At 38.5% G+C, this 144,179-nt stretch overlaps 1 long non-coding RNA gene across 1 annotated transcript; it reads left to right on the top strand.

Moving 5' to 3' along the window:
• The first annotated feature begins 54,371 nt into the window (after positions 1-54,371).
• LOC123331367 lies at positions 54,372-106,618 on the top strand. Its single transcript, XR_006547957.1, has 4 exons — positions 54,372-54,561; positions 81,609-81,677; positions 81,781-81,824; positions 106,476-106,618. It is a non-coding gene; the product is annotated as an uncharacterized LOC123331367 (long non-coding RNA).
• The last annotated feature ends 37,561 nt before the right edge of the window (positions 106,619-144,179 follow it).

The following is a 144,179-nucleotide window of genomic DNA, read 5'->3' on the forward strand; positions in this document are numbered from 1 at the left end:
TTCTGTGCCTCAAGAAACTTAGCATTGTTATTGGACTTTCAGTCAGTAGAGAACAGTAGAAACTTCATATTTTGACTGAAATATATATGTATATATTTCATATATATATGTATATATGTAAATATATATATATATATAACTATCATATAAAAAGTGCTTGGGGACAACTGTGCCTTGATGTACTATAGCCCTTCATTTATTATTCTACTCTCTCAGGTGACTTAAAATTTTGAGTCCTAGGCATTTGCATGTCTTGAACACCTAGTTTAGTTCAGTTCCTTTGGTTCATGACAGGACTTGCCCACTCACACTTGTAGCTCCGTATCAGGTTCTGCATGTCCCCAGCTGGGGACTTAGGTTCAACATGCCTAACTACTTTTGTAGAGTTCTCTAGAGCAACCTGGTTACAGAGGGAAGAGCATGGTTCTCCCAAGGCTGCCTGTGAGTGAAAATACCCTGGTCCATTGGTGCCAGAACTTTGGAAGAATGACTTGACCCTGATCCTGAACTTTATTCTGACTGTTGTCCTGATGATATTACTTTAGTTCTAAAGCTAGTGGCCAGCAGGGGAGGTAGGAGTGGAACTTAAGTTGTCTTATGGGAAAGAGATCTCTGTATTGTCTTCCATAAAAGGGAGAATGATAGTTTTAAAAAGAATGGGAATGCCATTTCTGTAGACTCAAAGTGTTCAAAAGATCAAGATTTTAGGGATCATCTACCCATTTGTCCCCTTGCAGTGTGTCAGAAACAGATTTTCCTAACCAAGGCCTACTGAATGGCATATGAAATATGTCCTGCTTGAGTTTTTTATGTCATTGATATTAAGCCTCAATCTTAGCCCTCTTCTTTCTTTGTCTACCTACTACAGGAGATAAAATCTTTATAGGCAACCAGAAAGTCCTTCTGGATTCAATTGTTTGCTCCTCTGTCACATTCCCTTCTGTTCCATGTGCCTTTGAGAAGAATTCTGCTATTGTTGAACAGAATGTTCTAGATATATCTGTTATGCCCATTTGGTCTACGATTCTGTTCCAATCTGCTGGTTGCTTATTGACTTTCCGTCTGGATGATCTAGCTATTGTTGAGAGTGGGGTATTAGATTCATATTCTTCATTTTTCCTTTTAGCTATGTTTGTTTTGATTCATATATTGTGATTTTGATTCATATATAAGTGTTGCAATGTTGAGTTCATAAATATTTACAACTGTTATATCTTCTTGATGAATTGATCCTCTTATCGTTATGCCCTTCTTTGTCTTTTTTTAAAAGCCATTTTTAGTTTAAAATCTCCTTTGTCTAAGTATAGCTACTCATGCTTTGTTTTGTTTTGTTTTAATTTTATTTTATTTTTAAACTTTACATAACTGTATTAGTTTTGCCAAATATCAAAATGAATCCGCCACAGGTATACATGTGTTCCCCATCCTGAACCCTTTTGATTACCATTTGTTTAACATATTTTTCCCTTCCCTTAACTCTCAGTCTTTGTGTGTATTTAAGGCTAAAGTGAATTTCTTATAGGCAGCAGATTGTTGGATTCTACTTTTTTTTTATTCATCCAGGCGTTCTGCATCTTCTATTCAGAAAATTTAATTTATTTACATTTAAAGTAACTATTAATAGACCAGGACTATTGATTGCCATGATCTTCGTTCTTGGGAAATAGATGGGGAAACAGTGGAAACAGTGTCAGACTTTATTTTTCTGGGCTCCAAAATCACTACAGATGGTGACTGCAGCCATGAAATTAAAAGATGTTTACTCCTTGGAAGGAAAGTTATGACCAACATAGATAGCGTATTCAAAAGCAGAGACATTACTTTGCCAACAAAGGTTCCTCAAGTCAAGGCTATGGTTTTTCCTGTGGTCATGTATGGATGTGAGAGTTGGACTGTGAAGAAAGCTAAGCACCGAAGAATTGATGCTTTTGAACTGTGGTGTTGGAGAAGACTCTTGAGAGTCCCTTGGACTGCAAGGAGATCCAACCAGTCCATTCTGAAGGAGATCAGCCTTGGGATTTCTTTGGAAGGAATGATGCTAAAGCTGAAACTCCAGTACTTTGGCCACCTCATGTGAAGAGTTGACTCATTGGAAAAGACTCTGATGCTGGGAGGGATTGGGGGCAGGAGGAGAAGGGGACGACAGAGGATGAGATGGCTGGATGGCATCGCTGACTCAAAGGACGTGAGTCTCAGTGAACTGGGAGCTGGTGATGGACGGGGAGGCCTGGCGTGCTGCGATTCATGGGGTCGCAAAGAGTCGGACACGACTGAGTGACTGATCTGATCTGATCTGATTGATTGCCATTTTCTTAAATGTTTTCTGGTTGTTTTGCACATCCATTTTTTCTTATCCTGATTTTTTTTTTAGTTTTGCTATTTGGTGATATCAGTATGTTTTGACTTCTTTTTTATGTTCTTTTGTGTAATTACCACAGGAATTTTCCTTGTGGTTACTATGAGGTTTACTTAAAACATCTTAAACTTATAATGTTTTTTAGTTGCTAAGTTGACTCTGACTCTTTGCTACCCCATGGACTTTAGCCTACAAGGCTCCTCTGTCCATGGGATTTCTCAGGGAAGAATACTGGAGTGGGTTGTCATTTCCTACTTGAGGGGACCGTCCCAACCCATGGATTGAACCCTTATCTTCTGCATTGGCAGATGGATTCGTTACTGCTGAGCCACCAAGGAAGCCCTTTAATACCCTATTTAAACTGATAACAACTTAACTTCAGTAATATTTGTAAATTTCACATTTTTGTTTCTCCTTCCCCTCACATTTTTGGTTATTGCTGTTACAGGTTACTTTTTTCTCATATTGTGTAATTAATAACATATTGCTGTAGTTATAGTTTTTAGACTATGCTTTATTTTTTATTTTTTTTTCTATGCTTTATTTTTATCTTTTAAATTCTAGTTATAAATAAAATATGACCACTATTGCCATATATCAGAATCTAACTATAGCTATATGTTTACCATTGTTAGTGAGCTTTATACCTTTTGCTTTTATGTTGTTAATTAGCATCCTTTTACTTATACTCAAAGGACTCTGTTTAGCATTTCCTATAAGGCAGATCTGGTGGTGATGAAATCCCTCGGGGTTTGGTGCATTCCTATTACAGGAAACATACCAATTTAAAATCTTTAAAATTATATTTATTTAAATTTTTGTTTATGAAAACTGAGTTCTCTTTGAGAAGTCTCTGATTTTCAAGAAATATAAACAGGCACCTGTGAATCATCCATTGCTATTACATAAAATTCTTACCAGTTCTTTTCTATTAAGAAGGGTGAATTATTTGTTCCACTGAGAATGTTTCTTATCCAAGATATGGAAGGATAGTAGTGCCTTCTGTGAGTACAGTAGTTGGAGATTAAGAAACTTGAATTTAGCAGAGGTCAGTTTCCAGACTACAGGTTATCAGGTTTGTTTTGGAGAAAGAAAGAAAAGTCTCAGTTGCTGAGAAAAAGTAGATGAAGATCAAATATTTAATTCATTAAGTGAAGGCATCATAATATGGGGACAGGAAGCTGAATCTTTTGAGGAGGCTGTTGGCAGTCAGAGGCACTTAGAGATTCTGGAAGAAGATGATAAGAATATAGAGGGTGGATATCCTGGTAAATAAAGTAAATAATTTCAAGCAGCTTAGAGGAAAAGGGTAGTTTTCTGACCTCATAATATGAGGAACACTGTGTACTGCTAAAACATGCTGCACACTTCACAAATAAGGATATGGAGGGAAATGCATCCTTTTTATGGTTCAGATGTTTATGGGAAAAAGTTCATAAATTCTTGATAGAAATATGGATTTAGGTGTAAATGACAGAAAACTTACACAATAGGCTTAAGCAGAAATAAATGTATTGGGTCATCAAATTAGAAGTTTAAGACAAGGCTTATTTCAAAGACTGAAATTACATCTTGATTAAAATAACTTCCCTCCATATTGCTTTTCTACATTCTGTTTTGGCATTCTTATAAAGTTCACTCCCCTTTTATGTTGATCTCTGCAGCTAATGGTTTTCATCCTGTTAGTTTCAAGCTAGCAAAATAAATGCTCTGTTTCTTGGTGTTTCTAATCAAGGTTCATAACATAACTCTCATTGATTGAGGTTATCTGGATTTGGGTCAACTGTCTATGCTTCAGTCAACCAGATGTGATGTTTTGATAGGCCATTTATGAATCACAGGCCAGGCCCTGGAACTGAGGATGTGGCAAACCTCTATATGTCAACAACATGACTTACAAGTGGCAGGCAGGTGTGTTTTTAAAAAAGAAACTGGAGAAATGATGAGTGCCAGGCAGACAAGAACAAGTGTTCAATATATACTTTAATTGTTTTTTTTTTTTACTTTACTTGCCAAGAACGTTGCCAGAATTTAAGATTGGTACGTCCTGCTTTTCTCCCACCCAACCGTTTGCCTCAAAACCACATGCAGAGGCTTCCTGCTTGGCTCATGCCTCATTTACCCTGTTCTCCTGGCAAATACACAGCTCTTTGCAAACACATCATTAGTTTTGATGTTTGCCTCGGAGCTCTAATGTATTTGAAGGGTTTCTTTAAGGTTCACCAGCATTTCCCCTGAGCATTCTCTGTGGGCTTTTTCCATTTCCCCATAGGCTCATCACTCTTGGGACACTGCTGGCTGCCTCAATATTTATTAACACTGTTTGACATGTTCTTCAATATTTGTTAACACATTGCGTGCATTTAAGCAATGAGAGACCTATCAAAGTCATCAGAATCTTGCCAATGTTTTGTGTCATGCACTAGAGAGTCTTTATAATAAACAAAGTAATAGACAGTGACTTTCAGATTGCCAAATTTATCATGGAACTAATAGGAAAGAAGTGATGAGTGATGCTGGATTTACTGAAGCAAGAGAAAAGGAGTTGTTGAATATGTATAGGAGAGTCTCAATTTTCATCTAAGTGGCAGAATGTCCAGTCTTGGAAACTGGTGTATTCAGAAACTCCTATCATCCTTCAGCACCTTAGGTAAAAAGAGTCCTCGGAATCTACCCTGCCACCCACTAGCTATGCAGGGGATACTCTCAAATCCCCTTGACTGCAACGTGTACTTCTGCATTAACTCATGGTGTCAGAACTGTGCAGTTCTGTTTCAAATGTGCTATTAGAGATTGAAGGTGGTGTAATTGAGTCAACAATGACGGTGCCAGTTGTTGTGGGACTCAGTTAACTTTATACTATGCTCTAGCCTAAGGCTGTAGATCAAATCCTCACCAGTCATTTTTAATGTAGGGTGATTGTTCTATGAAGGAAAATGGGGGAAGAGAGCATATTTGACTCATGACAAAAAGGATTTGCCCTGTAGGCTGAAAATGAATGGCTTATTAACAGAGTCAGGAGCATAATTTCAAATATAAATCACATTTGTTAATACCATCCAGGGCAGGAATGGTACATGAGTGGATAGTCAGCCTTGTACAAGCCATAGACAGTTGACTGGGATTCATCACATCATAACTACAGCAAGAAGATAGATTCCTAAGAGACTTTAACATCTAATCTTGTGGATTTTTTTCCTTCCTGTCTTCCTGCAAGATTTTCCTTACATACCATATTGAGTAGAATATATCATCTCTATGCAAATACTTCTAGAAAAAGTGATAATTCTATATTAATGAACTTTTAATGATGTGACTATGTTTTAGTCTCTAACTTTTTATGTCTAAATTCAGCATAATTAGAAAAGGTAAAACTTCTGTTGTAAAGACTGAATATGACCTCTTTGGGAGAATTATGCTCATTCTCCTGACCGTCACAAGCCAAATGAGTTGCTAAGTTCACATTTCTTCTTTTAGAACTCCCTTCTGGGTTGTGAAAAGGTCTGTACTGGCTAGGAGACTGAAACTACTGAGCAGGCTAGGAACCAGGAACACAACAAAATGCTAGAATATAGTAGGTACTCAAAATCTGTGAAGAGAATAGGAAAAAAATCCGTTATCATAGTGTTTATGTTCTTGGAATAAGGTGATAAAAATGAACTATAAATAAGTAAATATATATAATATGTTAGTGGAAAAAATCTCTGAAGAAAAATCAAGTAGAGAATAATGGCAGGAAATAGAGATTGGGGTCAGATGCAAAAGGACAGTCAGAAAAGGCTATTTGAACAAAGAACTGAATGAGGTGAAGTTGAGAGTCATGCTTGCTTGGAGGGGGAATAAGAGGAAATACAAGAGATACTAGGTAGGGTCATTCTGTTTGTATCTTTATGTATGTGGAAGGTTATTTATATTTCTTGACCTTGGAAAAGTGGCCCTCTATAAGGGATGCCCTATTTGTCCCAGCAGTACACTCCGCCCTCATCAGCATAGACCAAGGACCAGATGTCCCCAGAGTAGGTTCTGAATTGTTTGGAGCCTCACTTCTGCAAGCTCTCAGCTTATATTTTTCTTGCTTCTGGTACCTGCCTCTTGGTATTTGAGGGTAGTTTAGAGATTTGTGTAGGATTCCTGGTGGGAGAGGCCCGTCCCTGTCCACTGGTGGGTGGGGCTAGGTCTTGGCTCCTGGTGGGCAGGGCCACATCAAGCGTTGTGTCTAGAGGTGGCTGTGGGTTCAGAAACTCTTTTGGCAGCCTGCCTGCTAAGATGGACATGAGTTCCCACCCTGTTCCTTATTGCCCAGAAGTGTTCCTACACTGGAACTTAACTCATAGGCTATTGGGTGGGTCCAGGTCTTGGTACCAAAAGGACAGCCTCCAAGAGAGCTGACACCAATGAATACTCCCCAATACTTCTGCCACCAGTGTCCTTGTCCCCACAGTGAGCTACAGCCATCTGCTCACCTCTCCAGGAGGTCCTCCAGGGTCTGGATATAGGTCTGGCCCTATGAAATTACTGCTTTTGCCTTCATCCCAATATGCATGAGACCTTTTGTGCACCCTCCAAGAGTTGAGTCTATTTCTCCCATCTTGTGGGTCTCCTGCACTCAAGCCCTGCTGACCTTCAAAGCTGAATGCTCTGGGAGCTCTTCCTGTCAATGCCAGACCTCCAGACTGGGCATCCTGACATGGGACTCAGAACTCTCACTTCTATGGGAGAACTTCTGCTTTATAATTGTTCTCCAATTTGTGGATCACCTATGCGGGGGTTATGGGATGTGATTATATTGTGAGTGCACTCCTCCTACCGTCTTGGTAGGTTTCTTCTATACGTCTTTGGATGTAGAATATCTTCTTTTAGTAGGCTCCAGTTTTTGTTGTTGTTTTTTATTTTAATCAATATTTGTTCTGCAGTTAGTTCTGATTTTGGTGTGCCTGCAAAAGGAGGTAAGCTTAAGGTCCTTTTACTCTGATATTTTAAGCCTTTCCCTACTATATGCTTTTTTGCAAAATTGTTAGTAGATTCCTGAGCATTTTATTCACTTCTAATGATTTCCAGATCTGAAGAACCATTTGTGAAATTTGTGTTTCCCATAAAAAAAATTCCTTAAGACCATAATTTATGTGTGGAATATGATACTGTTGTCCTTGCCAGCTTACTAGGTGCTTGCTGTGTGCCTTATGCTTTACCAAATGCTTTATATATATTATCTTGTTTAATCAGTTTAATTTTAAATTATTTTGATATGAGATACTATTTGTATCTCAATTTTTAGAGATGAGATAACTCAAAAAGAGCTTGCCCACAACCAATTAGGAAGTGCTAGACCTAAGTCTCAAATTCAAGTTTGTCTATTTCAAAGCCTATGATTTATATCTTTGTGCTACATTTGCTCCTATAAGGGCATCAAAGGAGTAATAAAATACTGGCAGTTTTGGTGCCTTTTACAAAATCATTAACCTTTCAGGGAGAATGGATTTTCCTTTTCAGATATCCATTCTCTATCCGTAACCTCATTATAAGCCCCATCCAATGAAAATAGACTCAAAGAACTGTCAGTGTTAAGGCTCTCGCTTCCATGGTTTCACTTAAAATGTTTTCCTTGAACATTGTCAATCTTTACTTTTTAAAGAAGCTATTGGATCTCTCCTCTATTTCTGTGCTGAAAAATAGTCTATTTTTGTTAAATTTAAACCTCAGGTTTTTCAGGGCATCAAAAATTTCAAGGACTCATTAAAATATTATAATAAAGAATATAGTTTTCTTGGCATCCTGGACTCCTGTTTACTCCTTTTCTCCTTCCCAAACCCCTGGTTTTTGCTGACATGCAGGTTTCAGAAGGAATGGAGAGAGTTTTCATGTGCTCTGCATCTAGCATATGTTTATACATTGTGCTTCCAAACTTATCCCTATGACCTTGGGTTATACATTCTGAAATAAATAATAAAATAGTCAAATGCCTCTCAGCTTAAAGAAGGAAATTAAGTTCTGAAAGGATGTGTTTATGTTGGCAGTCATGCTACCTTACATGTACTGTTAGGAAATTGGCAAGAGAAAAACACTCAGTGTAGCAAATGGACAGTGATATGCACCTATTGGGTTTCCTAGGTAGTGCAGTGGTAAGGAATCTGCTTGCAAAGCAGGAGCATGGGAGATGCAAGTATAGTCCCTGGGTTGGGAAGATCCCCTGGAGGAGTAAGTGGCAACGCACTCCGGTATTCTTGCCTGGACAATCCCATGGAGAGAGGAGCCTGGCAGTGTACAGTTCATGGGGCTGCAAAGAGTCAGACATGGCTGAGAGACTGAGCACACATACACACATGCATGCACAATGCAGCTGTTAGGTGCTTTCTGTATGCCACTTCTGGCTTTATAAATCTTAGAATGATAGGGAAAACAGACAATAGATATGGACTCTATCCTTAGGAATGTTACTTATATATATATATACATATAGTTGCATACCTACTCTAGATAAGCCCTTGTAAACATCACTTTCATTACTGCTCCAACTGAAAAGACTACACAATAAATACAAAATATTTATGATCCGTAAGTGTCCACTTACTGTAAGCACTGTGCATTGCATGAACAAGCTGAGTGCAGTTGAGGCAGTGCATGGATTTATTCTCTGGTTGAGAAACAAAGGAACAAACTCATATAAAATGTCAGTAACTTAATGTGGTCTATTATTAAGCAAAGAGTTGTGTGATGCAGATTGTTTCATGAGGCTACACGGATGCAAAGGCCAGTTAGAGGACTCCCAGTAGGGTAAAGGCCAGTTTCCAGGCAAAACAGCAGCATGAAAAAAAAAAAAAAAAACACTACTGTAGGGAAAGCAGCCAACCACATGGTAACGTATCCAATTTAGAGTTATGTAGTACATGCTAATGTTAGAAGGATGCAGTTGGAACTAGGTCAGTTATCCTGGAAAAAATCTAGAGTCCTGTTTCGAAATCGAAATGTACTTTTCTTATATGGAATCATAGATTGAAAGGATCATTCAGGGCTGAAGCTTTTGGGGATTATCTTGAAGCTACCAGAAGGGCAAAGATCATGATTATGGTTTTGAATACCTGTTTCCAGGAATATCCTTTAGATTTCCTTTTATTTATTTTTAATTTTCAAGATGTGTAACTTAGATCTTATTTTGTCACTAGTAACAAAGCAAACGATGGCTAACAAAGCACAAAAGAATGGAAGAAAAAAGAACTGATTAAAGGGCAGGGACTCTGCTGCAGAGTTGGGGGTATTATTAACAAGGACCTAATTTTTTCACGTTTACAAAGGAAAAACTCATTTCACCTTAATAACCCACTCTGTGCATATTTTGATTTATCTTCATTAATGAGACTCTGTAAAATTCTAGCATTGCTAAGCAAACTTTGTGATCTCTAGGTGAAAGATAATACAGGAGAAGGTGAATATTTATTATTTAGCACCCGAGACCAGTATTAGTTCACTTTATTTATTTAAAGATATTAAATTTTGGCAGATATTGGAAAGAAATGCATTTTTCAATAACCAAACATCATTTATTTAACTTACACTAGCTGCAATATAATTTATTTTATTAGTCAATTCACAAACTGCTGCTTTCAAAATAGACAGTCTCCCTTATCTGTATCCCTTCACCCTCTCTGTCCATTAGTTAGTTAGTCTGCATTTCTTTTTCTTCCTTTTTGTCTTGCTCCTATGAGACGCACACATAGACAGGGAGAGAGAAGAAATAAAAACTGGGCCAATGATTTATAGGTAAACTGTGAATTATTTTATGAAGGGAATATCTTGATGTTTGTGCTGCTGTATATCCACTAAATGGCACAGTTCCCATTCTTCATTCCACTCATAAAACAAAAGCAAACCATGATTTGCTTGGCATCGCATATTAAATGAAAGTAAACTTTGCTGAAAAGCTCTGATTTCTAACAGTCATATCTTACTCTAATAAAGGTTGATGTAATCAGTGGAAGGGAGCTAAATTTGAGTTTATAATGAGAATGATCCTTTATCATTCCTGACAGATTCTGTGCTGTGAATAGGAGGTAATGAAATAAGAGCCTTAGGACTTATAAAAGCATAAATAAGCTTCCCAGTAACAACTTTATTGTAATTTTGCTGGGATTAACCCAGAACGCCCAGGTAGGTTTCTTGTCCCAGAACTTTTATGGAAATTACTCAGGTGGGGAGGAGATTAAAAGAACAATAATCATGTCCTTTTCAGGGGACAAGTCTTCCCTCAAGTATTCAAAGGTTCAGTTCAGTTCAGTTGCTCAGTCGTGTCCGACTGTTTGCAACCCCATGAATTGCAGCACGCCAGGCCTCCCTGTCCATCAGCATCTCCCGGAGTTGACTCAAACTCACGTCCATTGAGTCAATGATGCCATCCAGCCATCTCATCCTCTGTCATCCCCTTCTCCTCCTGCCCCCAATCCCTCCCAGCATCAGAGTCTTTTCCAATGAGTCAACTCTTCGCATGAGGTGGCCAAAGTACTGGAGTTTCAGCTTCAGCATCATTCCTTCCAAAGAACACCTAGGACTGATCTCCTTTAGAATGGACTGGTTGGATCTCTTTGCAGTCCAAGGGACTCTCAAGAGTCTTCTCCAACACCACAGTTCAAAAGCATCAATTCTTCAGCCCTCAGCTGTCTTTACAGTCCAACTCTCACATCCATTACCTCAAGATAAAAGGTTGGTCAGTAGGGTCTATTGGGCCAATGTTTAAGAAAGGGCAAATTTAGCCACACATTAAATAAAAACATCAGTTGGAATTCTCTGAATTAGTCTTTGTCTTATCCCCAGTTGCACAAATGAGATCTGCCATTTTGAGAGAGGGAACTTATATTTCTGATATCAGAATATGATTGCAAGCCTTATAAATCTGAATATATCAGAATATGATTGCTTCTTGGCAGGAAATTGATGATAAACCTAGACAGTGTGTTGAAAACCAGCGACATTATTCTGCTGACAAAGGTCTTTCCAGGCTATGGTCTTCCCAGTTGTCACATACAGTTGTGAGAGCTGGACTGTAAGGAAGGCAGAACTCCAAAGAATTGATGCCTTCAAACTGTGGTGATAGAGAAGACTCCTGAAAGTCCCTTGGACAGTAAGGAAATCAAACCAGTCAATCTTAAGGGAGATCAACCATGAATATTCTCTAGAAGGTCCGATGCTGAAGCTGAAGCTCCACTGTTTTGGTCATCTGTTGTTAACAGATGACTCATTGGATGCTGGGAAAGATCGAGGGTAGAAGGAAAAGAGGGCATCACCAATGCAATGAACATGAACTTGGGCAAACTCTGGGAGATGGTGAGGGACAAGGAGGCCTGGCATGCTGCAGTCCATGGGGTCGCAAAGAGTCGCACACGACTGGGCCACTGAACAGCAACAACAACATGATAGGGGAAGGACTTAGAAGATGTTCAAAGGAATCATAGTCATTTTAAAGTTCTTTTTCTGTCCATCTGGGATTTCCCTGGTGGCTCAGATGGTAAAGCGTCTACCTACAATGCAGGAGACCTGGGTTTACTCTCTGGGTCGAAAAGATCTCCTGGAGAAGAAAATGGCAAGCCACTCCAGTATTCTTGCCTAGAAAATCCCATGGACAGAGGAGCCTGGTAGGCTTCAGTCCATGGGGTTGCAAAGAGTCAAACATGACTGAGCAACTTCACTTTACTTTTTACTTACCTCATCTCTCTTTTTCAAATCAACTCCCTCTCAGCTGTGATTAAGAGTAATGGCATCAGGCTGACTTTCCACAAAAGGAATGTCAAATGGGTTACCTCTTATGTGATCTAATCCCATTATCATTTGTATTGGAAAGGATTCTAAGATCTGACCTGAGCTCAGAAAGGGTGCTAGGACTAAATAGTGATGACCACTGTGGACATGAGGTAGGAGAGAGAAACATTGGCCCTTATCATTCTTTAGGAAATCCACTCAGACACCTTTGCAAATCCTCAGTCTTTGTTAACAGTCCCTAACATGTACCTAATCATTGCTATGTATCAGACACCATTCTAAGTTCTTTATATATATATATATATATATATATATATATTCTCTTTTGTCATCTTCAGAACAGCATTGTGAAGTAGGTATTAGTGCTTTATAAATAGAAAAGGAGACCTAGGGAAGTGAAATAACTAATCTTGGTTACAAAACATGATTAATGATTTTGCTGTTAAGTAATAGCACTAACTGAGATAAATATGCAGGATGGCTGGGTAGGGGTGGTCACCAACTCATATAATTGCTCTTTCATATCAGTCTCAGTACCAACTCATTCAGATTCTGTATAGGCAATCTACATGCACTGTCTCATTTCTTCTCCGTGATGATTCTATTGGGTAACTGAATATTCCAAAACAGTGCCTGGCATCATCAAAGGCGCATAGTTATAACAAAAAGTATGCACACAGTAAGAATTAATTGTATTCCCAGTTGTCTTTCTAAATCTTTTAGAAGTTGTCTCTTCTAAAGCTTTCATTTAACAGATTATCTTTTTGAGAACTAAAGAACAAGCGGGCAACACACTGGAGGCCCATTTATATTTCCTGTAATGGAATCTTTCAATAAGATCGTACTCAGGCACCAGTATAGAGGAGATTGGACAGTAGTGGAATGCTGTATTTATGTCTTAGTATAAGATAATATCAAATACAGGTTCAATGCAGGTAAACATTTTACAAATTGTTGTTCTGTTGTTAAGTCCTGTCTGACTCTTTGCTACCCCATGGAAGCACACCAGGCTTCCCTGTCCTTCACTGTATCCTGGAGTTTTCTCAGACTCATGCCTGTTGAGTCGGTGATACTATTTACCATATCACCCTCTGCCACTCTCTTCTTCTTTTGCCTTCAATCTTTCTCAGCATCAGGGCTTTTCCAGTGAATCGGCTCTTCACATCAGGTGGCGAAAATATTGGAGCTTCAGCTTCAACATCAGTCCTCCCAGTGAATATTCAGTACTGATTTCCTTTAGGCTTTACTGGTTTGATCTTGTGGTCCAAGGGACTCTCAAGAGCCTTCTCCAGCACCACAATTTAAAGCCATCAATTCTGTGGCCTTCAGCCTTCTTTGTGGACCAACTCTCACATCCATACATGACTATTGGAAAAATATTTTACAGATACCACTGGCTTTTATATTTCATTATATACTTCATTTATTTTTGCCAATTTTATATGGTTTAAGAGCCAAAACTAGTAATGAAAATTAAAACATTAGCAGAGAGGAGCAGGAAGATCTTCTATCAGCTATGTCTCCACTCTCTCACTCAATTGTCTTTTGCGAAAATTAGCTTAGGTTGATTTATTCTCATTGAACTTTAAAGTGCCATTTCTGTTTTTAATGAGTGAAGTCAAATCATGCTATGCTTTATGCTCAGTCCTTTTCCCAGAAGACTCACTTCCATATGGTCAGTAATTCATTCAAGTAGGCAATGGACCACATAAAAAATCCTACAAATTCAAGCATTATCATTATTAACAGAGTAATGGCTGACTGTCCCACTGTTTTCCCAGACATACACTTTTGGACTGACAGAAACTACACTCACTAGTTTCTGTAATTGACCTGCTGTTTAATCTGAGAGGCAGTGAGTGTCCTGGGGAAAAGGCTCAATTGGCAGTCATTCCCATACTGAGTTTCTAGAAAGAAAATGTTGTATAACCAAAGCATGGCAGAAAAGAGTATAAGGCTGATGTACCAAGCGGAAAGCATCAAAAATACCTAGTTATAACTGAAGCTGTAAACAAAGGAAACAAGCATGAGCAGGCACCATGCTCTAGTGAAGGAAGCAAGGATTTTGGGTTTCCATAGACTCAGGTCCAGTGACCACTTCTAGCAAGACAGGTGTCTGGACATATTTCACAATATTGCTGAAACTGCTTGTTTATCCGTGAAACTGACACCTGCCTACCCAAGGTTATAGTGATCAGTACATGTGTACAAAGAAATGAGATACATAATTACTTATACAAACAAGTGAGATTTATAAAATTTACACTTGACTAGTTCAGTATGTACTAGTCCTTTCCTAGCATCGCCCCATTCCTCAAAACAAAATAAGGAATTTATTTTTTCTATAAATTTTTATCATTTCAGGGAAAATCTCTTTGCTTATTAAAACAAAGACAAAACAAAAAAAACAAAACAAAACAAAACAAAAAAAACAAAAAAAAAACCAAAGAAACAAAACTTCCTGCCCATGAAGGAGGTATGACAATTCTTTGGTGATGTAGGTTGATGTCCATCTTAGGGTATAGTAGAAGGGTTGTCATATTTCTTACTTTTCCAAGGTGACAGTCAATTTATTTTGTCCCCTCTAATGTTTGCTGTTAATTTTTCCTTGATTATTGAAAATAAATATCTATTTAGAAAATATTTCACCACACATACATCTTTCTCCTTTTTGCTCAAATGATTTAAGTGGATTAAATTTCAGTTACTCGTTCTGGGGTTAGGCATATGCCAAAGATTGTACCATGAACATGAACTCCTTATTGCAAAATTCAGACTTAAATTGAAGAAAGTAGGAAAAACCATTAGACCGTTCAGGTATGACCTATTTCAAATCCCTTATATTTACAGTGGAAGTGACAGATAGATTCAAGATTTAGGTCTGAGAAAGAGAGTGCCTGAAGAAATATGGACAGAGGTTTGTGATATTGTGCAAGAGGTAGTGATCAAGACCATCCCTGAGAAAAAGAAATGCAAAAAGGCAAAATCTTTGTCTGAGGAAGCCTTACATTCATAAGCTGAGAAAAGAAGAGATGCAAAAGGCAAAGAAGAAAAGGAAAGATATACCCATTTGATAGCAGAGTTCCAAAGAATGGCAAGGAGATACAAGAAAGCCTTCCTAAGTGATCAGTGCAAATAAATAGAGGAAAATGATAGAATGGGAAAGACTAGAGATCTCTTCAAGAAAATTAGAGATACCCAGGGAACGTTTCATGCAAAGATGGACACAATAAAGGACAGAAATAGTATGGACCTAACAGAAGCAGAAGATATTAAGAAGATGTGGCAAGAATACACAGAAGAACTGTACAAAAAAGACTGTCATGACCCAGATAACCACAATGGGGTGATCACTCACCTAGTGCCAGACATCATGGGATGCAAAGTCAAGTGGGCCTTAGGAAGCATCACTAGAAACAAAGCTAGTGGAGGTGATGGAATTCCAGTTGAGCTATTTCAAATCCTAAAAGATGATGCTGTGAAAATGCTGAACTCAATATGCCAGCAAATTTGGAAAACTCCATAGTGGCCACAGGACTGGAAAAGGTCAGTTTTCACTGCAGTCCCAAAGAAAGGCAATGCCAAAGAATGTTCAAACTACAGCACAATTGCACTCATCTCACACTGTAGCAAAGAAATACTCAAAATTCTCTAAGCCAGGATTCAGCAGTACATGAATCGTGAACTTCCAGATGTTCAAGCTGAATTTATAAAAGGCAGAAGAACCAGAGATCAAATTGCCAAAATCTGTTAGATCATCGAAAAAGCAAGAGAGTTCCAGAAAACATCTACTTCTGCTTTATTGACTATGCTAAAGCCCTTGACTCTGTGGATCACAACAAAAAGTGGAAAATTCTTCAAGAGATAAGAATAACAGACCACCTTACCTGCCTCCTGAGAAATCTGTATATAGGTCAATAAGCAATAGTTAGAACTGGACATAGAACAATAGACTGGTTCCAAATTGTGAAAGGAGTATGTCAAGGCTGTATCTTGTTACCCTGCTTATTTAAATTATATGCAGAGTACATCATGTGAAATGCCAGGCTGTATGAAGCACAAGCTGGAATCAAGATTCCCTGGAGAAATACCTGTAACCTCAGATATGCAGATGACACCACCCTTATGGCAGAAAGAGAGGAAGAACTAAAGAGCCTCTTGATGAAAGTGGAAGAGAAGAGTGAGAAAGTTGGCTTAAAGTTCAACATTCAGAAAACTAAGATCATAGCATCCAGTCCCATCACTTCATGGCAAGTAAATAGACAGCATACTAAAAAGCAGAGACACTACTTTGCCAACAAAGGTCCGTCTAGTCAAGGCTATGGTTTTTCCAGTGGTCATGTATGGATGTGAGACTTGGACTGTAAAAAAAGTTGAGCACTGAAGAATTGATGCTTTTGAACTGTGGTGTTGGAGAAGACTCTTGAGAGTCCCTTAGACTACAAGGAGATCCAGTCAATCTTAAAGGAAATCATTCCTAAATATTCATTGGAAGGACTCATGCTGAAGCTGAAACTCCAATCCTTTGGCCGCCTGATATGAAGAACTGACTCACTGTAAAAGACCCTGATGCTGGGAAAGATTGAAGGCGGGAAGAGAAGGGAATGACAGATGATGAGATGGCTGGATGGCATCACTGACTCGATGTACATGAGTTTGAGCAAGCTCTGGGAGTTGGTGATGGATAGGGAAGCTTGGTGTGCTGCAGTCCATGGGGTCGCAAAGAGTTGGACATGACTTAGCGACTGAACTGACTAACCTTGCTTTTAGGAGCATGCCTGCTCAGTCGCTCAATCCTGTCTGACTTTTTGCGACCCCATGGATTGTAGCCCATGCTCCTCTGCCCATAGAATTTTCTAGGCTAGAATACTGGAATGGGTTGCCATTTCCTCCTCCAGGGGACCTTCCTGACCCAGGGATTGAACCCATGTCTCCTATGTCTCCTGCATTTACAGCAAGTTTCTTTACCACTGAGCCATCTGGGGGTCCCAAGCTTGACCAATGACAAATTTCAAGAATATCTTATTTTAGATATTGTTGTATTATTGTTGTCTTTTCTTGAGAGACCACAAGGAAGAAATTATTTTTTCTTCAGAGATGGTAAGCCAGGGGCCATCCTATGATAGTATTTTCTCCAATAAGGTATACAACACAGAAACTGGTATCACACACACACACACACACACACACACACACACACACGGGATGCTATAGAGACATAAAATAGGAGTATCTAGCCAACCCAGATTCAGGATACAACAGAAACTTTCCAGGAGTGAAGGTCTGAGTTAGCTAGAAAAAATAATGCAGATAGAGAACACCATAAAGAGGAAAGAGCATGTGCACAAATCAACTGCAAATAAGTAATTCAGATAATAGGAATTCTATCTTGCAAGGAAGGAGAGCTAATCTTTGAATAATATGATAATTTAAGGAAATAGGATGGAATACAATTAAAAGAGGGATGATGTTGAGTAGAATCTACTACCGGAGAGATAGATCCATAGTCTTAGTGAGTAAAGAAAGACATATATTCTTGGTTATATAGTTTTTGTTTAGACTGTCCTCTTGTATGGTGTAAAATGTCCTCCAACACTTCTATAACCTTTCCCTTGTTAAAGCCCTTTGAGTTGACATCTTATGGGCTTCCCTTGTGGCTCAGCTGGTAAAAAATCTGCCTGCAATGCAGGAGACATGGGTTCAATCCCTGGGTTGAGAAGATCCCCTGGAGAAGGGAAAGGGTATCCACTCCAGTATTCTGGCCTGGAGAATTCCATGTACTATATAATCCATGGGGTTGCAAAGAGTCAGACACAACTGAGGGACTTTCACTTTCACAGAGTTATAGGTAGGTAATTTATTTCTACCTGAGCCTAACTTACTATTATGATTTGTGTGTTTCATAAATATGGTTTTTAAATTTTATTGCTTTATACACAAAATGCACTGCAAAACTGATGCTTTTGAATTGTGGTGTTGGAGAAGACTCTTGAGAGTCCCTTGGACTGCAAGGAGATGAAACCAGTCAGTCCTAAAAGAAATCAATCCCGAATATTCTTTGGGAGGACTGATGATGAAGCTGAAGCTCCAATACATTGGCCACCTGATGCAAAGAGTCTGTTCATTAGAAAAGACCCTGATGCTGGGGAAGATTGAAGACAGGAGTAGAAGGGGAGACAGAGATCAAGATGGTTGGATGGTATCACCGACTTGATGGAGATGAGTTTGAGCAGGCTTCGGGAAATGGTGAAGGACACAGAAGCCTGGCATGCCAGTCTATGGGGTCGCATGGAGACAGAGGCAACTGAACGATTGAGCAACAGTACACAAAAATGCCTTTAAGTGAAGAAGCTTCCTTTAAGGAGAGGAACTCTATGTGTTTGAGAAGATGGCCTCTTCAGGGCCAGCCTTACCTGGGGCCCTTGGATTGTATGAGTTCATTTGATGTATATCCTGGCCACAAAGCATTTCTTCATTTGCCATAGTTTCTCAACAAATATTTATTCACTTTTTATTTTATTCTGTTTCATACTAAACACAGATACAGTTTCAAACAAAGATAACCTTTACATAACCTCCAAATTGATAGCTTTTCTCTTCTATATCATTTTAAAATTTGTTACAATTATTATTAATAATGCTGTAGTAAAATGAACAGGGGTTTCAGAAACAAACAGTCCTAAGTTCAAATTAGAGCTGTAAGATTGACCTCATGCAAAGAGCTGACTCATTGGAAAAGACCCTGATGCTGGGAGGGATTGGGGGCAGGAGGAGAAGGGGACAACAGATGTCTGGATGGTGTCACTGACTAGGACATGAGTTTGAGTGAACTCTGGGAGTTGTTGATTGACAGGGAGACCTGGTGTGCCGCAATTCATGGGGTCGCAAAGAGTCAGACACGACTGGGCGACTGAACTGAACTGAACTGAAGATTGATATATCCGTGAACTTTCAGTATGTATTTAACCTCTTCAAATAGCAGTTACCTTATTTTAAAAATGGGAAAAAATAATACTGACATTAAGGTAGATGTTAAACCAAATGCACATACTACCATGTCCCTTACACAGAAGTGAGGTACAGATATTGGCTTTACCTTCCTCCTACCAACCTGAATATTTCTGGACAACAACAGCCTTTTCTGATTTGATCTAAATATCTTTCAAAATTCCTGGTTGAGTCCTAAACAAATAGTAAGGATTCAGAAAAAGTGAAGGGATGAATAGCAAGGACTATATTCCTAGAGGGAGTAACTTAGTTATTGAAATTTTCAAATAAATGGAAGAGCTGAAAGCACAGGAGGTGAATAATGAGGTAGTATTGTGTATGTGGTGTGTGTGTGTGTGAGAGAGAGAGAGAGAGATGGATGATGAAACTTAGTGTCAAATGAAACCAGCTATCACTATTTTGCTAAAGACCTATTCTGTCATAATTTGAAATGAGTTTTTGAATTGCCTTCTTCTGTTGTTTGGTGAAGGGAAGAGGGTCATATTTCTTACAGAATCAAAACTAGCGTCTGGTTGCAACCTTAGAAACCAGATGGGACAATGACAGTTGTTTGAGGAGCCCAGGAGCCCAAGCTGTCCTCAGCTGGATCACACAGCCATGGTAGTAGGACATGCCAACAGGAGGTCTTCCTTTGATCCTCAAATTAAAGGCATGTCTCAGACAATTGAGATTTTCTGCCTGAGGTGCTGTAATCACTCAACATATAATCTCCCTAGAATATATCTTTCTCCCAGGTGCCCTGATGCTGCAGTTAAATGCTTCCTGTGGTCATGGAAATTATATGTTGCAGTAACTAATTACAGGTTATAAAAATGAAAGGGCTACTAGGGTAGTAGTCTTAGAGCAACTACTGAACAGAGTCAGGGGTGGACCTAAGTTAATTGGCTTCCCGACAGACTTCTTCGCCAAGGTCTCCAGGCTGCCCTTTATTTTAACAAGGGTTTGCCAAGATTAGAGGCATCTCAAAACCTCAGATGTAGTATAGAATATTTCAAGAGAATACACTCTGTGGTGGCCCTAAGGTTTCTGGGCTCAAACAAGATGTTATCCAAGAAGGTCCCGGGTAGTTTAACTTCAATTATTTTACTTGCTCAGTTTCTTCCATAACTAGGCAGAAGTGGCCTTATTTGCATTTTATGGATAATATGGATAATATGGCTCAGAAATATTTACTCAGTTAGGCAATTCTTTGATTGAAACTAAAGTGCCTTAGTACTTTGGCCACCTCATGCCAAGAGTTGACTCATTGGAAAAGTCTCTGATGCTGGGAGGGATTGGGGGCAGGAGGAGAAGGGGACGACAGAGGATGAGATGGCTCGATGGACGTGAGTCTGGGTGAACTCTGGGAGTTGGTGATGGACAGGAGGACTGGCGTGCTGCGATTCATGGGGTTGCAAAGAGTTGGACATGACTGAGCGACTGAACTGAACTCAAAGTGCCCCAGTGCCTAACCCTGAGACTCTTAAATTTAATATCTCACAGCCAGGTCATTAATAAACACAGATTGTCTTAATTACTCATGGAACTTATACTGTATTCAGTTCTATCATTCTAGTTCAGTGGGTTAATGTGTAAGTTTTTTTTTTTAATTTGACAACTAATTAGATAAATGGAAGAGGTTTTACTTTGAAGAGCTTCTTACCCTCCAGCTGCCCTAATACAAATATTCATTCAGAAAGATATCTAACAATATATTCTGAGTTGAATGAGTTGTAGAAAGCAGGTGTACAGAGAAAAGTACCGGCTGTCTTTCTAAGGGACATGCTTTCAAAAGATGTGAGCCTTAAGCAGAATATTTTAAACAAGTGATTTAGATGGATAGGGAAATGGAGTAAGGATTATTAGTGATTCAGAATCTTGAAGAATGGACTGGGAAGGATCAATTTGGCTGCTTTGGAAGCTTCATCTTAGGATGTAGAGGGAAATAAAAGTAGACAGCATGGTTATAGGGCTTCCATGATGGCTCAGGGTTAGAGAATCTGCCTGCTAGTGCAGGAGATGTCAGTTCAGTCCCTGCGTCAGGAAGATACCCTGGTGAAGGAAATGGCAACCCACTCCAGCATTCTTGCCTGGGAAATCCGATAGACAGAGAAGCCTGGTGGGCTACAGTCCATGGTGTTGCAACAACAAGCATGGTTATGCCCGATGAGAAAGACACTGATTTTGAATGGAGGTTGTTGAGTTTTTATCCCATAGATAAAGGGGAGTGATTGTCAGTAGGAGGGACAGCTTTATAAGATAAATTTGACTTAAGTCCACTGATCATGAATTAAAATGAAGGGTCCAGTTCAATATAAATGAACAAGGCTTCTCTGCTGCTGTTGCTAAGTTGCTTCAGTTGTGTCCGACTCTGTGCGACCCCATAGACGGCAGCCCACCAGGCTTCCCAAAGAACACTGGAGTGGGTTGCCATTTCCTTCTTCAATGCATGAAAGTGAAAAGTGAAAATGAAGTCATTTAGTCGTGTCCGACCCTCAGCGACCCCATGGACTGCAGCTTTCCAGGCTCCCCCGTCCATGAGATTTTCCAGGCAAGGGTACTGGAGTGGAGTGCCATTGCCTTCTCCGCAAGGCTTCTCTAAGAAGTAGTACATTTCTTTCAGTTGAGATATGTAAATGGTGATTAAAGTAACACTTGTTAGGAATATTCCAAGATGCATATTAGCTTTAGGCATAGTGAGTGAGGAATAGGTAATGAGAAACTAGAGATTAAATCTCCTTAACTTTTTCCAGTCCATCCAAATTTCCCCATTGCAAGTCTGAGTACCCAGTGGAATAATGCAATAAGTAGGTTCTCCTTAAAGCCAATTCTAGCCCAGAAGTTCTCTTTAGATTATTTCACCTGGTATAGTTTTTGTGATATTTCTCTTTATATTTATTACAGTTTTTCTTATTTTTCATTATTATTTATTATTTTATCCCATGTTAGAATTTACAGATGAGAAAAGTGAGGCTTTGAAAGGGTATGTAGCTGGCGTGTGATGTAGCAGAATTTTTATTTTAGATAATTTTGACTTCAAAACCTCTCAATCATAACAAATACTACATGCAGTATCTTTCTTTGGCCTATAAAACATGGGGTGCTCTTGTAGACTGGATAAACTATACGACGCTAGGGAACTAATAATACCTTGGACGGGTTTGGTGTGGGATTCCTTCATAGCTCAGTAGGTAAAGAATCTGTTTGCAATGCAAGAGATGTGGATTTGATTCCTGAGTGGGAAAGATGCCCTGGAGAAGGAAATGGCAATCCACTCCAGTATTCTTGCCTGGAGAGTCCCATGGACAGAGGAGCCTGGGGGACTGCAGTCCTTGGGGTCTCAGGAGTCGGACATGCCTTAGCAATTAAACCACATATTCTTGACAGGTTTGTAAGCAGAACACTCAAAAGGAACATTTGAGATTGTCAGGTTCCCAACCTGGCTCTGTGATCTTAGCTGGCTTCTGTGAGTTTATGAGTAAAATTAATTCAAGAATCAGGGACAAAGAGGCAAGGGTGAGAAGGCGAAAGAAAGTCTGAGAAAAATATATTTTTAAAATGTAATGATATTTACCCAATATCCAATTACCCCAGGCTGCCTGCCCATGTATAATGCAACCCTATCTTTAATCCATTACAGAATGCTCTCAAAATGAGCTGGATGAGCAGAAATGTGATGAACATGTAAAACAACCCAGTAATATTTATACAAATGCAAACAGGATGACCATCTCCAGAGGAAGAAAAAATGCCCTTGGTGGTGCAAATTTCAATTTCCCATGTCTCCACATCAAAGTAAGGCCAAATGGCCCTTTATAATTAACAGGCAGCTCTGTTTACTTCTTTATTCCTTCCCCTAGGATAGGAAAAATGCAATCAGAAAATAGTATTTTCTTTATTTTTTTCCATTGCCCAAGCTGACTGAATTTTTCTAAATTAAAATGGATCTGGATAAGTAAAGGTCAGTCCAGCTTTGACACTTTCTTCATTAACAGTAAATCGGCATCTAGCTGTCTTTGCTCCTGGCTTTTTTGCTATATCAAGATACTTGCAAATGCCATCAGTATCGGCTAGTGAAGCATAGAATATATATCCAGAATTATCAACAGCAGAGGCAGGCAAGAGGCATTATTATTTACTTCAGCAAGTGTTTATTTGATATGCATAACAGTACTGTAAATATACTCACTTGATTTAATACCATACTGTTGACTCTAGAGATAAGGACTTTCTGCAGAAAACAATGAGACAATTGTATTGTACATTTCTGCTTACTAAGGGGCTTTGGTTTCTCCAGATACAAAAGTGTGAAAAGTCACACAGTCCCTATGACGTGCTATTGTATTTCCCTCCTTAACTAGATATGTCTATAGTGACACCTTTTTAATGGCCCAAATGTATAGGTTCTCTAGAGAGATTGTATAGATTTCTTTTAATAAATATGGTCTGAAGTGAACAAGAAGAAAGGAAATAGTAGAACAATTTAGGGGACAATTAAAATGAAGCAGGAAAAATCTGACAGTGAATCATGAATCAGTATTTGGGCCTGGCCTGTTTTAGGAATATAGAAGGAACTGATTACATATTTAATCACTAGTAGAATCTGGCACAGAGAAGGCAATGGCAACCCACTCCAGTACTCTTGCCTGGAAAATCCCATGGACGGAGGAGCCTGGGAGGCTGCAGTCCATGGGGTCGCACAGAGTCGGACATGACTGAAGTGACTTAGCAGCAGCAGCAGCAGAATCTGGCAACTAATTGAATGAAAGTGAAAGTGTTAGTCACTCGGTCGTGTCTGACTCTTTGTGACCCTATGGACTGGAGCCCACCAGGCTCCTCTGTCCATGGGATTCTCCAGGCAGGAACACTGGAATGGGTTGCCATTCCCTTCTCCCAGGGGATCTTCCAGACCCAGGGTTCAAACTCTGGTCTCCCGCATTGCAGGCAGAGTCTTTACCATCTGAGCCACCAGGGAAGACCTCTAATTGAATGAAGAGGAGTTTAATTCTGAAAACTTATACAAATTTCATATTTAAGATGTGGGACACAAGTAAACATGATTGAATCTGTAAATTCACTTGTGTTCCTGAAACCAGAACAACTAAACATTAAGTATGACTGGTAGTGAGTATATTTGTGAATTTTTCCACAGATTAAAACATCTATTTTTGTTATTTACTCACTTTTTATTATAGAAGAATTTTGGATTTAGGAAAAAAAAAAAAAGTAAAGAAAGTACATAACTCCTGTACCCAGTTTTCTCTGATTATTAGCACCTTGCTTTACTATCATGAGTTTGTATAATTAATGAACTAATATATATACATTACTGTTAACTAAAGTTTACTCTTTATTTGTATGTCCTTACTATTTACCTTATGTCCTTTCTTCTATTCCAGGATCCCATTCTGGATACATTATATTCAATAGTCATACCTCCTTAGGATCTTCTTGGCTGTGACAGTTTCTCAGATGTTCCTTGTTTTTTGATGGCCTTGAGAATTTTGAAGGATACTAACCAGGTCTTTTGAAGAATGTCTCTCACTTGGAATTTGTCTGTTGTTTTTCTCACTTTTAAGTGAAATTTGTGTGTTTGGGGGAGGAAGATCACAGACATAATGTACCATTTTCATGACATCATGTCAAGAGTAAATACTATTAACATGACTTATCACAGTTGATGTCAACATTAATTGTCTGACTGAAGTGGTGTTTATTAGTTTTCTCTCCTGTGAAGTTAGCCTCCTCACCAATGGAAGTCACTTAAGCACTAGGGAATTTATAGGAAGACAGAGTAGCTACATAAATTAATTATTTTTTTTTCATTTGCAATTTAAGGGATTTTATTTTGATGAGAATATCACCTTTTTGTTTTATGAATTGTACTTTTGATGTCAAGTTTAAGAATGTTTTCTCTAGCTTAGATCCTATAGAATTTCTCCCATGTTGAATTCTAAAAGTGTTATAAATTTCATTTAAATTTGAGATCTATTTCGAGTTATCCTTGTGCAAGGTCTGAGCTTTAAGTCAGGTTTGTATTTTTAGTCTGTTGATATCCAGTTGCCTCAGTACCATTTGTTGAAGAGACTATTCTTCTTCTACAGAATTGCTTTTGGACCTTTATCAAAATCCATTTGGGCATATTTATGTGGTCTATGTCTGGTTCTCTATTCCACTGTATTGATCTGGGTGTCTTGTCTATACTTCTGCTATTATGACATTCCCCTGCTACTGCAACTGTCTAACAGACTTTAATATTGGATAGAGTAATTTCTCCCACTTTTTTGAAAGATTGTTTTAACTGTCCTAAGACCTCTGCCTTCCCATATAACTTTAGAATTAGCTTGTCTATACCACTAAACCGGGGATTCCCCAGTGTCTCCGTGCTAAAGAATCTGCCTGCAAGGCAGGACACACAGGAGATTCAAGTTCGAGCCTTGGGTCAGGAGGATCCCCTGGAGTAGGCATGGTAGCCCACTCCAGTATTCTTGCCTGGAGAATCCCATGGACAGAGGAGCCTGGTGGGCTGTAGTTCATGGGGTTGGCAAAGAGTAGGACACGGATGAGCGACTGAGCATGCATGCATGTACATATCACTATAGGAATCACATTAAGCCTAGAGATCAATTTTCAGGAGAAATTGATACGTTTACTATGTTGAGTCTTCCAGTTCATGAACACAGTATGCCTCCCCATTTGTTTGTCTTCTTTGATATGAGAAGAATTTTCTTAAATTTTGTTGTTTATGCCTGTTTGCAGGTCTATATTGAAGGCTTTTAAAGTGTCCATGTCTTATTTCTGGGAGGCAACCCAGAGAACCCAATGTGTCTTTTTTTTTCACTTTTTGAAGTCTTTCCATGGTTTTGTTGTTATTATTTGTTGTTATCCTCAGAGATTTTTAGTTGTAAGAGAATGGGCTAGGAAATGAGAATACTCCATCTTGGCAGAACCAATAAGTACTTTTTTAATTAAAAAAAAATGTAACAAGTTGAAATTTTAAGCTGAGTTTGTTACTTAGCTTCTGTCAGCCCTGTAGTATATAAGACATATGGATTATTAGCCTTAGCTTTCCCCACCACACACTTGTGCTTAATAGTCACACACAGAAGACATTTGCTTCTCTCATGCTTTTATTCTGTAGACACTTCAGATCAGATCAGATCAGATCAGTCGCTCAGTCGTGTCCGACTCTTTGCGACCCCATGAATTGCAGCACGCCAGGCCTCCCTGTCCATCACCAACTCCCAGAGTTCACTGAGATTCACGTCCATTGAGTCAGTAATGCCATCCAGCCATCTCATCCTCTGTCATCCCCTTCTCCTCCTGCCCCCAATCCCTCCCAGCATCAGGGTCTTGTCCAATGAATCAACTCTTAGCATGAGGTGGCCAAAGTACTGGAGTTTCAGCTTTAGCATCATTCCTTCCAAAGAAATCCCAGGGCTGATCTCCTTCAGAATGGACTGGTTGGATCTCCTTGCAGTCCAAGGGACTCTCAAGAGTCTTCTCCAACACCACAGTTCAAAAGCATCAATTCTTCGGCCCTCAGCCTTCTTCACAGTCCAACTCGCACATCCATACATGACCACAGGAAAAACCATAGCCTTGACTAGACGAACCTTTGTTGGCAAAGTAATGTCTCTGCTTTTGAATATGCTATCTATGGTGGTCATAACTTTCCTTCCAAGGAGTAAGCATCTTTTAATTTCATGGCTGCAGTCACCATCTGCAGTGATTTTGGAGCCCCAAAAAATAAAGTCTGACACTGTTTCCACTGTTTCCCCATCTATTTCCCATGAAGTGGTGGGACTGGATGCCATGATCTTCGTTTTCTGAATGTTGAGCTTTAAGCCAACTTTTTCACTCTCCAAAGTAGTGATTTAGTTCATCATGAATCTATTGCATGATTTAGCTTTTAAGTGTTCAATTTTGTATTAGAAAGAAGCTCCACACTGTGTGCAGAGCCAAGGCTATTCCCAAACCATCCCCAGTATCTTGCCTCTGATGCTATAGTCCATAGATCTGTTCTTCATATGATCACACTTTTAAAATCAGAGGACAGTCAGAGTAGAGGCCTATGTGTTAGTAGATCAGATATAGTAACTTAATTATTGACACAGTAGGTGTTCTTTGGTTCCCATAACTTTTTCTTTGAATTAAGAACCATGAGTGTTTAAAATCTATTTGTCCACAAATTGGAGAGGGATATGTAAATAAAAGCACAAGAAAGCATCTCAGGAATCATCCAACAGTGGAGCTATAGGACCAGAGAAGGGATGGATCTAAGAGTTTTATATGCTGTAGCTATATAAAAATGCGTAGCAACAACAAAAAAAAGGCCATGTTTCAGAAAATTGTTAGTGTTCTTTGAACATAAATGAGGAAATCCTACCATGTATGAATATTTTGTGTTCTTATCTATGTATGGTATTATTTTGACTTAAATAGAAAGTTAAATTCACATTTGCTTTTTCCCTAAATCATATTGATTCTCACTTTTTATAAAATTCCTTCAAGGATATAAACATAACAGTGCAATATAATAAATCATTACATAAAAAGTCATCAAGTCATCGAACATAAACCTAAGTGTAAAACTGTGGGGTAATAAGAACTTACTGAGATTGCCTTATAACAGCTTTTTCTTTCCTAAAAGCATTTCTTATTTATAATAAAATGTTGGATTGTTACCCATGTGCAATAAGCTATTTGATTAGTGTATACATGAAGAATAGAGTAGAGCCATTTTGATTTCTCTTTTGGATATTTCATTGTGTTTAGTATAAACAGCCATAAAAAATATGCTGCTGGTGGTGATATACTACTGTTATATAAACAATAGTACAAGTATCCATTTGCAGAAGTAGGAAGGATTAGATGCATTTTTGTAAGAGTTAAGTATTTGTAAGAGTTAAGTGTTTCCATGGTTTTGTTAGAAACTATGTTTCTAACACCCATGTTCTTAGAAATTGAGGTTAAGTTGGAAATAGGATAGTTCAGGAAAGGGTTTAAAGAGGATGAATAAAATGGGAAGACTTAAGACTTAACAACTAAAATCACATACTGGGTCTATCAAGTTTCTGTGTCTTCAGATAGTTGTACCAGTTTTTGTCAGGTGATTCTGAATCATCAGAAAGGTTAGATGCAAAATTCTTGGGGTACAAAATCAAATTTCTGAAAATGAGCCTTGAAGTATTGATAAATCTTCCTGGACATATTGTAAGATAACCATACTTTAAAGATTCATCCCCTTGGTACATTACCTTATTCTTGAGCAAGTCGAACCAGAGAAACAGAAAGTGGTATACATAATACATGTACATAGGCACCTCCTATCTGTCTATCTATCTATCCATCCATCCATCCATTTATGGAGGGAGGATTTTGAAGAAGATTTTGGGGATTGGCTGGCCTGAAGTCTATAAGACAAGGTGTCAGGTTCAGGACAGAATTGATGTTGCATCTTGATACATAATTCCTTCTAGGAAACATTTTTTTGTTTGTTTACTGTTAAGGTCTTGATACCCCACACTGTTGAGAGTAATTTCCTATACTTAAAATTAGTAATTGAAGATGTTAATCACGTCTGTAAATTACCTTCACAGTAACATTTAGGTTAGTGTTTGATGAAATAACTGGGAGGGCACCAGGTATGTCATCCAGTTATGTGGAATGGCTGAAGGGCACGTTCTTGCTAGTCAGAACCTGATAAGATATGGTCCACTGGAAAAGGGAATGGCAAACCAGTATTCTTGCTCAAGAACCCCATGAACACAATGAAAAGGCAAAAAGATATGACATCAGAAGATGAGCAACCAAGTTGGTAGATATCCAATATGCTAATGAGAAACATTGGAGAAGCAGCCCCAAAAGGAACAAAGAGGCTAAACTAAAGCAGAAATGTCGCTTAGTTGTGGACATGTCTGATGGTGAAAGTAAAGTCCAGTGCTGTAAAGAACAGTATTGCATAGGAAACTGGAATGTTAGGTCCATGAATGAAAGTAAACTGGATGTGGTCAAGCAGGAAATGGCAAGAGTAAACACCGACATTTTAGGAATTGTTGAACTAAAATTGATTGGAATGTGCAAATTTAATTCAGATGACCATTATATCTACTACTGTGGGAAAGAATCCCTTGTAAGAAATGGAAATGTCTTCATAGTCAACAAAACAGTCCAAAATGCAGTACTTGGGTGCAGTCTCAAAAACAACAGAATGATCTTGGTTCATTTCCAAGGCAAACCATTCAACATCACAATAATCCAAGCCTATGCCCTAACCACTAAGGCTGAAGATGCTAAAGTCTAACAGTTCTACGAAGACCTACAAGAACTTCAAGAACTAACACCAACAAAAAGATGTCCTTTTCATCATAGGGGACTGGAATGCAAAAGTAGGTAGTCAAGAGATACCTGGAATAACAGCAAGTTTTGCCTTGGAGTACAAAATGAAACAGGGCAAAGACTAACAGGGATTTGCTAAGAGAATGCACTAGTCATAGCAAACACCCTCTTCAAACAACACAAGAGATGACTCTACACAAGGACATCCCAGATGGTCAACACCAAAATCAGATTGATTATATTCTATGTAGCCAAAGTTAGAGATGCTCTATATAGTTAGCTGGAGAAGGAAATGGCAACCCACTCCAGTATTCTTGCCTAGAGAATCCTGTGTACAGAGGAGTCTGGTGGGCTGCTGTCCAGGGGGTCGCATGGAGTCGGACATGACTGAAGCAAGTCAGCATGCATGCATGCATTGGAGAGGGAAATGGCAACCCACTCTGGTATTCTTGCCTGGAGAATCCCAGAGACAGAGGGGCCTGGTGGGCTGCTGTCTATAGGGTCACACAGATTTGGAAACAACTGAAGAGACTTAGCAGCAGCAGCAGCAATGTACAGGGAGCAAAAACAAGACCTGGAACTAACTATGGCTCAGATCATCAGCTACTTATTGCAGAATTCAGGCTAAAATTGAAGAACATAGGGAAAACCACTAGGCCATTCAGGTTTTACCTAAAAAAAATCCCTTATGATTATACAATGGAAGTGAAAAATAGATTCAAAGGATTAGATTCTATCTTCAGGCAATCTGGAGGTTCATAATATTGTACAGAAGGTGGTGATCAGAATCATCCCCAAGAAAAAGAAATGCAAAAAAAGCAAAATTTTTGTCTGATGAGGCCTTACAAATAGCTGAGAAAAGAGAAGTGAAAGGCAAAAGAGAAAGGGGAAGATATACCCTACTGAATGAATTCCAGAGAATAGCAAGGAAAGAAAGTGAAGAATTCTTAAGTGAACAATGCAAAGAAATAGAGGGAAACAATAGAATGAGAACGATTAGAGATCTCATCAAGAAAATTAGAGATACAAAGGGAACATTTCTTTCAAAGATAGGCACAATAAAGGACAGAAAAGGCAAGGACCTAACAGAAGCAGAAGAGATTAAAAAGAGGTGGCAAGAATACACAGAAGAATTGTACAAAAAAGGTCTTAATGACCCAGATAACCACGATGGTGTGAACACACACCTAGAGCCAGACATCCTGGAGTGTGAAATCAAGTGGGGTTTCGGAAGCATTACTATGAATAGAGCTAGTGGAGGTGATGGAATTCCAGCTGAGTTATTTCAACTCCTAAAATATAATGCTGTTAAAGTGCTGTGCTCAGTATACCAGCAAATCAGGAAAACTCAATGGTCACAGGAGTGGAAAAGACAGTTTTCACTCCAATCTCATAGATTGGCAATGCCAAAGAATATTTAAACTACTGCACAATTTTACTCATTTCACACTCTAGCAAGATTATGCTCAAAATCCTTCAAGCTAGGATGTACTTCCTTAGCAGTACATGAACCTAAAACTTCCAGATTTACAAGCTTGGTTAAAAAAGGCAGAGGAACAAGAAATCAAACTGCCAACATCTGTTCAATAACAGAAAAAGCAAGGGAATTCCAGAAAAACATAAACTTCTGCTTTATTGATTCGGCTAAAGCCTTTGACTGTGTGGATCACAACAAACTGTGGAAAATTCTGAAATAGATGGGAATACCAGACCACCCTACCTATCTCCTGAGAAACCTGTATGCAGGTCAAGAAGCAACAGTTAGAACTGGACATGGAACAATGGACTGGTTCCAAATTGAGAAAGGAGTCCGTCAAGTCTGTATATTTTCATCCTGCTTATTTAACTTATATAAAGTGCACATCATGTGAAACGTTGGGCTAGATGAATCACAAACCGGAATCAAGATTGTGGGGAGAAATATCAACAACCTCAGGTATGCAGATGATACCACTTTAATGGTTGAAAGCAAAGAGGAACTAGAGAGCCTCTTGGTCAAGGTGAAAGAGGAGAGTGAAAAAGCTGGTTTAAAACTCAACATTCAAAAAGCTAAGATCATGGCATCCAGTCCCATCACCTCACTGCAAATATATGGGGAAAAAGTGGAAACAGTGACAGACTTTATTTTCTTGGGCTCCAAAATCACTGCAGATGGTGACTGCAGCCATGAAATTAAAAGACAGTTACTCCTTAGAAGAAAAGCTATGACAAATCTAGAAAGCATATTAAAAAACAGAGACATCACTTTGTCAACAAAGGTCTGTATAGTCAAAGCTATGGTTTTTCCAGTAATCGTGTATGGATGTGAGAGTTGGACCATAAGAAGGCTGAAGGCCAAAGAATTGATGCTTTTGAAATGTGGTGCTGGATAAGACTCTTGAGAGTCCCTTGAACTGCAAGGAGATGGAGCCAGCCAATCCTAAAGGAAATCAACCCGGAATATTCATTGGATGGACTGATGTTGATGCTGAAGCCCCAATAATTTGGCCACCTGATGCAAAGAGCTGACTCCTTAGAAAAGACCCTAATGCTGGGAAAGATTGAGGACAAGAGGCAAAGAGGGTTACAGAGATTGAGACGGTTGGATGGCATCACTGACCCAATGGACATGAATTTGAGCAAACTCAGGGAGATAGTGAAGGACGGGGAATTGTGTTATGCTGCCTGTCATGGGGTCACAAAGAATAAGACATGACTTAGCAAATGAACAACATAGCTTAATCTTGTTAGTATATAGAACTAACCACCAAAGTTTCAATATAATATCCTTCACTATGGCAGTGTAATTGTGGTGGAAGAGAAACATTTCAAAACTGGTAAGATGCTGAGTTTAGAGCTACTTTGGCAAGATAACATCTTCTACAAAAGTGAGGAAATCATATCTTGACTTGATGAGGGTGTCCTCTCATATCTGCCCACATGTTGACTTCTTAGGGGCTATATATATATCAGAGAAAATTCATAGTTAGTGTTTTTCTCCCCAGTTAGGATTCTAATGAAGACTTGTTTTGGAATTAAATGAATAGCCTAGAGCAAAATCAACTGTACCTAGTCTGACTCAAGTTTGGCTGCATTCCAGCTTTTTGATCTAGGGACCTTGTTCGATGCTTAAGTTACAGGTTGTCCAATGTAATGAAAGCAGTATCGGTAGATTACACATTTCAACAACTGACCTGGAAGCGTATTGAATAATTAACCTCCATCAATCCTAGAAATTTCGGTCTCCCAGCAGGCTTCACATGCTGTAATTCACAGGGTCGCAAAGAGTTAGACAAGACTTTGCAACTGAACCAAAACGTGCTCGTCCCTAAAAAACTGTACTGTTTTTCTAACTTCATATGGGAAGGTGATATTTATTAAGTATCTGTAGTAGATTAGATGTTGGCACAAGTGAGTTATCCTGAATTGTTTATAGGCTTTGTAGAAGAGGTAAATATAAAAACGTAACAATATCCTCTATACATTGAGTCATGAAACTGCATGCCAATTTAATTAAAGAATTATAGCTTAGGATGACAAATTGATTGGGAGAAAGAAGGCCATTACAAATGATATCTTTGGCAATGTGGTATCTGAATATTGAAATATAAATAGTGATCCATGTGATGGACAAGTCAAGAATATTAATAACAATAGCAAACATTCATGGAATGCATACTTAACCTCTAACACAAGTTTATGCTTTATGAGCATTATATTGTTAACTCTAAGAGGTATTTGCTGTTATTATCCCACTCATACAGCTTAAGAAGTGTGACCTAAGAGAAGCTAAGTGGGGGACCAAACATTTAAACCCCTACAGTCTGCATCTGGATCACCTATTCTTGTTGTCTGTGATTCCTGCCTTCCCTATAAAAACATAGAAGACAGTCTATAATACGATGTAAGAGGACAACCTGTGCAAATGGTGTGAGGGAGCAGAGCTGAGTAATGACAATTACAGGAGGGGCCACATAATGAAGAAGCTCAGAAAAAATTTAGATTTTGTCTAGAATACAGTGGAGGACACTGAAGGATTTCAAGAGTAGGGAGGCATGTTCAGACATGCCTTGTAAAAGTTACTGTGGCAGTCATGCAGAGACAGAGGGTGTAGGCTAGTGAAATAAATGACATAGAGACAAAACAGACTGATACAAGATGAGGTGAGAAATAAAAAAGCATGAAAAAGAAGCAGTAAAATACAGAGAGCAGCCAAGAATAAAGAGTCATATTGAAGGTAGAGAATTTCTAGGGTTGGATGACAGATGGCAAGCAGATGGCAAGTCATCTCTGGGATGACTCCAAGATTTCTGGAACGGATGAATGATTGTAACTTTCATTGAGATGGGGAGTACAACAAGAGAATAAGTAGATTTTTCAAGAAGGAGTAGGACTTCAGTTTTGCTTATTCATTTAAATTGGATGGACCTCTGGCCCTGTGCTATCCAATATGGTAACCATTAGCCATACACAGTTATTTAAATTTAAATTCATTAGAATTAATTAAAATTAAATCTCAGGACCTCATGTCCACTAGCCACATTTCAGGTTCTTAACAGTAACATGTTGCTAGGGGGTAGTTATTGTATTGGATCATAGATTATAAAACATTTATATTATTGCAGAAAGTTTTATCGGAAAACATTGCTCTAGATCATGCAAGTAAAGATATTTGTTAGAAACTTGAAAATGTTTTCCTGGGATTCAGAGTGCCATTAAATGCGTTGCCTCAGGAGGTAATCCTTTTCTAATCTTGGAAGAGATATCTTGAATGAAGATGTCAGATGAATATTTAGGTTATTACATCCACAAGTGTCCTTGAATGGGTTCCCACGGCTGCATTGTTTGTTAGGTTAATACATACAATGGTTATTAAATGTGATAATAATGATGATTATGATGGAATTGCTTTGAGAAAAACAGTAGTCACTTTTTAAATATTAAATTTATTTTGATACATTACTCTAAACCTTTCAAAGCAAAACCCATCAAAATACTGCAAAGAGTTTTTAGTATTTTTAAATATCTGTGTAGTTATATGAATATGTACTTTGTAGGTATTAATATACATTTGACATTTTTGGCTCAGCTTTGGTTTGATGTAGATAGAGAAGTAATTCATTTCTGCTTTTACAAACATTTGGATTATAACACAGTTATTTAATCTTATGCTTTTTAGATATAATTTACATACCATAAAATACTCCAATTTTAAGTGTATAATTTCAAAGATTTTCAGAAAATTTACAGTTTTGCAACTTTTACCACAATCTAATTTTAGAACATTTCCATCTCCCCCCAAAAGATCCTATGTGCCCATTTGCATACACTTCCCACTGCCACCTCTAGCCCCAGGCAGCCACTCTTTACATTTTGCTTCTGTAGGTGTTCCTTTTTAGGACATGTCATATAAACACAATTGTCACCATAAGTGGTTACTATGAGGAGTTTATATAATATTTAACTCTTTTGGAAGCTATCAAAGTAACTGTGCCTTTTATATTCTCAGCAGAGGGTTCCAGTTTCTCCAGATTCTCTCAAACATGTCCCTTTATTTTAATCATTCTGGTAGGTGTGAAGTGGTATTTAGCTGTGATTTAAATTGCATTTTTCTGATGACATGATTTTCAGCATCTTTTCATGTGCTTACTGGCTATGAATAGATGTATTTGAAGAGGTGTTTTTTAAATATATGTTCCCATTTTCTTCCTCTGATACTCTTCACTTAGTGAGAATATTGTGGGTGTCCAGGTGCAGCTTGAATGTGAAGTTCCTTCCTCTACATTGCATGTCCGAGAGGGAGCAGTCCTTTGCTTTTTACTTTTTTCCTGTGTGTTTTTCTCTTTTTATAATATGATGTGGGAACCTCTCTTTAGTGTCAGTGGGCACTTCTCAGAATACTTATGTATGTATACACACATAAGATGATTTACCATCTAAGCAGATATTAGTATAACGTAACTTTTTTACCTAACTCCTTGTTTCAGCCACTCAACGTAGAAAAAATCCTAATAAAATATAATAACATCATGACTAGTGGCATTTTCTGCCCCAACAGCCCTAGGAAGCCAGACCATTGAGTGAAGCCCTGAGAAACTTCCAGGATCTCTGATTCACTTATTTGGACACATCTGGCTGAGGGTAAGAATAAAGCATAAAAGGTATTACACTGGTTATTCCTTCTGTAGTAAAAGTTTTTTTTTTTTTTTTTTTTAAGTCCACATCAGTCCACCAGCCCATACACTTGGAGTCCCTCCAGATATTGAACATTGATACATCAGTTAGGAACATTAAATATATAGCCCATGACTTCAAGGAGTTGCCATAAGCACCTATCAGGAATGGTATAAAACATTTTGAATGGAATTAGCCTCAAATCAAGCCATTCTCAAATTGTGAGATAATCTTAGGCTCTAGGCATCATATGGCCTCCAAAACTGGGTCTTTATTTCCTCCTGAGGTCAGTGCTGCCAGGCCTCTAGGCTGAAATTTTCAGTCAGTTGTTCTTCCTAAGGCCCTGGGGGTGGACCTTGTGCTCTGCTCCATATTGTTGTTCTGGGCTTCCAGAGAAAACGTTCTCTCTTGATTAGAGTTAGCTACCCATTTGCAGCACCTACCTTCCCAGCTGTCAGCCTGACTGACAGGATTTACAAAGGTAAACAAATCATAGGGCTCACAGAGCTTATGCAAAAGAATCAGAAATAACTAAAGATTCTTAACTATATATATATATTTGTAACTGTTATGGGTTTGTCAAAAGAAAGTATTGGGATGGTCAAGAAGTTTATTTGGTTTTTTTTCCATATGATGTAATGTAATGTTTGACCAACCCAAAATATAGCATAAATGCATTTCACATTGGCTGGGAAGACTCACAGTTTTTCTGGATGCAAGTGCTGCTTCATGACTGCCTGAAGCCCACAGTGATTAAAAGAAAGGCTTTCTGTGATGGAGCATCCTCCTCTGGCAACTAATGATGCAGGAGGGGAGAAAGGACACATGATCTGGGATAAATCTGCAACCAACTCCCAGCTTTTGTTGTTGTGCAGTCGCTCAGTCATGTCTGATTCATTGTGACCCCATGGACTGCAGCATGCTAGGCTTCCCAGTCCTTCACCATCTCCCGGATTTTGCTCAAACTCATGTCTATTGAGTCAGTGATGCCATCCAACCATCTCGTCCTCTGTCAACCCTTCTCCTGCCTTCAATCTTTCCCAGCATCAGGGTCTTCTCTGAGTCGGCTCTTCACATCAGGTGGCCAAAAGTATTGGAATTTCAGCTTCAAAAACAGTCCTTCCAATGAATATTCAGGATTGATTTCCTTTAGGATTGATTGGTTTGATCTCCTTGCAGTCCAATGAATTCTCAAGAGTCTTCTCCAACACCACAGTTCAAAAGCATCAATTCTTGAGCACTCAGCCTTCTTTATGGTCCAATTCCCAGCTAGAAACTGATTTCTTTTTTGATGTAGCATGGGGTTGGGGGTGAATTTACTAAGTGTATTTATACTAAAGATGTGCTGTTTCATATATGATTTTTTTCTAATATTATAATAAAAGTATAAAATATTTTATTTTTTGTTCAACCTTCAATATCAGGTATGGTTCACAGTATCCTAGGCACATTTCTTGAACTGAGGGTCGGACACGACTGAGCGACTTCACTTTCACTTTTCACTTTCATACATTGGAGAAGGAAATGGCAACCCACTCCAGTGTTCTTGCCTGGAGAATCCTAGGGACGGGGGAGCCTGGTGCTCTGCTGTCTATGGGGTCGCACAGAGTAAGACATGACTGAAGTGACTTAGCAGCAGCACGCTGTTAAAGATACTTTGCATTCTTCATAATGGACTGGTGGAAATGTGACCCATTTCAATAGAAATCTGTACAAGTTTAAAAATAAAATAAAATTAAAAAAAAAAGAAATCTGTGTATTTATGGTAGCACAATCCTAAAATAATAAAAAAGTTCTACAATGGTTTTCTGTTTTGAAGTTTGTTCCATAATTAAATCTAAATGCCAGCTATTCATTGAATAATTTATGATAGTTTTCTAAAAGATATGTTTTTTGGCATCTTTCTATGCTCATCTTTTCTCTTTTGTCTATTTTTTTTTCCAACAGAAGCAAATAATGTAAAAGTCAATACATCTAAGGACTGACTTTGTGTCATTAGATCTTAACCCTCCTCTAGTGTCTCTGATGCTTTCCTTTGTGTGAGCATATTCTTGTCCTCTCACAATTGGGAACCAGGATATCTTTGTCGTGAGAGTAACAGCAGCTCTGCATTGCTCTCAAACCATGGTAAATAGGTGTGCTAATTGGCTCCATTTTCAATCCACTTTCCCAAATATAATCTATAATATGAATATATGAAATATTTAGCATGATATTAACAGTTATGTCAACTGAAAATAATCACATTTCAGGAAAGAATCTCAGTGGGTACAAAAGAAACAAAGACTTACCTTTTAAAATGAAGAATCTCAAATTAAAAAAATAAATAAAATGAAGAGTCTCATAAATATTAATGAACTAAACTGACCTAAAAGAAAACCACAGACTACTCTCTTTCAAGATGAAAATGCTGAATGACACAAACAATGCAGCAAGTTTTCAAGAACCATAGTTATTCACAGAATCAAGGATTCTCTGAGATTCCAAGGGATACACTGCAGGGTTTCTTCAAAGACTGAGTTATTATTGTATATTTTAAGTATAATTCAATTTTTTAAATTCTAAATCACCTACAGCCTTATAGGAACATACTTATTACTCTCATACAAATCCAGATTCAAATGACATTAAAATCTGTAGCCCAGTATGTTGGCTGCTATAAGAAAAGAAGTACTATAAAAACAGCTGTTATTTTTAATCAGTAAATGTTCTTTGTGAAGTTAACGTGCAGCCCTGGGAGTGTTCCCACTAGTCACCTGCCTTCAGGTCAGGCTTTTAGAGCCGGAGTTCCTCCTCTAATGGCCCCAGATAGAAAGAAAATCCTTGAAGAGTTCAGTTACAATCAAGGGTGATAATAGGGGAGTTCAGGGTCCCTCTATCACTCCAGGAGGACACTCTTTGAAGTTACTTGAACTTTATTTCTTGTTTGTTTGTTTGTTCAGGTGTTTGTTTTAGGTTGTCATTTTCTAAACATGTTGGAAGCTATTGCTCATCATGCTTTTATACCTGAGCAAAGACATCTCGATGCTGCTGGCCCAGAAAGGTTTGAAGAAATACATCAAAATGAATGAGGAACTGTTACCATCTCTCCTGCCACAATTTTCAGTGGGTTAAATTATGAATGTGTGCATCTAAGCAGTCTACATTAAAACATATTCACTTTTTAAATGTATGATGTTATAGCAGTATAATAATTAATATGAAAATGTCTATTTTAATCTAATTTTTAGACAAAGTTAAAAGTATTTCAGCAGAGCACAAGAGTATTTTTAATGGGAAATACATATGTAGTGGATAATACTGTAAGGACTTACCCAGAATGTCTACAGAGGTTCTTTTTTAGGTGGAGGGAGTATGATTGGTTTTTGTGTTCATTTCCTCATTGATTTTCATGTTCAGATTCTTTTTCAACAAATTTATTTTAAATATTCAATACAACTATTTGAGGAAAAAAGTTGTTTTGAAGTTTCTCTTCTTATGACAACACTATTTTAAACTGAGGTTAGTTTTGTTTCCCGCCCCTCCCCCCACCCCACCCCTTGAGATTGATGATTATTATCAGGAACTCATATGTGAAAATTAAAGTTTAGATTTTTTTTTTATTTCACCACCAAGACTTAATTAGCCAAATTAACTAGCTTTTGTAATTTAAATGTGAAAGGATAGGGGTATTTTAAACTGTATCAGGGACCACTTCTCTGACTGGAATGAATATGTGCTCATCTATAAGCTAGAAGAATTGTGTTCGTTTGCAAGGAGCGGCAGCTCATTTTTCCTCATCCTTGGGAAATAGTGAAGGTGTGTGTGATTATTGCAGAAAATGTTCCTTCTGTTTGTTCCCCTATCAAATATGGCCTGGGCACATGGAATCAATGTGACAGTCTGAACAACTATCTCACCAGAGGAAACTTTCCTGTTCTGAGAGAAGACAGCCTGGCTTCGAGGTTCTGAAGTCCACCTGGGACAGTTTCCATTCTCCTGTCTCTGTGGATGAGCCTGGAGACCTTACTGTGAGCCATTAACTGGGTCAAACCACAGGGAGGATCTAAGACTCTCAAATCTCATTATCAAACACAAAGACTGACCTCAAAGGAACTCATCCTGTAACACTGGGACCTTACACCAGTCCTTATTTCAACCTCCTTTTCTTGCCACCTTCTCTGAAATCTTCTGCATTCAGGTTGTACCAGACTTTGTCCTCTCCTGCATTCCCATCTTCAGCCAGTCTTTCTCCTGGGGTGTTCTTCCCTCCCCTTTTGCTTATTAAAACCTTGCCCCAATCGAAATATCACATTTTCAAGAAGCTTTCCTTAAAAAAAAGCTTTGCTTGACCAGACTTTGACCTAACATGATTTTGTCCCAGGACCATATACTTTCCCCCCACTTCTGTTTTTGCAGAGTAGGCCTTGTGACCATCAAGGACATCTCAGTGCCCTTCCCCCACTTCACACTGTGTAAGAGACCTTACACAGTCTCTTTCATTGAATACAAATCAGTTAAATGAAATAGTAGACAAAGATAAAAAGGAATTCCTATACTATATGTTTCAACAAAACAGGAATTCCTATACTATATACTGAAAGATGAACTCCCCAGATTGGTAGGTGCCCAATATGCTACTGGAGACCAGTGGAGAAATAACTCCAGAAAGAATGAAGAGATGGAGCCAAAAATAACAGTTGTGGATGTGACTGGTATTGGAAGTAAAGTCCAATGCTGTAAAGGGCAGTATTGCATAGGAACCTGGAGTGGTAGGTCCATGAATCAAGGCAAATTGGAAATGGTCAAACAGGAGAAGGCAAGAATGAATGTTGACATTTTAGGAATCAGTGAACTAAAAACCACTGAAATGGGTGAATTTAACTCAGATGGACATTATATCTACTACTGTGGGCAAGAATCACTCAGAAGAAATGGAATACCCATCATAGTCAACAAAAGAGTCCAAAATGCAGTACTTGGATGCAATCTCAAAACTGACAGAATGATCTCTGTTCATTTCCAAGGCAAATCATTCAATATCACAGTAATCCAAGTCTATGCCCTGACCAGTAATGCTGAAGAAGCTGAAGTTGGATGGTTCTATGAAGATCTACAAGACCTTCTAGAACTAACACCCAAAAAAGATGTCCTTTTCATTATAGGGGACTGGAATGCAAATGTAGGAAGTCAAGAAATAACTGGAGTAACAGGCAAATTTGGCCTTGGAGTACAGAATGAAACAGGGCAAAGGCTAACAGTTTTGCCAAGAGAACGCACTGCTCATAGCAAACACCCTCTTCCAACAACACAAGAGAAGATTCTACACGTGGACATCACCAGATGGTCAACACCAAAATCAGATTGATTATATTATTTGCAGCCAAAGATGGAGACGCTCTATACAGTCAGTAAAAACAAGACCGGGAGCTGACTGTGGCTCAGATCATGAACTCCTTATTGCCAAATTCAGACATAAATTGAAGAAAGTGGGGAAAACCACTAGACCATTCAGTATGACCTAACTCAAATCTCTTATAATTATACAGTGGAAGTGAGAAATAGATGCAAGGGATTAGATTTGATAGACCGAGTGCCTGAAGAACTATGGATGGAGGTTCATGACATTGGGCAGGAGGCAGGGATCAAGACCATCCCAATGGAAAAGAAATGCAAATAAGCAAAATGGCTCTCTGAGGAGACCTTACAAATAGCTGTGAAAAGAAGAGAAGCAAAAGACAAAGAAGAAAAGGAAAAAAATATACCCATTTGAATGCAGAGTTCTTAGTTCCAAAGAATAGCAAGGAGAGATAATAAAGACTTCTTCAGTGATAAATGCAAAGAAATAGAGGAAAACAATAGAATAGGAAATACTAGATATCCCTTCAAGAAAAGAAGGGAACATTCCATGCAAAATGAGCACAATAAAGGACAGCAATCGTATGGACCTAAAAGAAGCAGAAGATATTAAGATATTAAGAAGAGGTGGCAAGAATACACAGAAGAACTATACAAAAAAGATCTTCACCTCTCAGATAATTATAATGGTATGATCACTCACCTAGAGCCAGACATCCTGGAATGAGAAGTCAAGTGGACCTTAGGAAGCATCACTACGAATAAAGCTAGTAGAGGTGATGGAATTCCAGTTGAGCTGTTTCAAACCCTAAAAAATGATGATGTGAAAGTACTACACTCAATATGCCAGCAAATCTGGAAAACTGAACAGTGGCCACAGGAGTGGAAATGGTCAGTTTTCATTCCAATCCCAAAGAAAGGCAATGGCAAAGAATGTTCAAACTACTGCACAATTGCACTCATCTCACACGATAGCAAAGTAATGTTCAAAATTCTCCAAGCCAGGCTTCAACAGTACACGAACCCTGAACATTCAGATGTTCGATCTGGGTTTAGAAAAAGCAGAGGAACCAGAAATTAAATTGCCAACATCCATTGGATCATCAAAAAAGCAAGAGAGTTCCAGAAAAACATCTACTTCTGTATTATTGACTATGCCAAAGCCTTTGACCATGTGGATCACCACAAATTGTAGAAAATTCTTCAAGAGATGAGAATACCAGATCACCTGACCTGCTTCCTGAGAAATCTGTATGCAGGTCAGGAAGCAACTGTTAGAACTGGGCATGGAACAAGAGACTGGCTCCAAATCAGGAAAAGAGTATGTCAAGGCTGTATATTGTCACCCTGCTTATTTAACTTATATGCAGAGTATATCATGTGAAATGCCAGACTAGATGAAGCACAAGCTGGAATTAAGATTGCCAGGAGAAATATCAATAACCTCAGATATGCAGATGACACCATCCTTATGGCAGAAGATGAGGAAGAACTAAAAAGCCTCTTGATGAAAGTGAAAGAGGAGAGTGAAAAAAGCTGGCTTGAAAGTCAGCATTCAGAAAACTAAGGTCATGGTATCTGGTCCCATCAGTTCATGGCAAATAGATGGGCAAACACTGGAAAGAGTGACAGACTTTATTCTGGGGAGAAGGCGATGGGGCCCCACTCCAGTACTCTTGCCTGGAAAGTCCCATGGACGGAGGAGCCTGGTGGGCTGCAGTCCATGGGATCACAAAGAGTCGGACACAACTGAGCGACTTCCCTTTCACTCTTCACTTTCATGCATTGGTGAAGGAAATGGCAGCCCACTCCAGTGTTCTTGCCTGGAGAATCCCAGGGATCGGGGAGCCTGGTGGGCTGCCGTCTATGGGGTCACACAGAGTTGGACACGACTGAAGTGACTTAGCACCAAAATACTACAGATGGTGACTACAGTCTTGAAATTAAAAGAAACTTACTCCTTGGAAGAAAAGTTATGACCAACCTAGACAGCATATTAAAAAGCAGAGGCATTTCTTTGCCAACAAAGGTCCGTCTAGTCAAAGCTATGTTTTTTCCAATAGTCATGTATATAAGTGAGAGTTGAACTATAAAGAATGCTGAGCACTGAAGAATTGATGCTTTTGAACTGTGGTGTTGGAGAAGACTTTTGAGAGTCCCTTGGACTGCAAGGAGACTGGGTGTTCATTGGAAAGACTGATACTGAAGCTGAAACTCCAATAATTTGGCCACTTATGTGAAGAACTGACTCATTTGAAGACCCTGATGCTGGAAATATTAGATGCTTAATAAAAGCCTGCTAATAAATCAGTGGCTATTGGTGAAAATCCATGTTCCATATATTCTATCTTCTATTTCATATATTTCCCCATTTTCTCTCAGCTACCACTTGTTTTTCATTTACATTTTCATGATCCTTCACTTTCCTGTAGTAGAAGGTTGTGATGTCTTCTCAGACTGGAAAAGACTTCCTTCTGATTAATCACCTGAAAGCAATAAGCTACTCTGTATACAATGGTGATTGTACAATAACAAGAACAGTATACAAAGAAATTTCAGAGTACCAGTTCAGAGTGAGTTATGAGATACAGAATGGGAATACAAAGAAATAGTGCTTTAACACCAGGCTCAGGCCATATTTGAAGCAAGGTGTCCATGGAATTTTGACTGGTAGCAGCATATAATCTCCCTTTTCCCCAATTAATCAGTATATTGGTTTTCCATCATTGCTATAATAAATTATGAAGAACTTAGTGGCTTAAAGCCCACAAATTTATTCTCACTGCTCTAGAGATCAGAAGTCTGAAACCAGGTTCCCTGGACTTAAGTCAAAGTGTTGGCAAGCCTGGTTCCTTCAGGGAGCTCTAAAGAAGTACTGCTTTCCTGCTTTGGTCTTGTGATGGGAGGCTGTCTGCATCTCCTGGCTCACTGCCCCTTCCTTCATGCTGAAAGCCAACAGGGCAGCATCTTCTCTCCTCTCTGACTTCTGTTTCTATCCTTGTATTTCTTTGACTCTGACCCTCCTCCTTCCCTCTTATAAGGGCCTTGTGGTTATCTTAGGCTATGCAAATAATCCAGAATAATCTTTTCATCCTTAAATTATTCATGTCTGCAAAGTCCCTTTTACCATGTAAAATAGCATGTACATACTTCGTGGGAATTGTATGTGTGCTCAGCTTTTCAATATCTGGACCCAACCACCCTTGTCCTTTAAAATACTTCCTCCATCTTCACTTAATCCAAAATATACAGTGAATCTCTTCCCCTCCTGCTAATGTGTCACTTTCTCAGCCCTTTCAAAGAGGTCCTCCCTAGTCCTTTGAACTTTTTCACCTAAAGTTCTTTATATACTTCTGTCATGCCCATAAGTTGTATATGCCCTAGCACTGTAGCTGATATGTATTAAGTACTCACTAAATATTTACTGAAAAAGCAGATGAATGAATGAATGAATGAGTATATTAAATATCTGAGTAGTTTCTAGAGGAATCCTCTATAGTAAGTGTTTTCCCATCATTATACACTACAAAAAAAGTCAAATAACTTGAATAAGCCTCAGAATTATTTTCATAATCAGGAGGAAAAAGAACCAAAATAGTGACTTTTTTTTACATACTTACATTTTATTTTCTAGAGTACACAAATAAGTCTAAATTCATCTTTTTTGGAACTTGAACAAGTTGGCTTAGATTACAGGTTGTCACCACATCTCATTATAAGTAAAGTAAACTCATATGCTGGCTTCCCAGGAGAGTCCCAATTTATGCTTGTTATTCTGTATTAGATTTAAAAGAACCTTCCTTCCCTTTCAAAAATATTCTGAGTTGGGTGATGAATTATAATGTCACCCTAATTATAAGGAAAGTTTACTTTTATGGTTATAGGGATATTAAACGGTTGTATAATAAGGGGATTCAAAGGTAGTTAACCTTGTCTACAGACTATCTCAAGAGCATGCTAGCATAATTTAATCCATATGTAACATATACCTTCTTTTTCAAAACTGTTTATGGGGTATCGCCTGTGAACTTCTGTTTTATACACTTCTACATAATGTTCTGCTTATTTCCTGCCCCATGTGCATTCTCTTTCCTCTTATTCCTGCAGTTCAGGCCATGACCACGTTCTATAGACAAAGGCTACACAAGATTTAAGAAGCACAAGTTAAAAATTCAGAACAACTCTTTACTGTTTAAGTGATAAAAATTTAAATCATTGACTATGGTGAGCTTAAAAATGTGACACCTTCTCCCCTCTCCCAAGGCAATCCATCTCCTAATTCCCAGGAGATCTTGGGTTCAACAGTAAAGAAACTGCCTGAGATGTAGGAGACACAGGTTTGATACCTGGGTTGGGAGGTTCATCTGGAGGAGGAAATAGCAACCTACTCAAATATTCTTGTCTAAAAAACCCCATGGACAGAGAAGCACGATGGGCTTGCAAAGAGTCGGACACACCTGAGCCACTAAACCACCACCACCACCACCACCACCGTCACCACCACCACCACCGTCACCACCGTCACCACCACCGTCACCGTCACCACCGTCACCACCACCACCACCGTCACCACCACCGTCACCATCACCACCGTCACCACCGTCACCACCACCACCACCACCGTCACCACCACCACCAGCACCACCACCACCACAACCACCGTCACCACCACCGTCACCACCACCACCGTCACCACCGCCACCACCACCGTCACCACCGCCACCCGCCGCCACCGCCACCACCACCATCACCACCGTCACCACCACCGTCACCACCACCGTCACCACCACCACCACCGTCACCACTGTCACCACCGCCGCCACCGCCGCCACCGCCGTCACCGCCGCCACCACCGTCACCGCCGCTGCCACCGCCGCCACCACCGCCACCACTGTCACCACCGTCACCACCGTCACCACCACCGTCACCGTCACCACCGTCACCACCACCACCACCGTCACCACCACCGTCACCGTCACCACCGTCACCACCGTCACCACCACCACCACCACCGTCACCACCACCACCACCACCGTCACCACCACCATCACCACCACCACCGCCGCCACCGCCACCACCACCGTCACCACCGCCACCGCCGCCACCGCCACCACCACCATCACCACCGTCACCACCACCGTCACCACCACCGTCACCACCTCCACCACCGTCACCACCGTCACCACCACCACCACCGTCACCACCGTCACCACCACTGCCACCGCCGCCACCGCCGTCACTGCCGCCACCACCGTCACCGCCACCGCCGCCACCACCGCCACCACCTGCCACCACCGTCACCACTGCCACCACCACCGTCACCACGGTCACCACCACCATCACCACCGTCACCACCATCACCACCACCACCACCGTCACCACCACCACCGCCACCACCGTCACCACCACCACCACCACCGTCACCCCCACAGGTAGTGGCGTTATTGCCACCACATGTGGCAATAAAGGGAAGAGACAAAATTTAGAAAACATCTTTCTTGTCTTAGAGTTTGGATATTCCTGTATTTTGGGCAACAACACAAGAGATGACTGTACACCTGGACATCACCAGATGGTCAAAACTGAAATCATATTGGTTATATTCTTTACAGCCGAAGATGGAGATGCTCTAGACAGTCAGCAAAACAAGACTGGAAGCTAGCTGTGGCTCAGATCATGAGCTCTTTATTGCCAAATTGAAACTTAAATGGAAGAAAGTAGGGAAAACCACTAGACCATTCAGGTATGAACTAAATCAAATCCCTTACGATTATACAGTGGAAGTGACAGATTCAAGGGATTAGATCTGATAGAGTGCCCGCAGAACTATGGACAAAGGTTTGTAACATTGTACAGGAGACCCTGATCACATCCCCAAGAAAAAGAAATGCAAAGAGGCAAAATGGTTGTCTGGGGAGGCCTTACAAATAACTGAGAAAAGGAGAAAAGCAAAAGGAAAAGGAGAAAAGGAAAGACATATCCATCTGAATGCAGAGTTGCAATGAATAGCAAGGAGAGATAAGAAAGCCTTCCTAAGTGATCAATGTAAAGAAATAGAGGAAAACAATAGAATGGGAAAGACTAGAGATCTCTTCAAGAAAATTCAAGATATCAAGGGAATATTTCATGCAAAGATGGACACAATAAAATACAGAAACTGTATGGACCTAACAGAAGCAGAAGGTATTAAGAAGAGATGGCAAAAATACACAGAAGAACTCTACAAAAAAGATCTTAATGACTTAATGGTGTGATCACTCACCTAGAGCCAGACATCCTGGAGTGCAAAGTCAAGTGGGCCTTAGGAAGCATCACTATGAACAAAGCTAGTGGGGTGATGGAATTCAAGCTGAGCTAATTCAAATCCTAAAAGATGATGCTGTGAAAGTGCTGCACTCAATATTCCAGCAAATTTGGAAAACTCAGCAGTGGCTACAGGACTGGAAAAGGTCAGTTTTCATTCCAGTCCCAAAGAAAGGCAATGTCAAAGAATGTTCATACTACGGAACAATTGCACTCATCTCACATGCTAGTAAAGTAATGCTCAAAATTCTCCAGGCTAGGCTTCAATAGTACGTGATCTGAAATTTCCAGATGTTCAAGGTGGATTTAGAAATGGTAGAGGAACCAGAGATCAATTTGCCATCATTTTTGGATCATAGAAAAATCAAGAGAAGTCCAGAAAAACATCTACTTCTGCTTCATTGACTATGCTAAAGCCTTTCACTGTATGTATCACAACAAAGTGTGGAATATTCTGAAACAGATGGGAATACCTGACCACCTTCCCTGCCTCCTGAGAAATCTGTATGCAGGGCAAGAAACAACAATTAGAATTGGACATGGAACAATGGACTGGTTTAATATTGGGAAAGGAGTGTGTCAAGGCTTTTACTCTGCTAATTCAACTTTTATGCACAGTGCATCATGCAAAATTCAGGGTTGGATGAAGCACAGGCTGGAAACAAGATTGCCAGGAGAAGTATCAATAAGCTCAGATATGCAGATGTCTCCTCCCTAATGGCAAAAAGCGAAGAGGAACTAAAGAGCCTCTTGATAAAAATGAAAGAGGAGAGTGAAAAAGCTGGCTTAAAACTCAGCATTCAGAAAATGAAGATCATGGCATCCAGCCCCATCACTTCATGGCAAATAGATGGGGAAACAATGGAAACAGTGAGAAACTTTATTTTTCTGGTGCCCAAAATCACTCCAGATGGTGACTGCAGACATGAAATTGAAAGACACTTGCTCCTTGGAAGAAAATCTATGACAAACCTAGAAAGCAAATTAAAAAAGCAGGGGCTTCACTTTGTCAACAAAGGTCCATTTAGTCAAAGCTATGTTTTTTTTCCAGTAGTCATGTATGGATGTAAGAGTTGGACTATAAAGAAAGCTTAGCACCAAAGATTTGATGCTTTTGAACTCTGGTGTTGGAGAAGATGCTTGTGAGTCCCTTGGACTGAAAGGAGATCCAACCAGTCAATCCTAAAGGAAATCAGTCCTCAATATTCACTGGAAGGACTGACACTGAAGCTCCAATATTTTGGCCACCTGATATGAAGAAATGACCCATTGGAAAAGATTCTGATTCTTGGAAAGATCAAAGGCAGGAGGAGAAGGGGATGACAGAGGATGAGATGGTTGGATGGCATCACCAACTCGATGGCCTTGAGTTTGAGCAAGCACTAGGAGTTTATGATGGACAGGGAAGCCTGGTGTGCTGCGGTCCATGGGGTTGCAAAGAGTCAGATATGACTGAGCAACTGAACTGAACTGAGCTTATCTTTTGAGCAGTTGTTTTGCAAAACATAGGGTGAGAAAATAGTTAGAACTGATTTTAATGTTCATAATTTGGGGCTATTGGATGTATAGGGATGGGAATTGAAATAGAAATTCTAGGTCAAGACCTGTATGAAAGAAAGATAATGTCCTCAGCTTGGAGTATATTGAGTTTGAAATTCCTGTAGAACCCGCTGATAGATGGACATGCTCAGAAGTTTTAGTTAGGGCTGGAGAATGTAGAGAGATGAACAAAATAAGGTAATCGCAGCCAAGGAAATGAAGACAATGTGTAATAGTTAGATTTCTACTTATCCTCCAAGGCCCAGCTCAAACCTAAATCTGAGCACAGTTTATGGAACCATATGGACATTCAATGAGAGCAGCTACTTGACTGACTGACTAAAAGAATTAATTTCTGCAAGAAACTTTTCCAACGGTTTCATCCCACAGTGAGTGACCTTTCCCACATCTCAGTTCCTGTAGCATTCGCCACCTGGGCCACTCATTAGGCACCCATATGTATCTCCTTCTGTTGGATCTCACTCTCTGCTTATGCTCTGTCTTACCAGCTGGCTAGGCAGCTACTTAAAGACAGAGCCACCATGTAAGCATCTTTGTATTCCCCACAGCTTCTAGCTAATCCTCTTGCCTGACATCAGTGCTAAAGAAAACTCTTCAGAACAACACAGAGCAGCCAGAAGCTTGCTGTAAAGTCCCCACATACATTTATGATCTGCAAAAGGGAAGAAATGGTAGTAAAAGCAATTGTAGTTGAACACACAAAATGAGTTAATTGCTAGTCTAATTTCTTTATCCATTAACTCAGGCAATTCCTGAGGGGACAACCAAGACAGGTTGCTATTATTTTCCTTTTTGAACAAATGAGGAAACTAAAACCCAGAGACTTTAAAAATGGCCCTAAAGATACAAATCTAGACAGTGATGGGTCTGACCCCCAAATCCATTAAAGACTCATAAACCTATGTTTTCTTAAGTGGGCCCACCTGTTTTCTTTTTGGCTACTTCATTCCTTTCAGAATACCCAATGTTCCTTATCATTTTTCTGGAGTCAGGAATCTGGAAGTACAGGGGACCACAGGCATGTGAAGGGCCATCTTCACTCCATTCCATGCAGGGTAGGGGCCTTCAGGTCACAGCAAGCCTCAGGCCCGGGTACATATTAAAGGAGAGGGCAACAGAGATCACAAGAAAGTCTTGATCTTGCTCCAAGAACCTGGTTACCAGGGCCCCTCACAGTGTAAAGCTGCTGTTGCCGCTCTTCCAAGAGTGAAAAGGCCAGGCCTGATGAAAGCAGACCTACACTTCCTGCCAAGAGAAACAGCAGGAGCTGGCCTAACCCTTGCCCAGAGCAGACTGTGTCAGTAATAGTGGCCATACTTTCAATCTCCTTAACCCTTCCATCCCTAAAAGGAGGTTTTACATCTTAGGCTGCTATGTCTTCTCCAACCCTCCCCTCACCCCTCAAGATAGGTTGTATTTTAACAGCCTCCCAAAGAAATCTACATATCTTGAGTCTATTTTCTAAGTCATAATAAGCCCAAATACTGTGCTTTGTGTTTTTTTAATAATTAGAGAAAAATTAATATGCATAACTGCTAACAGTAATTAGTTATAGTATTTATTAGAATAATGTGTTGAGCTCAGTTTTAAGCAATTTTTCTATTTTTAACTTTATAACCCCACTATAAAAAGTAGGTTTTATATCCCCTATTATCTGATTACAAAAATGATGTTCATAGAACAGAATCCTAGATAATATTCTAGAGTTTTTAATGTCACGTCTGGACTTGATTTCAAGTTCAGCTTTTCCATATTATTCCATTATACCACAGATGCTGTTAAAGAGCAATGGTTAGTATGGTAGAACTTTAAAGCTTATAAACCTATTCCATCAGAGATCAGATCAGATCAGTCGCTCAGTCGTGTCCGACTCTTTGCGACCCCATGAATCGCAGCACGGCAGGCCTCCCTGTCCATCACCAACTCCAGGAGTTCACCCAGACTCACGCCCATCAAGTCAGTGATGCCATCCAGCCATCTCATCCTCTGTCGTCCCCTCCTCCTCCTGCCCCCAATCCCTCCCAGCATCAAAGTCTTTTCCAATGAGTCAACTCTTCGCATGAGGTGGCCAAAGTACTGGAGTTTCAGCTTTAGCATCATTCTTTGCAAAGAAATTCCAGAGCTGATCTCCTTCAGAATGGACTGGTTGGATCTCCTTGCAGTCCAAGGGACACCTATTCCATATGCATTATCTAATTTTATCCCTATAGGAATTCAAGAAAGTAGAAATGGCAGGCAGTGTTCTCTTTTATAGATGAATAAACTGAGGCTCAAAACAGTTAAACTATTTGTCTGAGGGAACGTGGAAAGTTAGTGGCTGACTCAAGAGTCAGGAGTTTCTTGTGGAATGTTCCAGGATGCCTCCTTCCACTGCATCAAAACAGGCCATCAATAACCAAAGGCCCATTTAATAAGTGCTTCTGTTCTGTCAATGACAGGGAGATGCGTTAATCTAGTTTTATTATATGAACATATTGACAATCAAAAAGGCAAACTGGAGGCACTTAGAAGCCATGAAGTTAACACAGGAGAAAAGGGCTGCACTGGGCAGCCCAGGGTACCCTGAAGTCCAGGTCCTAAGGACCAGCATGTAGGTAGCTGGCCCCTGGCTTCAGGGTCCCTGAGATGTAAACTTGGAAATTCAACGTGAAAGTGGTTTATGACACAAGTTTTAGCATCAGAGAAACCTAGGCTGGGTTCTAGGTCTGGTTTGGTCCTCTGTGGACCTGATGGCCCTTGGCATCAGATTTCTGGTCTCTAAAGAGGGATACGGATAGTGCCCAGTTCATGGGGCAGCTGTGCTGGCTAATGGAAATAATACTTATAAGGCATTTAGCCCAGAGCCCAGCATAAATAAAAAAGGAGGTTAGAGGTATTGACAGACTTGGGGCTAGGAGGGAAAGCTTGGGGCTAGACAGGGGGAGCTGAATGTTTGCTTTTTGTTCTGCTTTTTGCTCAAAATTGATTCTCAGTGGGTATTATCAAATTTATCTTATTTTCCTTACCCTTTCATTGACACAGCCTCTGAAAATTCACAAGGTACTTGTCACAGGAATTAGCTCGCTGAATCGTCATAGCCGGTCTTGGAGAGATGCTGTGAAGGAAGTAGAGATCTGAGAGAGGGAGAGGGGCTTGCCCATGTTTATACTTTGAATATCTGGTAGGGCAGCAGCCAGAAATCACCTCTTTCATCTTATTAGCCCATTCTGGTAGTTTGTCCTTGGCTCCTATGGCAAGCAAAGATAAGTCACAAATATGAGTATCTGAAAGACATCAAAGGATACCCACCCATCTCCCAGTCATGATTAAGACTTTCCTATGAAAATTTTGGCACTGGGGAGCTCCCTGATATGTGCACCTTACCTTTATCAGTTTCTCTCTGAGGCAAGAAGTTGTCATCTTCCTTTCTATAACACCTTTATCTTATAGCTCAATGCCTGGCACATAGTAAAAAGGTCCATAAATATTTGTTAAGTGATCTGGTTAAATTAGAATATTATATTCATTGGAGTTACTTTTAATTTACTCCAGAGTTATGTTTCTATATTCTTCATTATGAAGTTTCCATTTATTGGTTACCCATTACTCAAACTTATAGTTTGCTGAGTATTCCTCATGGTGTATGTGATCAAAAACTTGAAAAAAATTCAGTGTTGGAGATAACACATCTGTCATTTTTCAAAGGACTAAACTGAGGCATAGAGAAATTAAGTAACTTGCCCAGATGTATATACCTGGTAAGATGATGGAGTCAGGCTTTGGTTCCAGGAAGTGTCATGTCAGAACTCATATTCATACCACCACTTATACTATTTCTCAGTATTTGGTTGATTCTGTCATCTAATCACACAGAGTGGGTCCACAATAAGGAAATTTTGTTCTTGACAATAATGATGGCTACTAATAATGTTGACTTGTGAGGTGATCAGAAGGAAAGCTGTTCTCCCAAGTTGCAGGAAAGTGAATTGTTTCTAAATGCATAATTCCTAACAGAGTTTAGATTCTACAAACATTCAATAAAAGAGAAGAAAAATTACAGACTTATGATAGAATTCAGATTTATGCTACTGGTTTGTTCTGTTTAAATTGCATCTTTTGGTCTGTGAGATCTGAAAACCCTTTTCTATCAGTATAAGCATTTGCACCTTTCAAGTATGCAAATACTTAAGGGATCTCATTAGAATTTTATTATTTTTATCTTCCATAGTAGTTCACCTCTAATCATAATTGGCCAGTTGGTAAATGTCCCCAAAGTTTGTCATATATATATATATATATATATATATATATATTTCTTATCTGTACTAGAAATATCATTTGTCTTTTATTCTCATAAAAACAGGTGATATGGCCCAACAGAGAAAGAGAAAGAAATAGGAGACGCTATTCTACATAGGGTGAAATAGATTTTAGAATGCATAGCATCTGTTTCCAGAGAAGGCAATGGCACCCCACTCCAGTACTCTTGCCTGGAAAATCCCATGGATGGAGGAGCTTGGTAGGCTGCAGTCCATGGGGTCGCTAAGAGTCGGACACGACTGAGCAACTTCACTTTCACTTTTCACTTTCCTGCATTGGAGAAGGAAATGGCAACCCACTCCAGTGTTCTTGCCTGGAGAATCCCAGGGATGGGGGAGCCCAGTCACTTCACGACTGAAGTGACTTAGCAGCAGCAGCAGCATCTGTTTCTTCTCTAAATATTTCGAATACTGCTTCCAATTATTTTGGGGTCCATGTGTAGATCAGACTTTTAGTTTTGTTTTATTTATGCTTTATTTGCTTGTTTTTAATTACATAGAAGTTTCTCTTTCATCTTGGCATAGTTTAAATTTAAAATGCTGTTTAAAAAAAGAAGCATTGAATTTTCAATAATTTTTATTGAAAAGTTAAAGACCTTTTCTTCTAATAATTAATTGGGCTTTAATAGGAACCCAGAGACAGGTCATTGTAAATCAGCTTTCATAATAGATATGACTTGAAAACAATTAAGCAACTTCCCATAGGTCACCTAGCAAAGTCTGCTGCTGCTGCTGCTAAGTCGCTTCAGTAGTGTCCAACTCTGTGCGACCCCATAGACGGCAGCCCACCAGGCTCCCCTGTCCCTGGGATTCTCCAGGCAAGAACACTGGAGTGGGTTGTCATTTCCTTCTCCAGTGCATGAAAGTGAAAAGTCAAAGTGAAGTCGCTCAGTCGTGTCCAACCCTCAGTGACCCCATGGACTGCAGCCTTCCAGGCTCCTCCATCCATGGGATTTTCCAGGCAAGAGTACTGGAGTGGGGTGCCATTGCCTTCTCCGAAGCAAAGTCTAGCTAGGTGTAAAGTAGTAACCATACCCTTGACTCCACCAAGGAAGGTCCACCTCGTACACTAACTTACAGAATAAAAGCAAGTCTGGGACAATGAAGTTATATCTTATAATTCTCAAACTCCATGGCCTTTTCCAGATTTATCCAACATTTATGATTTCAGACTCATTGGGATAGACCTTAGATTATAGAAGAACAGACTCCATGATTTAGCTATCACAAAGTTTGGAGTGGGACCTGAAAGGCTATAGGTGCAAAAGAAACCCAGGTGAATCTGATGATTAACTAGGCTTGGGCATCATTGATTACAGCTACGTGCAAATCATTCCAGCCTAACCCAGCTCATAACTGACTAAACAGCATGGACCAGGGGAGAGTGTATCGGAGAGCTCAGTTTTACTTTTGCTTTAGATGCTACCTGGTGAGCTCTGGACTGTTCCCCCCTCCCTCACCCTTTTCCTTCACTGTATCAAGGTGAGAGTTGGATGACCTTTCTAGCTGTAATATCCTGTGATAGGAGAAAGCAGTTTAGAATGAAAATATGTGATTATCTTGGCCAATTCTGTGCTTCCTTTTCTGTTTTCATTTTCTTTACCACCCAGAAAGCAAAGCTCATAGTCACCCTCAAATATATTCTGCCTTTGAGGTAGGCCTGTGCCAAGGAAGCCTGCAAATAAAGTGATGTAAATGCCAGTCCTTATAGACCGCTCTCTACATTCATATCACAGACAACAAGCATGTTTTCAGAGACTGGAAGAAATATCCTGGGTTTATAGGAAGAAAAGATGAATATTTGAAGAGTTGAGAGGGTCTCTTATGGAATTTTGAGATTACCTTTACCTTTTGAAACAACTCTGCTGAAAAATATGAGATTTTGAGAAGGTCTCTTGGCATATTTTTGGTCTGTAATTTTGTGTTTGTTTTTTTGTTTGCTTGTTAATGTAAGAGAACTGAAGCTGTGAACTAAACAGCAGAAGCAATCTAAGTGTGTGTGTGTGTGTGTGTGTGTGTGTGTAGGGAGCAAAATGGGAATTAAGAAAAAGAAGAAATAAAACTTGAGAGTAAGTGGGATTTTTCTTTCCGAGCAGATCTTCAATAAGAATTAGATAAGGGTGTTGGAGATAGGACCAACGGATGCTATTTCCTTAAATATGTGTTTCTCCAAATCTGTTTCGTGGACTATTAGCATAAATGTCTGCGGACACTGTTAAAAACTATCTGTATTTTGGCGCACAAATTTGGAGAATAAATAAAGGAAGCCACATGGTTCACATTAAAATAGTAATGATACCGGTAAGTTCCACAGTTACGGTAAATACTTGCTAAACTTAATTATCAAAAGGCATCTTCTGCCCCCTCTGCAAAAAAACAAACAAACAAACAAAAAAACAGTTATGAAGGACCTAACTAACTAGTGTTCTGTAGAAACCAGGCTGCTGCCCATTAGAATTGTTTGCGCTGAGCTGTATAATGCACAAGTGAAAAATGTTCCTGGTTTCCACTAACCTAGTAGTCATTGGAAAAAATATATCTTGTAAATCATGTTTGTCTTTGGCCAATAGCAAAGAGGAATGCTGTTAACTGAGGAGGAATTTTTTTTTTTAAACTGAAGTCACAGTAATTTACTCTGTATAGTAGTTGCAGGGTGAGGGAAATACTTTAAACCAACTAGAATCTGTACCCTTAACTGGGAGCAGGGTGGGGGTAGAGTGATGCCTTTCCTAGAGATATTGAGGTGCTAAACTGAATTGTATTCTTCAGGTATTTTTAAAAGGCATATAATTGATCCAACCAGTCCGTCCTAAAGGAGATTAGCCCTGAGTGTTCATTGGAAGGACTGATGTTGAGGCTGAAACTCCAATATTTTGACCACCTGATGCGAAGCACTGACTCATTTGAAAAGGCCCTGATGCTGGGAAAGATTGAGGGCAGGAGGAGAAGGGATGACAGAGGATGAGATGGTTGGATGGCATCAGCAACTCAATGGACATGAGTTTGGGTAAACTCCGGGAGTTGGTGATGGACAGGGAGGCCTGGCGTGCTGCAGTCCATGGGATCGCAAAGAGTTGGAAACGACTGAGCAATGGAACTGAACTGATAATTGTTTCAGTAAATAGTAGACAATTGCTCATCCATGTGCCATATCTTCAGCTGAAATTTTTAATTTAGAAGGTCAGCAGGTGGTCACCATTTGTGATTTAGGGCCTTCCAAGCATCCAGCTTTCTGTTGTTGCAGAAGAGTGAGATTCACAGGATCAATTAGCCTTAAGAATCCAATTGCCTGTTGGATTTGCATCTTTTGATTACTTGAACAATGAAATGAGTTGCTAGGTTCTAATGCTGACTCTTCCACCCATATGATGTTGGATATGTAAACCAGTTCCTTCCTGTGCATAATGGATGTTCGTTCTCATGTCTGCTCTGCAAAGATCAAAAATACTAAATGACATGCATACTTGAAAAAACTTTGTAGATCAAAACACTAGTGATTTCTAGTCAGGCAACTGCTAGTTAGTAGAGTATTATCTCTGAGCTGGAGCTGAACCCATACCATAGCTCTGGTTTGCCAGCTGATTCCTGTTAAATCTGGTAGGGAATAGTAATAAGGGCCTGGAAAGCTGATGTAAAAAGGATTTTCTCTGTTTTGCTTCTTATTATCCTTTTGCTTCTTGTCTTTTTCAACTTCCTATTCTGTTAGCAACACCCCAGCAGTTTCTTCACTCTGGTGGTGACAGGTTAAAGTGTCAGCAGTTGATCCCACAGAGCTTTCCCATGGGTTGCATAACTAGTTTCTTTGGATCCCTCAGACTCAGCACCCTCTTGCTAGTACCTCTTCAGAGTTCCAGATCCTGGCCAAGTGGGGCACTTCAGCTTTGAGAAACCAACACTTTCAAGGAGTAACTTCTCACAGGTCTGAAGGACTGTGAATTTCAAAATTTAAATAATTTAAATAATTCCAATCTCTTCTCATTGTTCCTCAGCCTTTGGGTTGGTAGCTTGTTTTGGTAGCTGTTTTGTGTGTATGTATGTGTTTTAATTGAAGTACAGTTGCTTTACAATGGTATGTTAGTTTCTGTTGTACAGCAAAGTGAATCAGCCTATGCATCCACATATATCCCCTCTTTTTTGGATTTCCTTCTCATTTAGGTCACTAAAGAGCACTGGATAGAGTTTCCTGTGCGATAGAGTATGTTCTCATTAGTTCTCTATTCTATATATAGTAGTGTGTATATATCAATCCAACTCTCTCAATCCATCCCACCTCTTGGTATCCACGCATTTGTCTTCTATGTCTGTATCTCTGTTTATTCTTTGAAACGCTGGACTGGAAGAAACACAAGCTGGAATCAAGATTGCTGGGAGAAATATCAATAACCTCAGATATGCAGATGACACCACCCTTATGGCAGAAAGTGAAGAAGAACTCAAAACCCTCTTGATGAAAGTGAAAGAGGAGAGTGAAAAAGTTGGCTTAAAGCTCAACATTCAGAAAACAAAGATCATGGCATCCGGTCCCACCACTTCATGGGAAATAGATGGGGAAACAGTGGAAACGGTGTCAGACTTTATTTTTCTGGGCTCCAAAATCACTACAGATGGTGACTGCAGCCATGAAATTAAAAGATGCTTACTCCTTGGAAGGAAGGTTATGACCAACCTAGATAGCATATTCAAAAGCAGAGACGTTACTTTGCCAACAAAGGTTCGTCTAGTCAAGGCTATGGTTTTTCCTGTGGTCATGTATGGATGTGAGAGTTGGACTGTGAAGAAGGCTGAGTGCCAAAGAATTGATGCTTTTGAACTGTGGTGTTGGAGAAGACTCTTGAGAGTCCCTTGGACTGCAAGGAGATCCAACGAGTCCATTCTGAAGGAGATCAGCCCTGGGATTTCTTTGGAAGGAATGATGCTAAAGCTGAAACTCCAGTACTTTGGCCACCTCATGCGAAGATTTGACTCATTGGAAAAGACTCTGATGGTGGGAGGGATTGGGGGCAGGAGGAGAAGGGGACGACAGAGGATGAGATGGCTGGATGGCATCACTGACTCGATGGACGTGAGTCTGAGTGAACTCCTGGAGTTGGTGATGGACAGGGAGGCCTGTTGTGCTGCAATTCATGGGGTTGCAAAGAGTCAGACACGACTGAGCGACTGATCTGATCTGATCTGATCTGATGTAATTTTTTTTCTCAATTCCACTCACATGCATTAATATGTAATATTTATCTTGCCATGTCCTGTCTCTTCAACTCATCAATAACTAAATAGTAACACTCTGCCTCAGAGAAGGCAATGGCACCCCACTCCAATACTCTTGTCTGGCAAATCCATGAACGGAGGAGTCTGGTAGGCTGCAGTCCATGGGGTCGCTAAGAGTTGGACATGACTAAGAGACTTCACTTTCACTTTTCACTTTTATGCGTTGGAGAAGGAAATGGCAACCCACTCCAATATTCTTGCCTGGAGAATCCTAGGGACGGGGGAGCCTGGTGGGCTGCTGTCTATGGGGTCCCACAGAGTCGGCCACGACTGAAGCAACTTAACAGCAGCAGCAGCAACACTCTGCCTAAAAGAGCATGTTTTTTTTTTTTTTCTTGGACCCTTACTGATAAAGTAAACTTATAAACCAGGTTTGTTTCCTTTCTCCCTGCCCCTAAAGCATACTCATGTTTGCTTTGTACATTTAAGCACATAGGCAGTCTTAACTGCTACAGAAAAGTCTGGTCTCTTGGTTCATCATTATAAAGATCTTACTCATAAACATTTTATTCTCTTGGTCTATCTTAATGCTCCGGAGAAGGCAATGGTAACCCACTCCAGTACTTTTGCCTGGAAAATCCCATGGACTGAGAAGCCTGGTGGGCTGCAGTCCATGGGATGGCTAAGAGTTGGACACGACTGAGCGACTTCACTTTCACTTTTCACTTTCATGCATTGGAGAAGGAAATGGCAACCCACTCCAGTGTTCTTGCCTGGAGAATCCCAGGGATGGGGAAGCCTGGTGGGCTGCCGTCTATGGGGTCGCACAGAGTCAGACACGACTGAAGCGACTTAGCAGCAACTTAGCAGCATCTTAATGCTCACACTTTTGCTGGAGACATAAATCAAATATTTTACTTTGCTTTTAAAACTAGAGGATATCTCATTTTATTGCACTATGAAGATAGAGTGTAACTTACAAATTGAAGATTTGTGGCAACTCTGTATCAAGCAATTCTATTGGTGTAATTTTTCCAACAGCATTTGCTTGCTTGGTGTCTGTGGCACATTTTTTGAGAGAATTGTCAATTCTCACAGTATTTCAAAAATTGTATTTGTTTGGTGATGTAATGTTTGTTACTATTTAAGCATTTTTAAAACAATATGGTGCTTTCTAAAATAAGATATGTATATTGGTTTAGACATAATGCTACTGTACACTTAAACTGCAGTTTAATGTAAACTCTTAAGCACTGGGAAACCAAAAATTTATGTTACTCACTTTGTTGCAATATTTGACTTATTGCAGTTGTCTGGAACCAAGTGTTTGATATCTTCAGGATATGCCTGTTCTTGAATTTAAGTGTAACAGCTTTATAAGATGAAAACCATATCTTGGCTTCAAAGTTGAGAAGTAATCAGAAGTAGTAGCAGTTATGAAAACTTGAAAGTATACTCTAAAGGGTGTCAGATCCAGAAATGGTAAAAATTAAAACCAGATTGGTAAAATAGTGCTTGTTGTCTACTCATAGAACAGTTTGAACTGGATGTCTTCACATTCCAAACTGATATGAAGCTCAGAGGCATAATGTTACAGGATGGCTTATAAAGTGAAAATGAAAGATTCCTTTAACCTTTGCAATGACTGGAAATTACAGTTGGGGTTTCTAGATAGCAGAGGAATGGTTAAAAATGATTTATCTTATACTATTTTAGAAAGATGGAATACATTTATTTCTTGAATATCAGAGGCATTTGCAAGAAGTAACCTAAGTTGCACTTATGTTCATGAAATAAGCTAAAACTAGATTTGCTTACATGGCTTAAATGGTTTCACTGCTCAGAATTTGTTTAGTCTCCATTTTGTACTGTACAGTAACAGGGGTAGAGTTACCAACAGCAAGTTTCTGTGCCAAATGCATATTGAGGCCAAAAATATAGAAATGTTGGCTTTGGAGCTCTTTCTGGTTACAGGCAATATTATTTTACAAAAGATGTAGAGCACAGGCAGTAAAGCACAGAAGTTAAAGTAAAAATGAACAGATCTAATAATGGAGTCAGATTTGTTCTTCCCTATACAATACTGATTCCCTGGTAGCTCAGCTGGTAAAGAATCCACCTGCAATGCAGGAGACCCAGGTTCAATTCCTGGGTTGGGAAGACCCACTGGAGATGGGGTAGGCTACCCACTCCAGTATTCTTGGGATTCCCTGGTGGCTCATCTGGTAAAGAATCTGCTTGATATTTGGGAGACCTGGGTTTGATTCCTGGGTTGGGAAGCTCCCCTGGAGAAGGGATAGGCTACCCAATCCAGTATTCTTGCTTGGAGAATTCCATGGACTGTATAGGCCATGGGGTTGCAAAGAGTCGAACACAACTGAGTGACTTTCAATTTCTTTCACTTTCGTACAATAGTTGGCCTCGTATTATCTACAGCTGATTGTTAATATGGGAAAATGTAGGCTCAATATTTGTATTTTTAATAAACATCCAAAACTTTTAATTTGAATCTCCTAATCTTTATAATTTTGGCCACTTTTTAAAAAAATTAAATACTAAGAAGGCTACCTCTGTGAACCTGTGAAGCTCTCCTCAGAACCAGATTTGGTCCCCTAAGCATCAGTTGCCAACTTTTATTTTAGACAATCTCAAACCTTGACCATCAGCCTTGTTTGAATGAATATGATATTATATTCATATTAGTAGCAGCAGAAGAAGAAAAAGACCCTCTAATCAAGAGGAGAGACTCAGTTATGATTAGAAGCAATTGATCACTAATCATGATTTCAAAATGTTCCATGGCTGAGTAAGTGCTCTTATTTCTGTAATAACTTGGAGAACTATAACATTGTAAGAGTCTCTGTTGAGAAATTTTAGGAATTTAGAATTAGAAGGATATTCCTAATTATATTTAAGTAATTAAAATAGTTTTAACACTTCCCTCTTAAGACAGATTTTGAAATACTAACATCTAGTTTTAGAAAAGTATATGGTATAAAAAAATATTTGTAACAATTTACTGCTATTCTCTAGGGTATGCTGGATAAAGTTGGGATTAAGTTGATGGAAGGAAACTCAGAATGGCCTTTAGAGAAGCATGCCTTGTATTCTCTAGATGAATGAACTTGGTCAGAAAGGATTAAGATATGTTCTTGCATATGGTGGCAGATGGTGACTATAGTATTTATACTGAGGAGATTCCTATTTGACATGTAAAGAAATTTTTAACCATTACATCAAATTCCTATTGTTACCTGCTTGGGGGAACCACCAAACACATGCTTTTTTTTTTACTTTCTCTGCATTGGCACAATTGCTTCCATATGTGGGCCTGGATGTCTTCCCCTCTGTCCATATTATCAGTTCCTGTTTTTAGAGGACAGCTTATAACCTCTTAAGAGGCCTTTTCAGACTTTGTTAATAAAAATCCGTTTTTTGTCTCTCTGTCACAGCATTCTGTTTATATGGCTGAATTTCATGGCTCCATATTTGTTCTTAAAATATTTCAAGCAAGACTTTCTCTGTTGTTTGTTTAGTAGCTAACTTGGCAACCCCATGGACTGTAGCCTGCCAGCCTCCTCTGTCCACAGGATTTTTCAGGCAAGAATACTGGAGTGCATTGCCATTTCCTTCTCCAAGGGATTTTCTAGACCCAAGTCTCCTGCATTGCATTCTTCACTGACTGAGCTATGAGGGAAGCTCAATTCCTGACTCAGGATTATAAAACTAAAAACTCGTATCTACCTCCTGAGCTACACATTGGTAATACTTACCCTACTATGGCACTTATTTGCCACACAGCCATGGTCAGAAAACATCAACTGCAATTGTTTTTATTCTTACACAAGTTTTCACTTCTCCAGTGGTTTCTCTGTCAACAAATGGCATTATCATCTAACCTGATAAAATCCATGAATCCAGACATTCTTCTGATGGAAAAAATTTTCATGTATTGAGATATGGGGAATTCATTCTGGTTTATGCTGGATTTGGCTTGAACTTTGTTAACTAAAACGGCATGTCTTATGGGCCATCAAACAGACATTGTACATCTGCTTTAACCACTAAAAGGATGCACTTATGATTCAAAATGTAGTAACTGTGGTTTAGGCATTGAGAATGGAGCTGGATACACTGGGAATGTGCTTTCAGGTCCATTGTTGCATTTCTAAGAATTTCAGTTTTCTGTACTCTCTCAAACTTGAGGACATGATGAACCATTCCCAAAACAGTATCTTGCTAACAGCTGCCAGCCATAACTTTATGGTCTCAAGTTAACTTTATGCAACAATTTCAGACCCACCCCCCCAGCCCTTGCTTAACAAGCACCCTTAGTTCTTGCTAGCTCCAGCTAGAATTGTTAAACAACTCCTGTAACTAACTGTACCCTTGTGGTTTATAAACCTCTCTCTTTTCATAGTCCAGTAGAACACAATTCAAGTGCCTCTTGAATCTGCATTTCCCAGGCTGTAGTCTCATTTCTGTTAAAATAAAACTTTTATATTCTTATTGTCTATGGATTAATCTATGCTTCCTTCTCCTTATTATCCAAAGGTAATAAGTCACAACCTTGGGAATTTCTCAGGTGAAATCTGAAAGACTGAACAAAGTGACAGGCCATGGCAGATAAGTAGATGGCTGCTGCTGCTGCTAAGTCGCTTCAGTAGTGTCCGACTCTGTGCGACCCCATAGACAGCAGCCCACCAGGCTCCCCTGTCCCTGGGATTCTCCAGGCAAGAACACTGGAGTGGGTTGCCATTTCCTTCTCCAATGCATGAAAGTGAAAAGTGAAACTGAAGTCGCTCAGTCGTCTCCGACTCTTCACGACCCCATGGGCTGCAGCCTACCAGGCTCCTCCGTCCACTGGATTTTCCAGGCAGGAGTACTGGAGTGGGGTGCCATTGCCTTCTCCGAAGTAGATGGCAGGGTTCATCAAAGGAATTTATTTGGCTTGCCCTGGGTGGCTACAAAATTACTGGATCATATCTTCAACAGCCCACCAGAATCTTAAAAGCTTATACAGAATCCTTAACTTGGTTCAGACACCTATTTAATCTAGGTGATCTTGTCAATACCTTATTCTCTCAAGGCTGTGTCCTTGAACTAGCTTCTAGTATGGGAGTGGTGTAGGCAGCATGCATATTGCAAGGACAAAGAGGTTGGGATGAGCCTGTAGTTGCTTGAGTCCAGTTTAGGTCAACTGGAGGGCACAATGTGTACATACCTCCTCCCTTGGTCTCCAATTCTGTCTCCTCTTAGTATCTTAAATGGAAGGGGTAAATTATCACCAAGACTTAGAGATATGTTAACCACATGCAAAAAGGAGCCTTGTTTGGTTCCTGGTTTAAAAATCAACTGTTTAAAAAAGATAATATCGGAGACTCTGAACAATGACTGGATGTTAAGTGATACTAGAAATTGTCAGTATTTTTCAGTTGTGATAATGGTCATGTTTGAAAAAATTCTTTTAGAAAATACTTAAATATTTATAGATGAAAAGATAAGTATGATTTGGTTTAAGAATCTCGTGGGATGAGAAGGAGCTGGGAATATAGACAACAAAATATTGAGAAACACTTCTTAATATTTAGACATATGTCATTATTTCTAAACATGACCTACTTGGCATTCCCAGTGATAATCACCTTAGTTCTTTCCATTCCCACTGCGGAATATACCAATTACCTCTTACCTATGTTCCTACAATAGTTTTGAATTGGTCTTACCTTGTCAAATTTATCTTCTAAATGATTATAAATGTTTAATTCTAAACATTAAACTTATTTTTTTCCCTGAAAACATGTTTTATCCATTCCCCTTAAAATCCTCTTTGTCAAAGTTTGAACTTCATGCCATTTTTCAAAGATATTTATTATCTGGCTTCTCTGATTCTTTCTGTTTTTACTACCCATGTACACTTCTTCTGTAAACAGAATTTTCATTTCATTGAACTTTGACATAATCATCTGTCTCCTGTCATATCAACTCAATTGGGAAGCCATTCCTGATCTCTAGCCATTTTCCAACATGTATTTAGTATTTTCATGCTTTTCAGCTATTTGCTTCATTGTTATTCTAGTTAGACTTAAGGATGTTAAAGAGGTTATAAGCCACTTGCCAGTTTCTATAAGTTGGCAGTATTTGCATGAATCTGTGAGAGGAATCTGAGTCTTCGCCTGGCTCAGTGGGGAAAGGTTTGGGGAGAGGTGTGGGGTGGGGTATGCTGTGAATGATTGAATGTCTGCAAAGGAAAAGAGTGAAAGGGAGTGACTGAATGCTTGCTTTTGTGACCACTGATCTGTTTGAAAACGGTGTGTTATACCCATGTGCTGTGTTAGATCCATGGTGTCTGATAGTAACCTTAAAAGGTACATAAAGAACAATGAAGTTACTCATTTAATCTTTATATAAAGACACAGAGTACATGGCAGTAACCACATAAACCTGTGTCTATTTAACTTTGGAATTCTTGCCTCTTTTAAGAGAATAAAGCAAATATTCAATGGCCAGTGTTCTTGAAGATATTTCCCCAAAGTTTAGAGTATCTAGTCTTAAATTTATAAAAGTAGGATGTAAAAGAAGACTGTTTTGCTTTCAAACTAGAAGCTATTTTGAAATGAGGCATAAAACACTAAATAACTGAAAGGAAATTAAGTGCTGGACTACGGTCTATGTTCATAATTGTTTTGGGAAAGCCAATTAGAAATGGAGAAGACTTTGGAAATTGATGTTGATCTGAAACAGACTGCCAGATATTTCTCTAGCAAAAATGGGTTTATTTGAAATCAGCAGAGAATTACAACCAGAGGTTTGTAATTATGGCTAGTCAGTCAGGGCAAGGGAAGGAGAACCCATTTACAGGAAGGAAAAGAAAGTTGCGAGGGCTCCAGTAAACAGAGCCCATGACTTTTCATTGTCTGAGTCCTTGCTAGGAAAGAAGAGTCTTCTTCTGGTTGGAACTCTGCTACATTCACAAGGTATGTGTGTTCTCCCTTCTGGCCTCTCATCTCTATTGAGGCTTCTGTTTATTAATTTGTATGTCTCTTATTTTTACCCACTTATATGTTGGCCATAATTTAGCCCTGCTTTGCTGCCAGAGGTGAAGTGATTTGCCCCTTACATCTCTTTTTGGGGCTTATTGCTTTTTGGATATCTCTCTATCATGTTGCCTTGTGAATTCAGTTCTCTTGTGCTCCCATATGTATGATTTTATTGACTGTTGAGTTTGTTTTTGTTGTTAGACTGCATCATGGACTCAGTGGACATGAATTTGAGCAAACTCCAGGAGACAGTAGTGGATAAAGGAGCCTAGTGTGCTGTGGTACATGGGGTCACAGAGTTAGACACAAGTTAACTAACTGAATAATAACAACAAACATTTCTCTGGAACATTCATTCTATAGCCTACAAAAAAGCAGAGCAGCTCTGGCTTCCCCATTTTGCTGCAGCTGTGGCTAGCAGACTTGAGATCCTGGTGACACAGATGGAGAGACTGAGTATTTTTTCATTGGAGAGTTGAGTCCCTACAAAGGCTTTTTCTTAGATTCATGTATACTAATCTTGTCTATTTCTAGTAACAGGTGCCTCTAAAGAAAAAAAACAGAGATGATAGTTCCATCTTTACACTTGCTTTATTTATTTATTTTATTTTTAAACTTTACATAATTGGTACACTTGCTTTAAAAGACAGATCATGTATAGGGGAAATCCGTGAAATCTTAAGTCTGCCAATATGGACACAAATCCTGATTTTATTTTTCTACTTATTTTTGTGAAGTTGGAAAAACTAATTATTTAGTCTGAACATTATTTATGACATTCATATAGGGGGAGAGACCGTTCTAACCAACTTTGTGATGTGTATTAGATGTGTCCAGCACAAAATAGGTACTCAGAAAATATTAATGGTAGTGGTGATGAGGATGGTGTCACGATGCCAGTGATGGTGGTGGAGATGTTGCTGACAAGTAACTGAAGAAGATAGCTCTAAGCTCTCCATTTGTCTATTCATATTAAGCACAGATGTGGACCAACATCTGCATACCTCTTTAGTCTTCTTGTCTCTGAACCCCTCTTGCAAGTTATGCTGCACTTTTATAGTTATTGTTGTGTACTCATGCTGAAGCTATATCCTGTTCTAGCTTAAAAATATTTAATTACTTAAAATATAGAAATCATCCATTAGGAAGCCTGGCACATAGTAAATACTATTAATATATACGTATTAGCAGCCGTTAACATTATTATTTAAATTGTATAATTAAGCATCTATTTCATACAACTATTACACTTTAAGTTTGGCCTCATTTGTTCCCTATAAATCATCTGCTTAATATCTCTAGATATCTCAATTGTTTCTCCTGTGGTCAGGTTTCTATAACTTTCACTAGCATTTTATATGTAACCTCTTAGAATATCAGGCCTAGAATTGACCCTGTTGCTATTATTCTAAACAATACATATCATGTATCTTTTACTTTCCTGAAACAAAGTAATGTCTTAAACTCATTTAATTTAGCATGACTCGGTAATTGGAATGCTAACCCCGATGTTATGCTGCCAACTTCATGTAAGCTTGTCTGTCAATATTCTAATATGGTTCACAGTCTTAGTGTAATTTATCAGAATCAGAAAGTAGAACTATCTCCAAGTTTTTCAAGGGTTTATAAATTGTTAAATATTTTGGTTCTCTTTTTTTCCCTGTCCTGTGGAGGTCTCAACACACTTTGACCATGATGACAACTTTCCCCCTTAACTATGGTTTGAGTCTTCTCCCACCATCTGGCTTCTGCTTCTATAGGCCAACCTAATTTTATACAGAATGATGTCCTTTCCTGATAGGGTTGTCATTGAAATAGGAGGCTGCGTATGGTGCTTATGGTTTTGAGTAAAATTTTATATTTGAACAGATTCTGTACTGAGCACTTTACATAGAAAATTACATTTGATCTTCACAAGCTTATGCCGTGGACAGGAAAACCAGATTTGACTGAGAGGTAGTAGTCAAACTGCCCAAGGCCTCTAGTCAAGCTGCTGCTGCTGCTAAGTCGCTTCAGTCATGGCCAACTCTGCGACTCCATAGACGGCAGCGCACCAGGCTCCGCCGTCCCTGGGATTCTCCAGGCAAGAACACTGGAGTGGGTTGCCATTTCCTTCTCCAATGCATGAGACTGAAAAGTGAAAGTGAAGTCGCTCAGTCGTGTCCGACCATTAGCCACCCCATGGACTGCAGCCCACCAGGCTCCTCCATCCATGGGATCCTCCAGGCAAGAGTACTGGAGTGGGGTGACATTGCCTTCTCCGCTAGTCAAGCTAGTTGGTGGTAAAGTAAGAATTCCGATGTAGGAAACCTGGTTCTGAATACTGCCCTGTTCTAAAGGTTTTACTAAAGGATTCACTAACACATGAAATTATATTCAAGTTAGCATATAATTATAAAGTTGTATCATTATATCTTGTCCTCTATGTGTGCTGAGTCACTCAGTCATGTCCGACTCTTTGTGACCCCATGAACTGTAGCCAGTCAGGCTCCTCTGTCTATGGGATTTTCAGGCAAGAATACTGAAGTGGGTTGCCACTTCTTTCTCCAGGGGATCTTCCTAACCTAGGGATTCAACATGCATCACCTACACTGGTGGGCAGATTCTTTACCACTGAGCCACCTGGGATACAAGTTTACTTCTCTGCTGCTGCTGCTAAGTCGCTTCAGTCGTGTCCGACTGTGTGACCCCATAGACAGCAGCCCACCAGGCTCCCCCATCCCTGGGATTCTCCAGGCAAGAACACTGGAGTGGGTTGCCATTTCCTGCTCCAATGCATGAAAGTGAAAAGTGAAAGTGAAGTCACTCAGTCGTGTCTGACTCCTAGCGACCCCATGGACTGCAGCCCACCAGGACCCTCCGTCCATGGCATTTTCCAGGCAAGAGTACTGGAGTGGGGGTGCCATTGACTTCTCTAGTGTTCATCTAAGCACTCTGAGACCTGGAATAGGTTATATGCTTTCTTCATATTTCCCCAGGATCTAGCATCAATTCTATGTGCTTCTGAATTCCATCAGATTGGCAATATTGGCCAGAAGTGAACACTTGTAGACTAACCACACCATCCTATAGAAACACAAATATTAGAACCAAGAAAAGGAGTCAGAAAGGATTTTAAACCCTGGTGCTAAGCACTAGATCACCACGTGCGTCTAATGATTTATGTGTGAAATGTCTGTAGTTGAGAGGAGGTCACTCAGACATTTAAAGAGCCATTAAGTTTGAATAATGTGTGCTCTATATTTAATTCATGAAAATGCAAACCCTAAAAATTGGTACAAAAAGGTCAAATTCTGCATATTCAGAGTAGTTTTTCCTTTAAGCTCCAAATAAGTACAAAATTAATTTGGAAAGAACATACTTTAACTACTGGTGATTCTTTTTTTTTTTTCCTTTAAGGGTAAGGTATGTATTCTAAAACAGCTGACCACACTCCAAATTTCCAAAAATTTACTCCTTTGTGGGTACCTCTCCACCCAGGCATCTAAGCTATTCTAATAACTGTGCACCTAATTCACTACTGATCTTCTGACAAATGGTTTTCAGACTTTGTCTTTTATAAAACTGGCTGCTGTAGTACAGTTAGAGGAGAGGTGGTGAATCTTCAGCTTGGATGACAGCCTGTGAAATCAAAATCAAGGGCTATAAAGGTCTCCAAAAAAAAAGTTATGTATTCTTTGACAGCATGATTACTATTCTGTTATTTTGGGAGGCTGTTTCAAAGAATCACTTAATATTTCATGCATGCATCACTTTTACTACCAAATATCATTTGGTGACATTAGTTAATTTAAAATTGTTAGTTAATATGCCATTTTTTAAGTTTAATTCATGAGATACATGAACTAGACAGGTTATCCATGTTGAAAACAAGTATAAATATTTCTGTTGGAAATTGAAGACTAACAAAATTAAGATGACTATCTTTGATAGATTTTATTACTTGAATAATACGGTAAGACCCACAGATGAGATGAGTAACACAGAAAAGGCTTTTCTATTCAGTGTTCCAAAGAGGAGGGAATATGCCATGACCTGGAGGTAAAGAAAGGATGGTACCTGTGGACAAAAGCTTTGCTTGTAGGTTCTTTGGGAAAGAATGATAAAACAGAATTAACAACTTTAGAACTGAATAGTCTGTATAATTTCAGAGTGTTCTAGGGTAGAGAAGCTGTCCCTAGTTGTCTGATAGCTGGTCCTGGAGCGAACTGGGCAGGTAGATAGTGGCTCAGTGAGAGAATACCATCAAGGAGGTGGCTATGGGTATAGGCCCTTGACTAGTTTGTTTGCATTTGAAAAGTACTGGCACTGGGCAGACTACTTACCATCTCTAGGATTTTCAGAGAAGGCAATGGCACCCCACTTCAGTACTCTTGCCTGGAAAATCCCATGGACAGAGGGGCCTGGTGGGCTGCAGTCCATGGGGTCACTAGGAGTCGGACATGAGTGAGCGACTTCATTTTATTTTTTCACTTTCATGCATTGGAGAAGGAAATGGCAACCCACTCCAGTGTTCTTGCCTGGAGAGTCCCAGGGACGGGGGAGCCTGGTGGGCTGCTGTCTATGGGGTCGCACAGAGTCAGACACAACTGAAGTGACTTTGCAGCAGCAGCAGCAGCAGCAGGAATTTCGGTAGCCCTTGGAGGAGGAATTCTTCCTGGGTCAACAAAACTCCACATGTCCAAGCATTTGAATAGAGAAAACAGAAGACATGGTTATTACAATAACACTTATCAAGACTTAAGAGCCAGAGCGCTAAAATCGCACTGGAAATGTTCAGAACAATGTGTTTTTTTTAAGAGGAAATTTCCCTTCTAGCAATACTCATCCTTACTTTATGATAAACTACTAACAACTTTGAGGTATGACACACATGGCACATGTTTACATATACAATTTAACTTTGACATATGTATGCACCTATGGAACCATCACCATTAACATAATGCACATATTTATAACTTTCAAAAGTTGATTTATAACCACTTGTAGTTCATCAGTTTTGACCCTCTCTATTCACACTTTCTATTTCCCAATAACCAACTAATATGATTTTTGTCATAATGGAATAGAATACATTTTATAGAATTTTCCATAAAATGTGATTTTTTTTTTTGGTCATGCTTCAACTCAACATTATTATTTTTGAGATTTATATGTACTGTTCATTTTTTTAAAAATTAGTTTATTTATTTTGATTGGAGGCTAATTACTTTACAATATTGTAGTGGTTTTTGCCATAGACTGACATGAATCAGCCATGGGTATACATGTGTCCCCCATTCTGATCCCCCTTCCACCTCACTACCCATTCTATCCCTCAGAGTTGTCCCAGGGCACTGGCTTTGAGTGCCCTGTTTCATGCATCAAACTTGGATTGGTAATCTGTTTCACATATGGTAATATGCATGTTTCAATGTTATTCTCTCAAATCATCCCACTCTCGCCTTCTCCAACAGGGTACAAAAGTCTGTTCTTTAAATCTGTTTCTCTTTTGCTGTCTTGCATACAGGGTCATGATTTCTATCTTGCTAAATTCCATATGTATGTGTTAATATACTGTATTGGTGTTTTTCTTTCTGGCTTACTTCACTCTGTATAATAGACTCCAGTTTCATCCACCTCACTAGAACTGATTCAAATGCATTCTTTATAATAGCTGAGTAATATTCCATTGTGTATATGTGCCACAGCTTTCTTATCCATTCATCTGCTGATGGACATCTAGGTTGCTTCCATGTCCTAGCTATTGTAAACAGTCTGTGACGAGCATTAAGGTATACACGTGTCTCTTTCAATTGTGGTTTCCTTGGTGTGTATGCCCAACCGTGGAATTGCTAGGTCGTATGGGAGTTCTATTTCCAGTTTTTTAAGGAATCTCCACACTGTTCTCCATAGTGGCTGTACTAGTTTGCATTCCCACCAACAGTGTAAGAGGGTTCCCTTTTCTCCACACTCTCTCCAGCATTTATTGTTTATAGACTTTTGATAGCAGCCATTCTGATCTGTGTGAGATGGTACCTCATAGTGGTTTTGATTTGCATTTCTCTGATAATGAGTGATGTTGAACATCTTTTCATGTGTTTGTTAGCCAGCTGTATGTCTTCTTTGGAGAAATGTCTGTTTAGTTCTTTGGCCCATTTTTTGATTGCGTCATTTATTTTTCTGTTATTGAGCTACATGAGCTCCTTATATTTTTTTGAAATTCATTCTTTGTCAGTTGCTTCATTTACTATTGTTTTCTCTCATTCTGAAGGCTGTCTTTTCGCCTTGCCTATAGTTTCCTTCATTGTGCAAAAGCTTTTAATTTTAATTAGGTCCCATTTGTTTATTTTTGCTTTTATTTCCATTATTTTGGGAGGTGGGTCTTAGAGGATCCTTCTGTGATTTATGTCAGAGAGTATTTTGCCTATGTTTTCCTCTAGAAGTTTTATATTTTCTGGTCTTACATTTAGATCTTTAATCCATTTTGAGTTTATTTTTGTGTATGGTGTTAGAAAGTGTTCTAGTTTCATTCTTTTATAGGTGGTTGACCAGTTTTCCTGGCACCACTTGTTAAAGAGATTGTCTTTTCTCCATTTTATATTCTTGCCTCCTTTGTCAGAGATAAGATGTCCATAGGTGTGTGGATTTATCTCTGGGCTTTCTATTTTGTTCCATTGATCTATATTTCTGTCTTTGTGCCAGTACCATACTGTCTTGATGACTGTAGCTTTGTAGTATAGTCTGAAGTCAAGGAGGTTTGATTCCTCCAGTTCCGTTCTTCGTTCTCAAGATTATTTTGGCTATTTGAGGATTTTTGTGTTTCCATACAAATTGTGAAATTACTTTTTTCTAGTCCTGTGAAAAATACTGTTGGTAGCTGGATATGGATTGCATTGAATCTATAGATTGCTTTGGGTAGTATACACATTTTCACTATGTTGATTCTTCCAATCCATGAACATGGTATATTTCTCCAACTATCTGTGTCATCTTTGACTTCTTTCATCAATATTTTATAGTTTTCTCTATATAGGTCTTTTGTTTCTTTAGGTAGATTTATTCCTAAGTACAGGCCACTTCATGCAAAGAGTTGACTCATTGGAAAAGACTCTGATGCTGGGAGGGATTGGGGGCAGGAGGAGAAGGGGACGACAGAGGATGAGATGACTGGATGGCATCACTGACTTGATGGACATGAGTCTGAGTGAACTCCGGGAGTTAGTGATGGACAGGGAGGCCTGGCGTGTTGCGATTCATGGGGTCGCAAAGAGTCGGACACGACTGAGCGACTGAACTGAACTGAACTGATTCCTAAGTATTTTATTCTTTTTGTCTCAAAATGAATGAAATTGTTTCCTTAATTTCTTTCTTTTTTTCTCATTGTTGGTATATAGGAATGCAAGGGATTTCTCTGTGTATTAATTTTATATCCTGCAACTTTACTATATTCATTGATTAGCTCTAGTAATTTTCTGGTGGTGTCTTTAGGGTTTTCTATCTAGAGGATCATGTCATCTGCAAACAGTGAGAATTTTACTTCTTCTTTTCCAGTATGGATTCCTTTTATTTCTCTTTCTTCTCTGATTGCTGTGGCTAAAACTTCCAAAACCGTGTTGAATAGTAGTGGTGAGAGTGGGCACCCTTGTCTTTTTTCCTGACTTTAGGGGAAATGCTTTCAATTTTTCACCATTGAGGATAATGTTTGCTGTGGGTTTATCATATATGGCTTTTATTATGTTGAGGTATGTTCCTTCTATGCCTGCTTTCTGGAGGGTTTTTTTATCATAAATGGGTATTGAATTTTGTCAAAGGCTTTCTCTGCATTTTTTATCAAGTAGATTTTGGCATTTTGGTTTCCTGTAATGCTGCTATGAAGTTCATATATAAGACTCTGTATGGATATGCTTTCATTCCTCTTAAGTGATAATCTGGGAGTAGAATTGCTGGATCGCAAGGTGTTGTCAACTGAAATAAAAAAAAAAAAAAAGACCCAACCTAAAATTTGAGTTATGTTTTATTCAGTGGACAAAACTGAGGACTTAAGTTTGGGACATAGCATCTCCAATAACTCTGATTGCTATTGGAATGGTGGGGAGTCAGGATATATAGATTTTTCAACAAAGATGAAGGTGGTCAGAACTTCAGAAGATGACTGTTAATTAAGGAAAACCAGATTATCTCAAGTTAACGAATTTAGCATGTTTCAGAATATGGGAAGATGCAAGAGCCTAGGCTCATTAAAATCACTCCTTTCATATGCACCTCAGCTACCTGGAGCCAATATCCTGTGTTTTCTTGTCCTGAATTTTCTTAGGGTGCACCATGGGGGAGAGGGTGACTGCTGTGTGATAAATTGATAGCAGGATTATATTTTATCCTGAGTTCTCTCAGGGCTTATCATCAGGGCAGGCATAACATGATGGCTTGATGGCTGCAACATCCTTTGTTTACTAATATGGCAGGCAACGTTTTTCATTTACATTCTCTATGTATTTTTTTTAAAGAAATTATCTGTTTTCCAAAGAGGTTGAACCATTGGCACTTTGTGAGAAATCTGGTTCCACCATATCCTAAACAATTAGTTTGGTAGTAGTATTTTCCTTTTCAATCCGAATTGAAATGGCCTTAAAATGGCCTTAAGAAAAAGCCTTAAAATGACTTTTTTCTTACTTTTTACCCCTCTGAACAGAACCTGCAGTTCAGTGGAGAGATGAATGCTAATGTAAATACCCGGTAGACAACAATAGATCATATGTTCCCTATGTACCATCCCTAGAACCTAGCACAAAACAAGCATGCCGTAGGTGCTTTCTGGAGAGTCATTAAAGAGTTCATAAGACTGTCTTCTCTACCATGGTCAGATCTGTGATGTGGGGAGAAAGCTTTTAGTGTTCTGTGAGGAGTGATTCAGATTGTGCAAGAATGTGAGAGACCACGTAGGAGACCAGTCCAGGCAAGAAGCAAGGATGGCTTTGGGTGGTTATCAGGATGTATTCAAGCAAACTATCAATAACAAAGATAGGTGGGAAAGGAAACCTAGCATTATGTCTGGTACACAAGTGGAACTCAAATACTTGTTCTGAGTGGTGATGAAGGAGGAAAGGGGAAGAAGAATCAAAAGTTAAGTTTTACATGTAAATCAAAAAATCAAAGTTTTATGCTTTCCCAGTGGTATTAGTGAGAATCCAGATAGACTAATGGCAACCCATTCCAGTATTCTTGCCTGGAGAATCCCCATGGACAAAGAAGCCTGGCAGGCTACAGTCCATAAGGTCACAGAGTCCAACAGTATGAAGCGACTTAGTGCATGCACACAGGTAGACTAAACTTCCTCCCAAAATGTGTCGGCTCCTACTTAAAATATCTCTGGACACTTAAGGTCATGTCTAGTTAGCAGTATTGCTCTCATAAAACTGGATGCTTCCCTTTTGATCAAGTAATATTCATGATAATTCCTTTCTAAACCCCTCTCTAAAATTCATTTCCATATTTTAGGTATAATAATTACTATCAAGTGACAAATGTCCTTTCCATAATTTTTTAAAATAACATCAGCTTAAAATGATCAATTCTGAGACATTTCTGAGAAATGAACTATTTCATTTGATGTATACTATAATTCCTTAGTTAAGAATAGACAAGATAATTGAAATGGACTAATAAGCTCTAGTTTATAAGCTTAAATTTGATTTCCCTGGCACGGATCAGATAGACTTGATTATTCAGTGTGCAAAAGATAGGATTGAGCAGGTTTTCTGATTGTGATGCTGGTTGCCTATGTAATAGTAATCTGCCCTTGCCTGGGTGTATATTTAGAGCGCAATTCATAGGAAACAGAAAATGCCCTTCACTAGCTGGAGGTCTCAAGTCTAATCTTATTAGCCTAGAGTTATACTCAATATCTGACTGACGAATATTTCCTGCCACATGAATAAACAAAAATGTCACAGTCCTCAGCAATTGCAGCCTTCCAATGTGAGCTGGTAGAGAAGGAAATAGCAACCCACTCCAGTATTCTTGCCTGGAGAATCCTAGGGACCAAGGAGCCTGGCTGCTGTCTACGGGGTCACACAGAGTTGGACATGACTGAAGTGACTTAGCAGCAGCAGCAGCAGCAATGTGAGCTGGTGAATCCTCAGAACGCTGGGCTGGAAGAAGCACAAGCTGGAATCAAGATTGCCGGGAGAAATATCAATAACCTCAGATATGCAGATGACACCACCCTTATGGCAGAAAGTGAAGAGGAACTAAAAAGCCTCTTGATGAAAGTGAAAGAGGAGAGTGAAAAAGCTGGCTTAAAGCTCAGCATTCAGAAAATGAAGATCATGGCATCTGGTCCCATCACTTCGTGGGAAATAGATGGGGAAACAGTGGAAACAGTGTCAGGCTTTTTTGGGGGGCCTCCAAAATAGCTGCAGATGTTGATTGCAGCCATGAAATTAAAAGACACTTACTCCTTGGAAGAAAAGTTATGACCAACCTAGATAGCATATTGAAAAGCAGAGACATTACTTTGCCAACAAAGGTCCATCTAGTCAAGGCTATGGTTTTTCCAGTAGTCATGTATGGATGCGAGAGTTGGACTGTAAAGAAGGCTGAGCGCCGAAGAATTGATGCTTTTGAACTGTGGGGTTGGGGAAGACTCTTGAGAGTCCCTTGGACTGCAAGGAGATCCAACCAGTCCATTCTAAAGGGGATCAACCCTGGGTGTTCTTTGGAAGGAATGATGCTGAAGCTGAAACTCCAGTACGAAGGGCACTCAAAAAGCAGAAGAATACCTGTGATCTAGTAGCTATCAGACCACCATAGCCACTCCAAGTGAACGCCAAGGAAGCTCAGGATGTAAAAACACAGGATACTGGCTCCATATAGCTAAGATGCACATAAGAGGAATGATTTCGGTGGGCCCAGATGCTTGTGTATTCCAATACATAGAAAAACACTAAATTCCTTAATTTGGAATATCTGGCTTTCATTAACAATAATCTTTCGATGTTCACACTTTGTTGCAAAATTTCTGTATAACCAGGTTGCCTCCTTGAAGCAGTTCTGTCAGGGTTACTGGAGATGTGTCTCCCAGCTTTGAAGTCCTAAAAATTCCCATCGAAAAAGACATAACTCTCAACTTTAAGGCTGTGAATATTTTTTAATTCAACAAGACACTGTGCAGATTAGTACTTTGCCTCTACAGTCTTCTAGCAGATCATAGAACTCTGTTGGCAAAACTTGTGAGACTATTTCTAAAGACAGCAGACATTTATGATATCTCCTGTATTTTAAATACTTCTATTCATCTGTCGTCTGAGCCCTCTTCTAGAGATAAGAAATTATTAATATCATTAGCATAAAATAACTGGGAAAATATGAGTTTTAATTGACTAATGTTGCCATGAAGAACATAGATACTAAAAATAGAGAATAATGGCCCTTAACTGAGCTTAATATGTAGGGCCTTAAGGAGACTTGACCAAGGAAGTCTGTAAAACTAGGGATAAAACAAATAGCAGATTGTAAAATTTTAAGCTCTTTGTAATGAACCATACTATACCAAAACCTCGACCAGAATATTTAGAGAGCAGCATCATGGAAATGGCTTTGGGCTTGAAGTTAAGAAATATGAATCTATGAGATGTCTTTGCAGGACAGGTTTTATAGAAAGTATATGTTGAATATTATTAAATCCAGATTTTTACTGGACTATTAGCTATACAGAACAAAGAGGACTGATGTGGAAGCATAGGATTTGGCTGGGGAAGTGGAAAAAATATGACAGTCTTACCAAGCATCTGCCCTTGGGGCACAGAAGAGCAAAGATTACCTATTAGAAGAATTCCATGTTGGGTGAAATTGTACAGTTGATTTACTCAGTCATATGTTCAGATCAGATCAGATCAGTCGCACAGTCGTGTCCGACTCTTTGTGACCCCATGAATCGCAGCATGCCAGGCCTCCCTGTCCATCACCAACTCCAGGAGTTCACTCAGACTCACGTCCATCGAGTCAGTAATGCCATCCAGCCATCTCATCCTCTGTAGTCCCCTTCTCTTCCTGCCCCCAATCCCTCCCAGCATCAGAGTCTTTTCCAATGAGTCAACTCTTCGCATGAGGTGGCCAAAGTACTGGAGTTTCAGCTTTAACATCATTCCTTCCAAAGAAATCCCAGGGTTGATCTCCTTCAGAATGGACTGGTTGGTTCTCCTTGCTGTCCAAGGGACTCTCAAGAGTCTTCTCCAACACCACAAGTTCAAAAGCATCAATTCTTCGGCGCTCAGCCTTCTTCACAGTCCAACTCTCACATCCATACATGACCACAGGAAAAACCATAGTCTTGACTAGACGAACCTTTGTTGGCAAAGTAATGTCTCTGCTTTTCAATATGCTATCTAGGTTGGTCATAACTTTCCTTCCAAGGAGTAAGCGTCTTTTAATTTCAATAAGACTTGCCCTTAAGTATCACTGTCTTGTTCAGCAATTGGCTAAGATCATCACATACACAATAAAACCTCAGTTCAAAGATTAAGATGAATCCTGAAGAAGTTACTAACAAAAGTTTCCAGGTACTTTTTGCAGCTGTCTTGAATTATCCTTGTTTGAAGGGAACTTGGTGCATCCACAAACATTGTGATACCAGCATATACCAACCATGAGTGCTAGTTTGATTAGGGCTATAGACTTATATAAGCCTGATTTTTAATTTTTCTTCAGAAAAAATAATACACATTAACATAACTGTATATAATTACATTACAGAAGGCATTGGTCCACTAGTTTTTTGTTTGTTTGTTTGTTTCTGTTGTTTTGTTGCTGTCATTTAGCCCAAAAATACTTAATTTAGAAGGATGACATCATGCTATGGTATTGAGTCAGGAGGATTACTCTATAATAGATTAATAGGAATACTTTTCTCAGACAAGGGAAATCAAAGGATGCTCGGACAAGGGGATAGGAGTAAACAATGGCACCAGGTGAATGAAATTCAGGTGGCTAAATGTGACGTTTTCCACAGTGGTATATTCTGTAATAAACTGACCAGAGCCCCAGAGTGTACAGCTTGTGGTGGGCCAGGTGCTCTGGACACAGCTGTACCTCCAAGGCAGTGACAAAAGTCCAAAAAGATTGGCTACTTGTTTCAGATCCTTCTGTGTGACCTGCTTCTGAGCATGGACCTGCCACCGGCTGGAGCATATAGGATTTTGAAATGTATAAGTGTCCAAAGAGGGAGAAGCTCTAGTAGTGGAGAGTTTCTTGGGGTAGAAGTCTGCCAACCAGAGTGGAGAATCTCATTTTCTATAATGCAAAGGTAATAGAACATCGTTCAACATATTTCTGAATTTCTCACTTCTTTTAGATGAAAGTGAGTGTGAGCTGAGTGACTGGGATGTAATTGAATGGACACAAGAAGGGCATCAGGAGATCTAACTTTGTGCTTAATTCTTATTCTATCTTCTTTAATGATCCTAAGTTAATCCTTTTCTCACTTGATTTCATTAGAAGTTACTTGTTCTATTTAAACTAGTATTTTATTATAAAGTCTTTTAATTTAAGTGATAATAGTTAACCTTGTAGGAATGTTTGGAAGAAGGCTCAAGAACACTTCCAGGGTTTGGTAATGTTCACTTCTTCTGAATGGCAATTACATGGGTGTATTAACTTGGGTAGGAAATTCATCAAGTTATATCTGTGCTTAAAGAAACAAACAAACAAACACCACCAGTCTAGTAACGATCTTAAATCCTTACCGAACAAAAGGTCAGATAAAAGTATATTTCTGTCTATCCTGCTTTGTGGTCATAATCGTAGGGGTTACCCATTTCCAGAAGAAATCTGAGATGAAAAGTAACTGTTGGTAGAAGAATAACAATAGTAACCTCAGCATTAGACCAGAATGGTCCATTCTTGTAGTTAATCCTTATTTAAATAATGATTTAATGTGTTTTTTTTTTCTTAAATAAGACCTGAATACTTCATTGTTAAATTGTGTTGAGGCATTATGTATTTAATAAATTTTAGGCATTAGCAGAAAGCTATAGTTAGTTATCAAGACCTTAGAATCTTAGCAGCCATATTATCGCTCTGTGGTGATATTATTTCACATCACCATGAAACAGCTTATTAAGCTTGTCAGAACAGAGAGACTAGAGCATATGAACCAGATTGCAACCTATCTTGTTAGAACAGATCACATTTAGATAAATGTAGCCCTTCATTTGTCATTAAACCAAAATTTCACTTATACTAGGTCTGTGTTTTAAAATGAGAGTGTTCAAAATAGTTGACGGTTAGGAAGAAGGAACTCGTATATTTTTGACACTGAACTCTGGTGGTTTCAGGCCATAAAATTAGAGTTAGGACCCACTGAAATATGGTCATATTGAATCCCTCCTCTTGAAGAAATGGAAGAATGAATTGGAAATTTTGAGATACAGTCCCTTGAACAAAATTGACAGCAAAGAATATCCTATAAATATCAGTGCCAAAAGGGCTAAGTTAGACTGCTGTTTTAGGAGAGGAATCATAAGGGTATAAATTATACAACCATTTTGGAGAGTTATCTGGAAAAACTTAAAAAAATGAAGTTATATGCAGGCTAAGAGTCAGCATTTCTACTACTAGACATGACTACATCAAGTGTACACAGATGTTTCATTCCAACATGGTAGTAACAATAGAATTAGGGTTATTTCTAGTTTTCATTAAAAACAGAAAAAAACATTGTGTGATCATAAAAAGAATACTAAAACTAGTGGAAATGAGTGCAATAGAAAGACATGACTGAACATGAGTTTACCTTACAGACATTTATTGGTGAAAAAGCAAGTTGTAGACACTGGGTAAAAATATTTCATAAAGCTTAAAAAACATGGAAGAGGAATGTCCTATATTACAGGAATCCACATATGAGTGGGAAAGAGATGAATGGGAATGATAAACATCAGACTTGTTATAGCAATTACCTCTGAGAAATTGAGGGACAGGTGCACAGTTTTGCAATGAGTCCAATGTATATGGTTACTCATTAGTTGTTTTGCTTTTTTGTTTGTGTGTCAAATATTTAGAAAATCTGGAAAGATCAAATTTGTATTTCTTTACTTATCCATTTACCCACATACTCATTCATTATTTGTAGCTTCTACTTTGGGTGCGTACGTGTGTGTGTGTGTGTGTGTGTGTGTGTGTGTGCGCGTGTGCACACACACACTCAGTCGTGACCAACTCTTTGGGGCCCCATGAACTGTAGCCCCTCCAGGCTTCTCTGTCCATGGGATTTTCCAGGCAAGGATACAGAAGTGGATTGTCATTTCCTACTCCAGGGGATCTTCCCAACCCAGGGATCTAACTCACATCTCTTGCATCTCCTAGATTGGCAGGTGGATTCTTTATACCACTGCACTGCCTAGGAAGTCCAGTTTGGATGAGACCATCATCTAAAAGCTAAGAAAGCAGAAAATGATAAGCCATCTCCTTTTCCTCAAAGAGTTTATATTTCAGCTGGGATTATAAATCTATCAGAAACGGGTATTTAATATCTAAAGTATCCAATTATTTTTAGAAACAAACTTTAGTGTTTAGAGTATTTTCAGGTTCACAGCATAAGTGAGCAGAAATCACAGAAAGTTCCCATATAGATTCAACCCACCCACAAACGCACAGCCTACCCCATTATACACATCCAGCACCAGGATGGCACATTTGTTACAACTGATGAACCTGCACTGTCATGTCTTTCCCATGAGCCATAGTTTACTTTAGGCTTCACTTAGTATTGTATATTCTATGGGTTTTTACAAATACATAACACTTCTCTGCCATTTTGGTGTTATAGAAAATGTTCCTCTGATTCGCATCCATCCTTCCTCTTACCCACAACTGACAATCACTGGTATTTTCACTGTCTCCTTAATTTAACCTCTTCTAGAATATCATGTAGGAAAAGGCAATGGCAACCCACTCCAGTACTCTTGCCTGGAAAATCCCATGAACAGAGGAGCCTGGTAGGCTGCAGTCCATGGGGTCTCACAGAGTCGGGCACGACTGAAGCGACTTAGCAGCAGCAGCAGAATATCATGTAGCTGAACTTACACAGTAGAAAGTCTTCAAATTGGGTTGTTTTGCTTAGGAATATGCATTTAATATTCCTCTTCATCTTTGCATAGCTTGATGGCTCATTTCTTTTTAGTGCTGAAAATAAGTTCATTTCTTGGGTATACTACAGTTTATTTAGCCATCTACCAGATGAAAGAAATCTCAATGTATCCAAGTTTTGACAATTACAAAGCTTCTATAAATATCCATGTTTAGGTTATATGTGGACATCAGTTTTCAGCTCACATGGATAAATACCAAAGAACATGACTGCTGGATCTTATGGTAAGCATAATTTTAACTTTGGAAGAAATTATGGTAGTTTCTTGTAAAGTGTGTACTACTTTGCATTCCTACCAGCACTGAATGAGATTTGTTTTTGTTCTAGATCCTCATCAGAATTTGTCAGTTTTGAGTTTTGCAATTCTATAGGTGGGTAGTGCATTTTATTGTATTTTTATTTGCAGAACTCTAACTGCAAATAAATTGCATATGGTGTTGGACATTTTTAATCAGTATATATTCTGTAAGGTGTCTGATCAGGTGTCTTTACCTTTTTAAGTAGCTGATTGATATCTGTGTTGAATTAAGAGTGTTTGTGTATTTTAAATAACTGTCTATCATATTTCACAAAGATTTCTCCTAGTCTGTGATGTATCTTACTCTCTTGGCCGTTTCTTTTGTAGAGCAGATTTTAATTTTAATGCATTCCAGCTTGTCAATTTTTTCAAGAATTATGCCATTTTGATTTGTACCTAAAAGTCACAGGGATACTCAAGGTCATCTAATTTTTTCTCCTGTGTTCTAGTAGTCTTGAAATTTTGTGTTCTATGTTAGGCCTATGATCAACATTTAGTTAAGTTTTGTGAAAAGTGAGATATATGTCTATTTTTCTTTTCTTCCTTTTGCAGGCAGGTAGCTGTCCACTTCTTCTACTAGCAATTATTGAACTCTTATCTTTACTCCATTGTATTGACTTTTCTCTTTTTGTCAAAGAGGAGTTGGCTACATCTTGTGACTTTCTGGGCTCCTTATGCTGTTTAAGTGAACTGTTTGTAATATTTTTTTCTGACATAACAATTACTGAAGCTTTATACTAAGTGCTGAGGTTGTGTGGTGTCAGTCGTCTTTGTTCTTCTCCATTAATATTGAGTTGGTTATTCTGGATCTTTTGCTTCTCCCTATTACTTTTAGAACAAGATAATGTTCTGGGATTTTGATTTGCATTGCATTGAATCTATAGGTCAGTTTGGAAAGAACTGACATCTTTGCAGTATTGAGTCTTCCTATTCACTGACATGGACTATCTCTCCATTTCTACAGAAGGAAATGGCAACCCACTCCAGTAGTCTGGCCTGGGAAATCCAATGGACAGAGGAGCCTGGTGGGCTACAGTCCATAGGATCGCAGAAGAGTTAGACACAACTTAACAACTAAATGACAAAAAAAAATCTTTCCATCTGTGTAGTTACTTTCTTTATTTGATTAGTTTTATGGTTTTATTGGATGTTTTTGCTAGTTTTATACCTACATCAGTTGAGGGGGGGACTGTTAATGTAAAGGATAATGTGTTTTTTAGTTTCAAATTCCAGTTGTCCATTGCTGGTATATAGGAAAGCAATTGATTTTCATATGGTGTCCTTATATCTTGTATCTCTGCTTTAATTATTGCTTAGGTTTAGGACTTTTTTGGTCATTCTTTCAGATTTTATATGTAGACAATAATAGCACATGTGATCAGATTTATTTCTTCTGTATTAATCTCTATAACTTGCATGTCCTTTTCCTATTGCATTAGTTAGGAGTTCCAGATATTCAAAAGTTGTGTGAGGGAACATCTGGCCTTCTTCTTAATCTTAATAGGAATGCTTCTGGTGTCTAACCATTAAATATAGTGCTATATGTAAGTTCTTGGTAGATATTTTTATCATGTTAAAGAATTTTCCTTTTATCCCTAGCTTGCTGAGAGTTTTTCATGAACAGATTAAAAAAATTGTCAAATGTTTTTTCTTTATCTTTTGATATAATCATATGATTTTTATCCTTAGCATCTTGATATGTTGTATTATATTGATTTCCGAATGTTAAACCAACCTTTCATAACTGAGATATTCACACTTGATCATAAAATATAATCCACATACATGGAATTCAATTTGTTATTATTTTATGGAGGATTTTTGTGTCTGTGTTCATGAGAGATACTCATCTATAGTTTTCTAGTTGAGAAATTTCATTTTTGTTTGTTTTGGTATCAGAGTAATGCTGTCCTTGTAGAAAGAGTTAAATATTTCCGGTGCTTCTATTTTCTGAAAGATTAGAGTGAAGTGGTATAATTTTCCTTAGAATTCACAAGTAAGTTAATCTGACATTTTGCTTTCTCTTTTGGAAGATTATTCTGCTTTTTAATAATCTCAAGGACTGTATTTCTTTTTTTTTCTTTCAGATTCATTGAGATATAATCAATATACATGGCTTTAAATTTAAAGTGTACAATTAAATGGTTTGACTTACATCAGGAAATGATTACCATAATGGGTTTAGTGAATATCCATCATCTCAAATAGGTACAACATTAAAGAAACAAAATATTTTTAATTGTGGTGAGAATTACTAGGATTTATTCTCTTAACAATTTTTGTATGTAACATTCAGCAGTGTTATCTTAATCCTGTTGTATATTACTACTACTTCTACTTTACTTTTCTTCAGTTCAATTCAGTTCAGTCGCTCAGTCATGTCCAACTCGTTGGGACCCCATGAATTGCAGCACACCAGGCCTCCCTGTCCATCACCAACTCCCAGAGTTCACTCAGACTCACGTCCACTGAGTCAGTGATGCCATCCAGCCATCTCATCCTCTGTCATCCCCTTCTCCTCCTGCCCCCAATCCCTCCCAGCATCAGAGTCTTTCCAATGAGTCAACTCTTCACCTGAGGTGGCCAAAGTACTAGAGTTTCAGCTTTAGCATCATTCCTTCCAAAGAAATCCCAGGGCTGATCTCCTTCAGAATGGACTGGTTGGATCTCCTTGCAGTCCAAGGGACTCTCAAGAGTCTTCTCCAACACCACAGTTCAAAAGCATCAATTCTTTAGTGCTCAGCCTTCACAGTCCAACTCTCACATCCACACATGACTACAGGAAAAACCATAGCCTTGACTAGACGGACCTTTGTTGGCAAAGTAATGTCTCTGCTTTTCAATATGCTATCTAGGTTGGACATAACTTTCCTTCCAAGGAGTAAGCATCTTTTAATTTCATGGCTGCAGTCACCATCTGCAGTGATTTTGGAGCCCAAAAAAATAAAGTCTGCCACTGTTTCCACTGTTTCCCCATCTATTTCCCATGAAGTGATAGGACCAGATGCCATGATCTTCATTTTCTGAATGTTGAGCTTTAAGCCAACTTTTTCACTCTCCTCTTTCACTTTCGTCAAGAGGCTTTTTAGTTCCTCTTCACTTTCTGCCATAAGGGTGGTATCGTCTGCATATCTGAGGTTATTGATATTTCTCCTGGCAATCTTGATTCCAGCTTGTGTTAATTTGATATATTTCATTTTAAAAAATTGGTCCATTTTTATGTAAGTTATCAAATTTGTGGGCATAGGGCTGTTCATAATATTTATTATCTTTTTAATGTCCATGGGATTTAAAATTATGTTTTTCTTGTTTCTGATATCGTTACTGACCCTATTTTATTGATCTATCTAGGGGTGCATCAATTTAATTGATATTCTCAATGAACTCCCTTTGGATTTCATTGTAGTTTTCCTGAATTTAGTCTTCAATTTCCTTTATTTCTGCTCTAAATTATTTTTCTTTTCCTTGCTTTGAATGTAACTTTCTCCTTCCCTAAGGCAGAAGTTAAGATTATTAAATTTTAGGTCATTTTTTTTTTCCTAACATGCTTTCAATGGCTCCTACAAATTTTGATAAGTTGTACTTTTTTTTATTAGTTCAAATTTTTTTTTATCTAGGTGCTATTTATGACTTTTTTGTTTAATCTCCTTGTGTAGTGGGATTTTCTATTTATTATTCTGTTACTGATTTATAGTTTAATTCTATTGTAGTTTGACAGCCTACATTATATCATTTCTTTTCATTTGTTTATGTGTGTATAGCCCAGATGGAGTCTATCTAGTGACTTTTCCATATCAGCTTAAATAATGTATGTTCTGCTTTTTGGAAATAGTCCATAGATGTCAATTACATACAGTTGATTTATAATGCTGTCAAGTTCAATTATATCCTATGATTTTGACTGCTGTATACATTTCTAATAGTTAAAAGTCTCCAACTATGATAGAATTGCAGGAAAATAGATTTCCTACAATTAGCTTTTGCTCCATGTTTGAAATTCTCTTGTTAAGGATTGTTATGTCTTTTTGGAGATTTAAGAACTTCATCTGTATGTAATGCCCTTGTTTATCCCTGATAAACTTTCCTTTTTTGAAGTTGTTGCAAATTTTGTTTCAAAGTTTGTTGCAAAGTTGTTTCAAAAACTACTTTTTGAAATTATTGCAAACTACTTGCCCTTTCTTTACTAATGTTAGCATGGCATATTTCCCCATTTTGTTTTTTAACATATGTATATTTAAATTGTGTTTCTTATTGACAATATGTAATAGTCTTTTTTTTTAAAATTCAGTCTAACAATCTGTATTAATCGGAGTATTTATGTTTAAAGTGACTATTGATGCAGTTGGATTAATATCTATCATATTTGTTACCGTTAGCTATACATTGCTCTTGTTTTTATATTCCACTTTTCCCACTTTTGTTTTTAATTAAGCATCTTATGATTGTTTACTCTCTACTTCAGCATAGCATGCTCAGTCATGTCTGACCCCATGGACTATAGCCTGCCATGCTCCTCTGTCCATGAGATTTCCCAGGCAAGAATACTGGAGTGGGTAGCCATTCTTTTCTCCAGGGGATCTTTTTGACCCAGGGATTGAACCTGTGTCTCCTATTACTCTATTCAGAGTGTATCACTATACTGTTTTACTACTTTTTTTTTTAATTAGTTGCCCTAGGATTTTCTATATTCACTTACAACTAACCTGTTTCCTTTCAAATAATACTATGCCTCTTTATTAGTAGTGTAGATATATTTTAGCATACTGAATATTCCTAACTTTTCTTTCTTATTCCTTATATCTTTGTTGCTGTTCATTTCACTTATACAAAATCATCCATACTTAGGTACACACACATATAATGTACATACTTGAATACATTATTGCTGTTACTTGGAACAAACACTGCTAAGAATATGAAAAATGAGAGGCTAACCATTATTTTTTATCTTCTTCCTTATTAAGCGTTCTTCCTTTTATATCTAAGTTTCTGACCTATATGATTTTCCTTCAATCTGAAAAGCTTAATATTTCTAATTGGGAAAGTTTACTTGAAATGAATTCTCTCAAATTTTGCCTACTGAGAATCTTTTATTTTCTTTTTTACTTATGAAGGATAATTTCTCAGGGTACAGATTTGTTTATTTTCCTGTTAATTCTTTAAATATTTCACTTCAGTCTCCTTGCTTACAGGGTTTCTGAAAAGTCTGATGGAGCTCTTTCAATTTTGATTGATTATTTTTCCTGTATTTTGGATATGCTATGCCTAAGTGTGTGTTCTTGCTATTTTTGCCTTTTTCCTATTTGGTGTTCCCTAAGGGTCCTGGATCTGTGGTTTGGTGTCTGACATTAACTTGGAGAAATCCTCAGCCATTATTACTTCAGATATTTGTTTCTTTCTCCTTATGGTATTTCCATTATGTGTTCAGTTCAGTTCAGTCACTCAGTCGTGTCCAACTCTTTGTGACCCCATGAACCACAGCATGCCAGGCCTCCCTGCCCATCACCAGCTCCCGGAGGCCACCCAAACCCATGTCCATTGTGTTGGTGATACCATCCAACCATCTTATCCTCTATCATTATGTGTAAGTAACAACTTTTTCCCAGTGTTCTTGGATACTAACTTTTTTCTAGATATTTTTTATTTGCTTTTCAGTTTTAAAAGTTTCCACTGATGTGTAATCAAGTTCAGATTCTTTTCTTAGCCACATTCAGTCTACTTTGAGCCTATCAAAGGCATTCTTTACTTTTATTAGTATTTTTTTTGCCTCATTTTTATTTATTTACTTATTTTGATTTTTTTTTCATCCCTCTGCTTTCATCATCTTTCTGTTTTGGCATGTTGTCAATTTTGTCCATTAGATTACGTAGGATATTAATCATTATTCTTATTCTTTAAAATCCTGATGTCACTCTAACATTCTTGACATATCTGAGTTTGGTTTTGATGTAGCTCAGTTTCTTTGGACTATGCTTTCTGACTTCTAGCATTCTTTGTATTTTTTTCTGCAATAGCTAGACATGATGTACTAGACAAAACTATAGTAAATATGTTATTTATGTAATGAGTCAGCAAAAACAAGACCGGGAGCTGACTGTGGCTCAGATCATGAACTTCTTCTTGCCAAATTCAGACTGAAATTGAAGAACATGGGGAAAACCACTAGATCATTCAGGTATAATGATAAATCAAATCCCTTATGGTTATACAGTGGAAGTGAGAAATAGATTTAAGGGAAGAGATCTGATAGACAGAGTGCCTGATGAACTATGGACGGAGGTTTGTGACATTGTACAGGAGACAGGGGTCAAGACCATCCACAAGAAAAAGAAATGCAAAGGCAAAATGACTGTCTGAGGAGGCCTTACAAATAGCTGTGCAAAGAAGAGAAGCGAAAAGCAAAGGAGAAAAGGAAAGATATAAGCATATGAATGTAGAGTTCCAAAGAATAACGAGGAGAGATAAGAAAGCCTTCCTCAGCAATCAGTGCAAAGAAATAGAGGAAAACAATAGAGTAGGAAAGACTAGAGATCTCTTCAAGAAAATTGGAGATACCAAGGGGACATTTCATGCAAAGATGGGCTCGATAAAGGACAGAAATGGGATGGACCTAACAGAAGCAGAAGATACTAAGAAGAGGTGGCAAGAATACACAGAAGAACTGTACAAAAAAGAGCTTCATGACCCAGATAATCACGATGATGTGATCACTCACCTAGAGCCAGACATCCTGGAATGTGAAGTCAAGTGAGCCTTAGGAAGCATCACTATGAACAAAGTTAGTGGAGGTGATGGAATTCCAGTTGAGGTATTTCAAATCCTGAAAGAGGATGCTGTGAAAGTGCTGCACTCAATATGCCAGCAAATTTGGAAAACTCAGCAGTGGCCACAGGACTGGAAAAGATCAGTTTTCATTCCAATCCCAAAGAAAGGCATGCCAAAGAATGCTCAAACTCCCACACAATTGCACTCATCTCACACGCTAGTAAAGTAATGCTCAAAATTCTTCAAGACAGGCTTTACCAATATGTGAACTGTGAACTTCCAGTTGTTCAGGCTGGTTTTAGAAAAGGCAGAGGAACCAGAGATCAAATTGCCAACATCTGCTGGAACATTTAAAAAGCAAGAGAGTTCCAGGAAAACTCAATTTCCGCTTTATTAACTATGCCAAAGCCTTTGACTGTGTGGATCACAATAAACTGTGGAAAATTCTGAAAGAGATGGGAATACCAAACCACATGACCTGCCTCTTGAGAAACCCTGCAGATCAGGAAGCAACAGTTAGGACTGGACATGGAACAACAGACTGGTTCCAAATAGGAAAAAGATTATGTCAAGGCTGTATATTGTCACCCTACTTATTTAACATATGTGCAGAATACATCATGAGAAATGCTGGGCTGGAGGAAGCACAAGCTGGAATCAAGATTGCCGAGAGAAATATCAATAACCTCAGATATGCAGATGACACCACCCTTATGGCAGAAAGTGAAGAGGAACTAAAAAGCCTCTTGATGAAAGTGAAAGAGGGGAGTGAAAAAATTGGCTTAAAGCTCAACATTCAGAAAGCTAAGATCATGGCATCTGGTCCCATCACTTCATGGGAAATAGATAGGGAAAGAGTGTTGAACTTTTTATTTTTTTGGCTCCAAAATCACTGCAGATGGTGATTTCAGCCTTGAAATTAAAAGACGCTTACTCTTTGGGAGGAAAGTTATGACCAACCTAGACAGCATATTAAAAAGCAGTGACATTACTTTGTCAACAAAGTTCCATCAAGTCAAGGCTATGGTTTTTCCAATAGTCATGTGTGGATGTGAGAGTTGGACTATAAAGAAAGCTGAGCACCAAAGAATTGATGCCTTTGAACTGTGATTTTGGAGAAGACTCTTGAGAGTCCCTTGGACTGCAAGGAGATGCAACCGGTCCATCCTAAAGGAGATCAGTCTTGGGTGTTCATTGGAAGTACTGATGCTGAAGCTGAAACTCAAGTACTTTGGCCACCTGATGCAAAGAGCTGACTCTTTTGAAAAAACCCTGATGCTGGGAAAGATTTAAGGCAGGAAGAGAGGGAACAATAGAGGATAAGATGGTTAGATGGCATCACCTACTCAAAGGACATGAGTTTGGGTAAACTCTGGGAGTTGGTGATGGACAGGGAGGCCTGGCATGCTGCAGTTAATGGGTCCCAAAGAGTCAGACAGGACTGAGTGACTGAACTGAACTGATGTAATGTGTGTTAAGGGAGTCAGGGGAAAAGAAGTGTTCTGCAATGTTGTCATTCTGTGTTAGTGTTCTAGTGAGCCTGCGTCCTTATTGTATAAACTTCAATATATTTCTTAATACCTGCTACCTCACATGGGACAGGATGAATGGAAGGGGCTAAATTTGTGTATTTCCCTTTTCCCATGTAGAAGACTAAAGGTAGCTGAAGTTGGGTATTTCCTTTTCTCCACTCAGGCCAGCTGATTTAAAAAACAATGCCAGTTTTAGGTTTTGGTAACATTTACCTTGATGGCATTCTCTGTTAAGAGCAGACCTAGGGTATTTTAACATGAATGTTTTCCTCTTCCCTTGGCTGGAAGCCAGAGAGGAGTTTTCTGATTGTCACATGAAGACCTGGTGTAACCCTTGGAGTGAAAACTCATGAAAATATGGGTACCAGTCACGACTGTGTCCCTCTGGAATTTTTAATCATCACATTGAACTTCAGCAATGTATCAATTACAACTTAGGCTTTCCTGCCTTGTTGCTATTTCCCACAGAGGTTTCTGCTAGTGGGTTTCTCCTTTGGTAAATTATACTTCTCTGTATCCCTACTATCTTTCCCCATTTGGAGGGATGGGGAATGATTTGTATTGTGATTTCACTCCTCTGATTGATCTTAGATGACTCTTTTTTCCTACTTTCTTTGGCCATTTATGTGTTGGGGCAAAGTAACTTCGAAGCTTCTTACATGACAGAAATCAAAAGTCCTCTCAGCTATTCCATAAAGGTATTAACTTTCTAAAAATCACTAAGCAATAGCATACAAATAACCAGTATTCTAGAAACATTGCAAAAAAATGAGGGAGATATAAGGAGTAAGGGATTTCCTGGTGGCTCAGACAATAAAGAATGCACCTGTAATGTGGAAGACCTGGGTTTGATCCCTGCATTGGGAAGGTTCCCTGGGGAAGGGCCTGGCAACCCACCCCAGTATTCCTGCCTAGAGAATCCCCATGGACAGAGGAGCCTGATGGACTATAGTCCATGGGGTCACCAAAAGTTGGATAGGACTGAGTGACTAAGCACTGCACAGCACGTAAGGAGTAAAGCAACACCAATGTTACAAGCATAACTGTCTTAACTTAGACACCTTGCTTTTTTCTCCAGGCTGTGGTAAAATTCATTAAATTGACAAGTACTCCTACTCAATTCTAGATTAAAAAATTCTCTACAATCACCAAAATTCTACAAAGAGTAAAATTTGTTGTTTGACTGCCTTTTTATTATGTCTTGTTCCGCACAGTATATTTTCAGGTAAGTAAATTAAAGCATGGAGGTATTACACTTTGCCTAATGTCCCTAGTGGCCAATTTCAACTCTGAGTTTAAGCCGTGGAGCCAGATACTTGGCCTCTAGCCTAATAATTTTATGTTTTTGGAGCTAGCCTAGCTTATTTATGTACCAGTCCCATAATGTGATAATGGAGGAATGAGGAAGTCCCCCAGGGTATAGATTCCTGGATTCACTGTACATTTAATTTCTGTCAAGAGCTGTCCTTCACAATTTCATAAAATGTTCTACCTCAAGAAACCCTGGAAAAGATCTCTTCATCTATTCTGAAATGTCTTTATATATCCCTAGGCAATTCTCTGAGGTGTTTGTCAACTACTGTTACTCAAATAAGATTTCATGAATAGATGTATCCAGAATATACTAGGTTAATTAAAATGAATCAGGTTTCCATTCTGCAGGATTTTCAATCTTTCAAATGCTAACATGATAGCACATCTGAGAGAAGATGGAGTTTGCAGCACTTCCTGAACATTTTCATCCATAGAACCATATAGGTTTTATTTTATTGCAAATAACTAGTCCTATTTTGGGAAGTACAGGTTTAATGCAAACAAAAGTTTTACCGAAGAGACGTCTAGGGCAAAGAGGTACAAGGATTTATTGGTGGTCATACAGTTGATGAGTGGGTGATGGAAGAAACTGAGTAGGGGAAGAAGCTCAGGGAGATCATGGACTAAAAATTTTACTCAAAGAGCTATAACATGTTGCAATACTTCACAGCTTGCCTAATGATAACAAAACTAAACTTGATGGCAAAACAAACTAGGAAGTGATGTGCATAAATTATGTTTCATACTTTTAAAAGTTGTCCCTCGTAATATTACAGACCATATGGAAAGCTCACATATTGTTTTTGGCAAAAATGATAACTCTTGCATTAAATTTCTATTTGACATCTGGAGTACAAAAGAGATTTACTTAGGTAGTTATTCCCGTATTGTTGTTCAGTCACTCAGTTGTGTCCAACTCTTTATAACCCCATGGACCACAGCACACCAGGCTTCCCCATCCTTCATGATCTCCTGGAGCTTGCTCAAACTCCTGTCTACTGAGTCGGTGATCCTTCCAAATGTCTTGTCCTCTGTCATCCCCTTCTCCTCACATATAAATGTTTTAATTTAGCATGTGTTAAATTATACTATAGGTCCAGATTATTAAAGAAGTTCAAGCTGCTCTACCTACACTTGGCATTTTCTATGAAGGCACTAAACAGAGACCCATCTGGGTTAAATAGCAAGGTCTCACAATTTTGAGTGGATGTGTTTGGGTGTGTATGTGGCAGAGGTGGGACTGGCACCTAGTTCTCTTCATTCCTGCAGCACAATACTTTCAATCCTGTTGTTGACATTGACATTACAATGTCAACTTTGGGACAATGACAACACTATATTTGTAGTTCAACTTTATTTTTGTAGGAAAGAGGGATGATCCAAGAATACAAAACACACACACACACAATACATTGTTCCCTGCTCTGCTATCGCAGGCTGTGTCTATTACATGCTTAAAGTCCCTTAAATTCAGCTTGTTTAAAACAACTATATCACCAGTAACTGCTTCTGCTTGTCAAGGGCCAGTATTGAACAAAGCCATTTGTTATGGATCTGTCATTAGCGTGCTCAACACTCCTGGGGAACAGGATTGACCCTGAAGTAGAATAAACATATTCTGTGTCTGCAAGGACAACACTCCTAACAAAATCTATGCAAGACCAGATGTAGATTTGAACCAACAAAAACTCAGGGAAAGAATACTTGCTCTGTATTAGAATCTGACTTCCTGTGTAATAAGTGATCTTGCAAAATTTTACAACATTCGAGTGTATCCTAGGAGGCTTTTTCTTATTTCTTAGGTTGGAATCAAACTAAACAAAGAAGGTAGATAGGCAAATAAAGGAGAATAGAATTGCCTGATTAAATTTCATCCTATTTTAGCTGAAAATAGTTTCATAAGAAAAAAATTAAATTAAAAACCCTTCAGTTAAAATATGCTTTATTAGCTTGAGTGTTTTATTTCTAAATTTATCCAAAGCTAGAATGTGTGCTTTAATTTTCTATTCTAGCTTCCCAAGAACTGATAATTTGTCTTGAATTTCTTCCATCCAGTACCTATGTATCTAATACACCCTGAACCTCAGAAACCACTGCAAGGGATACGGTTAAGATTAAGATAAGGTAACCTTAAGATAACTTGCAAGATGGTAACTTATCAGTAAAAGCCAGTTCACATTAAGGGAATGGAACTTGGAGAAACCTTTAAAACCACTTAATCAGTAGTTCCCTTTACAAAGTTTCTGTGTGCAGAAAGACATTCAAAGCATAGGATATAACAGAAAATAGAAAGGTATATTTGCAGCTTTCTCAGCTTCACGGTTTAGACTTTTGCTCAGAACCAGCTTCAGTCTTATTTTAATTGAAAGTTTTTAACATGATCTGTGAAGCAGTAAGATTCCAGCAGGTAGAATTCATTGAGGAAAATAGTTTCCTGCAATAATATGTGATTTATCCACTAACATCTCTGTGCTATATAGAGGAAATTATTCATGGGGTTGTCATTAGTTTAAAAGCTGCTACAGTTTTGTCAGTATAATTTTAAGCCATTTAAGATTGTTAGTTGGAAAAACATATTTGAATAGGTATATAATTGTTTCCAAAGTAACAGCCTCTGCATTTTTTTTCTTTATTTTGATTAAAAAAAATATTTTATTGGAGTATAGTTGATTTATAACGTTGTATTAGTTTCAGGTACACAGCAAAGTGAATAAACTGCACGCGCGCACACACACACACACACGTATCCCTACATTTTAGATTATTTTCCATAAAGGCCATGACAGAGTACTGGGTAGAGTTCTCTACTGCTATATAGTAGGTCCTTATTAGTTATCTATTTTGTATATACTAGTGTGTATATCGGAGAAGGCAATGGCACCCCACTCCTGTACTCTTGCCTGGAAAATCCCATGGACGGAGGAGCCTGGTAGGCTGCAGCCCATGGGGTCGTGAAGAGTCGGAGACGACTGAGCGACTTCAGTTTCACTTTTCACTTTCATGCATTGGAGAAGTAAATGGCAACTCACTCCAGTGTTCTTGCCTGGAGAATCCCAGGGACAGGGGAGCCTGGTGAGCTGCCGTCAATGGGATCGCACAGAGTCGGACACGACTGAAGCGACGCAGCAGCAGCAGCAGCAGCAGCAGTGTGTATATGTCAATCCCTGTCTCCCAGTTTATCCCTCTTCTCCTTACCCCTGGTGAATTTAAGGTTGTTTTCTATCAATACATCTGTAACTATTTCTGTTTTTTAGGTAGGTTCATTTGTATATTTTAAGATTCTAGATATAAGCAATATCATGATAATTGTCTTTCTCTGTCTGACTTACTTTACTTAGTATGTCTATCTCTGGGTCCAGTAATGTTTCTGCAAATGATGTTATCTCATTCTTTTTATGGTTTATATTCCATTGTATATATGTACCATATCTTCTTCATCCATCCCAATGTTAGTGGACATTTTTGCTGCATCTATGTCCTGGCTATTATAGAAAGTGCTTCAAGGAACGTTGTGGTGAATATATCTATTTGAATTATGGCTTTTTACAGATATATGCCCAGGAGTTGGATTGGTGGATCTTAAGGCAACTCTATCTTTAGTTTTTAAAGGTACCTTTGTACTGTTCTCCAAAGTGGTTGTACCAGTTTGGAACCATGCCTTTTCATTTGTAACTAGTTACACTAAAACAGAATCAGCCCTCTTCTACAGATGTGAAAAACAAACACCTTCCAAGTCCTTCATTAGAAGAAAGAACATTTCAGACCCAGTTTTGCCTGGCCCTGAGTATGAGAAAGATATCTTAATTTCTCTCTTAAATGCTTATCTAATTGATTATCCAAAAGTATCAGTTGAGTCTCTGAGATTCCTATTGTTTTAAGGTTATTTCTCCAAATTTTATATGAAATTATTTTATCCTAAATAATTCTTGCTAAAATTTAAGCATGAGGTGTTTGTATTCAAGGAAACATCCTAAAACATATGCAAATATATACACACATATGTATAAAATAGCAAAAAGAAAATCAGAAGGGGAACACTCAGAACACTTGAAGTTAACTTAATAGAATATATTGTATCTTTCTTAGAGCAATTATTAAATGTTCAAAACATTATGAAAAATGTTGGATATAAAAGTAGCTCTTGAAAGAGAATTACAAATAGCAGGGTAGGTCAGGAATATCAAAATAATCTGCTTTAGATTTAAAAAGCAAAAGAATAAGATGAATTTGTTTACCTATATGGGTAAATTGTGTATATTCCTGTTTCATAAGGTTATGGGTTCATACACACTGCAGACTAAGAGGCCAGTCATGCTGTGTTCCAACATAAGTTTCTACCTGGAAATTTTCTGGACTCATCTTTCTGAGATATGCCTAAGTCAAGAATTGAGTGAGTGTCATGCTTTCCCCATTGACCAGCCTCATTATTCTGGAGTGCGTAGGCAAAGCAAAGTGAAAAGTGGTGTATTGTTACTTTAGGGGAAATACATATTTTAAAGGCTCTCAAAGTTTTTAATATATCTACTAAGCCTTGACTGGGGTTTTCAACATTTGTCCAGATGTGTGAGATACTCTTCCTCTTGTAGTTGGGACACTGCAGCACTTAGGTACAGGTATTGCTATAGCCACTATCATTACTTGGCAAACTCTGTTTACTGAAAACCAACCCTACAATTAGGACTGTGCCAGGAAACTTACAAGTACCTCATATACTTGCAAGGCAAAAGAGGTGCCCATGTTTCTTGGAGCAGTCATTGCTTAATATACTAGCTCAAGGTCTTTGAGAAATTCTTTTACTTTCTGAATCTCTCTCTCTCTCTCTCTCTCTCTCTCTTTTTTTCATGTGTAAACTGAGTCTTCTAGTGTCATTGACCTATAGAATTTTTTAGTATTCAAGTGCTCAACACATTGCCTGAAACACATGGTATCTGATAAGGCTTTAATATCTAGAATATTTTCAACAACCAAAAAACAACCTAATTCAAAATGGAGAAAGGGCTCAAAAAGGCTTCTCTCCAAAGAAGACATGCAAGTTGCCACTAAGCACATAAAAAGATGTTCATCACTAATCATTAGAGAAGTGAAAATCAAAAACTACAATGATATACTACTTGATTCCAACTAACATACTAACATGTATCCAATTAAAAAATAAATGCTGGTTTAAAACTTAAAAAAAAAATCCTAAAGTTAAAAAAAATCAAAAACTAAAATCATGGCATCTGATCCCATTATTTCATGGTAAATGAATGGGAAAAAGTGGAAACAGTGGCAGATTTTATTTTCTTGGGTTCCAAAATCACTGTGGACAGTGATTGCAGCCATGGAATTAAAAGATGCTTACCTCTTGGAAGAAAAGCTTTGACACCCTTAGGGTGTTGAAAAGTAGAGAAATCACTTTGGCAAATGAAGATCCTTTTAGTCAAAGCTATAGTTTCTCCAGTAGAGTTGGACCATAAAAAAAGCTGAGTGCCAAAGAACTGATGCTTTCAAATTCTGGTGCTGGAGAAGACTCTCGAGAGTCCCTTGGACTGCAAGGTGATCAAATCAGTCAAGCCTAAAGGAAATCAACCCTGAATATTCATTGGAAGGACTCATGCTGAAGCTCCAATACTTTGGCCACCTGATGCAAAGAGCCAACTCATTGAAAAAGACTCTGATATTGGGAAAGATTGAGGGCAGGAGGTATAGGGGCATAAGAGGATGAGATGATTTGATGGCATCACCAACTCAATGGACAGAAGTTTGAGCAAACTCAGAAAGATAGTGAATAGTGAAGGACAGGAAAGCCTGGTGTGCTTCAGCCCATGGGGTTACAAAGAGTCGGACATGACTTAGCAACTGAAAAACAATCCAAAACAAAAAAATACTGACAAGTATGTGGAGAAACTTGAACCCTTCTGTTCTGTTGGTGGGAATGTAAAATGATGTAACTCCTATGCAAATCAAAATGGTGGTTACAAAATGTTAAAAATAGAATTATCATATTATTCAGCACCTGTATTTCTGAGTCAAAAGAATTGAAAGCAGAGTCTTGAGAGGTTTGTTCACAACAGCATCATTTGCAATAGCTAAAATGTGAGTGACTGAAGTTCTGTGAATCCATGAATTAATAATCAAAATGCGGTACATATGCACATTATTCAGTCTTAAGGAAACTCTAACTTGCTACACTACATGTGATGCTTGGGGGTATTTAAGTGAGATGAACCAGTCACAAAATACTAATACTGTATGACTCCAGTTGTGTAAGGTATTCAGAGTAGTCAAAACCATCATGACAGAAAGTAGAATAGTATTTGCCAGGGGCTGGGTGAAAGAGGGAACAGATAGTTACTGTCTAAAGGATATAGAGTTCCAGCTGTGCAAGGTGAAGAGTTTTGAGGATGGAAGATAGTGATAGTTGCACAACAATATGAATGGACTTAATACCCCTGAACTGAATACTTAAAACTGATCAAAACGGAACATTTTGTGTGTTTTCCTACAATAAAAATTGAAAGAAAAAAAATCCTATCCGATTCTTTAGAACTTTGCTGATTCTACTACATACAGGACTTTGTACACTTTGAAGGCTGCCTGTGTACCTACCTCTAGCAATTTTAAGCATTTGGGGAAAGACTTTTACTCATCTTGTATCATTTTTAAGTTAATAACTTGTTAACTCAATAGTAATTTATTAAATCCCTTCTGATATGCTTGACACTATGATAAGCCTAATTTATCCTCCTGAATATTCATAACACATTCTTTAGATTTCAAAACCTTAACATATTCTTTAGATTTTAAAAATGCTTCCATTCATTTTGCTTTATTTAAGAAAGTGTTTTGAACTATTTTGGTTTTACCTTTTGGTAGTTGCTTCTGTGTAACTTGTCTGTTCATGGACAACACCATCAGTGTGTTACCTGTCTTTGATAGATTCTCTTTCTGTGCCTTCGTTTTTATCTTTTTTTTTTCCTGTTCTGAAGAAACTTAAAAAAATGTATCTAGTTCTTATTTTTATTTTTCTGCAATTCAAATGCTGTTCTTGAAAGCCTCCAATGTGAATTGTTTTGTTTCCTAGTTATCTTTTGTTACTTCACTCACATGGTTTTATTTCTCTTTTATCCTTTTACCCTGTTGTTTCTCTTTTTCTCTCTTTGGATTTATATTTTAGCCATGTATTCATTAATTCCTGAAATTCCTTTGGGTTGATATTATTTTAGTCATCTTTCCAATGATCTGCATTTTCATGCATTGAACCTAAATTATTCGTATTTTCTTTAGTACAAGTGAGAACTTTTATAAAGTGGCGCATAAATGGCGTTTCTTGCTCCATATCTGTTGCTATAATTATCAAATTCCTTAATAGGAATTTAAGGGATGATTCAAATTTTTTTTTTCTGATGCCTACTTTACAAGCAATAAAACTAAGGTAATCCGAAACTTGCCTAAGGAAACACAGCTAGTAAACAGTAAGCAGAGTTAGGCAGTTAGCTTATACCAGACGTTGCTTTTAGAGTTCATGGCATGGGACCCTGTCAAATACTTTTCTTTTACTATTTATTTACAAATACTATAAACAGAGAAATGCATATATAGCATAAGTTTACCACTTAATGAATATTTATAGAAGGAACACACTTATATAACCAGCCCCTAAAATATGACCAGCTAACCAGAAGCTTGCTCTTTCTTTTTCCTCTTCCAGTCTTCTACCAGACCTTGTGGTTTATCAAGGTTCTACTTTTAACAGTAAAGAATAATTTGTTTGTTTTTGTACCTTATAAAAATGGAAAATACAGGATCTACTTTGCTTTATTTCTTTATTCAGTCAGTTCAGTTCAGTCACTCAGTCATGTCCAACTCCACAATCCCGTGGACTGCAGCATGCCAGGCTTCCCTGTCCATCACGAACTCCTGGAGACTGCTCAAACTCATGTCCATCGAGTCAGTGATACCATCCAACAATCTCATCCTTGTCATCCTCTTCTCTTTCTGCCTTCAATCTTTCCCAGCATCAGGGTCTTTTCCAATGAGTCAGTTCTATGCATCAGGTGGCCAAAGGGTTGGAGCTTCAGCATCAGTTCTTCCGATGAATATTCAGGACTGATTTCCTAGGGTTGACTGGCTGGATCTCCTTGCACTCCAAGGGACTCTTGAGAGTCTTCTACAAAACTACAGTTCAAAAGCATCAATTCTTTGGCACTCAGCTTTCTTCACAGTCCAATTCTCACATCCATACGTGACTGCTGGAAAAATCATAGCTTTGACTAGATGGACCTTTGTCCACAAAGTAATATTTCTGCTTTTTAATGGGCTGTCTAGGTTTGCCAGAGCTTTTCATCCAAGGAGCAAGTGTCTTTTAATTTAATGGTTGCAGTCACCATCTGCAGTGATTTTAGAGTCCAAGAAAATAAACTCTTGTCACTGTTTTATTGTTTCCCCATCTATTTGCCATGAAGTGATGGAACTGGAGGCCATGATCTTAGTTTTCTGAATGTTGAGATTTAAGCCCACTTTTGCACTCTCCTCTTTCACTTTCATCAAGAGGCTCTTCAGTTCACTTTCTGCCATACGAGTGGTGTCATCTGTATATCTGAGGTTATTGATATTTCTCCCAGCAATCTTGACTCAAGCTTGTGCTTCATCCAGCCCAGCATTTTGCATGATGAACTCTGCATATAAGTTAAATGAGCAGGGTGAGAATATATAGCCTTGACGTACTCCTTTCCCAATTTGGAACCAGCTCATTGCTCCATGTCCAGTTCTAACTGTTGCTTCTTGAACTGCATACAGATATCTCAGGAGGCAGGTAAGTTGGTGTGGTATTGCCATCTGTTTAAGAATTTTCCAGTTTGTTGTGACCCACACAGTCAAAGGCTTTGGCATAGTCAATAAAACAGAAGTAGATATGTTTCTGGCATACAGTCCATGGAATTCTCCAGGCCAGAATACTGGAATGGGCAGTCTTTCCCTTCTCTAGGAGATCTTCCTAACCCAGGATTGAACCCAGGTCTCCTGCATTGAAGGTGCATTCTTTACCAGCTGAGCCAGAAGGGAAGCCCATTTCTTTCTTAAAAGATATTCATCATATCCATCTAGTAATTTTTGTTGCTATGCAATATTGCCATTGTGGGCATATTCTTCAATTTTTCCATTCTAATGTTGATATGAATAGTTGTTTTTTTTCCTATAACAAATATTGCTTTATTCCTATATTTTCATTTTGCTTAACATTTCCAGTAAGTATAACCATAGGCTTCCTGGGTCATATCATGTGTTTTATTAGATTACCCTGAATAGTGTAATGGATGTGCAAATTAACTCACCAACAGTGTGTTAGAACTCTGTTTTATTGATAGCTTGAATATCTCACAGCCAGTGGTTGGCGCTTATCTTTTAATTTAAGCCATTCATATTTCATTTTACTATGATGTCTAAAGTTGAATATATTCATAAATTTATTGCCTTTTTTTTTTTTTTTTATAAAGAGACGAGCCTTTTTTCCCATTTTTTTCTGTTGGGTTCTGTGACTTTTTCTTAGTAATTTGTAGGTGTTCTTCACAAATTGTAAATTGCAATGCCTTTGTCATATGTACTGCTGCCAGTATGTTCTGCCAGTAATTTGCCTTCTACTCTTATGTTAATGTCCTGTAGGGAACATACATTTTTGTTTTAGTACATTTTGGTATGTTTTCCTTCTTGTTATAGTTTTTGTTTTCTATTAAAGGGCTTTATTCACTCTACAGTAAAATGATGTCCTCTAATTTTTGTGTTCAAAAAAGATTTTTTACCACTTCTTGTATTTATATCTGACATCAATTTGGAACTTATTTTTTAAATTTAATTTTATTTATTAAACTTTACAATATTGTATTAATTTTGCCAAATATCGAAATGAATCCGCCACAGGTATACCTGTGTTCCCCATCCTGAACCTTCCTCCTTCCTCCCTCCCCATACCATCCCTCTGGGTCATCCCAGTGCACCAGCCCCAAGCATACCGTATCGTGCATTGAACCTGGACTGGCGACTCGTTTCATACATGATATTATACATGTTTCAATGCCATTCGAACTTATTTTTAAGAAATGAAATTAATGTCTCTATATATCTTCTAATCTGAATTACCTAGGTGAGATGACCATTTCCCCCCACTTTACTGCAGCTAACTTTGTCAGTGTGAGAAGTCTAGCATAATTTTTGTTATTTATGTGTATACTAATTCTAGATGTTTGGTTTTTGAATGCTTATTTTTTACAATTTAATGCTCTTGTAAATGGTATCATTTACAATTTATTTGTGTGTGTATGTAGAATAACATTTTGGAGTATTTAATCATGTGTTCTGTGACTTTGATACATAGACCAATTACTATTAATGTTTTGTCTGATATCATTTTGATTTTCTAGATAAGCAGACTTGTCTTCCATAAAGTATAATTTTATTATTTTAAAAGCCATAGGGTGTTTTTTTCATTGTTTTATTTCATTTGCTAGTACTCCTAGCATAATATGAAATAGAAGTTGTAATTTTTAAACTTAACAACACACAACAAGAGAGGAGTGGGCTTAGTTTTATTCAGTGTCTTACTGAGGACTGTAGACTGGGAGACAGCCTTTCAGTAACTCTGAGTATATTGCTCTCAAGAGATAGGGGAAGAGCCAGTAGATATATGAATTTGGGGGCTAGGAAATGCATGTAGTCAAGCACACATCTTCTAAAATATTACTGCTAATCATGAAAAACAGATATATTAAGTTAATGATTTTAGTCTTTTTCTGTGTATGGGAAGATGCAACAATCTGGGGTCACCTAGAAATGCTTCCTGAGATGTACATTTTACGTGTCTAGAGGTCTGTTTATCCAAAGCACACAATGGTTCATCCTGTTTTTTTCATCCTGAATTCCAGTCAGGGCATACTGTGGGTGGGTTACTGTAGTAGGTTTCTACTAAATTCTTGTATAACTGGATTATGAGTGACAATTTTTGTTCTTTTTGAAATTCACATGTAATAGAGATTATTTTCTGTTGCCTACTCTCAAGGGGGAAGCTTTTCAGTATTTAAGTATTGTGGGTTATCAGAAGTCACCTGTCAAGTGTTGGCAATCACGTCTGGTTCTGTGTGAGAGGGTAGCAATCATCTTCCTTCCTATCACTCAGTGTTTTTTTTTGTTTTTGTTTTTTTTTTTAATAATCTGTCTCATGTTTTCACTAACCACTCTGTGGCTGTCACTAACATTGTCATCACGGTTACACTGGTAGTTCTTTTTTTCTGTAATGAAGTCACCAATCCAGATTCCATGGAGAGATTCTGATGGAGGGTACTTCCTTCAAGATGATATACAAAGGTACAGAGACCTCATGGTTGAGTTCAAAATTTGTTTCTAGACAAATTGATGGCCAAGACACATTATATACTCCTCAGGTATTGCTCTCCCAGCATCCACCAGAATAATATGATATCCTCGAACACTTCCTAACCCAGTGCCACTCAGCTCTGTGTCCACTGCTTTTGAGGGTTTCCTGGGGTCTTCCTCTCTAGTTGGTATGCAATTTAAATTGTGAAGATTTTCCAGAACACTGACGTTCACAATGTTTTCTATTTCTTTGGAATAAGAGTGGCATCTTCAGCCTTAACTAGCTTCCTGGATTCTCTGGCTGCTAAAGGAATTGATATTTTTAACTCCAATATCTTCTGCCTCTGAGCTCATGAAGAGATTCATCTGATCTACTATATAATGTCCAAGTCATTTTTTTGCCTCATTCAGGCCAAGAGTTTCTCTTATTAATAGAATTCAAATAAAATCTGAAGCTAAGGAATATAATTCACATTCTGAGTAGGGGAAATTTTGCAAGCAGTCTTTAAAATTCTGCTTCTTCACAATTTGCCATTGTTCAGCTCAGAAAGCAAAGCTGTAGAATCTCTTAATATTGTGGTAATTAATACTCAATGTGTGATGTCTCATTTTATTCAATTTATACTTAGTGTGCCCTGCCAAAATGTAATAAAGAAAACACTTAAAAAGCCACAAAGGCATAAATTATTAAAACATTTCCTCCTGAAGCATGATTTTAAATAATACTTAGTGCAATGTCATCTAGGGCATTTGGAGATTATAGTTTACTAATAAATATCTTGGCTGAGGTTCATTCTGCAGGCAGGGATAAATGCAAGTTAGATGTATCTGTCTTCAAAGGTGAATAGATGCCTGCACAGGAAGGGTGTTGGATGCCTTTCATCTGTCCTAAGAAAGCTTGGTTGGTGAGACTTTCCGGAAAAATTGAAGAGAGTAGTGAAGGGTGGGAACTAGGAGCATCCCTGACCCCAAATCCTTTCAGAAAGGATACTTACTCCAGGATAAGGATAAGCAGAGAACAAGTAGAAGACATGTTCTCAAGATTTGTTAGGATAGGGAGAGAAGATACGGAGAGTGCTAGAGGTAGAGAGATGCCGGCCTCTGCGGAGATCAGATAGTAGGAAAGAAGAAAACCAAAGGTCATGGGTCATGGTTTTTACTGATTTCTCTTTTTTTTTAAATCTTTAGATGTGAATAGAATGGTCTCTTAATAGTTTCACAGCAAAAAGTCTGTGTTTTCCTAAATTGCTTAGTATTTTTCCTACTTTTCTGATCAAAATGAAGAAATATTAAATGTTCCAATGATACTGGACACAACAGAAACAGAAAAGGCCTATTTATAATGTCATATTTTGTTGAAAAGCTTTCGCAGGTCCCAACTATAAACCCCATACAGAGCTCACAGGGGAAAAAAGAAGGAAAGGTGATATGGACTGCTTTAGCCAGAGTGAGCCTTTCTGTAGCACAGGTGCTGAAGTTACTGTTTACAAAAGGCATGAGGTTGTTCTCCAGACAGGGGCATGTACAGCAGCTCTTGATCCCCTTATGGAGGCTGTTTTTAAGGGTGTGACTCCACTCTGCCTGGAACAAGTATCTTTTCTGAAAGGCTCTCCAGGAGTATCCTGGGAAATTCTGTCATATCCAAATGTGACTTGCTGTTTGGAGAGGAACTCATAGAGATAACTCAATTAAAAGCAGTTTTACAGCTTAAAACTAAAATATAATACTTCCAAATGCATTCTCTATTTAAAAATGAGTAGGTCAGACTTGGTACTTCAACATTCCATTGCCTTATCCTTTAATTCCCCTATATTTTTCTATCTATCCTTCTTTACATTCATTCTCCCTGGAGAGTCTATTTCAAATCATTTTGAGATACGTAACAAAAATAACTTTTGTGCCTACATACTTTGGTTCTTGTTCCAATCGGAACTTGTTAAAACAAAATAAAAAAAAATGGGATTAGTTCTCACTGGTTGAAGCTTAGTTTTTCTACTATGTTTAAAGTGAGTAGAGGGACTTGTAACTGACAGCTTGTCTTATTTTAAAATCTGAAACTTTGTACAGGAAATATTTAAGATACTTTTATTGTAGCATTTTTGTCATAGGAAAGAATAAGGAATAACTGAAACTACCAAAAATAAAAGAATAGTTGTATACATGATGGTGTATCAACATTGTATTAATGGAATGCTATGCAGTTGTTCAAAAGCATAAGATAGAACTACATAATAATATGAGAAGATTTATAAGTCTTAAATGAAAAGGGAAAATTACAGACTAATATGAGCAATCCGAAACCATTTAGTAAACTCTCAATAATGTATACACATAAATATAAGACACACATACATGCATGTACGGAAGTATATCTGAAAGGGTGCGCGTCAAAATGATAACTATGAGTACTTCTGAGAATGTCCTGGAACTGTGAATGGAAAAAAGACATAGATAAAAGAGTATTATGTCATGTGTGATAAATAAAAAGAATACAAAGACAATAATAATCTATATGTTACCTCTGAGAATTAACCAGAGTAACATCTTGTCTATTTGTTTTTGCTCTTTTTGGTTAAAAGTTACATGCAAATTATAAAGATTTTAAACAATGATGAAAAATATCAAAGTGAATTTGAAAGTTAAAATAAATCCTAATCTTTATATTAGGTGAACATGATTCCAGACAGCTCTAAGTATGTAAATATGCAGATACACATTCATTAAAAATAATTAAAATCAAAATTCATAAAAGATGCATTAATGCCAAGTTCACTTAATTATAAGAGGGAGAAACTGAAACAGTTGCTGAATTTCAAGTAAATGTCTCATCACAAGATGTACCATTTCTTAATTTATTCCTTTAAGGTTAAGATAAAGATATTAAAGATGAGGATAGAGTCATTATGGGTTTCTTGTTTTGGTTTTAATGTTTATTTTTAGACTAAGATTTTTCTATGAAAGATGAAAATTGCTCTCTCACATTAGTTCCTATAATCCCTTTCCTTTAACTGTTTATTTTTGCTAGCAATGCTAATATTTCAGAGAAGGCAATGGTACCCCACTCCAGTACTCTTGCCTGGAAAATCCCATGGATGGAGGAGCCTGGTAGGCTGCAGTCCATGGGGTCGCTAGGAGTTGGACATGACTAAGCAACTTCACTTTCACGCATTGGAGAAGGAAATGGCAACCCACTCCAGTGTTCTTGCCTGGAGAATCCCAGGGACAGAGGAGCCTGGTGGGCTGCCGTCTCTGGGGTCGCACAGAGTTGGACACGACTGAAGCGACTTAGCAGCAGCAGCAGCAGCATGCTAACATTTTACTGTTTTTAACATTTTGTTCTGTGATTATTAGTTCAATTTAATACAGAATCTAAATAAGAATGGATCTGCTTCTCACCATCAGTTCCCTTTTAAAAATCAGTTTCTTCAGTCCTGAGTTCTTTGTTTATACTGCTATACTTTAGACAGATTTTGAAAGATTTTTTCCCCCAAAAAATGAGTTTATAGGCATTTTATTCACTGAGGAATTCATATTTGGGCCTCTTAGGTAGCTGTTATCCACACTTTCAGAACACAGATGTTCATCTTTTATTTTTTGTTATTGACTTTTTATGTAGGAAAGTCTGAGACTTGTTATATTTAAGGGATTTCTGTGAAAAATTTACTTTTTCTTCATATATGACAGAAAATTTTGTTCTTATTCTTAAGTAAAGTAGCATAACTTGTATGAGTTAGGATTAAGTGCTGATTGTCAAATTTTTATAATAGACTGTATGTTCCTCTAATATTGAAGTCATGTATGGATGTGAGAGTTGGACTGTGAAGAAAGCTGAGCGCCGAAGAATTGATGCTTTTGAAGTGTGGTGTTGGAGAAGACTCTTGAGAGTCCCTCGGACTGCAAGGAGATCCAACCAGTCCATCCTAAAGGAGATCTGTCCTGGGTATTCATTGGAAGGACTGATGCTGAAGCTGAAACTCCAATACTTTGGCTACCTGATGTGAGGAGCTGACTCACTTGAAAAGACCCTGATGCTGGGAGGAATTGAAGACAGGAGAAGGGGAGACAGAAGATGAGATGGTTGGATGGCATCACCGACTTGATGGACATGGGTTTGGGTGGACTCTGGGAGTTGGTGATGGACAGTGAGGCCTGGCATGCTGCGGTTCATGGGGTTGCAAAGAGCCGGACACAACGAGTGACTGAACTGAACTGAATATTCCAGTTTTAAAAATCAATTTTAGGGAAATATAAATATTTCAATTTCTTGAACTCTTTTGCTAATTGACACCAAATTTTACTGGGGGACATCTTTAAAATGTCCTCTAATTATTTGATCTGTACTTACTTCTTCATATTTGAACATGTTATATTTTTTCTTCTGTACTAATTTAACATTTTAGTGGCAACTATGTTTCATGCTTTTTACAAGTTGTTCATCAAGTCAACCTTGATACTGAATTTATCTGAGGTTTATACTAATCCCCCTCATCTACTTCTGTTGTTTTTTCCTCTTGTCTTTAAGGTCCTCTTTCATTAAATGGAATTTTTGTTGGTGTTTCTATTGTGGTGAGACTTGAGGAGATCTAATTAAAAATAAAACCTCCTCCGAACTCAGAAAACTCCTGCAAAACATTAAGGATAAAGAATGTCTTACTATTGAATAAATATTAAACCAGAATGGGACAGACTTCACAGGCATGGCTTCCCTCATGTGTGCAGTAGGATAACAATAGTAGGTAACCTTTCCCAATTTTTGCCATGTTTCCCACTCAAAGCTAATTGGTTGACATTCAGCAGTGCATTTAGTTCTCATAAAATCTTTATAAGGTGATTTTTAAAAAATTCTCATTTTACAATGAGGCTCAGAAATAAGAGAAACATATATTGTCACACAACTGGTGGAGACTGCATTTAAGCTTAGGTTTCTCCAACTCTAAAAGCCTATTCTAACCACTTTGTCTTATTGCTTTCTTCCTTCCAAAGTTGTTTATGATACATCAGTAATACAACTTACATTAGAATATATAAATATTAAAACAGCATGTCATTATTTTATTTTTGTCCTTGCATTAAAACCTATGTGATGTTTCCTTTTGTCACAGAAAACTCTCTGAGCCTTGTAAAATGAAGTATTATACTGAGCAGTATAAAATGAAGGTTACTACTGAAGTTTTTATCTTGAATATGATTTACTTACTTATTCATTTTACACTTATTCAATACAATTTTTTAACTCCTTTACATGACAGAAACCTTCCTACATGGTAAGAAGAGATTATGAACTAATAAAAACTCCCCTCAAATTCCACTGGGAGTGATTATAAATAAAAACATTAAAATTAAAGAAAATATATCTAAGAAATAAGGAATGTAAAAGATTTTCTTTAAGGAAAAAAGATGTGGTATTTCAAGAGGTGATTTTAAAACAGAAATTTGAATAAAGTGAGGGTGAGAGGTGATTGCAACCATGAAATTAAAAGATGCTTACTCCTTGGAAGGAAAGTTATGACAAACCTAGACAGCATATTAAAAAGCAGAGACATTACTTTGTTAACAAAGGTCCCTCTAGTCAAGGCTATGGTTTTTCCAGTGGTCATGTATAGATGTGAGAGTTGGACTACAGAGGAAGCTGAGTGCAGAAGAATTGATGCTTTTGAACTGTAGTGTTGGGGAAGACTCTTTAGAGTCCCTTGAACTGCAAGGGACTTCAACCAGTCCATCCTAAAAGAGATCAGTCCTGGGTGTTCATTGGTAGGACTGATGTTGAAGCTGAAACTCGAATACTTACGCCTGATGCGAAGAGCTGACTCATTTGAAAAGACCCTGATGCTGGGAAATTTTGAGGGCAGGAGGAGAAGGGGACGACGGAGGATGAGATGGTTTGATGGCATCACTGACTCAATGGACGTGGGTTTGGGGGTACTCCAGGAGTTGGTGATGGACAGAGAGGCCTGGCCTGCTGCGGTTCATGGGGTTGCAAAGAGTCGGACACGACTGAGCGACTGAACTGAACTGAACTGAGAGAGATGTTAAGGCCTAAGGAGGTAACTTTCCAGGTCATGTAAACGCACATTTAGAGGTCATGATATGAGAAATAATTTAGAATGTCCAATAAATAATAGGTTGAGTTGAAATGGATTAGAAATGCTTTGCAGATTTTGTCCTGGCACATTTTTTAAAAAATCTTTCATGTTATATTTTTCTTTATTTTGTGTTAGAGAACACTTAAATTCTTGGTCACCTGCAAGTTATTAAGTCAGAGTGACTTAATGATGCTAGCAATGGCTATGCAGTTGGAGTTTATACATTATATACTCGGTGTATTTTCGAGCTCTAGTTTTGTGGAAAATAACTCCCATATCACCCTTATTCCATTCTCATCTATATGATTATCAATAAGGAAGTAGCCATTTTGAATTATATGAACCCTTATTGCAGAGTGGCCTCTGATCCAAAATTTTTGTGTCTTCCTCTCAATAATGTATTTAGCACCAAAAAAAAGGTGTCAGAGCTGTTTTCTTTTTTTCTAATTACTGAAGGAAAAAAGACAAAGCTGTGGAATCCCTTCTTGTTCCTTTCTACTATGTGGAAATTGTGTGTAAAAGAGAAATAAGATGAAGAACTATAAACAGGAAAATATACATTAGTGGTAGGAGAAAGTACTGCTGATATATATTCAATCCCTAGTTCTATTTCTTCCTGAAGTCTTGCAGTCTTCCCAGCACTGAATTACCTGAGATAGTACAATATTTTTTTTTTCCTTTTGATTAGGTTATTTTGGACTGAGTTTATTTAACAAAACTATACTACTGCTTTTTTACATGTACAATTTGATCTGATTATAGAAATAAGTGTTAGTTGCTCAGTCATTTCTGACTCTTTGTGACCCCATAGACTAGTCTTCCAGGTTCCTCTGTCCATGGAATTCTCAAGGCAAGAATACTTGAGTGGGTTGCCATTCCCTTCACCAGGGGATCTTCCCAACCCAGGGATTGAACCCAGGTCTCCTGCACTGCAGGCAGATTCTTTACTGTCTGAGCCATATAGCCCTATATGAAAAGGTATTGTCTTAAGGCATTTGTATCAGGTTCCTCATCTATAAAGTCTGAATGTCTTTATAAGATCACGTAAGTAGTAAATTGAATACCTTCATTCAGATTGCTAAGGCACAGAAAATCAGGTAGAAAAATAGTGATGACAGATTTAGTATATAGGACTTGCATTACTGACAATTTCTTTGACTTTTTATACCTAAAGATTGAAGGCAAAGGGAGAAGGGGTTGGCAGAGGATGAAATGGTTAGACCGAATCACTGACTCACTGACTATGAATCTAAACAAACCCCAAGACACAGTGAAGGACAGAGGAGCCTGGCATGCTGCTGTCCATGGGCTTGCAGAGTTGGGCATGATTTAGTGACTGAACAACAAGAGCAATGGATGGCACGGGAATTTAATTCAGATGATACTAACCTGCAGGGTTACAGTTGGGCATATTAAATTGCATGCCAGTGAATACAGGAAGGGAACTGAGGAGAGATGCAGATGAACACATGTTCGCTGCTCATTGCTGTTCAGTCACTAAGTCATGTCTACTTTTTGCAGTTGCTTCATTATCTTGTGGTTCTTGATCATGGATTTGGTTGTTTTTCTAAGGACAATGGGCTTCTCTTATGGCTCAGTGGTAAAGACTCTGCCTGTCAATGCAGGAGACACATGAAATGCAGGATCAATCCCTGGGTTGAGAAGATCTCCTGGAGGAGGAAATGGCAACCCACTCCAGTATTCTTGCCTGGAAAATTCCATGGACAGAAGAGCCTGGCAGGCTATAGTCCATGAGGTCACAAAGAGGTGGACATGACTGACCACACAAATACAAGCAGTCTGTCTACAGTTTAGGTACCTGCCTATCTTTGGGCTTCCCTGGTAGCTCAGCTGGTAAAGAATTTGCCTGCAGTGAAGGAGACCCTGGTTTGATTTCTGGATCAGGAAGATCCCCTGGAGAAGGGATAGGCTACCCACTCTAGTATTCTTGAGCTTCCCTGGTGGCTCAGACAGTAAAGAATCTACCTGCAATGCAGGATACCTGGGTTCGATCCCTCTTGGGAAGGTCCCCTGGAGGAGGGCATGACAACTCACTCCAGTATTCTTGCCTGGAGAAACCCCATGGATAGAGGAGCCTGGCAGGCTACAGTCCATGTGGTCACAGAGTTGAACAGGATTGAAGGACTAATCATAGCATAGCTAAGTCCAAGTAGGTTAAAATTCAGTATGTTTGAAAGAGGAAGTTTGGTTTTAGAGAAGGAATGACATCAGCTGCTGGGATAGTAGAAGTGCAGACAGACTGCACTAGAAGAATACTTTTTGAGTGTTTTTTTATTTAAATTCTCTGGCTCATTACTTCCACTAACTTCCTACTCATAAATTGACCTCCGTTGGTATGTATTGTCTCAATTTTCTCTTCTGTTAAAATGAAAAAATGTGCCACTTAAATCTAATTATTCTATTGTGTATCTCTACTTATCCTAGCCTCCTATTTAGAAATTCTGCCCCCTGGTTAGACCACATTCTTTCCTATATTTTCCTATATTTTCACTTCACACACACACACACACACACACACAGCAAAATGTAATTTTCTTCAAGTTCCTGTCTTGTTTCTAATTTCTCTTTATAGAAGAAATATTTTGAAGAGTGGCATATATTGGCTCCATTAATCATTTCTCATCTGTTATTCCCATGGCCACAAATACTGTTCTATGATGAAATTCTGATTGATTTTTCTTAATCCTTATTATCCTCAAACTCAGTTCAGTTCAGTGCACTCAGTCATGTCTGACTCTTTGTGAGCCCATGGACGGCAGCATGCCAGCCTTCCCTGTCTATTACCAACTCCTGGAGCTTCCTCAAACTCATGTCCATTGAATCAGTGATGCTATGCAACCATTTCATCATCTGTCATCCCATTCTCCTCCCACCTTCAATATTTACCAGGATCAGGGTCTTTTCAGATGAGTCAGTTCTTCACATCAGGTGGCCAAAGTGTTGGAGTTTCAGCTTCAACATCAGTCTTTCCAATGAATATTCAGGACTGTTTTCCTTTAGGATGGACTGGTTGGATCTCCTTGCAGTCCAAGAGACTCTCAAGAGTCTTCTCCAACACCACAGTTCAAAAGCATCCATTTTTCTGCTCTCAACTTTCTTTATAGTCCAACTCTCACATCCATACATGACTATTGGAAAATACAAAGCTTTGACTGGATGGACCTTTGTTAGCAAAGTAATGTCTCTGCTTTTTTTAATATGCTGTCTAGGTTGGTCATAACTTTTCTTCCAAGGAGCAAATATATTTTAATTTCATGTCTGCAGTCACCATCTGCAATGATTTTGGAGCCCCCAAAAATAAAGATTTGGATTAAAGATTTACTGAGTATGGCCCCATCTATCAGAACAAGACCCAGTTTCCCCCTCAGTCAGTCTCTCCCACCAGGAAGCTTCCATAAGCCTCTTATCTTCCTCCATCAGAGGGCAGACAGAATGAAAACCACAATCACAGAAAAACTAACTAATCTGATCATATGGACCACAGTCTTGTCTAACTCAATGAAACTATGAGCCATGCCATGTAGGGCCACCCAAGACAGACGGGTCATGGTGGAGAGTTCTGTCAAAACATGGTCCACTGGAGAAGGGAATGGCAAACCACTTCAGTATTCTTGCCTTGAGAACCCCATGAATAGTATGAAAAGGCAAAAAGATAGGAAACTGAAAGATGAACTCCCCTCAAACTCAGGGTAGAATTTAACATTACTGAACATTTTTTATTCCTTAAAATATCATCTTAGTTTTTCTCCCAACTCTAAACCATTTCCTCATTATTTATAATTGATCTCAGTTTTTAAATTACAACCAATATTTATCTTTCTCTCACTCTGTACACTCTCTTGAATCACCGGTACTTCCATGGCTTCTGTGGCTGTTAGTATTCTGATTAGTCTGCATTCTGTTTCTCCATCTAGGCTTAGCCTCTCATCTAGATATTAAATATATCCTTTGATGAGTGTGACACCACAAATGAGACTATAATATCCCTCCCCCCCAACAATGACTATCAATACCAACAAAGTTTCTTAAATCAGAAAATGAGAAGTCATTCTTGACTCCTTTTTCCCCATTGGCTTTACATGTTTAAGAGCATCAGGTTAACCATGTAATTACAACCTTACTCTCTCCATCTCCACTGTCATAGATATCTTGAGGCACCATTCAAGTCTCTTCTTCAGAACGTAGTCACTGTTCTTTCAGTTTCCAGAGGTATTGCCTGGTGCTAGCTCCCATGAGTGTCTCTGTTGCAACGGCCCCCATTTGAGGGATTTAATTTCATTCAGTGTTAAGCTCCTCCCCACATACAGCCCATAGCCTGTGACAGGTTCATTTGCTTTAAAAAGGAAAAACACTCTTGCCTCAATGTGAAATTGCCTCAGGGATTCCCAGGTGGCGCTAGTGGTAAAGAACCCGTCTGCCAGTGCAGGAGATGCAAGAGACGTGGGCTCCATCCCTGGGTTGGAAAGCTCCCCTGGAGGAGGAAGTGGTGAGTATGCTTGCTGGGAGAATCCTGTGGACAGAGAAACCTGATAGACTACAGTCCATAGGGTCACAAAGAGTCAGACAGGACTAAAGTGACTTAGCATGCAGGATTTTTAAGGGCTAGTTGAGACCTGTGTTTTATCTGCAGCATCATTTAATCTCTTCCTCTGCCCAAACCTTCTTCACTCACCCAGCTTCTCCAATAAAGACCTGCATATTGGTCTATTTGTAAGAATCTGTTGTGAGATTAACTATCACTTTTTCCTGCACTAGTTTCTCTTGCTTGCCTCCTTGACTCTACTTTTGTTCTTCTGGTAAATTTGCCACACTGCAGCTAAAGTGATCATACTAATATCCCACTTGGTTCTGTGGAATCTTTGCTAAAGACAATAACATAAATTCCAATTATAGTTAGGAGAGATTTTAACATCTTCTACTTTACATGATAAATGTGAGATCAAGGAGTATGCCTGTCTTATAAATTCCATAATCTCAAATGCCTGACATTTAGTAAATACTTAATATTTTAATATAAATAAATGATTGGTTATGTACCCTATGCCTGAACTCCTTTATCAATAATAGTGAGGAAAAAAAAAAAAAAAACCTAGTAAACCAAATAATCTAATCCTACCTTCTGCTTTGCCTTGAATTAGCTACATGATCTTATGTCACTTTGGAAGAATTTTGCAAGCAATGTAATTAGGAGATTTTTCAGATAGCTGATTTCCAAGAAGTCTACAAGAATGATATTATGCAGTGTTTATGTCTATCAAATTATTTATCAACCTGTGTCTGAGTTCACAAGTAAGCAAGTGAAGAATATAAGAACAGTTTACAATGATCAATAAAGTATCATTTTTACTTGTCTGAATTATTTATATTGCCCTTAAAATGAGAAAACGCTCCCCTATCTCTGTCCCCATCACTCTTTGAGTACTGAATTGGGCACCTGGAATACATGTGCCAGATATTCAATACATGAGTACTAAGCAGAGGTTAACTAATGTCTCCAGGATAAAGCAGAGCAGAGATTTAAACAAAGCTGTGTAGATTTTGGTTAGCTTGTAATCACTAAGATGTACTTTGTAGAAGGTCACAGTGGTCAAACCATAATTGCAATGTAAGATTATTTTTCTTGCTGAGTAAGTGAGTCAAAATGTAAATGTTCATATGTTGAGGAAATATCTGTCAATTTCATGTTTATAAAAAAAAGAGCACTGGTTGGCCTTCAGTCAGTTCAGTTCAGTTCAGTGGCTCAGTCATGTCCGACTCTGCGATCCCATGAATTGCAGCACGCCAGGCCTCCATCACCAACTCCCGGAGTTCACTTAAACTCATGTCCATCAAGTCGGTGATGTCATCCAACCATCTTATCCTCTGTCATCCCCTTCTCCTCCTGCCCCCAATCCCTCCCAGCATTAGGGTATTTTCCAATGAGTCAACTCTTCACATGAGGTGGCCAAAGTATTAGAGTTTCAGCTTTAGCATCAGTTCTACCAATGAACACCCAGGACTGATCTCTTTTAGGATGGACTAGTTGGACCTCCTTGCAGTCCAAGGGACTCTCAAGAATCTTCTCCAACACCATAGTTCAAAAGCATCAATTCTTTTGGCTCTCAGCTTTCTTTACAGTCCAATTCTCACATCCATATACGATCACTGGAAAAACCATAGCCTTGACTAGACGGACCTTTGTTGGCAAAATAATATCTCTGCTTTTCAATATGCTATCTAGGTTGGTCATAACTTTCCTTCCAAGGAGTAAGCATCTTTTAATTTCATGGCTGCAATCGCCATCTACAGTGATTTTGGAGCCCCCAAAATAAAGTCTGCCACTGTTTCCACTGTCTCCCCATCTATTTCCCATGAAGTGATGGGACCAGATGCCATGATCTTAGTTTTCTGAATATTGAGCTTTAAGCCAACTTTTTCACTCTCCTCTCACTTTCATCAAGTGGTTTTAGTTCCTCTTCACTTTCTGCCATAAGGGTGGTTGGCCTTACCTGTGTGTAATTTTACAAAACAGTAAACTCCTATTGAAAAATTTGGAAATCATCTGTTATGCAGTAAATGGTAAATCACTAAAAATCTCTCTTCAGTAAACAGAATTTCAGTATCCTGATGTAAAATCTTCTAGAGTCAAGATAGTTTCCTTGTCCTAATTTAGTACTCTTTAATATAATAGATAATTTTAGGTAATATTTTATAAGTTTAGTAATAAACTTATATTGCCAGAAAGATATATTGATGGAATTCCAGGAAGTGACATACTACCTCTGGAAACCTTGACTCAGTGGAGCCAGATGTATTAAGACTGCTATGATTAATGGTTTCAGAACTGTTAATGATCAAAATAAATGCTCATCGCCATGCTAAGACAGATGTGTTAGTCTCCGAACACAGTAGCAACTGTGTTGATTGCTGTGGTGACAAAGAAATACAATCACAGTGGCTGGAGATGTTACTGTTAATCATGGGTGTGATCTTTCTTGTCTACTTTACACACATGAGTTGAATGTTAGTGGGGAAGTTGTGGTGGAGAAAAGGTGACCTTCAAGGTTTCCCCACTTAACTTTTAGAGACTTGATTTCTGGGCAAAATGTAAATAAGACATGCAGATCATTTAGCAGGATTGTATATTGTTAATGTCTTGGCTTCTGTGATTATATTTGGTTATAGAAAATGTTAAACATTTGGGGAAGCTGGTTGAAGGGTCATGCAGATACTCTTCATTTAACAAAAAAATCTGCAAAATTCAGCTCTCTTATTGCAAAATAAGACAAGGGTGGCTCTGGACCAGACATGTATAATAATTAATCCCTGGCCCTGTTACTCTAAAGGGTTATCACTCTGTCTCTGGTTCCCAGTCTGTTCATCCATTAGAGCAGAGTGTTAAAACTTCTGAATGAAACTGAGGTTGTTAGCTCATTCCAAAGCATACCACAATTTTAGGAAGTATAAGTGCTTTTAAGAATGGTGTCACCTCTGTAAACACTAGACTTCTATTTCTCTGAAACCTGAGCATTGCCATTACTGCCTGGAGAATGGGATGAGAGTAGAATATTTACAGCTTAAAAGGCTTGGTAATAAATTATTAACCTCAGCAAAATATGTCAACCTAATTTACAGAAAGAATGGCACATCGCTACTTTTTTCCTGTTAAAGTGAGCCATAGGCCTTCTGTCTGCCCCTTCGGGTAAACTGAATGGTCTAGGTTGAGGACATTTGAAGTTTCATCAACCCGTCAGAGGCCCTAAATAGCTGAAGTTCAAGAAAGCAGATCTTGTTCGTATGGTTTGTGTTTGTTATGTGAGGGTGGCAGTATGGTTCAGTCGCTCAGTTATGTCCAACTCTTTGTGACCCCATGGACTGCAGCACTTCAGGCTTCTCTATTCTTCATCATCTCCCAGAGCTTGCTCAAACTCATGTATATTGTCAGTGAGGCTATCCAACCATCTTCCTCTGTTGTCCCCTTCTCCTCCTGCCTTCAATCTTTCCCAGCATCAGGGTCTTTTCCAATGAGTCAGCTCTTCACATCAGGTGGCCAAAGTACTGGAGCTTCAGCCTCAGTTCAGCATCAGTCCCTCCAATGAATATTCAGGATTGATTTCCTTTTGGATTGACTGGTTTGATTTCCTTGCAGTTCTAGGGATTCTCAAGTTTCATATTTCAGTGTATAAGCCTTAAGAGAGAGAAGCTTTTATTTGTATTTTGGATGATGAAGAAGCTTAAGTTAATGAGTCCTGTACCCATGACCAGGTATTCATCTAGAAGGTTTGGATATTCAGAGCTAATGGATAGCCAGATGTCTTTGGAACACATAAGACTTTGGCTCTCAAATCTCTATTTTATGTTTTATGAGATAAGGAAAAGGGCAAATGGGAGACTAAAGGAAAAATGATCTCAGAAAAATAGGAAAAATGAGGTAAATAAAAGAAAGTAAAATAATAGTTGCTAAAAATAAATTATAAGAAATTAAAATCTGAAATCATGATCTTTCTGCAATTGGCTGGTTGTCTACTCCTCGGGCAGTATCTAATGTGATGCTTATTTTTATTTTTGGGGGGGATCTATTGGAGATGCATCTGCTCTGTCTCCTCTAATTTAAGAAACTAAAAAATCCCAGACATTCTAACATCTTGACAGGCATTCCAAATCACACTGGCCTTAAGTCCCTCTGATTGTTCTGACGTTCCTGAAGCAGCTCTGGGATCTCAGCTTGCCTGGCTCACAGGCCTTATGCATCAGTTTTTGACTTCTGAGGATAAGAGAGAGATTATCTAACATGGGAAGTTGTGAAACAGTCCCTCAATTTTCCCTGGAGAGATGGCTGTACAGTCTCTCTCAGTGGGTTATGTTGTTGAGTGCTCCCTCTTCTTTCAAGTCATTGATTAAAGAGACTCTGGGGTCTCTTTAATGACTCTATCTGAGAAACCATCCATTCATGCTTACTTATAACACTTATTACTATTATAATTTTCTTTGCTACTGGAGTTCTCATGATTCAGAACATCTTCCTTCTCTTTTAGATCATTGTCACTCCATGATGGTGGTTCTAACTCCGAAAATTTAAACCAGGCTATCATTTCTATAGACCATACTCACATTGCCCATAAAAAGACATTGTGAATGCTGAAGATTGATTTGTCAAATATTTATAGAGCTCTTCTCTTTGCTTTTGCTCAACTCACATTCCTACCTCAGCTTTCTTATCCATTAGAGATCCTGCTTTCCACTTTGCCTTCTCCTACATGGTACTCATTTCTTCCCAGCATATTCCTTTTCCTATCCAACCATGAACACTTTGGAATGGTAGCTAATTTTAAATATTTTCTCTAGTGTAAGAGTTTTTTGTTCACACCCACAATTTTCTTCTTTCTCCTACCATAAAAATCGCTCTTTAAATGATCAATTCTCTAAATATATAAATTTCAGTATATATTTCCCATTGTACCCACAAGATTGACTGATTTTTAATGATAAAGCTTAGTTTTAATGTAAATGAACCATTTGTATAATATGCATGCATGCTCAGTTGCTTCAGTCCTGTCTGACTCTCTGAGACCCTTTGGACTGTAGCCCACAAGGCTCCTCAGTCTATGGGATTCTCCAGGCAAGAATACTAGAATGGGTTGCCATTCCCTTCTCGAGAGAATCTTCCTGACCTAGGGATCAAACTCCGTCTCCTATATTGAAGGTAGATTGTTAGTTCCTGGGGAAGCCCATTTGTATAGTACGAAAAATAGCAATTTATTTCCTTTAAATGTAACTCTTAAGATATTGAATATGCTTGTTCAAGCTAGATGTATCTATGGTTTGAAAGCCATCATTTAAGAGACTGCTCATCAACAAGTAGCAATGCCTTCTTTGGCACTAATCCAGCATTGAATGTCTTTAGAATTACCTACAGATTTTAATGAAGAAAAAGAAAACAAAACACTAATTTCCACACCACACCATTTATTCTTTGGCTGCATTTTACACAAAATGCTTTGTAAATCTGTCCATGTATTTCTTTTGCCCTACATTGTCCATGTATCTCTTTTGCCCTACATGTATTTATTTTACTACTCAAGGTCAGTTTTCAATCCAATCCCAAAGAAAGGAAATGCCAAAGAATGCTCAAACTACTGCACAATTGTACTCATCTTGTACACTAGTAAAGTAATGCTCAAAATTCTCCAAGCCAGGCTTCAGCAATACGTGAACCCAGAACTTCAAAATGTTAAAGCTGGATGTAGAAAAGGCAGAAGAACCAGAGATCAAATTGCCAACATCAGATGGATAATCGAAAAAGCAAGAGAGTTCCAGAAAAACATCTACTTCTGCTTTATTGACTATGCCAAAGCCTTTGACTGTGTGGCACACACTAAACTGTGGAAAATTCTGAAAGAGATGGGAATACCAGACCACCTGACCTGCCTCTTGAGAAACCTGAATGCAGGTCAGGAAGCAAGAGTTAGAACTGGACATGGAACAACAGACTGGTTCCAAATAGGAAAAGGATACGTCAAGGCTGTATACTGTCACCCAGCTTATTTAATTTATATGCAGAATACATCATGAGAAACGCTGGGCAGGATGAAGCACAAGCTGGAATCAAGATTGCTGAGAGAAATATCAATAACCTCAGATATGCAGATGACACCACCCTTATGACTGAAAGCAAAGAAGAACTGAAGAGCCTCTTGATGAAAGTGAAAGAGGAGACTGAAAAAGTTGGCTTAAAGCTCAACATTCAGAAAGATCATGGCATCCAGTCTCATCACTTCATGGGAAATAGATGGGAAACAGTGGAAACAGTGGCTGACTTTATTTTTCTGGGCTCCAAAATCACTGCAGATGGTGATTGCAGCCATAAAATTAAAAGATGCTTACTCCTTGAGAGGAAAGTTATGACCAAACTAGATAGCATGTTAAAAACCAGAGACATTACTTTGTCAACAAAGGTCCGTCTAGTCAGATCAGATCAGTCGCTCAGTTGTGTCCGACTCTTTGCAACCCCATGAATTGCAGCATGCCAGGCCTCCCTGTCCATCACTAGCTCCCGGAGTTCACTGAGACTCACGTCCATCGAGTCAGTGATGCCATCCAGCCATCTCATCCTCTGTCGTCCCCTTCTCCTCTTGCCCCCAATCCCTCCCAGCATCAGAGTCTTTTCCAATGAGTCAACTCTTCACATGAGGTGGTCAAAGTACTGGAGTTTCAGCTTTAGCATCATTCCTTCCAAATAAATCCCAGGGCTGATCTCCTTCAGGATGGACTGGTTGGATCTCCTTGCAGTCCAAGGGACTCTCAAGAGTCTTCTCCAACACCACAGTTCAAAAGCATCAACTCTTTGGCGCTCAGGCTTCTCCACAGTCCAACTCTCACATCCATACATGACCAATGGGAAAACCATAGTCTTGTTCCATTGGTCATGTATGGATGTGAGAGTTAGACTATACAGAAAGCTGAGTGTGGAAGAATTGATGCTTTTGAACTGTGGTGTTGGAGAAGACTCTTGAGAGTTCCTTGGACTGCAAGGAAATACAATCAGTCCATCCTAAAAGAGATCAGTCCTGGGTGTTCATTGGAAGGACCATTGTTGAAGCTGAAACTCCAATACTTTGGCCACCTGATGCGAAGAGCTGAGTCATTTGAAAAGACCCTAATGCTGGGAAAGATTGAGGGCAGGAGGAGAAGGGGACAACAGAGGATGAGATGGTTGGATGGCATCATCAACTCGATGGACACAAATTTGGGTGGACTCCAGGAGTTGATGATGGACAGGGAGGCCTGGCATGCTGTGGTTCATGGGGTCGCAAAGAGTTGGCCATGACTGAGTGACTGAACTGAACTGAAATTAACATAGATTTTGGAAATGTTCTTGGAGAATTCAAAGTCCTATAAGGGACTCAGAAGTCCACAACAATATTTTACTAATATATTGTAAACCTTATAATTCTGGTTATGATAGAGTTGCTTTCAGACTCACTTTTGTATCCTAAGAAATTACAGATATTGGCCAAGATTATAAATCCACTATCTTAAGGCATTAGGTGATGGACTGAGTGGGGTGTTTTTCCTTGAAAGAAAGGAAGTTCATTAGATGAGTATTATATTCAACCCAAATGTCTGCTAGGAACCGTTCGCAAATGTGCTAAATGTTGGAGCATGAGCAGAGAGTTATAGTTTCATTGTATGGATGATATAGCCGAATTTAGAGAAGTCAAGATAACTTCAATTTGCAAGACAGGGTACCCTGGAGAAGTACCTGAAATTTTCTTGGGATTTATTCCTTTGTCCTTTGGTAAATTCTAGGTGGCATGTGGGCAGAGTAAGTTTACACAGGGCCTAGCAGAAACTACATGAGGAGTTGAGATCTGGACAAAAATTTCAGATGTTGCAGCAACCTGGGGATATGTTGAAGTTTTGACCTAGCTAGAGTGAAAATGATTTAAAGAATAACATGAGTTTTCAGTTGGGATCCTAGAATGGCAGTGAATTTATACCTTATTAAAGAGGAAGATAATAAACTTTCATTAATAAAACCAAAAACTAATCCTTTACAGGATCAAATCTAACAATTAAACTGTTTTTCTTTAAAAAATGAAAACACATACAAACACACAGTATAGATATTTATACAGTATATATGTGCACATAGATATATAATGAAGCATTTGTATATATACACACATACTATAGAATAAAGAATATTTTCAAAATATAAAGCAGATATGAATACACACAGAAACATATAATATAGTAGAAAAAAATCAGTAGTTACATATGATACAGACATTGGAATTGGCATACATGCTTTAAAAATGTTGACTTTAGAGGAAAATTAACTAGATAAATATAAATTTAAAATGTTCACATAGGAATTCTAATTCTTAAAATATTTGAAATTTAAAATCCAGTGGATGCCTGTAGAAACAGATTGTATGTTAAAAAAGTTTAAAAGTAAAAACAAAGATGGTTGAAAAAAAGCATGCAAAGATAAAAAAGAATATGATAGAACTATGAGAAAATATCAAATATTTTATCACACATATAATAGTAGTCACAAAATCAGAAGAGAGAAAATGCAGCAGAGAAAACATATCAAGAAATAATGACTTAATAATATGTCATATTAACCCAAACATTCAAAAATCTTAGAGCCATAAACAATAAATAAAACTAAAACCTAGGACATCATAGAAAAACTGCTGAAAATCAAAGTATTACAAGGAGAAAGATAGACAATAAATAATAGACTTAGGTTTGATTCTTCAGGAAGAGAAAAAATCCAAAATGTGTACTCATTCTACAATACAGTTTCAAAAAAATGGAGAAAATTGACATAAAAAGCAAGTGATGATGTGGTGGGGTGAAGAGAAGGGATTAATGGACAAAAAACAGAGGATATTTTAGGGCAGTGAAGATACTGAGGCCAAGGGCGGCGGCCCGGAGGAGCAACCCCACGCCCGAGGCCAGGGGCGGTGGCCGGGAGGACCAACCCCACGTCCAAGGAGCCGTGGCTGAGCGGGCGCAGGAGGGCCTAGAGGAGCTATCCCACGTTGAAGGTCAGGAAGGGCGGCGGTGAGGAGATACCCTTCATTCAAGGTAAAAAGCAATGGCTGTGCTTTGCTGGAGCAGCTGTGAAGAGATACCCCATGCCCAAGGTAAGAGAAACCCAAGTAAGATGGTAGGTGTTGCAAGAGGGCATCAGAGGGCAAACATACTGAAATCATACTCACAGAAAACTAGTCAATCTAATCACACTAGGACCACAGCCTTGTCTAACTCAATGAAACTAAGCCGTACCCGTGGGGCAACCCAAGATGGGCGGGTCATGGTGGAGAGATCTGACAGAATGTGGTCCACTGGAGAAGGGAATGGCAAACCACTTCAGTATTCTTGCCTTGAGAACCCCACAAACAGTATGAAAAGGCAAAATGATAGGATACTGAAAGAGAAACTCCCCAGGCCAGTAGGTGCCCAATATGCTACTGGAGATCAGTGGAAAAATAACTCCAGAAAGAATGAAGGGATGGAGCCAAAGCTAAAACAATACCCAGCTGTGGATGTGACTGGTGATAGAAGCAAGGTCCAATGCTGTAAAGAGCAATATTGCATAGGAACCTGGAATGTCAGGTCCATGAATCAAGGCAAATTGGAAGTGGTCAAACAACAGATGGCAAGAGTGAATGTCGACATTCTAGGAATCAGCGAACTGGAATGGGTGAATTTAACTCAGATGACCATTATACCTACTACTGCGGGCAGGAATCCCTCAGAAGAAATGGAGTAGACATCATGGTCAACAAGAGTCTGAAATGCAGTACTTGGATGCAGTCTCAAAAATGACAGAATGATCTCTGTTTGTTTCCAAGGCAAACCATTCAATATCACAGTAATCCAAGTCTATGCCCCAACCAGTAATGCTGAAGTAGCTGAAGTTGAATGGTTCTATGAAGACCTACAAGACCTTTTAGAAGTAACACCCAAAAAAAGATGTCCTTTTCATTATAGGGGACTGGAATGCAAAAGTAGGAAGTCAAGAAACACCTGGAGTAACAGGCAAATTTGGCCTTGGAATATGGAATGAAGCAGAGCAAAGACTAATAGAGTTTTGCCAAGAAAATGCACTGGTCATAACAAACACCCTCTTCCAACAACACAAGAAAAGACTCTACACATGGACATCACCAGATGGTCAACACCGAAATCAGATTGATTATGTTCTTTGCAGCCAAAGATGGAGAAGCTCTATACAGTCAGCAAAAACAAGACCAGGAGCTGACTGTGGCTCAGACCATAAACTCCTTATTGCCAAATTCAGACTTAAATTGAAGAAAGTAGGGAAAACCACTAGACCATTCAGTATGACCTAAATCAAATCCCTTATGATTATACAGTGGAGGTGAGAAATAGATTTAAGGGCCTAGATCTGATAGATAGAGTGCCTGATGAACTATGGAATGAGGTTCGTGACATTGTACAGGAGGCAGGGATCAAGACAATCCCCATGTAAAAGAAATGCAAAAAAGCAAAATGGCTGTCTGGGGAGGCCTTACAAATAGCTGTGAAAAGAAGAGAAGCAAAAAGCAAAGGTGAAAAGGAAAGATATAAACATCTCAATGCAGAGTTCCAAAGAATAGCAAGAAGAGATAAGAAAGCCTTCTTCAGTGATCAAGGCAAAGAAATTGAGGAAAACAACAGAATGGGAAGACTAGGGATCTCTTCAAGAAAATCAGAGATACCAAAGGAACATTTCATGCAAAGATGGGCTCGATAAAGAACAGAAATGGTATGGACTTAACAGAAGCAGAAGATATTAAGAAGAGATGGCAAGAATACACAGAAGAACTGTACAAAAAAGATTTTCATGACCTAGATAATCATGATGGTGTGATCACTGACCTAGGGCCAGACATCGTGGAATGTGAAGTCAAGTGGGCCTTAGAAAGCATCACTATGAACAAAGCTAGTGGAGGTGATGGAATTCCAGTGGAGCTATTCCAAATCCTGAAAGATGAGGCTGTAAAAGCACTGCACTCAATATGCCAGCAAATTTGGAAAACTCAGCAGTGGCCACAGGACTAGAAAAGGTCAGTTTTCATTCCAATCCCAAAGAAAGGCAATGCCAAAGAATGCTCAAACTACCGCACAATTGCACTCATCTCACACGCTAGTAAAGTAATGCTCAAAATTCTCCAAGCCAGGCTTCAGCAATATGTGAACCGTGAACTTCCTGATGTTCAAGCTGGTTTTCGAAAAGGCAGAGGAACGAGAGACCAAATTGCCAACATCCGCTTGATCATGGAAAAAGCAAGAGAGTTCCAGAAAAACATCTATTTCTGCTTTATTGACTATGCCAAAGCCTTTGACTGTGTGGATCACAATAAACTGTGGAAAATTCTGAAAGAGATGGGAATGCCAGATCACCTGATCTGCCTCTTGAGAAATCTGTATGCAGGTCAGGAAGCAACAGTTAGAACTAGACATGGAACAACAGACTGGTTCCAAATAGGAAAAGGAGTTCTTCAAGGCTGTATATTATCACCCTGTTTATTTAACTTATATGCAGAGTACATCATGAGAAACGCTGGACTGGAAGAAACATAAGCTGAAGTCAAGATTGCCGGGAGAAATATCAATAACCTCATATATGCAGATGACACCACCCTTATGGCAGAAAGGGAAGAGGAACTAAAAAGCCTTTTGATGAAAGTGAAAAAGGAAAGTGAAAATGTTGGCTTAAAGCTCAACACTCAGAAAACAAAGATCATGGCATCCAGTCCCATCACTTCATGGGAAATAGATGGGGAAACAGTGGAAACAGTGGCTGACTTTAATTTTGGGGGCTCCAAAATCACTACAGATGGTGACTGCAGCCATGAAATTAAAAGACACTTTCTCCTTGGAAGGAAAGTTATGACCAACCTAGAATGCATATTCAAAAGCAGAGACATCACTTTGCCAACAAAGGTTCGTCTAGTCAAGGCTATGGTTTTTTCCTGTGGTCATGTATGGATGTCAGAGTTGGACTGTGAAGAAGGCTGAGTGCCGAAGAATTGATCCTTTTGAACTGTGGTGTTGGAGAAGACTCTTGAGAGTCCTTTGAACTGCAAGGAGATCCAACCAGTCCATTCTAAAGGAGATCAGCCCTGAGATTTCTTTGGAAGGAATGATGCTAAAGCTGAAACTCCAGTACTTTGGCCACCTCATGTGAAGAGTTGATTCATTGGAAAAGACTCTGATGCTTGGAGGGATTGGGGGCAAGAGGAGAAGGGGATGACAGAGGATGAGATGGCTGGATGGCATCACTGATTCGATGGACGTGAGTCTGGGTGAACTCTGGGAGTTGGTGATTAACAGGGAGGCCTGGCATGCTGGGATTCATGGGGTCGCAAAGAGTCAGACACTACTGAGCAACTGATCTGATATGATCTGATCTGAAGATACTGATACTCTAATGATGGATACATGTTATTCTGCTGCTGCTGCTGCTGCATCGCTTCAGTCGTGTCTGACTCTGTGCGACCCCATAGACGGTAGCCCACCAGGCTCCTCTGTCCCTGGGATTCTCCAGGGAAGAACACTGGAGTGACTTGCCATTTCCTTCTCCAATGCATGAAAGTGAAAAGTGAAAGTGAAGTTGATCAGGTTGTCTACTTGAAAGTTACACAGTCATGTCCAACTCCTATCGACCCCATGGACTGCAGCCTACCAGGCTCCTCCGTCCATGGGATTTTCCAGGCAAGAGTACTGGAGTGGGGTGCCTTTGCCTTCTCCGAACATGTTATTCTACACTTGTCCAAACTCATGGCATGTAAAACACCAAGAATGAGCCCTAATAAAACTATGGACTTTGGGTCATTATCATGTGTCAGAGTAGGTTAATCAACGTAACAAATATACCCCTCTGAGAGATGTTGATAATATGCATTTTTTTTTCATCTTAAAAAAATGTGTTGAAGAAATGCAAGATGGTGATCACTTACATAAAACTCACTTCTGGGGTTATATTCTTTTTATTTATATGTTTTGTCCCAATAGAGTTTTAATTAAAACAAGAACAGCAAATACTTATGGAATTTTCAATACTCCCCCTCAAGGTAAAAGATTAAATAGAAACACAGATCAATGGAAAATATAGAATCCAGAAATTGAAAACTTGAAAAAAACTTAAGAGAAAATCGAGGTGATCTTTAGTTTGGCAATGATTTTTAACATACAGCATTCAAAGCAGAATGTATGAAAGAAAAGAAATTGATATGTTGATCTTTATTTAAATCGAATCCCTGGGTCACAGCTTTGCCAGTAGAGAGGTCCCACCTGAGCAGAAATGACCAGGCACTGGTACACTCACCACGCTTAGTCGCTGGTTGGAAGCTACCTGAGGATATATAGTCTTGAATGAAAAATTCAGATAGATTGTATAGTTGAGGTGGAGGTTGCTAGTGCCAGCAACACTTCTTGAAGCTGAATGGAAAATTCTTTTTCTTAAATTAAAAATGCATATTGGAGTATAGTTGATTTATAATTCTTAGATGAATATCTGAGCAGAAAAAGCAGGAAGAAAGTCAGCCAGCAACACTTATGGCTATGTTTGTAAGGTGTCTTGTAGTTTTTCCATTTGTAAGTAGACCATTACCCCCATCAGGCCATGATTCATGACCTGTACACTTTTTACATAATTCATAGCTTGCATTCTGTTTGGATACTGAGTTGGTCCTATTAATGTTCAAAAAACAAAGACAAAAGCCCTTACTAATTTCCTACTCTGGTGCCAGGCACTAGAGTACAGTTTTGATGCTGGAGAAATGATGAGAAAATATAGTCCCTTTTCCATTTCTGCATGTGGCCTCAAATTTGCCTCAGTATAAGTGAATAAAATGTTAAGTTTTCATGTTACTAACATTTCTGTGCCAAGGATCCTTTATCGGGAACCTCTGAGGTTACTGACTGAGACCTATTTAACTCTGTATATCTTTGACTTTCAAAGGCACTTAATAGTTATCTTTAAAATGTTCATCTTGCTGGGAGGATAAAGCATAAATATATTAAAGAGTTAAACATTATATATATACACATATATATTGCATTAATGAAACAATACAAATGGGATTACAGGTAATTCATTCTCAACAGATAGTGTTAAATGAAATGGATTCTTGAGTACAGAAGAGAAAAATAGAACACCTAGCTATTTTGACACAAATACTCCACACTTTCTTTCCAAAATTAGGAAAAAAGGTAGGAAAAATTCTAAATTATTTTGGAAAGAAACATGCAAACACATGGGAAAAAGAAGTGTATGGAGAGTATGGGAAAGGTAAAGATACAAGGCGCTTTTTCAGCCCAGAGTTTACCATCGTATGAATTACTGTTTAGTAAGTTGGTAGTTGGTAAGTGAGCACCTCAGATTAAGGTGAATGAAGGTGAATGTGGGGATGAGGGTTGGGTGACAGACTCATAATTTTGGAAACAATAACTGGCCTGCAGTAGGCACCTCTTTTGAATTCACGGTCATGGTTTTCACATGTTGAAGAGTTTTGAAAATATTCTGCTCCAAGGATTAATGACCACAGCATCTCACTGGGCACCAAGGAAGCTATTTTCTCTCTTCACTTAAAGTTGATTGTTTTTACCTTCAGTTTACTATCTTAGTGTTCTCAGTAGTTTTACACATTTGTTAGCTTAAAAAAAAATCAACCATTTATTTTAAACAGAAATCAAAACCATCTCCAGATTTAGTTTTTGCTGACAAGTAGGGTCAAGGTCAATGATTGAGTATGTTTTGCTATACTGCCCATTTAAGACCATCCCAGTAACCTTGGCTGGTAAATCATCTGTGTGCTGTTCTGCAGCTTTTAGAATTAAATAATTTCTTCATCTAATTTTTCTATGTCCCCTGAAGAATAAAACCCTGAGATCCTATCTCAGTTCATGGAGCTGCAAAGATATTAATCCTTTTACACTCTTGCCAGAGATTTCTACCATTTGTGTTTCTAATTCCCATATTCAAATAGGCAAAATCAGTGAAAGATGTTGACTTTGCATGTAATATTCTCCTTGTGACCTTTCTGAGGGCATTACAGAGAGTGGGGAGCCTGGATGTAGACAAGGAAGGCAAGGAGCCACTCTCAGTGTGCACTTTTATACTCTCTGCAGTTATTATAAGAACAGCTTTTGTGTGAAAATAGGGCAGGAGAGATCCAGGTTTGGTGGGGCCTAAAACGTGTGAATCAGGCACTCTCTGTTTTAAACAAGATGACATAAATACAAATTTAGGAATAAAGTTTCAGCTTCATTAGTTCCTAGTGATTAGTATTTTATCCACTGTAGTTAATGCAAAGCTACAGAAACTCAGGACCTTGTGAGTGAATTTCACAGAGCAGTTAGACTTCAGAAGAGGCTCCTATAGGCATGTGGGGAGTGGTGAAGGAGGGCTTCACGTTGGAGCAAAACATGATTCAGTTCACCCAACCTACCTGGACCCAGCCTGACTCTCCCTGTTTGAGGTCTTTCGTGTTGGGCTTTTTGGGTCGTGAACCTGACAGTTCAATGTAAGCCATTATGTTAATGTCCACTGTTGAAATTGGTGTTCAACTCAGAATGTTCAGAAAAGTTGAGAACACAACCTTTTGTTTCTGATTCTGCCTTGTGTCTTCCACTGTCTACCATAATATATATGAGAAATTTCACTAACTTAACCTTAACACGATGGTAATAGTCACAGTCCAACTTATATGTTTTCCAAGACCCTGTGTTTTTCTCTCAGGATATCATTACAATAAATTTACTTTCGTTTCTGGCAGCATTTAAATGTTTTTCTCCTGTGGTGCTCAGGAACCGTTTCCTTTCTCTGAACTGAAGTCACATCCTTCATTCATTGCAGAGACCTGCAACCAGTGGATTCTTTATGCACTAGTTCCATTTATTTGTGACTTTGAATGATGCACCTTCCGAATGATTGATGATTTCTGCCTACCTGTCTAATGCCAGGAAATCTCTTCACTCTAGTAATCCAAAAGTAAACTTGAATTTAAACATCAATTAGAAACTTGCTCTGTAAGGGGAAAATGTTAAACGAGGACCTCTTAATTTGTTATAGTGTCGGTTCTCAGGTGTTAATGTAAGCAGTATTTAACAGTGCACTACCTATGGGGAAAGACATTTAAACAAAGATGGACATTGCAGCTTAGACTTTGCACTTTGGAAAGATGTATTTGCATTTCCAAATATGTGTATGTGTGTGTGCATGCGCACACGTGTGCATTCCTATGCATTCTTTATCTATCTCTGTCTCCTCACACTGAGGATACAGGGAAAGCCTAAGGGTAAACTGGAAAGAATGACCTGGAAAATAGAAGCTACTAGATCATTAGTTAGTGCTGTGTTTTGTGTATGTAGGAATGTGTGTTTAACAAGTGCTATTACAAAATTCAGAGCCAGTTAAGAAGGCACTAGTGAAACTCTTAGAACATATTTGATTTAAAAAGGCAGCAAACAAGTTTTCACATGGAAACTTCTTTTTTTTTATCTTGGAGCAGATAAGAGGTAATAATTCTAATAGTTTAGAAAATCTGTCTACACACCTCTAAATTCGAGCAGGTTCCATTTGATTATTTTCAGTGCCTGATAGTTCATTATGATGAATCTATTTTCAACAACATAGACAATCATTTACCTGACAAAAGTGTATAGCATCACCACTAGGTACCAAGTACTAGTCTAGGTACCAGAAATAAGATAGTACACAAAAGAGAAGGTTTCTATTCTGTCCGAGTTTATAGTCTAACTGGAGGAATATATTTCCATGTGTTTAATTATAATTGCTGTAAAGAGTAAGGAATAAGAAAGTCTAAGGGAATGGCTACCCACTACAGTATTCTTACTGGAGAATCCCAAGGACAGAGGAGACTGGAGGACTACAGTCTCAGGGTGTCAAAGAGTTGGACACAACTAAGCAACTAACACCTGAATATGTACAAAGCAAGTAATATTTACAATGATTCTCCTATATGGAATTCAACTACCAAAGGACCTGAAAAGATGCATCTAATGGTTTTTAAACATTAGACCACCTGACCTGCCTCTTGAGAAACCTGTATGCAAGTCAGGAAGCAACAGTTAGAACTGGACATGGAACAACAGACTGGTTCCAAATAGGAAAAGGAGTTCGTCAAGGCTCTATATTGTCACCCTGCTTATTTAACTTACATGCAGAATACATCATGAGAAACGCTGGGCTGGAGGAAGCACAAGCTGGAATCAAGATTGCAGGGAGAAATATAATAACCTCAGATATGCAGATGGCACCACCCTTATGGCAGAAAGTGAAGAAGAACTAAAGAGCCTATGATGAAAGTGAAAGAGGAGAGTGAAAACGTTGGCTTGAAAATCAACATTCAGAAAACTAAGATCATGGCATCCAGTCCCATCACTTCATGGCAAATAGATGGGGAAACAGTGGAAACAGTGACAGACTTTATCTTTTCGGGCTCCAAAATCACTGCAGATGGTGACTGCAGCCATGAAATTAAAAGACGTTTACTCCTTGGAAGAAAAGTTATGACCAACCTAGATAGCATATTACAAAGTAGAGACATTACTTTGCCAACAAAGGTCCATCTAGTCAAGGCTATGGTTTTTCCAGTAGTCGTGTATGGATGTGAGAGTTGGACTATAAAGAAAGCTGAGCGCTGAAGAACTGATGCTTTTGAACTGTGGTGTTGGAGAAGACTCTTGAGAGTCCCTTGGACAGCAAAGAGATACAACTAGTCCATCCTAAAGGAAATCAGTCCTGAATATTCATTGGAAGGACTGATGCTGAAGCTGAAACTTCAATACTTTGGCCACCTAATATGAAGAACTGACTCATCTGAAAAGACCCTGATGCTGAGAAAGATTGAGGGCAGGAGGAGAAGGGTACAACAGAGGATGAGATGGTTGGAAAGCATCACTGACTCAATGGCTATGAATTTGAGTAAACTCTGGGAGTTGGTGATGGACTGGGAGGCCTGGTGTGCTGCAGCTCATGGGGTCACAAAGAGTCGAACACAACTGAGTGACTGAACTGAACTGACATGGATATTCATTTAGAATTTCTGCTATTGACACAATATAAAGGATGAGGGGGAAAAAATATTTGGCTCTGGTGACTGTAGAGAACTCTTGTGGGCTACCTGCCCCTTGTTGTTAGTTTGCTTGTGTGTGTGTGTGTGTGTGTGTATAATTTTTTTTTTCCTGAGGATCCAGGGTTCAAAAACTGATAACCATTGAGGAAGGCAGAAATGAGGGCAGAGGGTATGGGAGTCTTCAGAAAAGCAACAGCTTTTTACAATGTGGGGCAAACTCAAACCACGTTCTTAGTTCAGTTGGCTCAACTGCCCTCCCACCTGATTTTGTTCAAACCTTGGTTATGTATGGAAATACATTACGGATAGCAATGGATATGTTTAATGGGTTAAATATCACCTGTGTTTGCTATTGAAAATAATATTCATTCTGCTGGTGTCAGGTAAAATTTTCTACAGTTATCTGTTGGGTCTTGCCAGTTTACAATGTTGTTCAAGTCTTCCACTTTCTTACTGATACTCTGACTAGATTGTGAATTATTGCAAGTAGGTATTGATATCTCAAATGATATTGAAAATTTTTAATTTCTTACTACAGCCCAGTCATATTTTGCTTCACACATTTTAAGGCTCTGCTGGTAGGAGTTTATCTGTTTATAATTTCTATCTTACATATGGATTGATGCTTTTTATCATTATAAAATATGTTCCTTGTCTCTAGACACATTTTTTTTAAATCTTTTTTGTTTTTTATTTCTTATTAATTTTTATTGGCATATAGTTTTTTTATAATTCTAGACACATTTAAAATGTACTTTATCTAATATTAATATTGCTACTCCAGCTCTTAAGTTTACTGTGCACATTTCATATATTTTATTTTTATATAAATAAAAATATTTTTATATATTTTCATATATATAAAATAATAATTTTATATATTTTCATCCTCCTGTGTTCAATGCCTTTTTGTCTTTGAAAATGTCTCTTTTATAAAGCTTACTCTTGGATTTAAAAGAAAAATCTGACAGTCTCCTTGTTTGGATTGGATTGCTTAATCCATTCAAATTTAATGTTGTTATTTGTATGATTGGTGTTATTTCTGACATTTTGGGTTTGCTTTCTATGCATCTCATATCCTTTTGTTCCTCATTATTTTTTATTGCCTTGTCATTTCTAACTGCATATTTTCTAGTGTACCATTTTAAAATTATTTTTATTGGAATGTGGTTGAATTACAGTGTTGTTAGTGTCAGGTGTATAGCAAAATGAATCAGGTATACATATACATATATCCACTCTGTTTTTGACTATTATCCCATTTAGGCCATTGCAGAGTAGCATTTCCTGTGCTATACAATAGGTCCTTATTAGTAGTGTGTTTATGTCAATCCAAGTCTCCCAATTTACTCCTCTCCCTTTATCCCCTGGTGACCATAAGTTTGTTTTCTACATCTGTAAACTATTTCTATTTTGTAGATGAATGCATTTGTACCCTCATTTTTTTTTTCACGTTAGTTGGTGATGGACAGGGAGGCCTAGGGTGCTGCAGTTAATGGGGTCGCAAAGAGTTGGGTATGACTGAGTGACTGAACTGAACTAATGTGTTAGTCGCTCAGTCATGTCTGAGTCTGTGATCCCATGGACTGTAGCCTGCCAGGCTCCTCTGTCCATGGGATTTCCCAGGCAAGAATACTGGAGTGGGTGGCCATTCCCTTCTCCAGGGTATCTTCCTGACCCCAGGATTGAACCCGGGTCTCGAGCACTGCAGACAGATTCTTCACCATCTGAGCCTAGATTCCACATTTAAGTGAAATCATATGATGTTTGTCATACTGAATGAAGTAAGTGAGACTCAGAAAGATAATTGCTAGCTGTATCCATGTTGCTGCAACTGGAATTATTTTGTTCTTTTTTGTGCCTGAGTAATATTCCATTGTATATATGTTCTACATCTTCTGTGTCTACTCCTCTGTCCATGGACAATTAGGTTGTTTTCGTGTCCTGGCTGTTGTAAATAGTTCTGCAGTGAACTCTGTGGTGCATGCATCTTTTCAAATTATGGTTTTCTCCAGGTATATACCCAGGAGGGGATGGCTGGATCATATAGTAGCTTTAATTTCAATGGGTTGGCCAATAAGTTCGTTCAGATTTTTCCACGCGATGTAACAGAAAAGCCTGAATTAACTTTTTTGGCCAACCTAATAGTTTAATTAGAAAACATAGGCAGAATACTTTCTTACATAAATTGCAGCAAGACCGTTTTTGATCTACCTGTTAGTGTAATGAAAATAAAAACAAAAATGGGATTTAATTAAAATTAAAATCTTTGCCTAGCAAAGGAAACAAAACAAAAAGTAACCATCAGAATGAGAGAAAATATTTGCAAATGAACTGACCAAGGGATTAATCTCCAAAACATACAAGCAACTCAGTATTAAAGACAAACAAACAAACAAAAAAAAACAAAACAAAAGTCCAGTCAAAAACTGGTCAGGAGATCTAAAGAGACATTTCTTCAAAAAAGACAAATATACGGCCCAAAGGCACATAAAAGATGCTCACAGTTACTAATTATTGCTGCTGCTGCTGCTAAGTCGCTTCAGTCGTGTCCGACTCTGTGCGACCCAATAGACGGCAGCCCACCAGGCTCCCCCGTCCCTGGGATTCTCCAGGCAAGAACACTGGAGTGGGTTGCCATTTCCTTCTCCAATGCATGAAAGTGAAAAGTGAAAGTGAAGTCGCTCAGTCGTGCCCGACTCTTAGCGACCCCATGGACTGCAGCCTACCAGGCTCCTCTGTCCATGGGATTTTCTAGGCAAGAGTACTGGAGTGGGGTGCCATTGCCTTCTTCCTCCTAATTATTAGCGAGATACAAATTAAAACTACAATGAGGTATCACCTCACATCTGTCAGAATGGCCATTATCAAAAACTTTACAAACAATAAATGCTGTAAAGGATGTGTAGAAAAGGGAACCCGCCTACAATGTTGGTGGGAATGTAAATTGGTACAGCCACTATGGAAAACGGTATGGAGTTTCCTTAAAAAAGTAAAAAACTAGCTTAAATTTCCTTTTTAAAATTTATTGTATTTGCTTTTTAATTAATGCTTTTCCTAGAAATTATAATTTTTTCTTAACTGGTTTGAAATACTACAGATTATTTTCAATTTTATACAAAAATTTTTCCCTGGTACAGCTTTTTTCTCTCCCTCTTGTGCTATTACTGTCACAGAAATTATATCTTTATAAATGCCTACATAGTATTACAAATTTTCTGTATTCAACAAACAAAATTATAATTTATAATGTTAAATTTACTGATATATTTACTTATGTGTATTTGGATGACTATATAGTTACACTTTATTTCAGTCTAAAAGCTTTTTTGTTTTTGGTATATTTTGTATCTCAAATCTGCTAGCAACAAATTGTCTGAGTTTTCACTTATCTGGGAATTTCTCAATTTCTCCCTCCCTTTTTAAGATAGTTTTCTCAGATATAAAATTCTTATAGTCATATTTTTTCATCTTTTTGTCTATGTCATCCCACTGCCTTTTCCACTCCATAATTTCTAATAAGCTACCTATTATCAAGTCTCCTCCTGGTACAAAATGAATTTTATTTTTCTTGCTGTTTTCAAGAATTGGTCTTTTGCTTAAAGTTTGTTTATGACATCTTTAGGTGTGGTTACATTTGAGTTTATTCTCTTTGAAGTTTATTGAGCTTCTTGGTTTTTAGATTGTTTTTCTTTTCCAAACTTGGAAAGTTTTCAGCAATTATTTATTTAAATAGTCTTTATTCCATTTTGTCTCTATCTTTTCGTCTAATACTGTGTTTATGCAAATATTGGGATATTTGATGGTGTCCTTCAATATTGAGTCTTCTTTTTTTTTTTTTCATTTTTTTCTATTTCTCAGACCAGGTAATCTCAAGCTTTTTTTTTTTAATCTACCATCTCAAATGTGTTCTATTATTTTAAAAATCAAAGCTTTTGTACTTTTTAACTCTAAAATCTGTTTGATTTTTAAAATCATATCCATCTCTTTTTTGATAGTCTATTTGGTGAGACATCATTCTCATGCTTTCTTTAGACATGTCTTCAATTCTTTGGATTTAAAGTTTTTGTTTAGTAAATCCAACATTTTCAGGGATAGTATTTACTGAGTTTTTATTCCTATGAAAAATGATAAACATTATTTTATATTTCCTTTTTCTTTATATGTCAGACTGTTATCTTTTGTTAAAATCTCTCCAGTCATTTTTTTTTTCTTTTTTGGATAAAGTATCATCAGATTGTTGAAAGTTTTTGGTTAGTCTTCAAAGTTCCAAAAAAGTTTATTTTACTAATTGTTTCCCAGTGTTCTCATTGCTTTTACGAAGAAGACCTATTTTCTATGTTCTTATGCCCCCACACTGGAATCCCTTCTTTTTTTCCCCCTAATCATTTTTAAGCACAATATTCTAGTGATCTGAAGGCCAGAGATCTGTGAAGATTTTCTTTTTTTATATTATTTTTGTTATATCCAGAGGAAGTTGTTATCTTTATTCACTAGCATCCTTTCTTGCCGTCAAAGAATATTCATGTAGGTGGAAGCACTGAATAACTGTTGATATATCAATATGAACTAATGTTATGTTTATTTAAAATTTTCTTAGGGATATTGTTGCAATGTGTTTTACTTTGCATGCAATTCCAAAAAATATATGAGTAGTCAGTTTTAAGGACAAAGATACGTTTCTCTTCATATCTTTTCAAATCCCATATCTGCTGTGGGATGATTTCTCTAAAAGGCAGTATATTGATTAGGTGGTACTTTGGTATTGAAAGTGAAGGTATTAGTCACTTGGTCATGTCCGGCTCTTTGCGACCCCATTGACTGCAGCCCTCTCCATGGATTTCCCAGGCAAGAATACTGGAGTGGGTAGCCCTACCTTCTCCAGTGGATTTTCCCAACCCAGGGATAGAACCTGGGTCTTCGGCATTGCAGGCAGATTCCTTACTGTCTGAGCCTCCTTCTGATTCTTTACTGTCTGAGCCATCTACTGGTATTAGCACTTTCATTTATGTGAAATCAAATTGTCACATGAAATGCCCAGGAGACGCATCCTTGAGATAGTCCTTCTACCTAGGGCTTTTACCATTTTTTTTTTTAACAATGTTTAGGTGAATTCAGCTTTCTGAGGCTGTAAATCATATCTTTCTGCCCCAGGTGTCAGATTTTTCTTTAATTTCAGGTCTTCTATCACTTTATGGAGTCAAAACAAAAGTTCATGCAATAACATCAAACAAAGGGGTCTTTTCCCTTGAATTTGGGAGAATGTAATAAGGAATTTTAGATAATTATTTCCATGGACTCCAAAGCATTATTGGTGCATCATAATCCTGGAACTTGAAAACAACAGCATCAAGTTTAGTGTAAAAATTCTGTTTTATTTATAGCTATAAAGGATTGCTTCAAAAATGAAAAATGCATTTATTTTCTAAAGGCAGTATTATAGTAATTATTACCTATTATATTATGTAATAAAGAATTGAATTAATGAGTAACATTTGTATCCCCACTGTTACTATAGAAATAAACTAGCTAATATGGACATTAAGATATAATAGTGGTATGTTCTTTGATAGTGAAAGCAAAATATGTGGATCAAACCTTTTTTATTTAATACTTGAGAATGATGTTTGAGCCTTAGATAAGGCATTTGAAAGTGGAGTGGCCAGAAATCAAGATTATTGTATTGGGAATTACTGAAGTAATTTGAATAATCTAGTATAGCTTTAACTCATAAAATAATAATGTTCATACTGGAATGTCATGGAAGACAAGGAATTGAAATATGTGTCTATTTAAGGGAAAAATGGGAGGAGTCACATTTTTGTCACTTTCAGATTTATTAAGAAAAATCATGAGATATTTTGGATCCAGAGGAGACCTGAGATGATCGAACACTGAGCTTTCCCACACTCTTTCTAGATAAGAAATGTTAAGATAGCATCACCAACTCAATGGACATGAATCTGAGCAAACTCTAGGAGATAGTGAAGGACAGGGAAGCCTGGCCTCTTTGGGGTCACAAAGAATCAGACACAACTTAGCGACTGAACAGCAACAGCAAGCCTGGATACCTTATACCTCTCAGCCTCCATGGGGTTTTGTATGCTAGCAACACTCATCAAGCCCAAGAAGCAACTTGCCTAAATTGGATTGATATTAATATGTCAACAAGACACTGACTCATATAGTTAATTTAAATCTGCATGTAAACCTATTTGCCTTGATTCCTCCCTGTGGGCAAATGTACATCAGGGGTAAAGTTTGATAACCACTACCTAAGCTGCTTGCTTCCTTGTCATTTTTGAGCTTGGGAAAGTGGAACCCAGAAAACTCAGGCCTTGTTGATGAATATTGACAGAGTCAGGACAAGATTCTATTTGTCTTCAACTCCAGGGTACCTTTGCCCTAGACTACCTAGTGATAGTGAAGTTGCTCAGTCATGTCCGACTCTTTGCAACCCCATGGACTGTAAACTGCCAGGGTCCTCTGACCATAGGATTTTCCAGACAAGGATACTGGAGTGCATTGCCATTTCCTTCTCCAAGGGGTCTTCCCGACCCAGAGATCGAACCCCAGACACCCACATTGCAGGGAGTCTCTTTACCATCTGAGCCACCAGGGAGGCATTACTTTGTCAACAAAGGTCTGTCTAGTCAAGGCTATGGTTTTTCCAGTGGTCATGTATGGATGTGAGAGTTGGACTGTGAAGAAGGCTGAGTGCCAAAGAATTGATGCTTTTGAAGTGTGGTGTTGGAGAAGACTCTTGAGAGTCCCTTGGACTGCAAGGAGATCCAACCAGTCCATCCTAAAGGAGATCATCCCTGGGTGTTCATTGGAAGGACTAATGTTGAAGCTGAAACTCCAGTACTTTGGCCCCCTGATGAGAAGTGCTGACTCATTTGAAAAGACCCTGATGCTGGGAAAGATTGAGGGCAGGAGGAGAAGGGGACAACAGAGGATGAGATGGTTGGATGGCATCACCGACTCGATGGACATGGGTTTGGGTGGACTCCAGGAGTTGGTGATGGACAGGGAGGCCTGACATGCTGTGGTTCATGGGGTCGCAAAGAGTCGGACATGACTGAGCAACTGAACTGACTGACCTTAGCACTGGAAATCGAAACCAGGGTTCGGTTAGGCTGAACTCTAGAAATCAGCCTAGTAAGGCTGAACCTGGAAATATAAGCCTATGTGATTTCACCTATTCCAGCCTGTCTCCTCAGATAGAAACAAATTCTTGAGATGCTTTTTATTGTAAGAAATTGAACTGAGTTAGTAATAACTGGTACTCCCCTAAGAGTGAAATTCCATCTCTTCCATTCTCTTTCTCTACCCTCTTCCTATGTTTTTCTTTCTTTCATTTTGATTCAGCAAATATTTATTGACTACTATGTGACATATTCTAGGGTATAAAACTTTATTAACACAAGTAAATAATACTGACACCATCTTTCAAGGAACTTGTTCTCATGAAAGAAGGTAGCTACCTTTTTTCTATTCCTATTAAATATGTCTACAATAAATGATAGAGATAATACTCTAGAAATCAGCTATTTTGTTAATACTTGGTGGCTGGTATTATGAAAATAGTCAGTTCTTAGAAGATCAGTGCTAAGGCTGGATTCAGCATCTGTATGTGTCCTGCGTATTTCATCTCTTTTCTTTTTGACAGTGTGTATGCTGCTTTCATTCACCTCTGTATTCATGTGGAACATGAATTAATACTGTCCGAAGCCTTTGAGGCTTGAAATAGTAGTAAGAGATAGTGACTCATAGAGTAGTGGAGCCTTTCTTTCCCTCTGCTCGTCCCACAAACTAACCCCCCGTTCTTTGGTTTTCCTGATGCATGTGTTCTCCTGCACTGTTGTGAAGGAGTTGCCAGCATGCCATTTCACCTTATCTTAGAAATCTTGTAAATATCTTGTACGATATCTTGTAAATATCTTAGAAAAGCTGAGGCAAGACCAGAAAGTGGATTTTCTTTGATGAGTGTGGTGAATGAAAACAGAGCCCTCTGAAGGGCAGGGAGGGATGAACCATTTCAGGAAAGGGTGAAGAGTCTGGATTTTAGTTATGTAAAATACATATTTATCCAGAACAAACAATAAATAAAATTTAAAACTTTATTTTGTTTTAAAGCATTCTATCCATTTATCTATGTGCTGTGCTGTGCTTAGTCGCTCAGTCATGTCTGACTCTTTGTTACCCCATGGCTCCCCTGTCCATGGAGATTCTCCAGGCAAGAATACTAGGGTTGCTATGCCCTCCTCCAAGGGATCTTCCCAAGACAGGGATTGAACCCAGGTCTCCAGAATCGCAGGCAGATTCTTTACTGTCTGATCCACCAGGGAAGCCTCTATCTATCTATACTCCATGACAAATACAGTCATTCTTTTCACTATTTAACCTTAGATAAAACAAGTTTTTCTGTTCTGCAACTAAATTACTATATTTTTTTTCAGGACAAAGATTCCTGTTTTAATAACCTTGTCATTTCCACAAAGACTTAATAAGGAGCCATGAGATTTTTCATGTAGATTCGATTTTTCTAGATGAGAGATGATAATTTCTGATATTTGCATAGTACATCAGACATGACAGACTTTAATATTGATACATAATATTTTATTACACACTCAAAACCAGTTCTTTAATTCCATTATGGTAAGTAACATGCTTTGTATGATTTCAATTCTTTTATATTGTCAAGATTTGTTTTATGAACTAGGATAGGGTTATCTTGTTTAATGTTGCATACACACTTAACAAATCTGTTTTTTGCTATTTGGGGGTAAAATATCCTATTAAAAGGATTAGAACCCATTGACTGATTATATTATTTAATTATTTTGTATTCTTTGAGGATTTTGTCTATAAGTTTTATTTATGACTAATAAAAACTCCACCACTATAAAAACAAAACAAAAAACCAGTTCTGTGAAATGGAGGCCATAAGAACCATTATCCTTATTTTACTTTTTGATAGAAACATATTCACATAAAATATGAGTATCTACTATGTGTTATTGGCTTCCCCGGTGGTGCTAGTGGTAGAGAACCTGCCTGCCAATGCAGAAGACTTAAGACTCATGGCTTCAATCCCTGTTTTGGGAAGATCCCCTGGAAGAGGTCATAACAACCCACTCCAGTATTCTTGCATGGAGAATCCCATGGACAGAGGAACCTTGTGGGTTGCAGTCCACAAGATCACCCTGTGTGTTATCACTGTGCTATATATTGCATATACATATTTGAGGAATGCATTTCTTGCCTATTAGAAATTTGCATCTAATAGGACATTCAAGCATGTGGACAAATAATTAGAATATGATAAACTGATTCTGTTAACACTGTATTATCTTACATGCAAGGTACTAATGAGTGTTGGAAGTTGCCATAATTATCATCAAGGATCCTATGTTTCCAGTCAACTCCAATGGGGAAATAAAGGGATAGTGTATATTTGTGCAGTAATGCTTGAGCTGAAATATAAAGAAGACAATTTTACCAGGAAGACATTGTCAAGAGGAAGGAAAACATTCTCTAAAAAGTGATAATTTTATGCAAAAGTATGACAGCATGCAATAGTTTGAAGTATTGTGTTTTCATGTAATTTCATAGGAGGTGACATGCGTTTTCCAAGATCGTGCAACTATTACACAGTAGACATTTGATTTGAATTCACTGTCCTTTTCATAGCAATCCTTCTCTCCAGTTGCAAATGGCCAGACTATGCCTATCACAATGCTTTGAGAGTCTTTAATAGACTGGTGCCAAACTTCCCTCAAATGTGAGCTCAAAACAAATCATCTTGGATATTCCGAGTTCCATGCAACATTTTTTTTGCCAAGAGGAATACCTCTTTAACAGAAAATTGAAACAACTGTGCTCATGGAATTATTATCACAGGAATAATTAAGTATAATTGAAAAAAAGTAAGCCAATTTGCCATAGGTTTTAGCTTTTGCACTGACTGTTAAAGTTTAATGAGCTTCTTGATTCCCTAGATGTTCTAGTAGACTGCCCTCTAAAATATGGTTTTGTTTGGCAATTTATCTCTGTTCACCTCCCAATTTGAAAGGGAAACTAACCAAGTTGCTCCAATCAGGACTAAAATAATGAAGGATGGTCAATTTATAATCAAATTATTATTACTGTTGGGAACAGATTAATTTGGTATAAATTTATGAGTGAGTTACCTTTGAGCAATAATTAGCTCATCATCTCAAAACTTATTATCATGTTTCTGAAGCTGGTTAGAGGATACAGTCTCTTGCTTAGAGTCAATAGTCTTATTTCAGATGTTCTGGTAATTTTTAGTAGTGTGCTTAGAAACAGTGACTACTTTCATATATCTGTTGGCCATTTGTATGTCTTCTTTGGAAAAATGGCTATTTATGTCTTATGCTCACTTTAATTATTTGCTTTTTATATTGAGTTATATGAGATTCTTATTTATTTTGAATATTAACTCCTTCAGATCAGATCAGATCAGTCGCTCAGTCGTGTTCGACTCTTTGCGACCCCATGGATCGCAGCACGCCAGGCCTCTATTGATACTATTTGTAGATTGTTGTTGTTTAGTCACTAAGTCATTTCTATCTGTTTGCAACCCCAAGGCCTGCAGCACCCAGGGTCCTCTGTCCTCCATATCTCCCAAAGTTTATTCAGATTCATGTCCATTGAGTTGGTGATGCTATAAACCCCATCTCATCCTCTGAAATCCCATTGTTCTTTTGCCTTCAATCTATCCCATTATCAGGATCTTTCCCAGTGAGTCATCTATTTGCATCAGGTGGCCAAAATATTGGAGCTTTAGCTTCAGCATCAGTCCTTCTAATGAAATTTCAGGGTTGATTTCCTTTTGAATTTGAATTGATGTCCATCTGAATGCAGAGGTCCAAAGAATAGCAAGGAGAGATAAGAAAGCCAACTTCAGTGATCAATGCAAAGACATAGAGGAAAACAATAGAATGGGAAAGACTAGATCTCTTCAAGGAAATTAGAGATACCAAGGGAACATTTTATGCAAAGAAGGCTCAATAAAGGACAGAAATGTTATGGACCTAACAGAAGAAGAAGATATTAAGAAGAGGTGGCAAGAATATACAGAAGAACTGTTCAAGAAAGTTCTTAAAGACCCAGATAATCATGATGGTGTGATCACTCATACTCACCTAGAGTCAGACATCCTGGAATGTGAAGTCAAGTGGGCCTTAGGAAGCATCACTGTGAACAAAACTAGTGGAGGTGATGGAATTTCAGTTGAGCTATTTCAAATCTTGAAAGATGATGCTGTGAAAATGTTGCACTCAATATGTCAGCAAATTTGGAAAACGCGGCAGTGGCCACAGGACTGGAAAAGGTAAGTTTTCATTCCAATCCCAAAGAAAGGCAATGCCAAAGAATGCTCAAACTACTGCACAATTATACTCTTCTCACACGCTAGTAAAGTAATGCTCAAAATTTTGTTCCAAGCCAGGCTTCAGCAATACGTAAACGTGAACTTCCAGGTGTTCAAGCTGGTTTTATAAAAGGCAGAGAAACTAGAGATCAAATTGCCAACATCCAATGGATCACCAAAAAAGCAAGAGAGTGCCAGAAAAACATCTACTTGTGCTCTACTGACTATGCCAAAGCCTTTGACTGTGTGGATCACAGTAAACTGTGGAAAATTCTGAAAGAGATGGGAATACCAGACCACCTGACCTACCTCTTGAAAAACCTGTCTGCAGGTCAGGAAGCAACAGTTAGAACTGGGCATGGAACAACAGACTGGTTCCAAATAGGAAAAGGAGTACATCAAGGCTGTATACTGTCACCCTGCTTATTTAACCTATATGAAGAGTACATCATGAGAAACGCTGGGCTGGAAGAAGCACAAGCTGGAATCAAGATTGCTGGGAGAAATATCAATAACCTCAGATATGCAGATGACACCACCCAAAGCGCAGAAAGCAAAGAAGAACTAAAGAGCCTCTTGATGAAAGTGAAAGAGGAGACCGAAAAAGTTGGCTTAAAGCTCAACATTCAGAAAACGAAGATCATGGCATCTGGTCCCATCACTTCATGGCAAATAGATGGGGAAACAGTGGCTGACTTTATTTTTCTGAGCTCTGAAATCACTGCATATGGTAATTGCAGCCATGAAATTAAAAGATGCTTACTCCTTGAAAGCAAAGTTGTGACCAACCTAGACAGCATATTCAAAAGCAGAGACATTACTTTGCCAACAAAGGCCAGTCTAGTCAAGGCTATGGTTTTTCCAGTAGTCATGTGTGGATGTGAGAGTTGGACTATAAAGAAAGCTGAGTGCTGAAGAATTGATGCTCTTGAACTGTGGTTTTGGAGAAGCTCTTGAGAGTCCTTTGGACTGCAAGGAGATCCAACCTGTCCAACCTAAGGGAGACCAGTCCTGGGTGTTCTTTGGAAGGACTGATGTTGAAGCTGAAACTCCAATACTTTGGCCACCTGATGTGGAGAGCTGACTCATTTGAAAAGACCCTGATGCTGGGAAAGATTGAGAGCAGGAGGAGAAGGGGACGACAGAGGATGAGAAGGTTGAATGGCATCACCGACTCAATGGGCATGGGTTTGGGCGGACTCTGGGAGTTGGTGATGGACAGGGAGGCCTGGAGTGCTGTGATTCATGGGGTCGCAAAGAGTCAGGCACGACTGAGCGACTGAACTGAACTGATCTGATTTCCTTTAGGATTAGCTGGTTTGATCTGCTTGTTGTCCAAGGGTCTCTTAAGAAGCT

This window comes from Bubalus bubalis, chromosome 23 (assembly GCF_019923935.1).
Source record: "Bubalus bubalis isolate 160015118507 breed Murrah chromosome 23, NDDB_SH_1, whole genome shotgun sequence".
Classification (NCBI taxonomy): domain Eukaryota; kingdom Metazoa; phylum Chordata; class Mammalia; order Artiodactyla; family Bovidae; genus Bubalus; species Bubalus bubalis.